This window comes from Tachyglossus aculeatus, chromosome 3 (genome assembly GCF_015852505.1).
Source record: "Tachyglossus aculeatus isolate mTacAcu1 chromosome 3, mTacAcu1.pri, whole genome shotgun sequence".
Lineage (NCBI taxonomy): Eukaryota > Metazoa > Chordata > Mammalia > Monotremata > Tachyglossidae > Tachyglossus > Tachyglossus aculeatus.
Window position 1 is genome coordinate 100,308,829 of NC_052068.1, and position 144,179 is coordinate 100,453,007.

At 46.5% G+C, this 144,179-nt stretch overlaps 1 protein-coding gene and 1 pseudogene across 11 annotated transcripts; one reads left to right on the top strand and one right to left on the bottom strand.

Annotated features, from left to right (window-relative positions):
• Positions 1–10,340: 10,340 nt before the first annotated feature.
• Positions 10,341–71,675, bottom strand: SLC14A1 (solute carrier family 14 member 1 (Kidd blood group)). Of its 11 annotated transcripts, none has more exons than XM_038743705.1 (12): positions 71,191–71,675; positions 40,813–40,853; positions 40,051–40,120; positions 37,057–37,280; positions 33,961–34,111; positions 33,561–33,750; positions 30,604–30,732; positions 27,531–27,723; positions 22,405–22,552; positions 21,447–21,581; positions 11,979–12,028; positions 10,341–10,597 (listed from the first exon to the last, which is right to left on the bottom strand). In XM_038743705.1, the coding sequence occupies exons 4-12, from the start codon at positions 37,201–37,203 to the stop codon at positions 10,424–10,426; spliced, it is 1,317 nt and encodes a 438-aa protein (XP_038599633.1). In that variant the 5' UTR covers positions 37,204–37,280; positions 40,051–40,120; positions 40,813–40,853; positions 71,191–71,675; the 3' UTR covers positions 10,341–10,423. The 11 variants fall into 11 exon arrangements, with proteins under 11 accessions (XP_038599633.1, XP_038599628.1, XP_038599629.1 ...); XM_038743700.1 differs by lacking the exon at positions 71,191–71,675 and adding an exon at positions 70,948–71,030; XM_038743701.1 differs by lacking the exon at positions 71,191–71,675 and adding an exon at positions 70,958–71,003.
• On the top strand, positions 70,760–71,597 carry LOC119925505 (annotated as a pseudogene).
• Positions 71,676–144,179: the final 72,504 nt, after the last annotated feature.

Sequence of the window (144,179 nt, forward strand, 5' to 3'; positions counted from 1 at the left end):
CCCCCTTCAGTGTTCCACAGCATTAGTGTACATATCTGTAATTCATTTATATTGATGTCTGTCTCCCCCTCTAGGCTTGAAAGCTGGTTGTGGGCAGGGAATGTGTCTGTTTATATGGTACTTTCCCAAGAGCTTAGTATGGTGCTTTGAGCACAGTAAGTGCTCGATAAATGTGATTAAAGAATGAATGAATTAGGCAATTACTCCGTGTCTAAGTGCTCTGGTAGATATCTTCATCAGGTTGGACACATTCTCTGTCCCACATGGGGCTCACAGTCTCAGTAGGAAGGAGAACAGGTATTGAATCCCCATTTTACAGATGTCAGGTTTTTACTAACCAGATACAACCAAAATTACTGATTTTTGGAACTGCGTCATTAAAAGAGTGACAGTCACAAGACCCAAAGACCTGCATGGGAGGAGGAGGTGTGTGGTCACAGGAAAAGGACCTCAGTAAATCAATCGTATTTGAGTGATTGAGCAGAACACTATACTATGCACCATGGAGAGTGCAATGTAGTAGAGTTGATAGGCACATTCCATATCCCAAACTAGCTTACTGTCTAGATCGCCCTTCTGAACTTTCTATATCCTGATTTCAACTGATAAGGCATACAGCTTTCTGGTATACCTGAGACTCCAATTTACTTCCTTTGAGAGGCTGTCAAAAATACAGCCTCGACTTGTTTGGTAGTAGTTTTATTTATGGTGTTTGTTAATAATAATAATAATAATAATAATAATAATAATGGCATTTGTTAAGCTCTTACTATGTGCAAAACACTATTCTAAGCACTGGGGAGGCTACAAGGTGATCAGGTTGTCCCACCGGGGGCTCACAGTCAATCCCCATTTTACAGATGAGGTAACTGAGGCACAGAGAAGTTGTGACTTACCCAAAGTCACACAGCTGGCAATTGGTGGAGCTGGGATTTGAACCCATGACCACTGACTCCAAAACCTTTGTTCTTTCCACTGAGCCACGCTGCTTCTCAAGTTAAGTGCTTACTGTGTGCCAGGTTAAGTACTGGGGTAGATACAAGATAATCAGGTTGGACATGGTCTATGTCCCACATGGGGCTCACAGTCTTAATCGCTATTTTACAGATGAGGTAACTGAGGCCCAGAGAAGTGAAGTGACCTGCACCGGGTCACACAGCAGACAAGTGGTGGAGTTGGGCTTAGAACCCAGGTCCTCTGACTCCAGGCCTGTGCTCTTTTCACTAGGCCTCACCCTAGTGAAATTCCCTGAACAAGGACAACTGCACTGCCTAGAAGTTCAGCCATAAGAGAAATGAGAGATGCTCGTTGTTGGCAGGGAATGTTTTTATCAACCCTGCTCTGTTGTACTCTCCTAAGCGCTTAGTGCAGTGCTCTGTCAACAGTAAGCTCTCAAGAAATACAATTGATTGATTTTATTAGGGCTTTTAAAGTGGGGAGAGTGGTGGTCTGTCAGATGTGAAGGGGCAGGAAGTTCTATGCCAGAGGGAAGATGTGGGCAAGGGGCCGGCCAAAAGATAGACAAGATTGAGATACAGAGAGTAAGGTAAGGTAGGAGGAATAGAGCTGATGGAGAGCTGTCCACAAAGAGCTTTTATTCTGCTGGCCCTCTGGATACTGACCCAATGGAGAGGCTATGGAATGGTGGAAGTATGCAACCTTCATTAGGACCGAGCGACTTGTACTTATCCCACACTTCACATCCAACTTCTTGAGCTGTTTTCTCGTGGTGGTAAGTGGCTGAGCAAATCCGGAAAGGCAGTTGGTTCTCGACTTCACTAGATCAGACACAGAGGGAGAATGTGATAAAGGCATATAGCCTTGCAGCTTCTCTGCATGGGAGGCACATGGAAGCAAGAAGGGTAGCATAAACTGATGGACAGAACAGAGCAGCAGACCATTTGGATGCAGCATTGGCAGGCTGCTATGTGGCAATCAGAAGAGGGCTGGTTTTCATGGGAGGAAAAGACAGAAGAGGAAAGAGCACCAGGCACTTCAGAGAGCAAATCCATCAGCCTAGCAAAGGAGAGGCTCCATATGCTTACAGCAAGGAAAGGACTTTTCATTCTTTCATTCATTCAGTCATATTTCTTGAGCACTTACTGTGTGAAGAGCACTGTACTAAGTGCTTGGGAAAGTACAATACAACAGTAAACAGTGACATTCCCTGCCCACAGCAAGCTCACAGTCTGGAGTGGGGGAAATAGACATCAATACAAGTAAATAAAGTTGCAGATATGACCATAAGTGCTTTGGGGTTGGGAGGGGGTATGTTAGTCTTTTCAACTACCATGCTATATATGAATAAAGCTTTCCCTTTAGTAGAGTTCAGAAGGGCGAACTTTTCATTCAGTCAGTCAATCAATCATATTGAGTACTTACTGTGTGCAGAGCACTGTACTAAGTGCTTGGGAGAGTACAATATAACAAACAGACCCATTCCCTGCCCACAATGAGCTTACAGGCTTGAGGGGGAGACATTTTGAGCACAGGGCTGAAGACAAGGTAGGGACAGGGTTTTGGGGTCACTTTGGCCCCAGTTTTGAAGAAACTTTCAGATCCCCCTCTAGACTGTAAGCTTGCTGTGGGCAGGGAATATTTCTGCCCACTCTGTTTTATTGTATTCTACCAAGCATTTAGTACAGTGTTCTGCATGCAGTAAGCACTCAATAAATATGATTGATCTTGTCAGAGCCCTGGTATTAGGCAAGTCTGAGAGTTCAGCTCAGACAGCTGTGGGGTTGTTTGCCCCTAAAGAGTGGACAAGTTATGGCAGCATTCTCTAGATTTATTTCATAATCATGACTGAGGGCAGAGCTCGGAAAATCCAGCCAGATCCAGGGTCACAGTGAGCACTGAATAAATAATATTGAGTAATTATGACAAAGCCTGCTTGTGAAAGTTGAATGGAATTCAGTTATGGGCTCCTGGAAAGAGCACAGGATTGGAAGTAAGGTGATCTGGGTTCAAATCCTGCCTCTGCCACTTGCCTGCTGTGAGACCTTGGGCAAGCCACTTAATTCTCTGTGCCACAGTTTTCTCATCTCTAAAATGGAGGTAAAATTCCTATTCTTCCTCCCACCTAAACAGTGAGACCGGTGTGTCGCAGAAGGTGAGGAAGCTTCATGTGGGCAGAGATCATGTCTTCCAACTCTGTGGTATTGTACTCTCCCAAGTGCTTAGCACAGTGCTTTGCAGATGGTTATCACTCAGTAAATACCACTGAAGCAGCTTAGCCAGGTGGAAAGAGCACAGTCTTGGAAGTCAGAGGACCTGGGTCCTAATCCTGGCTCCCCAACTTGCCTTCTGTGTGACCTTGGGTAAGTGACTTAACTTCTCTGAGCCTCAGTTTCCTCAAATGCAAAATGAAGATTCAATACCTACTCTCCTTATGACCTAAACTGTGAGCCTCTCGTAGGACAGGAACTTTGTTCTTCCTAATTAACTTGTATCTAACCCGGTGTTTAATACATAGTAAGGGTTTAGCAAATACCATTTCAAAAAAGTGTGTTTTGGGCAGTTAGCTTCTCCAGTGTCTTAAGAACCCAGGAACTGCAGGGTCACCTACCCATTTGAATAAACAAGAGGAGATTGGCTAATGAAACAATAATAATAATTGTGGTATTTGTTAAGCACTTACTATATACCAGGCACTGTTCTCAGCACTGGAGTAGATACAAGGTAATCAAGTTGGACGCAGTCCCTATCCCAAATGGGGCTCACAGTCTTCATCCCCATTTTACAGATGAGGTAACTAAGGCACAGAGAAGTTAAGTGACTTTCCCAAGGTCACACATCACATAGGTGGCAGAGTAGCTCTCTCCACTATGCCATGCTGTTTGCAGTGACTCCCTGAGTCAGATGCTCTACCAGGGAGTGTCATACTCAGCTCTTGGTTCATTGTGGGTAATCCTGCTGAGTAGCGTTAATGCATGAGAGATGCAGGCTGGAATTTGAGTCCTGGAGGCTAGATTAGAGACTATTATATTTGATAAATTTGGTACAATAACATGCTGGCTCAAAAGTCTAGGGTGGAATCAGTGTTCTGGCCAGGTTCTTTGGGTCTCACCAGTGTTCCTTGGTACGGCTTCCAGGGCAACAGGTCAGACTCTCCCAAAGAACAGGGCATGCTGCACTGTCCCCATCACAGTTTGGCAGCCTCAGAACCTTCCTTACCCCAAGGGCCCCACTGAATTTCCTCAGTCAGCCCAGGTTGCCAGGCAGGGCAGAATTGTTTGTTTGGAAGACTTTTCTGAGCTTTATCCAGGTTGTGACTCACACCCTGAGCCTGCTGCCTTTGTTTTGTGGTGACCAGGCCTTGGACTACCAGATCTAATTTTAGGACATTTTCTTCCTTCCAAGACTATAATCTTCCCTTTCTTTCATTTATTCAATTGTATATATTGGGTGTTTACTGTGTGCAGAGCACTGTATTAAGTGCTTGGAAAGTACAATTCAGCAATAGAGACAATCCCTTCCCACACCAAGCTTACAGTCTAGAAGGGGGGAAGCTGACATCAAAATAAGTAAACAAGCATCAACATAAATAAGTAGAATTATAGATATATACACATCAAAACAGGTAAACAGGCGTCAGTATGATTTGTAGAAACACAGCGTACTTCTTCCAGGAGCTAGAAAGCACTTTGAGAGACATTCACCAAGTGAATTAATTTAAGTGAATTAATTTTGAACAGAAATTAGTTCTATTACATATTTTGATTTTGCTTAAAAGTAATATGGCTTTCCAGTTTTGCTAAAGTTTGAATTGAAAACTTAAGGTGAATGAAACGAGCTTGTCAAATGACAAATGGATTGATCGCCAACAACCAGAGGAACATGGAGGAATGGAATTTGTCCGTTTAAGAGCCTGGTCCCATGGCTTGTTAAGGGCTACTGGTCGAGAAAGAAAAGGCTGGACAAGAATAGAATCTAGTGCCAAGCCCACCTATCCTGTAGCTTCAAAGGCAAAAGGCTTTACCTTGTCTTTCTGGGCTCACTATTTCTAGGAAGGATTGATGATTGCTTTTGTTCGTTTCAGTCTTCCTACTTCTCTGTCCTCCAGATGGAGGCCGGTGAAAGGGACAAAAAGCAGAGAGACAAGTAGAAGAGAGAAGAAAGGAGTTTGGGTAGTCCCCAATGTGGATGATTGTGAGAGGGATTCATTGTCAGGGGAAATGTAGCAGTTACAGAACCTAGGGTCCAACAATACTGCCCATCTCAGTAGGCCTGGGCTGGAAGTAAAAGCATCATATACCCAGAATGCCAAGGGTGATGAGAGTATTTCATGGATGTGGGAGGAGATGAAAACAGGGCAGGGGCTGGGTCCTGCCAGCAGACGGAGTGGAGTGCCCTCTTGGACATCTTCTCCAACTGCCACAACTGCCAGCTTTGGGCTCTTGCCCACTGATGACTGCAGCCCTGTCGTGGTTCATCCTTCATGTTGCAGGGAGGGAAATATGTGGGCTGGGCAGGGCAGGAGGCCACTGCTGCCCTCTGACTGCCTCTGTGACCATCAGAGAAGCGGCGTGGCCTACTGGATTAGACTATGGGTTTGGGAGTCAGAAGCACCTGGGTTCTAATTCCAGCTCCATCATTAGTCTTCTGTGTGACCTTGGGCAAGTCACTTCACTAGAAACCAGGATTCTAGCTCTGCCAGTTCTGTGCCTCAGTTATCTCATCTGTAAAATGAGGATTAAGACCGTGAGTCCCAAGTGGGACAGGGATTGTGTCCAACCTGATTAGTTTGTATCTACCCCAGAGCTCAGTACAGTGCCTGGCTCATACTAAAAGCTTAACAAATCCCAGAAAAAAAACAATTCATACTGGAATGATGATTCCAGACCCTTTTCTTTTACTGGAATCAGAATCCAGTAAATTCTGTTTACTTCCAGCATCTTTTGGACAGCTCTGTTTCAGAGAGGTCCTTTCACAATTTGATGGCTTCCATTCTCTGGGGGAGGAGATAATGGGGATTATTTTAGCCCCTGCCCTCAAAGGGATCAGTGGAGGCCTAAAAAAAATCAGCAAAAGTTTTGCACTGGGTGGTTATAAACTCACCCACTACTCTCCATCCTAGGAAGTCACCAAGGGATCCCTGAGGGCAGGAAATGCCATGATGAGGGGTGCCATGCTTGTTTGGTAGTAACAGACTGGTCGAGATGTCCTGTTATGGCTAAAACACACTTCCACTTACCTTGTAGAAGCATGTCACCACACGAGAGAAACACATTTTATATTTACACATAAATGGAAGCACCCGTGATAGTTTGATACCCTAGTGTTTTGCTTTGCACAAGAGATTAAAATGGATCATAAGAAACAGTGTTGCTTAGTGGAAAGAGCATGAGATAGGGAGTCAGAAAACCAGGATTCTAGCTCTGCCAGTTCTGTGCCTCAGTTTTCTCATCTGTAGAATGGTGATGAACAGTGCCTCTATATTTTCATCTATAGAATGAGCACCAAATATGGGACAGGGACTGGGCCTGACCTGATCGTCTTGTGTCTCTCTACCCCAGTGCTTAGCACTTGTACATATTTACTATTCTATTTATTTTGTCAGTGATGTGCATCTAGCTTTACTTCTATTTATTCTGGTGACTTGACACCGGACCACATGTTTTGTTTTGTTTTCTGTCTCCCCCTTCTAGACCGTGAGCCCGTTGTTGGGTAGGGACCGTTTCTATATGTTGCTGACTTGTACCTCCCAAGCTCTTAGTACAGTGCTCTGCACACAGTAAGAGCTCACTAAATACAATTGAATGAATGAATGAGTTGGGCATATAGTAAGTACTTAATACTGCTTATTATTCTAATTTATTTTTGTTTGACTCATCCTTCAAAACGGATCCTACCAAATCAGAATGAAGTTCAATAAAGACTAAAGTAAACTACTGAATTTAAAGGCAAAGAAAACACACCTACAGTTATAGGATGGGGATGGACTAACTAGAACCAAATATAACAGCAAAAGGCTTAGGAGTCTGCTGACCAGAAGCTGAATGAGGCAGTAATATAGTAACTTTTTTGAAAACAAACAGCTTTGCCCTAGGCTGTTGAGTAGCAAAGTAAGTTGACATGCATGAGCTGGGAAGTAATATTTCTGCTCTATTCTGTTCTAGTCACATCTATGGACCAGTTGAGATGCCTGGACTTTCAGGGGAAGGCAGAGAAACAGGAGAGGGAGAGGAACTAAAAGATGTCAGAGTTCCTAGGGGAAAGGTTAAAAGTCAAATGAGGTTATTTAACTAGTCAAAAAGAAAGGGTATGTAATAACTCTTCAAGTGAATGAAAAATTGTGTGGGGTGGATTGTGACTAGCTGTTCTCCATGTCCACAAAAGGCTGAGTGAAAGAAAAAGCACCTAAGGAGGAGCTTAATCACTTGAATATAAAGAAAGGCAGAACACATGGGAAGGGGCTGAGTGTCTATTCTTGGTAACCTTTCTGCCCTGTCTGGTTTACTCATTTGGGAAGGCAGGGGCAGATGTCTTCTCAAAGTTCTTCCCAGCTTCTGGAGTCTGTGCACACTGAACTGGCTACCATGGAAAGGGGCGGAGTGTCTATTCTTGGTAACCTTTCTGCCCTGGCTGGTTTACTCATTCAGAAGGGCAGGGGCAGATGTCTTCTCAGACCTTTCCTAGCTAGCACCCTCTGTCCTGATTAGTTGACTCATGGAGTGTATTCCTAATAGGGCTTTTCCCTGTTGGCTTCAATTTGAGAAAAGACTAGGGCATCCAGGTCTTTCTGACATAAATGCCTGGGACAACCTCTTAATGTTCATGAGAATTTTAATCTCACGAGATGTGAGCCCTCGTTCCCTCCCCTCTTCCCCACCATTAGCACTGAGTAGCAAAGGAAGATGACAGGTATTGATCCTGAAGTCTCCATCAGTGGCTTTTTCCAGGCTTCATCCTCCTCTGGGTTTTTCCTCTTGTTCCCCATAAACACTGCCGCCCCCCACCCCACCCCGCCACACACACACATTCACCCATCCACCTCTCTCCTACCACAGTATAGATGGTTGGTGAGACTATAACAACTCAAATGATCTAGCATCTTAAATAAGGTCTGTTCCCAATCTAGCAAGAACGTCTGATTTTGTCTCAGCTTCTTGCTGGTGACTGAGATGTCAGAGGCTGGGATTCTGGTATCTTAATCTGGGGGACTCTCAGTTTTCTTTATGCCAAATGTGGGCAAAGATCTCTCCACAGGTCGAATGGCAAGTGTTTCAGCTTAATTTAGAGAGCAAAATGCCATGGAATTTTTTTTAAATTAAGAACACAAGGAAATTTTGCAAATTGGATTTTTCAAGCAACTGTCTTAGTATATCTTAATCTCTTAAGGATTTTCTATCAAATCAGAACAATGAGATTTAACTGTGAATATAATTTACTGGTATAAATTTTACAAAGAAACTTTTCAAGCAAGTTACAGGAAAAGACTTAAGTGCTGTTCAAGGAAATGGATAAAATATGTACATATTGTTAGAAAAATATTTTTATCATGAAAAGCCCCCCCTCCAAAAATACATTTAAATGTTCATGTTGGACAATACCTTAATTTTGCACATTAATAAATCCATCAAAAATACAATAACAATTACATTTCTTGTAATTCAGGGATAGGGAATGCACCTTGAAGGTGAATCTGGTGTCATTTTAAGTTTAAAGTTCTTTGCAATTTCATGCCAGATTTGCAGTACTGATGAATCCATTTGCTTTTCCTTTTTCCCCAAAAGGAAAATCTACCAAGTTTCCCAATATGGTAGATTTCAGTTCAAACACTGAAAAGATCCCTTTCCATTGGAATATATACGTACATGGAAATATATCCATACCAGATAATTTCAAATTATAAAGCTCCCAATGGGTACGTGTGCTTTCTTACTTTTGTATCTGTTGGCTTTTTTTGTTGCTTCAGATAAAAGATGTATAAAGACTTCTCATTGAATTTGGCAAACAAGTAGTTAAGGAAAACTCTCAATTCTGAAGTCTGATATCTTAAAACCAGAAAGCTGCATAGAGATTAACAAATGAGATGGAAGGATCAATTTTCTTTCTAGTCAGTCATATCATAATAATAATCAGGTGAATAAATTTGCTAGTAACATTTCAAGAAAATACTTGGTATAGAGTATCGTTCATATAAATCCTTTTGGTCCTTCAAAGGCCTTTCATTTCTGACAACTTTTTTCTTGGTTCAGTTTTATAAATCTGTACAAACTAGCAAGATGTAGTTTTAAATTAAACCTTAAGGTATAAATATATAATGAATTCTAAAAATAATATCAAGTATTCAGATACTAAAATCTTCTAACAACATTAAAGAAACAAGTAATGCTCAAAGGTATTTGAAAATTTTATCCTAAAATGCCCAAAGATGCAGATGACTTGATTTCTTTTCTGGTGTGAAATAAGTAAACTGAGATAAGGGTCAAGTAGTTGTTCCTAGGTACATGTAGCTTTATGGGTAAAAACCATTTTATCCAGAATTTCATTTCTTGCCTCAAACTTTTCTTATAAAATGTTGTGAAGCACTGGATTATATTCATATCATTTACATAACCTAATCTTCCTGAAGTAGCCCACAAATCCCATTTTTGAAATCACTTAGTCTCTAACAAAAATGATATTTATAGGCTAAAATTGTCTACTTGCGTATTGTCTAACTATCTACTTGAAAAATGCCCCCCCCCCCCCCACCACAACACTGCCCAATTAATAGATGATACAGTGAAGACTATGACTTGAAATTTAGGTAGAAAACTGGAGAATTACCCAACAAATCTGACAGATGCATTTGTAATGTTGATAGAGCTGGATCATTTCATCATAAAGTGCATCTTTCATCGCTTTTCTTTTTTCTTGCCTGTTTTAGGTTAAATTTTAGCATTCTGAGCTGACCTCTGAGGATTTGTTTTGATGCTGTATTCACTCTGGCTTGGCTGGGTGTTGAGCTTAATTTATAATACTGTCAAGTGTCTTCTGTTTGTTTGCCTTTAACCCCAGAAAAATCACCCTATCCAACACCAAATAGTAATAATAATAGTAGTGCTAACTCTAATCTGGTTTCCTTTCAGAATTTCCAAGTGTTGGTTTGGTATTACATACTGTCCCATTGGGTCAGAAGGGGCTACTAGTGTGTCCCCAATAACAGCCCTTTCTCTTTCAGTGCATACCATCTGGCTTCTCAGATGAACTTGGCAAAACCGTGTAGATTCTTCAAATTGCAGATTCTTCTAATGGAGCAGAACCAGCAATTGACTGTGAGGTTCTTTAAAAAAACAACCCCCCAAACCAATCCTAATGGTGTCGGTAACTAAAAGGCACTGAACAATGGAAAATATCAATTCACATACACTGGAAGTCAAGTTGTGCAGCTGGATTAGAAACCAGAAAGGGCAGCTCTAGTTTGGCACTTGAATCATAAGGGGCTTTCCACCATTCTTTTCTTTGATGACAAGTAGAAGAGTCGATTGGCCTCTGGGTAAGTCACTTTGTTGAGGGGAAGCTTGTAGATGGCTGGGTTTTTAGTAGTCATTAGAAGAAACACGACTGCAGCCAAGCAGAAGGGCCACGTACAGGAAGGCAATCCAAACTGTAGAAGAAAGAAGTAGAATATATAATCCATATTATCCCATTTGGAATGTTTACTCAAGTTTAAGGAAGTGGCCCCCGTCAAGTTTGTCCCCAAAGCTCAGGGTTTGAAATGACAAGGTGTGGGTGGCAGTTGAAACAGGCTGATGGGCCCAGGCTAGTGGGAACCTCAAAGACAAGGTTCATAGTTTTCTCCTCTCTCCTTTCCAGCTCCCTCTTCCTCATCTCTTTCCTCTCTTCCCGGGCCCCCATTCCTTTTCTATTTCCTTTCTCCTCACTGTATACCTCTTTGACAAGCTTGTTGTGGGCAGGGAATGTGTCTACAAACTCTGGTATTTTTACTCTCCCAAGTGCTCAGTACAGTGCTCTGCCCACAGTAAGCGCTCAATAAATACCATTGATTGAGGATGGGTGGGCTCCCCTGAGAGCTGGGGGCTAGGGGCCCCTGTCCCTTTTGCCCAATCATTAAAACGGCCTGCTAAGGAAGGCCACGTGTAAATTTGCACAAGGGTGAGTAGGAGAGGCAGACAATTTTATGGCAGTTTTCTAAATCTAAATGTCATTACTCTGCTTAAGAGTCATCTATTGATTTCGCCCTTCTGCTCTCCTAATTCATTTCTCCCTCCCAAGTAGCCCTTTTTTATGGCATTTATTAAGTTCTTACTATGTGCAAAACAGTGTTCTAAGCGCTGGGGAGGTAACAAGATGATCAGGTTGTCTCATGGGGGGCTCACAGTCTTAATCCCCATTTTACAGATGAGGTCACTGAAGCCCAGAGAAGTTAAGTAACTTGCCCAAAGTCACAGAGCTGACAATTGGTGGAGCCAGGATTTGAACCCATGACCTCTGACTCCAAAGCCCGGGCTCTTTCCACTGAGACACACTGCTTCTCTTAAATCACACCCTGCATTGCAAGGAAAGCAGTGGGGTCTAGTGGAAAAGAGCATGGAGTTATAGGACCTGGGTTCTAATCTTTACTTCACCACTTGCCTGCTGCATCACCTTGGGCAAGTCACTTAACTTCTCTGTGCCTCAGTTTCCTCAACTGAAAAATGGCTATTCAAAAATCTGTTCTCCTTCTGTCTTTAACTGTGAGCCCCCAAAAGGGCAGGGGCTGATTATCTTGTATCTACCCCAATGCTTAGAACAGTGCTTGACACAGAGTAAGCACTTAACAAATACCACAAAAGAAATGGTTACTCATTATGACCAAAATAAATTGCAACTCTCCCTGAGGTGTAACAGATGTCAATGCCCTGGCTAGTCCAGCTAGGAAGAGGACTAGGGATATAGTCATACATTTTGCCTTAGAAATGGATGTTAAAAAGTTATTTTCATTGGCTATTCATTTTGACATTACAAAAAGAAAAATGCAAACCTACCACAGACATCATGTTTGCCAACGCTCCTCCTAGATAGGCCGTAAATAGGGCTGCAAATAGAATGAAGAAGATTTACATTTCCAAATGAACCTTATCAAGGGTAGATGGATAATTTTGATTCAAGCTAAGTTTCCACCTTTCAATCCTACCCAATGCAGAGTGTTCTTTCCAGGTTTGTGTGATTACAGCTCTTCCTGAATAGTGTCCCTTCTACTTCTTGAAGAGAAACGGGCCATTTCAATAAAACGAAATGTGTGATTGTTCAATGGAAAGTCCGGACCATACCCAACCAACATCGACAATGCTTTTCTTGTTATAATGTTACTGGAAGAAATTCACCGTGCTTACTACAATATTCTCACCAAAGTAGATGTTCATTAAGCTTTGCTCATCCAGTGGAGGGGAAATAATGGAGATGATTCTTAAGGAAACATCTTTGGATGTTAGGATCACTGTCTTAGGAGGACAACCTTCACAAGCATGTTGTGAAGTAGTGTGGCACAGACCTGGGGATCAGAGGAACTGGGTTCTAATTCCAGCTCTGCCACGTACCTGCTGGGTTAAGTCACTTAACTTCTCTGTGCCTCAGTTCCTTCATCTGCAAATTGGGGATTCAATACTTGTTCTCTCTTCTACTTAATATATGAGCCCCAAGTGAGACCTGATTATCTTGTATCTACCCCAGAGCTTAGTACATAGAAAGTGCTTAACAGATACCACAATTATTATTACTACTATTTTGTTGCAATGTTTGAGATGGAATTACTAGATTAGATGGATCTAGAGGTCATGGATGGCAGTAAAGGTCCCAGGACACTTCGTTACCAACCAGAAGCAACAGTTGTGCCTTACCTCCATTATGTAGGTTATGTAATGCAGTTTGTATCTTAAGAACTAAGTTATTTGCCGAAAAAACACAGGTAAGTAGTGGGCCCTAGAGGAAAGAACACAGGCCTGGGAGTCAGAGTACCTGGGTTCTAATCCTGGCTCTGCCACCTACTTGCTTAATTTCTCTGTGTTTCAATTTCCTCATCTGTAAAATGGGGATTCAGTGCAGGGTCTCCCTCCTACTTACATTGTGTGTCTGGTGAAAGACATAGACTGTGCCTGACCAGCATCTACTCCAGAGCTTAGTACAGTTCTTATAGTAAGCACTTAACAAATACCATTATCATTATTAGAACCCAAATTATAAACTTGCGTTCAGGGCTCTCTGTCATCTTGTACTCTCCCAAGTGCTCAGAACAACGTCCTGCATACACCAGTGAATGCTGTGGATTGGTTGATGCCACATCAATACTGGATAGGGGACAGACCAGGGGAAAACCATTCTGTCTGGTATATAGCTGAATGAATGGCAACTCTAGAATGATCATTGATTTGACCCAGGAATAGTGTGAATTCTGCTTGAACTCCAAACACCATAAATAGAAAGAAAGGTGACTGAGTATTTTCCAAGAGAGTCCAATTTATCTATTCATCAGATATCAGGCTGGCCTTGTCCACCCCAAGTACATCCTTGCCTGATTTACCACTGCCCTTTCCTCCTCCCAGAAATGTTACTGGTGAGGGTAATGACCTGGGAATCAGTAACATTGCTTCTCCATCCTTATTGACTCCCATGCCATTACTGTCAACAGTTATTTCAGTTGTTTACTGTCTCTTGCCCCTAATGACTTGGCCACACACTTTGTTGAGGAGATCTCCTGCCTCCTCTCAAAATCCACCCTCTCCACCTGTGCCTCTGACCCCACCCTTCAACATCTTAGCAAAAGGCTTGCCCCCTTGCTCCTTCCCTCCCTGCCACCGTCTTCATTTGATCACTCTCCAGTAGTTTCCTCTCTGCTGTTTTCAAACATGCTCATGCCTCCCCTATCCTGAAAAAAGTCCTCCCTTGACCCCACAAATCCCTCCAGTTATTGACCCATCTCCGTCCTTCCATTCCTCTCCAAGCTCCTTGAGCGAGTTGTCTATATCCCCTGCCTTCACTTCCTCTCCTCCAATTATCTTCTTGATCTGCTCCAATCTGGGTTCTACCACTTCGCTTCACCAAAACAGCCCTCTGAAAGGCCACCAATGATCTCCTCCTTGCCCAATTCGATGTCCTCTACTCCATCCTAATCTTCCTCAACCTCTCAGCTGCCTGTAACACTGAGGACCACTACCTTCTCCTGGAAACATTACACAACCTTGACTTTACTGCCACTGTCCTATCACTGTGGTCACTCCTCCTTAGTCTCTTTTGTAGGTTCCACTGTCTCCCACCCCCACCCCCATCCTCTGAGGCTCAGTTCTGTGTCCCCTTCTATTCTGCCTCTACACCCACTCCCTTGGAGAACTCATTTGCTCCCATGGCTTCAACTACCATCTCTGTGACGGTGATTCCCAAATCTACAGCCTTCTCTGCAGGCTCACATTTCCTCCTGTCTCAGGATATATCTATTTGGATGGCCCGCTGACACCTCAAACTTAACATATCCAAAACAGAACTCTTTATCTTCCCACCCAAACCCTTTCTTCCCCATGACTTTCCTGTCACTGTAGACAGCACCGCAATCCTCCCGGTCTCACAAGCCATAACTTTGGCATTATCCTCCACACCTTTCCCTCATTCAACCCACATATTCAATCCATTGCCAAATTTGGTCAGTTCTACTCTTATAACATCCTAAAAATCAATCCATTCCTCTCCATCCAAAGTGTGCCATGTTGATCCAAGCAATTATCCTATCCTGCCTTAATTACTGTATCAGCCACCTTGCTGACCTCCCTGCCTTCTGTCTCATTCCTTTCTATTCCATATTCTACTCTGCTGGCTTATTTTTCTAAAAAAAATGTTCAGTCATGTTTCTTCACACTGGTAGTTGCCCTTCTGCCTCCATATCAAACAGAAACTCTTTGGCTTACCATTGGCTTTTAAGTGCTGTCACCTTGTCCACTTCTATTTTACCTCAGTGACTTCCTACAACCCAGCACATTCACTTAGATCCTCTAACATCAATCTACTTACCTGAATTTTGTATATCTTGTCAATGACCCCTCGCCACACCCTGCCTCAGGCCTGGAACTCCCTCCCGCTTCATACCCGAGAGACTACCACTCTTTCCACTTCAAAGCCTTATTAAAATCCCATTTCCTCCAAGACGGCATCCCCAACTAAGCCCCCATTTCCCCTATTCCCTCTCTTTTCAGCATCACCCTCAGACTTGGATTTGTACCCTTTAGTCACTCTGCCCTCAGTTCCATAGCACTTAAGTGTATCTGTGATTTATTTTCATGTCTGTCTCCCTGTCTAGATTGTTATCTCTTTGTGGGCAGGGAACATGTCTACCAACTCTGTTATATTGTTCTCTCCCAAGCACTCAGTACAGTGCTCTGCACACAGTTGTGCTCAGTAAGTACTACTGATTGATTTACCATCATTCCTATGAGTATCTTGAGTCTTCAGTTAAGGAAGAAGACTTTTTTTGTCCTTGTACTTATTTTTGGTAGACAGAAATAACATCATCTTTATTCTTTAATATTAAGATCATCATCAACAATGGACTTTGAGTGCTTATTATGTGCAGAGCACTGCACAAAGCACTTGGGTGAGTACAATACAAAAGAATTAGCAGATAGGCTCCCTGCCCATAACGAACTTACAGCCTAGAGGGGGAGACAGACAGATAGACATTACTATGAATAAAGTAGCCTGGTATAATCAAGAGAGTTCTTCTATATTTATGGTTTGTTCTGGGCATTTATATAAGACTATAAAAGTGTTTCACAATTAGGATTGGACACTGACTCCTGCTGACTTTAAATATTGGCATTCTAGTCTTGGGCTGGGGCAGGCTCAGTTTAGGTTTTGGCATTCTGGAACTTGGCTATTCAACATTCTTGAATATCCAGAATGTTGGATATTTAAACCTCATGGTTTTCTCCCCAGTTACCCCTCCTATGCTACCATTCTTGGAGTCACCAGAAAGTGAGGGGAAAAGGAGGAAGGTTCATAAACTACGATTGGGATTCTATCTACCGGGTTTTTTTTTAAACCAAATAATATGGACATCCTATTTAGTTTCTACAAGACTTTGGTACACTAAAACTGCATCAAGAATTTATATCCACATATCTGTTATGGGAAGATTCCAATTCAATTATCATTGTCCCCACTTTTAATGTGCTTGACTTTCCTCCCCAGTGAACTACTCAGATTCTTGTGCTGAAGGATAGTGCTGAAAAGAGAATGATCAATTTATACCAACTGAAGACCTTATTTGTTCTGGCATGAGTATCATTGATTTTATTCACAGCATACCTTGTTACTTTGGAACATGGGAAATAAAACTTTGCAGTTTCTTTAGGTGGCAGATAGTGAACCATTCTACTTAAGCTATTATCTCTCTCTAATATTTTCTGATAAAATGATCATGAACAATTGTCAAATCAAGATTTTTAAAGACTAGAAGTAGAGTGAACCAATGGTTTTGTCTCTGGTTTCACTCCAGGTTTGTGGTAGTTTACCTTGTAACAATTTGCCTTTCTGTGAATATCTGCCACTGTAGCTCAAAGCCTGGTAAATTCACAGCCAAGAATCAAATAATCTTTTATTTGTATGACCTGGATTAATGTGGGGATTCTTAAAGAATTTTCACAAGGCAAATCTTTAAGAAAATCTGATGAATAACTGATATTAATTTTCAAAGAATATTTGTGAATATTGCTTATTCTAAGGTCATGTCTGCCCAGGCTAAGTAAACTGGAAATCTGTCAAATTATCCAATGTCTGCATGTAATCAGAATAATACAGGCTCCACAAATGCTATTTTGGGGCCTTTTTGGTCTGTGAATCATCATCAATCGTATTTATTGAGCGCTTACTATGTGCAGAGCACTGTACTAAGCGCTTGGGAAGTACAAATTGGCAACACATAGAGACAGTCCCTACCCAACAGTGGGCTCACAGTCTAAAAAGTGGGCTCACAGTCTAAAATGTGAATGATGATGATGGTGTTTGTTAAGCACTTACTATATTCTAGGCACTGTACTAAGCTCTAGGGTGGATACAAGGTGAATATGGGTTGGACACAGTCCCTGTCTCACATGGGGCTCAAAGTCTCAATCCCCATTTTACAGATGAGGTCACTGAGGCTCAGAGCAGTGACTTGCCCAAGGTCACACAGCAGACAAGTGGCGGAGCCAGGATTAGAACCTATGACCTTCTGAATCCCAGGCCCCAGTTCTATCTACTACAACTGATTTGGCTATCACCCAAGAGTATAAATGGTTAACCACACAAACACAAAATCTCCACTTCAGTTTGAACTTTGTAGACACATAGGTCTTGAATGTTAGGATTTATATTCCTAAATGGACAAGATGGGCAAAATGAAATTTTATTTTTTCACCTCCAGCCCCCTTTTCCTCTCTGGTGGTAAGGATCCGTATTGATTCCCCCTTAAGCCGTAATTCTACAGGCAAAGCCCAGTGGGAGAGTTAGGGCAGTTACTACACACTGGGCAGATCCGCTCCCCCAGATCCCTATTGTTTGAGGAAGAAATATTCTGGGGGAGGACTGGCTGGGGCTCACTGTTCACATGAACTTCCCAGTTGACAAAATTAGTTGGAAATGTTCAATGCTCCTCTTTGCTTTGTCTGTGGAGATGCAGCGTGAGAACTGGATCCTTCCCTTTCCCAATCTGATCTGAACCAAGGAGCAAAGACAATACAATGCCCGGGATGAGAATTACCTGCATGGAGAAGCCAAACTTGCCATATTGCTTTGGATTAAAAAAGGCTTTCCCAGTGGCTAAACCACAACTGGGAATACACCTCCCTTCTCGTCCCTAAAAACAGTTACCATTTCGGGACTTATTAGTCTGGCTTTTGTTTACGCTGTGCCTTTCATCTAAAAATCAGGGGCAAGGGTCACATCAATAAAATAACATTGAAATTATCTGGATAACTCAGCCAATAAAAGGAGATGCAGTACATGTTTACAGTTTGCCCTGCTACAATAATAAAGTTTAAATAATAAAGTAAGTGTCAGTTGGAAGCTGATATGAATCACACTGCACACTGTGCCCTTTAACCTTCCCCAGAAACTGTCAGGTTAACAATGATAGGTGGAGTCTGAAACTAGACTTCTTCACCCCCCCCCCCCTTTTTTTTTTTTTAGCTCAAAAGAGTAAATGTGCCTTACTGGGATAGAACATGAGCATCTCAGTTCACATTTGTAAATCTCTTGCCACGTCTGAAGCTATGTCCTCCTTTCTAGTCTGGCAAACTTAGCCACCTCCTACATACAAGCCTTAGCTTCTCTTTCCCGCCTATGAGAATGAGCTCTACTTGACTCCTCCCCTCAAGAATAGCTATCCCCTTCCCCTTTGCCAAACACACAAAAACCCAGCTATTCCTAAAGCCTTTCCTGATTCAAAGCCAGACTTGTAACACTGGAATGCCACTTCAATCCTCTGGTTTAGCCTGCCACTCTTGTGCATATATACTGATGAATTTGTGCTTGGCCATCTTGTCTTCCCATTAGACTGTATGCTTCTTGAAAGTGGGCCTTATGTAGACTCAGAGCTGTTGTAAAGATGTCAGTCAGTTCTCTAGACTGTAAGCTCATTGGGGAGCAGGGAATTGGTCTACTAACTCTGTTGTGGACAGGGAATGTGTCTGTTATACTGTTATATTGTACTCTCCCAAGTGCTTAGTACAGTGTCAGCACACAGTAAGCATTCAATAAATATAATTGATTAATTCACCAAGAGTAGGCCTAGAGTAGAGAGTTCATGCACTGGGGTCAAAGTGGTAGTGACAATAATAATAATAATAATAATAATAATAATAATTATTATTATTATTATTATTATATCATTTGTTAAGTGCTTACTATGTGCCAGACACTGTACTTAGTGCTGTGGTAGACACAAGCAAATCTGAGTCCCACATTGGGCTCAGAGTGTCCATCCCCATTTTACAGGTGAGGGAACTGAAGCATGGAGAAGTAAAATGACTTACCCTAGGTCATGCAGCAGACAAGTGGCAGAGCTGGGATTAGAACCCATAACCTTCTGACTCCCAGGCCTGTGCTCTATCCACTATGCCATGCTGCTCCTGCAGTGGGTAATTGGGTGGCCACAGATAGCTCGTTTATGCTGGCCCAGTAGGCACCCATGAAAATCACAAATGCTGTGTGAGGCATGCAATGCAATGTGATGACATGAGTGTCATGTTGCACATATTTGCTGAAATTGTGTGCTCTGACAGCATTTCCCTGGGGGATCCTTGAACCCCCAGCTCTGCTTCAGAGCCTGTCTCCTCCTCCCAGGGCTTTGGAAAATCTGGCATAGCATCAGAGATGTAGGAGCCAAGGCAGAGGGAGTCCCGGAAACAACAGAGCCCAGACCCTACTGGAATTAGACAGGGGACCAACCAGCTAAAAACCTGACTGTTTGGTATAAAACAGGACAACTAGCTACTCTAATGGGGATATGCACGTAGTGGCGGCTGCCAAGAAACATTTGCAATGCCACGTAGCTGCCCCAAACATTCCTGGGAATTGCAGTTCTAGTGCCCCTTTTGGACTACTCATTCAATTGTATTCCATTCAGTAGTATTTATTCAGCGCTTACTGTGTGCAGAGCACTGTACTACTACTACAACTACTTTCTAAGGACAACAGGAGCCAGAAATGCTGAGGGCACAGAATATATTATCACGTCGTCCTAGGGGGCCCATGTAGTATCCCAGCTTAGGATCTAATATTAGGGGTGCTCCAATATTAGTTGATAGCTATGCACATATCTATAATTCTATCTATAGTATTTCCTGTTTACTTGTTTTGATGTGTATATAACTCTGTATATCTATATTTTGTAAGTCTGGTGTGGGCAGTGCAGTGACTGTGTCTCTTTATTGCTGAATTGTATTTTCCAAGCTCTTAGTACAGTGCTCTGCACACAGTAAGCGCTCAGTAAATACAATTGAATGAACAATTGAATGAATCATGAGTTAGTGCCAAAACCAGGAATGGAACTAAGAATAGCACTGACACTGCTTTGGTTTGAGAGGAATGATTTAGTTAGGGATAGTTAGTCCTAATTGGAGGTTTACCCCTGATTCTCAGTGTGACCATAGGGAAAATACAGTCTTCAGCTTTATAAACAGATATGGGGAGGCAGTAAAGGCCTGCCAGGACTAAATAACAGATTAAGATTGGAGAGAGAAGTCACATTCTGTAAAAGGGTAAAGAAATAGCAACCAAAGTAAATGTGAATAATATCTTCCAGAGATTCTGTGCCATTGACTATAAAATTTAGTTATGGCCTCATTCACTTTAGAAAGCAATTTTTGTCACCTATTTCTCCAAGGGCCTATATACCCTTATGGAAATTGTGATGTATACTAGGTATACAGAAAAACCTAGACTGTTTTCCTATTTTGATGTTCATCTTTTTTAAAAAATGATATTAGTGCTTAGTGAGTGCTAGGCAACATATTAAGCACTGGGGTAGATACGAGCTAATCAGGTTGAACACAATCCATGTTCCACAAGGGGCTCATAGTCTTAATCCCCATTTCACACATGAAGTAACTGAAGCACTGAAGTTGTGACTTACCCAAGGTCACACAGCAAATAAGTGGCAGAGTGGAATTAGAACCCAGGTCCTTCTCACTCCCAGACCCATGATCTATCCACTAAGCCACACTGCTTCTCTTAATCGTAGACTAAAGGAGCGGATTGGGTGAGTTAGCTTCTCCTTGGGTGAATGTACTTTGGGGGCATATTGAAGCTCTCTGCCTTCTTGGGTTCTGGCTAGTATGCAGCAGCATACTACATGCATGCAGCATACTATTTACAAAATAGTAAAATAGCTGTAGCTGTAGCTTTGGTCAAGGTCACATCTTGTCCAAGAGGCTTTCCTTGATTAAACCCTTTCTCCCCTGGCTTCTTCTCCTTTCCGTGTCATCTATGTGCTTGGGTCAGTGCCTTTTGGGCATTTGGTATTCACTCCACCTTCGGCCCCATGGGAATAATTATTTCCAAAGCCACAACATTTATTTATATTGATGTCTGTCTCCTCCTCTAGACTGTAAGCTTGTTGTGGGTGGGGAACGTGTCTACCTACTCTGGATTGTACTCTCCCAAGCGCTTAGTACAGTGCTCTGCACACAGTAAGCGCTCAATAAATACGATTGATTGATTGATTAATACGGTGCTTTGCACACAGGAAGTGCTCAATAAGTGCCATTGATTGATTAATAGCTTACACATAGAAAGCAGCTTATTCACCCAATACCTGGCCCATTATTAATTCAAAATTCTGCTGCATGGGTTTTGGTGATGAAATTGAGCAGGAGAATGACAGGAATCAGAGCAAATTATGCCTGTTTTTTTTTGTCCGTGATAGACAAGCAAAGGCTTGGTTTTTGATTCCATAGTAATCGACGCCGATCTGGAAATCAAAGGGTACATACCACCGAAGAGGGACAGAAGGTGGGTCTGCCAGGTGAGGGCGTAGAACATGCCTCCGATGGCAATGCAAGCCAGAGAGCTGTTGAAACCCCACAGGCCCAAGTAGATGTGTCCGAATGGAACCGAAAGACTCAGCCCTATTACACAGAAAAGACCAGAAGCGTGAGCGGTTTTGAATCAAAGTTAGAAACTGGGTGTTTAAAGTCACATGGCCTCCCCCTGCCACACACACATGCATGCATGCACACACACACACACACACACACCACACACACACTCCCTTCTGCATCGCCCTTACTTGCTCTCTTTATTCATCCTCCCTTCCTGCCCCATAGCACTTGTGTACATATCTGTAATTTATTTATTTTAATGCCTGTGTCCCCCTCTAGACTGCAAGCTTGGTGTGAGGAGGGAATGTGTCTGCTTATTGTTGTATTATTGTACTCTCCCCAGCACTTAGTACAGCACTCTGTATACAGTAAATGCTCATTACCCATTGTTGGGTAGGGACCGTCTCTAAATGTTACTGATTTGTACTTCCCAAGTGCTCAGTACAGTGCTCTGCACACAGTAAGTGCTCAATAAATATGATTGAATGAATGAATGAATTAAATACAGTTGACTGACTCAGACATACACACACATACATGTTTTTGATTGGACTGTTCTCCTTATGGATGTCCCTAAACAATGAAGACATGAATTCATTCATTCATTCAATTGTATTAATTGAGCGCTTACTGTGTGCAGAGCACTGTACTAAGCGCTTGGGAAGTACAAGTTGGCAACATCTAGAGACAGTCCCTATCCAACAGTGGGCTCACAGTCTAGAAGGGGGAGACAGAGAACAAAACAAAACATATTAACAAAATAAAATAAGTAGAATAAATATGTACAAGTAAAATAAATAAATAATTGGGGTAATAAATATGTACAAACATATATACATATATACAGTACCTGCCAGTATTCCGAGTGCTGATCCGATTGCAGCGTGCAGGCAAACAAGTGGAGAACAGAAAAGCATAGCTACCAGAAAAATCCCCCCTGTCCAAGGATTGTCACATCCATAGATTTGACTCACTCCGACAGGGATGGATTTTAGGAGCTGCAAAATGAATGAACAACACAGTCTATCACTCTGGCCAAATGTTGACTAAATTGACTAAAGGCTTGATATTTACATTTGGGCATTTAGAAAACTGAACGGAGAAGTAGTTTAGCCTGGGACTCAGAAGAACCTGGATTTTAATCCTGGCCCTGCCTCCTGTCTGCTATACTACCTTGAGCAAGTTCCTTAACTTCTCTGCCTCAATTGACTCATCTGTAAAATGGGGATTAAGACTGTGAGCACTATGTGGAACAGGGACTGTATCCAACATAACTAGTTTGTATCTATCCCAGTGCCTAGTACATAGTAAGCGCTTTTAATAGATGTCATTTAAAAAAAAATTCTTTTAGTCTGGAAGCCCTTAGTAAAATGCTGTGCACACAATAAGCACTCAATAAATATGACTGACTGAATGAAGCTCCTTGTGGGCAGGAATTGTGTCTACTAACTTTACTGCATTGCACTCTCCCAAGCACTTAATTCGCAGAGAGCCCAGGTAAAACAGACCCATTTCCGATTACTTTTCTAGCACCTTCCTTGACCCTAGTATTTACTGAAGGATTCCTATGTGAAGAACATTGTACTAAGCACTTGGGAGAATACAATAGAGTAAGTAGACCTGGGCCCTGTCCAATGATGCACTCAATCAGGCCTCAGTCAATCAGTCAAACGAGAAGTACCCTAGTGGATAGAGCATGGGCCCGGGAGTCAGAAGGACCTGGGTTCTAATCCCAACTCTGCCACTTGACTGCTGTGTGACCTTGGGCAAGTCACTTCACTTCACTGTGCCTCAGTTACCTCATCTGTAAAATGGGGATTAAGACTGTGAGCCCCACATGGGACATGTATTGTGTTCATACTGATTATTTTGTATCTCCCCCAGCACTTAGTATAGTGCCTTAACAAAAACCATGGGTGAAAAAGGTAAACAAAGACATTGTACCTGCCTTTGAGGAGCTCATGATTTAATGGGGGATATTGGCAGACAAAAAATTATATACTACAGGGGGAAATTCAGTGCTCTACACACAATAAGTGTTTTTTATCATTGATTACTGCACCAAAAATGAATCAGAAGAAAGAATTTTTAGTTTCCTTAAGTGTTTCTTTCCAGTACAGTCTGTCGGACTTCTCTCTGGAATCTTTCGATCTAGCAACCATACACTTACTTCCTCATCAGAGGAGCCTGCCACACCACTCTTGATGCTACAGGAGGCAAACAGAGCTCAACTGCTAATTCCAACTATGTAACCTAATCATGTGTCCATCCAACCCTCCCCACTGAGAAAATGTGATCGGGCTGATTTAAAAACAGTTTAATCCTCTTGAATCCCGGGGAGGTAAAGGAAATCTGGTTTTGAACTATAGTGTTTGCTAATTCCTAAATAGAAAGAAGTATTTATAACACATTTTGTAAAGTTCCACCCCAAGGATGTGTTTGGAGGTGATGAGAATGTGTGTTTGATGTAGCCCTGCTGAGGATGCAAAAGCAGCTTCAGTGGGAATTAGCCTAGCTAGGGAGGATGTTTGTAAGCTGATAGAGATTTTGAAATTATCTACAAGCCTGGGTTATTATTCCTCTTCCCATACCTTTCCTTTTGTGCCCAAACATAAAAGAATAATAATAATTGTGACATTTGTTAAGCCCTTACTATGTGCCAGGCACTGTACTAAGCGCTGGGGTGGAAACAAGCAAATCGGGTTGGACATAGTCCCTGTCCCACATGGGGCTCACAGTCTTGATTCCCCTTTTACATCTGAGGTACCTGAAACACAGAAGAATTAAGTCACTTGCCCACGGTCACACAGCAGAGTAGCAGGGTTGGGACTAGAACCCAGGTCCTTCTGACTCCCAGGTTTATGCTCTATCTACTATACCATGCTGATTCCAAAATAAACATCCCAAAGTAAACCTCAATTCTGGCAGCATTGACATTTCACCAGATTGTGCCAATCTACCCTTTCTTTTTTTAAAAAAAACCCACTGAAATATTAGATGATTGCTTACACCCCTTTACAAATCCAGTGCACTGACTAATTCCAACTGTGTGATTTTTTTCCCCTCCTGTACAATCTGAACAAAGTGTTATCTGACTTTCTAGATCCCACCAAGAGTGGACTATGCCTTCCACGATAGTACATACATCTTTAACTTTTCTTGCTACCTGTAATGTATTTTAGCGCCTGTTTCTCCTGCTAGATTATAAGCTCCTTGAGGTCAGGAATTGTTTACTTTATTATTGTCTCTGAAGGGGGAGAGAGAGCATTTCACAGATCCCATTGATCAACTGGTTACCCTAGATTCAAAAAAATTGGAACCGTCTCAGAGAGCCATGTTACTGAAGTATCAACCTTCCAACAGAAACTGCTCAACTGAAATTTCATAAAAGTTACTGCCATGTGTTCTGGTCCCTGCAGTCCTCATTCTCATTTACAGACCTTTCATCTTTCTGAGAACTGTCAATGAGTCACCCTTCCATCTTTTATTCATCAGCCTACATCAGTATAGTTCCTCACCAGATAGATAAATTTTGCCCATTGCTATTAACTCATTTTCTCCTTTGATGATCCACAGTAGTCTAGGCATGCTTAACTGGAACAAAACCCCACAAAAAAACCTGGGCCCTGTTCTGCAAGAGCTTACAGCCTAAAGCCTTGGAGCAGAGGACCATGTCATTTCAATTGATGGCAGCAGAGCTTGGAAAAGCCAATTTCTAAGTGAAATGCCACAGATGGGCTTCAAGGGGTGAACTCTACTTGGTGCTGGGGGTGGGGTCAAGGAAGGGGCTAGAAAAGTAATCTGAAATGAGTCTGTTTTACCTGGGCTCTCTGTGAGCAAATTTGAATCCTAAAGGAAATCCTGAAACAATCCATCAGTTGTATTTGAATGTTTATCGTGTGCAGAGCAGCATATCAAGCAGTTGGGAGAGTACAACACGGTGGAGTAGATGGACCCGCTCCCTTCCCACAAGGAGTTTACAGTCTAGAGGGATTAAACTGCTTAAGACTTCTCAAGCCTGGGGACAGATTAGGACCACTGTCAATTAGGCCAGACCCTAATTCACTCTGGTACCCTGATCTGGAGCTGGCGGACCAGCCTCTGGGCCAAGGGTGGGGGGAGGGGCCTCACTGTCTGGTTTGCCTTCCCACATTGACTTCATTCTGTTTATGTAATGGAGCTCTCCAAATACTTTCACCCTTTTATTCTCAACTGAACCCACACCAAAGATGAAATGTGTTGCAGTGCGTTCAAAGCAAAGCTTCCAGTTGATAGATTATTATCAACTAGCAGTATGGCCTAATGGAAGTGGATAGAGCATGGATAGAGTCAGAAGGACCTGCATTTTAATAACTGTTCCATCACTTGTCTGCTGTGTGACCTTGGGCAGGTCACTTTACTTCTCTGGGTTTCAGTTACTTCATATGTAAAATGGGGATTAAGACTGTGAGCCCCATGTGGGACAGGTAATCGTGTCCAACATGATTACCTTGTATCTACCCCAGCACTTAGAACAGTGCTTGACACAAAGTAAGAACTTAACAAATACCATTATTATTGTTTTAACTAATCTAAAGAAACTAAAATTGGGTAAATCAAGTCGGGCATAGTCTCTGTCCCACAAGGGGCTCATAGTAAGAAAGAGGTCATAGGATTGAATCCCCATTTTACAGATGAGGTAAATGAGGCACAGATAATTTAAGGGACTTGCCCAAGGTCACACAGCAAGCAGTTGGCAGAGCCAGAACTAGAACCCAAGTCCTCTGATTCCTAGGGCTGTGCTTTTCCCACTAGGCCATGCTGCTTCCCTACATAAGAATGTGATTGCTGAAAAATTGCATTCCCTAAAACCTATCCCAAGCGTGCCTGACCAATGGTAATAAAATGAATTTTGGGATTTAGTGAGTGTCATTGTCACATCTAGGAGTTTATACTAAAAATCTTGGTGTATGTGTGTGTGTGTGTATTCAGAACAAAGTTGACAAAAGGAAGAAAACATGTACTTCATAAGGATCAAATTCTCATTATGTCCATCCATAGAAGAGCCACTTATTCCTAGTTAGCATCCTTTGAAGCTATTAGTAACTTCAAAGGGCACTAACTAGCCATAATAGCTCTGTACAAGCTTTAAAAATAGGCGGATTGGAGTTTAGCTCCAGGCCTGTGTAAGCATAGAATATTGCTTTGATGCCTAGTGATGTACAGTAGAACAAAAGTTCTACTTGAGCAATTGGTAGTTTCCTCTATAAAATGGCAGAAAGTGGACAATGCTCCGGCTGGTCTCAAGTTCAGCTATTTGTTCAGCTGGTTTGCCGGGATATTTTTGTTCCTCTTCCTGTTCACTCAGCGGTATTTACTGAGCATTTACTGTGTGTAGAGCACTGTGCTAGGAGCTTGAGAAAGTACAACAAAGTTGGTTAGGTGCAATCCCTGTCCCCATGGGATCCCTGTCTCCTCTGTACCGTAAGCCCAATGTGGGCAGAGAATGTGTCTGTTATACCGTACTCTCCAAAGTGCTTAGTACAGTGCTCTGCACACAGTAAGTGCCCAAGAAATACAGCTGACTCACCTTTGGAAATTGCAGTCCTCAGGGAGCACCAGGCATTAAAATAGATTACAGATGGGGGAAGTTTTTCCTCTGGCTTTGAACCCCCTGTAAACACTTTTTATCAGTCTTCCCCAGTAAACTGTAGTAATAAACTGCAAGGAACTCATGCCTTGTTGCTATTAAACCTTTCCCTCTAGATCATTAAGTTCAGTGTGGGCAGAGAAAGCATCTAACAACTCTGTTATATTGTATTCTTCCAAGCGCTTAGTGCAGTTATCTGCACAGAGTAAGCACTCAATAACTACCATTGATTGACTGATTTCCCAGGTGCTGAATGCAGTGGCAAGCACTCAGGTAGGTTGTCAGTAAATACCATTGCTTGCATTTGGTACTTGGCAGTATTCTTGTAAGGAATAAAGGAGACTTACCTGGGGCACATCAATTTCACTCCAGGTAACATTGGGCACTGATGATACAGGCTTAAAGGGGGCAATAGGAAAAAAAGGATTGTATTGCCCAGTGACAGCCAAATACAGGGTTATGGCCATGTTGAAAGGTAGCGTGAAGATCGGGAGATCCCATTTACAGAAGACTGAACTCAGAGCACTTGAAAAAACTGGACTGGAAAGAAGGAGAGATGATAGAAAAATGGTGAATTCTTCAAGCCATTTAGATGCATTGAAATAGTCCCCTATTTTGGAAAATACTCTTGGAAAATTCATCCTTGTCATTTCGGTTTTTCCATGTGAAACAACTTCTCTTGTTCTGGCATGCTAGTGAGGGTAAAGGAATGGGCCCTTTTACAATCAACTTAGAAATTCAAAAGCAAGCCACAAGAATTGTAGGCATTCAAGGAAACCAGGGCCATGAGGGACATACTAACAAACCATCTGGGATTTTAAAACATCATTACTGATTATTTTAAGGTGGCAAGTCCAAATTCTTCCTACTTTATGGAAATTTTCTTTCCAGTTTGCAATCAACACACTCTTCTGATACAAGCAGACATCACTATTTAGTGTTATAAGATCAGCCCTGCAGATGGAAATGAATATGGGTTAGAGATTTGGTTCTGCAAGGAAGATTAAGGCATTAGTGAATTTGGAGGCGATGAGACCAAAATGGAAGGGGAGAGGCTGAGAGACAGAACAGCCTTCTGCCACTTGCCAAACATGACCTCATTCTTGCCCTGAGGACTGAATCCTGTTGGGCAGGGAGCAAGGCTCTGCAGTTTCACTGCTTGCTATGTCGGGGGCAGTAGTGCTTGGTGGAAGGTAGCTTCCAAGAGAAGCCTGCTGTGTGACCTTGGGCAAGTCACCTAACTTCTCTGTGCCTCAGTTATCTCATCTGTAAAATGGGGAGTAATATCTACTCCCTCCTACTTAGACTGTGAGTCCATTTGGGAGAGGGACTGTGTCTGACCTGATTAGCTTGTATCTACCCCAGTGTTTAGAACAGGGTGACATACAGTAAGCATTTAACAACTCCAACAAAAAGCCTTGACTGCCACCACAGCCTCAAGGTCAGAAACTGCCATAACTTACTCTTCTATTTATCTTTTTTTACAAATTTGTTATTTGTTAAGCACTTACTATGTATTAAGAACTGTTCTAAATTCCAGAGTAAGTAAAAGTGAATCAGGTGGGACACTGTCCCTGTACCTCATGGAGCTCATTTTACAGTTGAGGAAACTGAGGCATAGAGAAGTGAAGTGACTTGCCCAAGGTCACACAGCAGACAAGTGGCGGAGATGGAATTAGAACCCATGACCAACAAGGGACAACCAGGAGAGGGCGGGGGTCAGTAAAACCAAGACTGGGAAGGTCCTGGGAGAAGGGAGCCCTCAACAGAGTCACACGCGTGCCAATGAGAGGTCGAGGAAGGTTCAACCGGAGTTGAGTGAGAGATTTGGTGAGTCACATCGGAGAACTCGGAGGGGAGAGTGGTCTCAGTAAAGCCAGGGGGGCAGAGGGCCGAGGACTCCATGCGTCTCCCCCACAGATAGGAGCTGGACTTGAGAGCCCCCATTTCTGTGGAATGTGGGTTAGGATTTACCATTAGAGAATCCATGTGGACTAGTGTAAAGAACATGGGCCTAGGAGTCAGGGGATCTGAGTCCTAATTCCTCTCTGCCACTTGCCTGCTGAGTGGTCTTGGACAAGTCACTTCTCTGTGCTTCATTTTCCTCATCTGCAAAATGGGGATTAAATACCCGTTCTCTCTCCCGTTTAGACTCTGAGCCCCATATGGGACGGGGACTGTGTCCGACCTGATTATATAACAACTAGCCTGGCACGTGGTATGGTGCTGGCCAAATATGAACAAATATGAGCAAATTATTACTAATATCAGCATAAGATTTTGTAGGCAAGTGGGGACAGGCTACCAGAATGAGGATTTATCCAAGTTAATTACACTCATCCACTCACAGGGCTAATTGTAGCTAGGCTCAGGATTAGAGGCTGAGGAGCAAATGGGGGTTCCTTTAGGGTTGGCATAAGGAGCCCTAGATACCCAATACATTTCTGTGCTCCCTCCCATTTGTGCTACACCCTCCCCCATGCTGAGACATCTCCTTGACCCATTGTGGTGTGGGAGGTGATGGGGGGCCGGAAGACCCCATTTCTCTCACCGTTCCAGTTTGTGCTCTCCACTTCGAGGAACAAAGCTGTTCACCACGCTCTCCCCCCTGCCCTGCCTCACTCCATCCCAACCTCAGCGATGGCTTCCCTTTCCAGGCCTGAGGGCTAACGTGGCATTTTGGACCCAAGTGGTAGTATTTATTGCTATTACTTTATGCAGAGCACTGTACTAAGTGCTGGGAAATAATATTCAGGTGGGAATTAGACATGGATCCTGTGGCCTGAGGTGCTCCCAATCAATGAATTCAGAAGTTGGGGGAGGATTGGAGACAGACACACAGGGGAAGCAAAGAAACACTAATATTTAAATGGCATAAAGGACAAGGACAAATATGCAATGCACAAAATACACAAAAAGGGAAGGGAAGTGTGTCTCGTTGATTCTGCTTTATGTGTGGAAAGTTCAGCCATGTGCACAGGAAACCAAATGGCCGGTAACGACATCCTTAAAACACAAAGCTTTATTCTCTCTAGGGAGTTTTAGGGTTGACAGATTATTAGGTTCTTTGAGATAAGGAAACTATTCATAATACATATTTTTAAAAAAACCCACCTACATATATGGTATTTTATCCAAAAGTAAAGTGGGGAATAAAATGATATTTGACACAAATTAGAGTGATATCTGCAAAATAGGGATTCAATACCTGTTCTCCTTCCTACTTAGACTGTAAGCCCCATGTAGGACCTGATTATCTTTAATTTAGCCCAGCACTTAGCACAGTGCTTGGCTCATAGTAAGTGCTTAACAATAATTATTATCGTTATTATTGTTATCAGTATTATTGTTATCGCAGGAGGAGAGGTACCGACATCTAAATGGAAAATACATTTTTTTCATGAGACAAGCATGACTTACCATGTCATGGACATAATAGTCACAGGAAATAAAAGCCACCAGTAATAGTCTCCCTTGGTTGAGAAGACAGCCATGAGCAATCCAACCAGGATGGCATTATATCCATGAAGTCCTGCCGCCACTGCACCCCTGGTGGGAAAAACACAGTTTGTTGAATTGAGGGCATTTTTTGAGTGCTTAAGCACTTGGGAGAGTACAAAAAAGTAGGCACAGTTCCTGCCTTCAAAGAGTTTGCAGTCTAATTCATTTATAGGTAAGGGAAGCAATGGAGTAAAAGGACATGTACTTAAGTGTTATGGTGGGGGCAAGGGGGAATGGGACTAAAAGCAAAAGAGAACAGTAGGGAGGGAAAATAGGGTGGGGAAATGAGTCAGAGAAGACTTACCAGAGATGAGATTTAATAATAATACTAATAATAATGATGGTATTTGTTAAGCACTTAGAAGATGGGGTGAATGGAGGATTGTCAGATATGAAGAGAGGGGGAGTTCCTGGCAGGAGGGGGGATGAGAGCCAAAGGTGAACAGTGAGATTGGTGAAAGCAAGGCACAGTGAGCAGGTAGGTATTAGGAGTAAAGTGAGTGGTCTGGGTTGTAGTGAGAAAAATGTGAGGATGGGTAGGGGAAAGAATGCTGATTGAGTGCCTTAAAGCTACTGGTAAGGAGTTTCTGCTGGTTGCAGTGACAGGTGGGTAAGAAACAATTGGATATTTTGGGGGAGTGCGGAGATGTGAGCAGAATTAATTAAAAAAAAAAAGATACAGGCAGGGGACAGGATGGTGTATGGACTAGATGGGGGGAAGCTGGAGGCAGGTAGGTTCAGTGAGGAGACTGATGGAATCCTCAAGATGGGATGACAAGTACTTGGATGCTGTTCTCATGGATTGGAAGGGGCAGATTCTGTAAATGACATTGAGAGAAAATAGACAGGATCTGGTGACTGACTGAATAAGTGGATTGAAGGAGGAATGAGTCAAGGAAAATGCCAAGGTTGTGGCCTGTGAGACTGGGAAGATGACAGTAATATCTACTGTGATGGAAAAGTTGGCGGGAGGATAGGGAATTTAGTTTTGGGCATGAATAATTTGAAATGCCAGCAGGATATCCAAGTGGCGGTGTCTTGAAGGCAGGGGGAAATATGAGAATTCAGAGAAAGGGAGAGGTTGGAGGGAGATGTAGATTTGAGTCATCTGCTTAGAGATGGTAGTTGGAACAGTGGGAGTGAATGAGTTCTCCAAAGGAGTAGATTTAGATGGAGAATAAAAGGGGACCCAGAACTGAACCCTGAGGCACCCCCATAAAGGGTGAGAAGCAGAGGAGAAACCACAGGAAGAGACTGAGATATAGGAGGAGAATCAGGATAATTTATTTATTTTTATTATTGTCTGTCCCCCCCGTCTAGACTGCAAGCTAGAGAGACTATGTCTGTTTACTGTTGTATTCTCCCAAGCACATAGTACAGTGCTCTGCACAAAGTAATTGCTCAATAAATGCAATTGAATGAATGAACCAGGTGAGGACAGTGTGAGTGAAACCAATATTAGCCAGTGTTTCCAAGAAAAGGCAGCTGAAAGATCCAGGAGGATTTGGATGCGGTAGAATTCTATTTGTTCTGACGACTTGACACCTGTCCATATGTTTTGTTTTGTTGTCTGCTCCCCCTTCTAGACTGTGAGCCCATTGTTGAGTAGGGACTGTCTCTATATGTTGCCAAGTTGTACTTCCCAAGCGCTTAGTACAGTGCTCTGCACACAGTAAGTGCTCCATAAATACGATTGAATGAATGAATGGGTGTGGGGAGGGTGGTCAGTGGTGACCTTAGAGAGGTTTCAGCGCAACAGAGGGATCGGAAGCTGGAGTTTAAGGGAGTTGAGGAGAGGAAGTGGAGGTACTAAGTGTAAATTAACTAGTTTGAGGAGTTTGGAAGGAATGCTAGGAGAGATGGGGCAATAAATGGAGGGGAGAGTGGTGGGGCAAGGGAGGGTTTTTTAAGGTTAGGGGATATGTGGGCATGTTTGAAGGTAGAGGAGAAGGACTTATTGGAGAGTGAGAGGTTGAAGATGGCAATCAGGGAGGGGACAAGGGTTTTTATAAGGTGTGAAGAGATGGGGTCAGAGGTGCAGGTGGAGGGGGTAGATTTTGAAGGGAGGTGGGAGGAGCATTAGCAAGAATTTACTTTGCTAGAGAGCACTTTTAAAGGTTTTGAGACTCTGTTTAAACAATTCCAGTTACGCAAATAGAATGGGAAACAGGTTTAGATTGTTCAGCTCCTATTTAGGATAAAGGACCTTCTTCCAAAAAAGGATAGGTTTTACTACTTCCTCCAGTTACAAAGTTCTAAAACAAGATCATAAACAAAAACAAAAGCATAAACAAGAAGGACAACCCTTAGCACAGTGCCTCTTTTAGAGGGAAAGTTAGAGAGAGGGAAAGCAAAACTGGGGAAACTAGTATAAGCTGCATAGACCTGAGCAGGAGAAAAACTAAATAGCAAATACTGAAGCCCTAAAACAAACACATTATTGGTTGCTTAAAAAAAACTGCAGACATCAGTTTGATTCTCAGTGAAGAGACACAACAGGGCTTCAGGAGTGAATTTAAGCTAGATTCAAGGGAGAAGGAAAATCACGGAGAAGATCATGAGTTAAAAGATCCTTCATAGTTTCAGAATAGATGTTTGGAAACATTTTATAGTGGACTTGCACCTGGGAGCAGGTGAAGCAAAAAAAAAAAAAAAAAAAAGCAATTCCCAGGAGTCATATAGCCGGAGAAGGGATTAGGCTAGATTCTGTTAAAGGAGAAAAGTATTGGAGAGATGAGAACCAGGAACAATAGTAGAATAGAGCAAAAGAGTTCTTTGTTCACACTTAAATCCTAAAAATAAGCAAGGTGTTTGCCCCCTCCTGAAGGAGGCAGTGACCAAACTGATTTTCAGTGAAGAAACACAACAAATCCTACCTGTCTTGGCTCAGCAAAAGGGCTGTGAGGGTGGAGACCACAGTCGCTATGCAGCCTGTGAGGGCCCACCAGGGATTCTGTACCAAGAGTCCAATTAAAATAATAATCCCACTGATGGGGTTATTAACAAGTACTGCTTGGGCTATTCCCCGCAAAACCCAGTCAACGAACTGAAGCACTACAGGTTTGTCTGGAAAAAAAAAGCAAAAGCACAGAGAGACATGAGACATTATTAAGATGGCTCAGAAAGAACACATCACCAGAGATGCCATTCCTCTCCTGGGTGATATCCAGGGGATGTCCAGCACGTAAAACAAGTCTAAAGGAGCTACCCTAGCAAGGTAGGGTTCTTTTTACCAAAGATATTCCAAGAATGTTTCTTAAAAAAAGGGACATGTACCTTTAAGCCAGTTGGCAAACTCCTTCATATCTCCCATGACATAGCCAATGGCTCTGGGGAAGCCTCTTCCAGCCCTGCAAGGGGAGCCGTTTTCTTCATCACTGTCCATTTTGACAACTGAAGTGCCCTCCATGGCTTTGAGGTCTGGCTCCTTGAAGAAAGGAGATATATTACCAGCCTTGAAACCCAAAGTACCAACTTGCAAAATCAGATAATAGTACTGTGCATTGACTAGGTTCTTATGTACATGTGGCGTCGGGGAAGAGACAATGAAAAAATGCACTGCCTCTTTCATTGGTAAAGTGTGGAAAATATCCTGGCAACCCCAGACCAAGAAGGTACAGTTCCACCACGAGCAGAATGGGAAATATACCAATAGTATGCCTTAATAACATTAACAGTAAAGGCATTCAAAGTCCTTTTATTTGGTTTGCTCTCCCTCAGTAGAACAATCTCCCCCATGCCTACTTCATAATAAGACATTTGAAGAACCATGTTATCCAATCCCATGTGTCTTTCCCAAAACCTCATATAAGAAGTTAGAGAGAGCTGGCTATTAGTTCTGCATTCAATGGGGCTTCCACCACCACTCATTACTGTTAATATGAATCCTCTGGGGGTATTATATAAACCTGCCCTGCCTTATGAAATGATCCAGATGTCTGAGGGGAATGGAGAGGAGGATGGGAAAGGAAAAAAAATATCGGGGTCTCCAAAGAGCACAATCATAATTACATAAGTGCAAATCAGTTCATTAGAATCACCTTCCTAGCCAGGCTGGGAGTAGTTCTTATCTGTTTCTAGGTGACATTCACTCCTTATCAATTAAAAATACTGAAGTTTGCAAGGAGCTGCCCCATATTCCTCACCCCCAAATCAAGCAGAGTTTTGACACTTTTAATATGAAGTTGATAAAATATCTGACGTCTTGGCATGTTTGAGAGATTGCCCCATTTGAACAATGGTGGCATTAATCATTTATAAAAAGGACAAGCTATTCATTATTTCATAAATTCTAGGCCAAGCCTATATTGATTTATTGGAATAACAGCAGTCCCAGGGTTCCTCTGGACTGAATATACTTTTCCATAAAACTGCACTTTTGGGGCACAGACATTATGAGAAGCCATTTGAACTCAAAGATAATTAGTCAGCTGGCTCTTCTGAACCCCACTGCACAGGAAGAAAATAGAATTCTAAGACCAAAAGTTCCACTTCTTAAACATTTTTCTGTCACCAGAGCAACCCCCCTTGCCAAACCAGAATAGCCTTTCATGTTTGTTTAAGGAACCCTTCCTCCAGAGCAGGCTAATTGAATGAAATCACAAGCCATTACTTTATTCCTATCCCCAAGTACTTGTGCAAATCTATATATTCTATTTTTTATATAATTTATATTGCTAGCTGTACATGCCGTTATTTGTTCAGCTGTCTCATGCTATGTTTGTACTGCTTCCTGCTTTATCCTTGAACTTTCTTCTGCTTTCACTCTGTAAATAACTTTTGTCTGTCTCGTCCAATGAATTGTACGCTCCTTGAGGGCAGGGAATATGTTTTTTTTGCATCAGTTGTGTGGTCCCAAGCATTTAGTACAGACCCTAGTCTTCAGTAGGTGCTAAATAGATGTTATTGATTGACTGAATCACCCACGGTTTTAGGCTATTGTGGCTAAAATCCCGAGGAGGAGGTCTTCAAGGGAATTCCAAGTGATGTCATTTCTTCTAAGTAGGGCCGTTCTGGACTGAGTATCATAACTTTGTCAGCACAGAGTGGGACTCTTATTAGAGAGCAGCGCCATGTGGGACAGGGACTGTTTCCTAGCTGATTATCTTCTATCTACCCTAGTGCTTAGTGCAGTTCTGGACACCTAGTAAGCACTTAACATGATTAATTATTGTCATTATTACGATTTCTCCCTCGATGTTTCAGATATTTCATTAGGAACTGGGTTAAAAATTATCCATAAATGAGGGAATATCTAGACTCTCTAGCCTACATCTACTGCCCAACCAGAATGTGGCACAAAAATTCAACACACATTTTCAAAGGCGAATTAGCTATTTCTGATGGACGTTTCATTTAAACTTAATCTATTTGCTGCTTCTATTGTCAACTGGCAGTTCTGCAAACAGGCAGGCCCTGTATGGGGCAAACCTGTCAGCTCGGCAAGGACCATCTTTACAGGCACCCATTGTGGAATGGCTTGTCAGTGATTTATTTATTTAATCTATTAATATATTAATATCTGTGTCCCCCTCAAGACTGTGAGCTCATTGTGGGTAGGAATGTATCTGTTTGTTGCTATATCTTACTGTCCCAAGTTCTTAGTACAGTGCTTTGCACACAGTAAGCTCTCAATAAATATGACTGAATGAGTGAATTGGGGGATGTGGTCATTGCTGCCTGAGAAATGAGGAAGCTAGTGTGACTAAAGTGACTTTTCTTGACTCTGTAGATGAAGCAGTCACTTTTTACACAACCAGTCTTTTAAGGATTGGCATAAATATTACACATTCTCAGCAGCGTTGTCCTCAGGAGTATTTTAGCACCACGACCTGCAAGGTGGCTTGATTTTTATCCTCTCGAGGTAGCTTTCCACCGCAGCTGGACAGCTTGGAAAGTACTGAGGTACTGAGTCCCACTTAAAACATCATGCCAACGAACTGTGACCAACTTTAAACTCTCCACTCATTCATGTGCCTCACAAGATGGAGAAGAAAAGTGAAAGAACATGATGTACAAACGTTATGCAGCAGGAGAAGCTGAGGTGAGAGAAAGGAGGTTTAATGAAACAGAAACAACTTCAGGAATCAGGACAAGAAGTTCAGTATTCTTGCCAAAACATGCCAAAGGCCCATTTCGGATATTAATGCAATTCCTTGTTGTCCAAATCAAATCACTTCTCATCCTGCCCATCCACCTTGATTGGTTTCAAGGAAACATGCTTGTACTCTTGATAAATTAATTAACGTCCACATGATCATCAAAACTTGGTGGAATGCTGTTCAGATATTACTCAAAATCAAAGCATCCCTTTCCACCATCCTGGCTTGCCATTCACCCACAGAGAAAGGCAGCATTAAAAAATATGCATACCTGTTCTTCCAGCATATCCACAAGAGGCAAGTTTAGATGAGTGCCTTGGGGTTGTGTCTCAGATTTATAAGGTTTGCTTCCAAGAGTTTCTGCCAAAAGTGGACTACTGAGGGGGTCACAAGTGTTGTTCAAAGTATGTCCATTCATTCTTCCTGCCCCTCCACAGACGATAAAGGGTAAACAATATGTGAATCAGCAGGACAGTGCTCTTGTTTTGAAGAGCACTACAGAATGTAAAATAGAGCCAGAAAGGACATTCAGAAAGACAGGGGCAGTGTCAACGCATTCCTAGCCTGCTAACTTTTTGCTAGAAAGTGATCATCCCGTAGGTCAGGCGTTGGTACAGCTTTCTGGGCATCTGAGGCATGCAGGTGGATGAAAAGGAGATGACAATTTTCTTGGGAGTGAGCTATCCAGTTGTCAAGTCTTCCCCTCTCATCACTTATCCACAAAAGTCACAAGTGGTTGGAAAATGAATCCAGCAATAGTATTTATTGAATGCTTGCTCTGAGCAGGGCATTATACTAAACTCTTGGTTTAGGACCAGTGTTTAAAGTTGTGTGCTTAAGTGTGCAGGTGTGTGAATTCCCAAGTGGTTGGATGAAGGAATCCCAATCCAATCAATCTGTCCTATTACCTTCTTCACTAGCAAATTGTCAGCACACTTGGAAGCTGCTTCTCCGGTTTTCTGTTTCAGAACAGAGGCTCCGAAGCTGCTGCCTGCTAAAATCTTTTGCAATGAATTGTTAACGTCTCCACCTTGTGGTCGATTGTAGTTTTTTGTTTTGGGGTTTTTTGTTTGTTTGTTTTTTGTTTTAAGCGCTTCTTATGAGCTAGGCAATGGGGCAGCTACAAGTTAATCAGGCTGAAGACAGTCCACGTCCCACAAGGGGTTCACAGCCTTAATTCTCATTTTACAGTGGAGGTAACGAGGCACAGGGAAGTTGAGTGACTTGCCTAAAGTCACACAGCAGACTAGTGGCAGGCCCAGGATTAGGACCCAGGTGTTTCTGGCTCCCCGACTCAAGTTCTATCTACTAGGCCATGCTGCTTTTCATCTGTAATTGACAAGTGTATGATGACCCTTATGGTATTCAAGAGGAATGACCAAAGGGAATTATTTTAGGCATTCACTGAAATCAAGAGGAACTTGATTTCTACGGGGCAGATTAGCATTTTCCTCCAGGGAGCAGGTCATCTACATAGCGACGGCTATATTCTCATTTTCAAATCAGGAGCGTTCTGAAGTCAAAAATCCTCCTCCAAATAGTTAAAAACATGATTCAATTCCAGATATTTTTTAAAAGGAGCAGGTTAAAATGAATCTCTATAGTTAAGGAAACAAAACTCTACACTGGAAACTAATATGGATGAAAGAAAGACTTTATGGGTGCCAATTTAAGAACATCATAGTACTCTTTGTTCAAAGATTCCAACTAAGTTTTCTTCTACCACTACTGGGTTGGTCTGAAACAATAATGTTATAGCAAAATTAGGCAGAAAACCTATAAATGAGGTGAGAAATGGAGGAAATATTCCTAAAGCAGTTTCAGAAGGGCTGCACTCAATTCTGATGATTTTTAACAGATGATATTTGTTAAGCGCTTACTTACTGTACTAAGTGCTGGGGTAGATAGGACTTAATCAGATGGGACACAGTTGCTGTCCCATGTGGAGTTCACAGTCTTAATCCCCATTTTACTGATGAGGTAACTGAGGTACAGAAAAGTTAAATGATTTTCACGAGGTCACACAGCAGATGAGTGACAGAGTCAGTCAGTTAATTGTATTAAGCACTTACTGTGGGCAGAACACTGTACTAAGCACTTGGGAGAGTACCATATAACAGACTCATTCCCTGCTCACAACGAGTTTACAGTCTAGAAGGAGATTCAAACCCAGTCCTTCTGACTCCCAGACCCTTGTTCTAACCACTAGACCAACCTGCTTCTCCAATTCCGATTCAGTTCTTTTTTCAGGTTGTACTATTTCCCACCTTCCTTTGAGGTACGGATTAGGAGTCCCAATTTCCCAGAGCTCAGGGCTCATGGAAGTTTAAGGATTTTAGTGTTTTAAGGATTTAGCAACTCAATTGATTACCCAGTAGTTGGATCTGTGTGATATGCTAACATTTCACTGCTCTAATTAGTCTCTTGCAATAATAATAATGATGTTATTTGTTAAGCACTTACTATGTGCACTATTCTAAGTGCTGGGGTAGATACAAGCTAATCAGGTTGTCCCACGTGGGGCTCACCGTCTTAATCCCCATTTTACAGATGAGGGAATTGAAGCACAGAGAAGTCAAGAGACTTGCCCAAAGTCACACAGCTGATTGGTGGTGGAGCCGGGATTAGAACCCACGACCTCTGACTCCCAAGCCCAGGCCCTTTCCAATAAGCCACACTGCTTCTCTAAATTCTGCCCTTTCCACTAAGCCACACTGTTAGGGACGTTGTGCGCATGTATCAGTGCACACAACTTCTCATAGACATCTTTTGTAGAGTGCCTTACTGCTGTAGGAGTTGCCTACTGCTGAGGTCAGAAAGCAATCAAGGTGACAATTATGTGAAAATGCCAATCATTGCTTCTCTGTTAATATTGAGCTGACTCTGGAAAAGGCCAGGAATATTTAGGAAGTGTTTACTATATGCAAAGCATGGGTAAAAAAAATACCCTGACGGAAATCAGACCCAATCCCTGGCCCTCAAGGGACTCACAGTCTTCAACAGACAACTTCTCATTGTCATAAATAAAATCAGTTTCTCTAAAATTCCCCTATCACATTTACAAAAACCCCGTAAAGTTGGAGAGAATCTGGCTTTCACGTTCTTTTACATGACAGCTAAAAGAAGCACATTTGGAAGACTTGGAAAACACTCTTACAAACAACTGTACACACAACATTCTAAAATTCACATGTTCCAACTATTTTGCATAGTATTTGTATATTGATAGTATGCATCTTTCAGTTAATAATGATTAATTCATTACCTGCTTAATATTTTAATTTTTTGTCGTTTTGGCGTTTGTGTGCTTGGGTCTTGCTCGCTCACAGTCAAAGCTGTAAATAGAAAAGAAACGGTCAGGTGTTCCTGCCTTCTGGTGAAAATTATGTTTTCCCTGAAGTCAACTACATGGAGTGCACTGAACATTTAATACAGAATTAAAATTGACACATGGCAAGTGTGCTGCAAAACGACTGCAATTAGTAGCTGCTGAAAGGATTGAGATTGTCTTTGGAAGAAACTCACTTGATAACTCCGTTTCACAATGGACCTGTTGCGTGGGCTACCTGTAGAACCCAAATGCAAAACTGGAAAGCCAATTCAGTATTCCATCTCTCACACATTACATCCGGTGTCACACATTTTGCACCCAGACACTTTCAGTGTTCCCAAATAAAATTCTGCTGCTTTATAGAACTGCCTAAAGCATGAACATTCTCAACTGGGAACTCACTGCTTGTACCAATAGTTACAGAACTGGCATAACTGAAACCGATACAGTTTTAAGATGCAAAAATCAACAGTGTGTAAAAACGTGTTTAGCTGTAAAGGCTTTTGCAAAAGGCAGTAAGTACATTTCCACTGCTCCCAGATTACACTGAACAGTACTTGATCTCTTGCTTCCCTGTTTTTCCCTACCCCAGAAAATAAACCAGTGTTTTTTCCAAGAAAAGAAATATAGAATCGCAAAGAAATAAGGCATAAGAGAATGAAGGTTCAAAACAATGGAAATGAAAATTATACTTACATCCTAGCGACTCCAGTAAGGCAGTGGTTACCAAATCCTTCCTGTTCAATTATCAGAGAGGAACGACTCACATAAGAGATTCAGTAGTGCTGAGAGGGAGGTATCTAACAGTTTATATACTCTTTACCCGCTCTTGGCGTGTTAACCTCATTGCAGTTTCTCCTCCCACTTTCAAGCACACAGTTCCAGAGAAATGCTGAGCAACTGGTCATTTGACTTCTTCCACCTTGTCCAGCTGCCAAGTGGCTCACCAAACACCATCTTTTGGGCTTGCTCCTCTGTGTTCTTGCTCAGCCCCTTTTCCCACTAAAGTCCAACTTTTCATTCTCCCCAGTGGTTTTCTACCCCCAGAGGAGAAGCCCAGAAATGTTTAGACCTCACGGAGCTTGATTCATTCATTCCATCCTAGTACTTAAGCACTTACTGTCTGCAAAGCACTGTACTAAGCGCTTGGGAGAGTACACTACAACAAGAAGCAGATGCACTCCCTGCAAATGGCTTCGGCAGGAACCAGGAAAATGAAACGATGAGAAATGGTTCTGGAAAAACGTGAATGCATGTTAATAGGGTACTATTACTTCTGCAGTTTTTCTTAAGCCAACTTTCCCTGAATGGGACTATTAAGGAAAATGGGCTGGAGAGATGAACTCACTGCAACTAGAAACATTTTCTATTTAGGCTGTTTTTTAATCAAAAATGAGGACTTTTCCATTAAAACAATTTCCCCCACATGCCAGTAGCAGCACTTTGGCAGGCTGCGTTTTGAAATGGTTGTAGGCAAGCACTTATAAAGCAGGTGAAATGAAAAGGGAAAACCCAGATCCTCTTCATTTCCCCTTCTTCTTGGACTTGGGCCTTGTGGCTTTGCTTTTAATATTTGAAAATAGAGGCAGTTTGACGGGCGGGAGGGCGAGGCACACATTTCACCCGAAGCTGAGTTATTCTGGCTGCTGAATTTGGAAAGAATGTTTCGGTGCCATGGGCAGGGAACTCCAACTCTAATCAACCTCCACCCGACCAGAGTGTATTTTCCGATAACTTTTGTCAGCCTTTAACATCGGCGCCTGAGTGAATAAACTCTCTTGCGCCACCCACTGGAGGACGGCCAGAGTTTACTGAAACCGTGAAATGCACAAATGTTCCATGTCCAGTGTGCTTTCTCTCAGGACATTTCTCTGTCTCCAACTTTGGGGTCAGTGGTGGGGAGGAGCCAGGGCAGAAGTAGCTGGTAATCCCTCTCTGAGGGAGAGAAGGCATTTTAGAGGGGCTTTTTAATAATAAAGACAGTTTCCTAGGACATTCCCCTTTCAATCAATCAATCAATCAGTGGTATTTATTGAGCACTTACTATGTGCAGACCACTGTACTAAGCGCTTGAAAGCGTACAATACAACAGAATTAATGGAACGCTCCGTGTCCATAACGAGTTTAACAGTCTAGAGGAGGAGGCAGACATTAATGTAAGTGAATAGTCTGTAATATTTAAATTTAAGATAGATACATAAGCGTTCTGGGGTGGGAGATGAGGCGAGATGAGGATGAGCTCTCTTCCTCCCTTCAAGGCCCTACTGAGAGCTCAATTCCTCCAGGAGGCCTTCCCAGACTGAGCCCCTTCCTTCCTCTCCCCCTCGTCTCCCTCTCCATCCCCCCCATCTTACCTCCTTCCCTTCCCCACAGCACCTGTATATATGTATATATGTTTGTACATATTTATTACTCTATTTATTTTACTTGTACATATCTATTCTATTTATTTTATTTTGTTAGTATGTTTGGTTTTGTTCTCTGTCTCCCCCGTTTAGACTGTGACCCCACTGTTGGGTAGGGACTGTCTCTATATGTTGCCATTTTGTACTTCCCAAGTGCTTAGTACAGTGCTCTGCACACAGTAAGCGCTCAATAAATACGATTGATGATGATGATGATGAATATCCAGTGTTCAAAGGCCAAAGATCCAAATCCAAATACTCCTTTCCACGTCTCTCCGACTTGCTCTCTTTATTCATCGCCCAAACCAGGCCTACAGTATTTATATAGAGATCTGTAATTTTATTTATTTATATTAATGTCTGTCTCCCGCTCTGGGCTGTAAGCTCATTTTGGGCAGGAAATGGGTCTGTTATATTGTTATAGTGTACTCTCCCAAGGGCTTAGTACAGTGCTGTATACAAAGTAAGTGCTCAATAAATACGATTGATTGACAAGTGCTCTGTGAAAATAATTCTTTTGAAAACAGAACGATCCATATCCTTCTTGTCTTTGGTAATAGAGCCTGCAGTGTTTCCTTGTAAAAGACTTAAATAGGCTGTCTGAGAAAATGAGCTAAAGCCTTCAACTATGAAATGGCTTCTTTGTAATAAGGTTCTTGTGTTTGGGAAACCTGGCACTAGGGCCACTGTAGAATGCCTGGCAGAGTCGGAGGCCACCAAGGTTTTTTTTTGGGGGGGGGAGGGTTTAAATGTTATCTGTTAAGCCCTTACTATATGTCATGCACTGTTCCAAGTGCTGGGTAGATACAAATTAATCAGTTTGGCCACAGTCCCTGTCTCACATGGGGGCTCACAGTTTAAGCGCTTAGTACATTGTTCTGCAAACAGTAAGCACTCAGTAAGTCAGTTAATCATATTTATTGAGTGCTTACTCTGTGCAGTGCCCTGTACTAAGTGCTTGGGAAAGTATATAACAGACACATTCCCTACCCACAACGAGCCTACAGTCTAGTTTGATTATGTAGGAAAGATTTAATCCCCATTTTACAGTTGAGGAAAAAGAGGCACAGATAAGTTTATAATAATCATAATAATAACTGCAGTATTTGTTAGGCACTTACTATATGCCAGGCACTACTGGGGTGGATACAAGCAAATAGGGTTGGACACAGTCCCTGTCCCCCATGGGGCTCACAGTCTAAGTCCCCATTTTACAGATGAGGTAACTGAAGCCCAGAGAAGTGAAGCAACTTGCCCAAGATCACACAGCAGAGGGATGAGAACCCATGACCTTCTGACTCCTGGGCCCAGACTCTATCTCCCATGCCAGGCTGCTTAAGAAAGATCTCTGGTTGTCCTGTGCCCTCCTTGCGACCTGCTTTGTGAAGGTTGGGTTGGGGGCAGTGGGAAGGGGGTCTGACCAGGAAAGGGAGAGGAGGAGGCTTGGAACCTCCAGTAGGAGCAAATTCACCAGTGAAAAAAGAGTTAAGGAGTGCAGTGTTGTAAACTCCTCAGGGGCAGGGAACAAGTCTACCAACTCTACTGTATTGTAATGAGTCAATCAGTCACTCAATCAATCATATTATTGAGCACTGTGTGCAGAGCACTGTACTAAGCACTTGGGAGAGTACACTAAAACAGAGGTGGTAGACATGTTCCCTACCCACAACGAGCTTATGGTGTAGAAGGGGAGGCAGACTTTTTTAGAAAGTACGGATTTGTATATAAGTGCTATAGTGCTGAATACAGGGGTCAAACCCAAGTGCCAGGGCAACAGGAAGGGTGTGGGAGAAGAGGGCTTTGGGAAGTCCTCTTGGAGGAGATGTGCTTTTAATAAGTTTTGATGCTGGACAGAGGGATCATCTTGTACTTTCCCAAGCTGTGGACACAGTAAGCGCCCAAAAATGTCTATTGATTGATTGATTATAAACCCAAGCGAGAAGGAAGCCTAGCGGTTCAGAGGGATCATCTTGTACTTTCCCAAGCTCTGGACACAGTTAGCGCCCAAAAATGTCTATTGATTGACTGATTATAAACCCAAGCGAGAAGGAGGCCGAGCAGTTCTGGGTTGTTGATTTTGCATAGGACGGAACATACTGGATTGCAGAGAGCCCTTGATCTGTAGCTCTTTCCGGAGAAGGAAAGGGAAGAAAGGAGATGTGTCATGGAGAGGGAGGGGAGGGCAGAGGGCCAGGTGCAGAAAGTGGTGGAGGATGGCATGGTCAACTTCCTGTTCCACCCCTCATTCCTAGTTTGGCCAGAGAGAAATGTTGTTCATTGGAATGGATGGGGCAGAAATCAAGTCTCCACCCTTTTTTTTTAACTGATTAAAGTTAATTACACAATTACTCAACTTTTGCATACCCAAAAGCATTTGTATGCATGCATGCATTTGTGCAGCAAAAAGTACTTAGAGCTGTGCTTACTCAATAAGGAGTCACACAAAAGGGCGTTGAAGAACTGGGCCACCATTGGTTCAGGGAAAGTTGGGCCTTTAGGGATGCTAAAAGTGCCGTGAGCTCTCAGTCTGGAAGCCGATGATCCTGAGTCATGCTCATCTTCTCCCTCTGAAGCAGAGTGGTGTAGTGGATAGAACACGGGCCTGGGAGTCTGAAGGTCATGTATTCTAATTCTGGCTTCACCACTTATCTGCTGTGTGACCTTGGGGAAGTCACTTCACTTCCCAGTGTGGCTTAGTGGAAAGAGCACGGGCTTGGGACTCCCCCTTTTAGACTGTGAGCCCACTGTTGGGTAGGGACTGTCTCTATATGTTGCCAACTTGTACTTCCCAAGCGCTTAGTACAATGCTCTGCACACAGTAAGGGCTCAATAAATACGATTGATTGATTGATTGATTGGGAGTCAGAGGTCATGGGTTCTAATCCCAGCTCCTCCACTTATCAGCTGTGTGGCTTTGGGCATGTCACTTCACTACTCTGGGCCCCAGTTACCTCATGGATAAAATGGGGATTAAGACTGTGAGCCCCACATGGGACAACCTGATTACCTTGAATCTACCGCAGTGCTTGGCACATAGTAAGCACTTAACAAATACCATCATTATGATTATTATTATTCTCTGGGCCTCAGTTACCTCATCTGTAAAATGGGGTTTGAGACTGTGAGCCCCACGTGGGACAGGGACTGTGTCCAACCCAATTTGCTTGTGTCTAACCTGCTACTTAGTAGAGTGCCTCGCACATAGTAAGCACATAACAAATACCGTTATTATTATTATTGTTGTTATTATTCCAGCCTTGAATGACATTTAGCTCACCTCTGGCATCCTCCCCAAGGGTGGGCAAGGGCCGGGTTGGGAGGTAACAATGGAATCTGTTTTATTTCATTAGCAACTCTGGTAATGGTTGGCCAGCGTGGAACCTGATCATGGGTAATAAAGAGTTGGCTATATTGGTGTGGTGACATAAAGGCCATTTTGAAATCTGACCAGTACTTAACACAGCAACCTTATCTCACTGGAGGGGATGTGGAGAGAGCTGGAGGGAGAGGGGCAAAGGAGGAGTTTTGAAATCCCTGGATCAAAAGGTAGCCACTGTTCAAAGCACAGGGAGGCAGTAGTGGCCTAGGCAATGACAATTCTGCAAAGTGAAACAGTATGGTTTAGTGGATAGAGCACAGGCCTGGGAGTCAGAAGACCTGAGTTCTAATCCTGGCTCCACCACTTGTCTGCTGAGTGGCCTTGGGCAAGTCACTTCTTTTCTCTGGGCCTCAGTTTCCTCATCTGTAAAATGGGGATTAAGACTGTGAGCCCCATTTGGGACAGGGTTGTGTCCAACCTGATTAGCTTGTACCTACCCCAGTGCTTGGAACAGAGTTTAGCACATAGTAAGTGCTTAACAAATATCACAATTATTATTATGAACACGTTATGTGACTGAAAGAGAGACTTAGCATTTTATGCACTTGAATCTATACCCTTTAAACACTTGGTATTCCTTGCCCCCCTCAGCCCCACAGCACTTATGTACATATCGATAATTTTTTATATTAATGTCTGTCCCTCCCTCTGGACTGTAAGACTTTCTCTTAATGGTATTTGTTTAGCACTTACTATGTGTCAAGCACAGTTCTAAGTGCTGGGGTAAATGCTAAGTAATCAGGATGGACATAACCTCTATTCCACATAGGGCTCACAGTCTAAATCGGAGAGAGGAGGATTTAAAACCCATTTTATAGAAGGGGTAACTGAGACCCAGAGACGTTAAGTGACTTGCCCAAGGTCACACCAAAACAGCATCACTTAGTTGATAGAGCATGGGCCTGGGAGTCAGAAGGTCATGGGCTCTAATCCCGGCTCTGCCACTTGTCTGCTGTGTGACCTTAGGCAAGTGACTTCAGTTCTCTGGGCCTCAGTTACCCCATCTGTAAATTGGGGATTGAGACTGTGAGCCCCACGTGGGACAGGGACTGCGTCCAACTCAATCACCTTGTGTCTACCTTAGTGTTTAGTACAGTGCCTTGCACGTGGTAAGCACTTTACAAATGGCACAATTATTATTATTTATTTATCATTTTACTGGGTGGCAAAACTGGGACTGCTATAACTCAAAACTGGATATAAATGGTGGGGTGGTGGTGGTGGGTGTTAGTACTATAAAATGTCTGCTACAAGGGGCAAAACCCATCTTCCCAAAAGAATGGAATGGATTGTCCTTCACCCTTGGTCTTTTCAGCCATATCTGTACACAAGTATGGGATCTCCTCATGGGTAGTGTCATCTTCAAAAACAAAGACCAGACACCTAAATAGAGCTTGAAATTTAAAATTTAAAGCCCATGACCCATCACAATGATTCACCTTTGATATCTGATGGAAAATTTATCATTCAAGTTAAATTAGTCACAGATGGATTTATTTAATAAGTCGACTAGATCTCTTTTATTAAAAGCACACCCATTTTACAGCACTAACCCTCCCATTTTTAACCAACAGTGAGTTATAGCAATAGTAGTTCATACCCTCTATTAAAGGAAATGCAAATATATTTTTGTATCTTCTTCCTTTTCTCTCAGTGTATCATCCAAGGCCCTTCTGTGTCATCTGTGTACTTGGATTTGTACCCTTTGAGTGCTTGGTATTTGCCCTACCCTCAACCCCATAACATTTATGTACATATCCAGAATGTATTTATTTATATTAATGTCTGTGTCTTCCTGTAGACTGTAAGCTCACTGTCAACAGGGACCAGGTCTACCAAGTTTACTGTATTGTAGTAAGTGCTTAGTACAGTGCTCTGCTCACAGTGAGTGCTCAGCAAATACCACTGATTCCTAGAGTTAACAAATTGCATGTGAGCTTTCTGTCAATCCATGACTAAGGAATGTTCTGTAAAAGCTTGTTGCCTCTAGATTTTGGAGAGTGAATTGATTGATGTCTCTTTTCATTTGTTTGTAAAACTGGTCCGTGGTGGGAAGACCAGTGAATCGGGGAAAGGTATGATGTTTGAATATTTTTATATGCTTGTGTTTCCCTGCCTGAAAAGTACAAGGTAATGAAGAAATATGGGTTATCGTAGAAAAGCTGGAGTTTGGGAGGTTAATCCAGAGTCTTTTCTGATACCACCCTTTCACCATTTACTTGATAATTTTGAATCTGTTGCCATAACTACATTCCAGTTTCAACATCTGCCTAAAAGGGATAATAACGTCCAATGCCTATTTGTTTATTTTAAGATATTCAGATAAAGTGCTCCATTGTATCGAACTCTCCCAAGCTCTTAGTATAGTGCTCTTTACGTAATAAGTTTTCAATGAATATCACTGACTGAGGAAAATTAAAGATTTTTTTTGGAGCTCAAGCTTTTCCCCTCAGCATACTTTTGGTTTCAAATAATGAAATGAGGTCTCAGTTTTCTTTCCCATGTGCCCATTCTAGCTCACAAAATGCGGTCAATCCAGCCTATCCTGAGTCAGACGCTAAGACTCTATCAATCAGTGACATTTATTGAGTAGTGACTGTGTGCAGAGCACAGTAGTAAGTGCTTGGAGGAGTAATAATAATTATTATTGTACTTGTATTGTACTTACTATGTGCCAAGCACTGTTCTAAGCTCTGGGGAAGATTGGAACTGTCCCGCATGGGGGCTCACACTCTCAATCCCCATTTTGCAGTTGAGGGAACTGAGGCCCAGAGAAGTTTAGCAACTTGTCCAACATAATAATAATAATGATAATAATGATGGCATTTATTAAGCACTTACTATGTGCAAAGCACTGTTCTAAGCGCTGGGGAAGTTACAGGGTGATCAGGTTGTCCCTCATGGGGCTCACAGTCTTAATCCCCATTTTACAGATGAGGGAACTGAGGCACAGAGAAGTTAAGTGACTTGCCCAAAGTCACACAGCTGACAGTTGGCGAAGCTGGGATTTGAACCCATGACCTCTGACTCCAAAGCCCGTGCTCTTTCCACTGAGCCACGCTGCATCACACAGCATACAAGTGGTGGAGCAGGGATTAGAACCCAGGTCCTTCTGACTCCCAGGCCTGTGCTCTATCCACTAAGCCATGCTAGAGTACAGTATAGTGGAATCGGTAGACAGTTTGCTGCCCATAACAAGCAGTGTGGCCTAGTGGAAAGAGCATGGGCCTGGGTTCTAATTCTGGCTCCTCCACTTGTCTCCTGTGTAACCTTGGTTAAGTCACTTGACAAGTGCTTAGTACAGTGCTCTGCACACAGTAAGCTCTCAATAATTACCATTAATGATGATGAACCGAGTGTTTCCAGTTCCAGTGGCTACCAATCAACCTACACATCAGGCAGAAACTCCTCACCCTCAGCTTCAAGGCTCTCCATCACCTCGCCCCCTCCTACCTCACCTCCCTTCTCTCCTTCTACAGCCCAGCCCGTACCCTCCATTCCTCTGCTACTAATCTCCTCACCGTGCCTCGCTCTCGCCTGTCCCACCATCGACCTCCGGCCCACATCATCCCCCGGGCCTGGAATGCCCTCCCTCCCCACATCCGCCAAGCTTGCTATCTTCCTCCCTTCAAGGCCCTACTGAGAGCTCACCTCCTCCAGGAGGCCTTCCCAGACTGAGCCCCCTCCTTTCTTTCCCCCTCCTCCCCCTCTCCATCCCCCCGCCTTACCTCCTTCCCTTCCCCACAGCACCTGTATATATGTTTGTACATATTTATTACTCTATTTACTTGTACATATCTATTCTGTTTATTTTATTTTGTTAATATGTTTGGTTTTGTTCTCTGTCTCCCCATTCTAGACTGTGAGCCCACTGTTGGGCAGGGACTGTCTCTATATGTTGCCAATTTGTACTTCCCAAGTGCTTAGTACAGTGCTCTGCACACAGTAAGTGCTCAATAAATATGATTGATTGATTGATTTCAAGGATCTCCATAGTGGATGATCCTTTTTGCCTGATGATTCCGATGAAACTGCTTGAGAAGTCTGATGAGGCTTTTTTGTAAGCTCAGTTCTCAAACTTGTATGAAGGCTGGTGTGAAGTTTAATGTCCCTTTGTCACCAGACTCTTCCCATCAACCCAAGGGGGAGTTCTTTTTTTTTTTTTTAATGTGTTCAGTGGATAGCATACTGCCTATTTAGAAGAACCTGGTGACAGTATTAAATCCTGATTGATGAAAATATTTCCTTCTATGTAAGATTTCCTAGTTGCAGCCTGGTTCATCATTTTACACTTCCTCATGTGATTCATAATCAATCAGTGAATCAGTTGTCAATAATGAATTGTATTTATTTAGCACTCACTCTGTGCAGAACACTGTACTAAACACTTGGGCGAGTATAATACAACAGAATTTGCAGACATGTTCCCTGTCCTCAATGAGTTTACAGTATAGAGATGATATTTATTGAGAATTTATTGTGAGCAGAGGCTTGTACTGAGAAGCACAGGCCTGGAAGTCAGAGGATCTGGGTTCTAATTCCAACTTTACCACTTGTCTGCTGCGTGACCTTGGACAAGTCATTTCACTTTTCTGTGCCTTGGTTACCTCGTCTGTAAAATGGGAATTAAGACTGTAAGACTCATGTGGGACAGGGACTGGGTCGAACCTGATTAGCTTGTATCTACCCCACTGCTTAGTACAGTGCCTGGCACATAGTAAGTGCTTACCAATTACTTTGAAAAAACCCATAAAACAAAACAAAAAACAAAGGTCACAGATCCAAGTGGGTATCTTTCCCTAATTATTGGGTCTTAAGCTTTCTGTGTGGGCTTCTAGAACATAATGATCAACACCCCAGGTGATTGTCTTGAAAATTTTCAATAATGTGATTCTAGTTTCCAGGTCTTTTCTGGCATCCTCATGGATAGCATAAAATAGGTTGACAGGTCTGGACATACCGTACACCTCTGCTTTACTCTGATGGAGCACGGGTTTGGGAGTCAAAGGACGTGCATTCCAATTCCGGCTCTGCCACTTGTCTTCTGTGTGACCTTGGGCAAGTCACTTAACTTCTCTGTACCTCAGTTACCTTATCTGTCAAATGGGGATTAAAAGTGTGAACCCCACATGAGACAACCTGATTACCCTGTATCTACCCCAGTGCTAAGAACAGTGCATGGCACTTAACAAATACTGTAATAATATTTTTAATTAATTATCAAGTGCTGTTGAGTCATTTCTGATTCATAGCAACACCATGGATCTACTTTCTACTTTCTTTCCCTGGACTTTTCCTAACATTAGTGTCTAATACAGATAATTAGTCCTCCTGATTATGTGTCCCAAATATGCTAATCTAAGTTGAGTCATTTGGCCTTCCAAAGACCATTTTGGTTTAATTTGCTCTGAAATCCATTTGTTTGTCGTTTGGGCAGTCCATGGTATTCGCAAAAGCCTTCTCCAAAACAACATTTCAAAAGAATTGATGTTCTTTCTATCCTGTTTCTCACTGTCCAGCTTTCAGATCCATACGTTGTCACTGGAAATACCATAGAATTGCCAATTTGTATTTTTGTGGCAATCATTACATCAGCACATTTCATGTCTTTTTCCCGGCTCTTCATAGCTAGTCTTCCAAACATTAATCTTTGGCATATTCCTTGGCTATTTCCTTTGTTATTGATTAACAATCCCAGGAGAGAAAAATTGTCAACTACTTCAATCTTCTCTCCATCCACTACTAATGATAATTATTATTACTATAATTATTATTATTAATGAAAGATCAGTTAGGCAACCTTCAAGTTTGCCTTGACCAACCATACTGGTAGGAGGGTGTTAAATTTACTTAGCAGAGACAGAGTCCAGTGGGGTTGCTTGCATCTTTGGGCACTACAGTGCCTCCTCTTCTGCTATTTTTGAGTGTCATCCTCACAGTGATCATATAATGGATCAGGGCCTTTACTTCTTACTAAACCGAGTAGAATGAACAAACTAACAAGTGTGCTATGCCATAGAGACTTTACTTGTGTTTGCATTGATCATTATCTGGAGCACTTGAGAGATAGGCAAAAAAAGAAAAGGGTGGGGGGCGGGGATGGAATTCCATGCAAGCTGATGTCTTTCTCAGCTTTCTTTGCAGGTAGGTAGGACCTACCCAAAACTACCATTCCCCATTGCCTCACATTATAGGTCCTGGTCTTCCCCACTCTTCACTGTTTCTCTGTAGTCAAACATCCTGAGGAAACAATTTTCCATGAAAATCCCAGGAATCACCCAGAAATACCAGGCCATGGCAACACTCTATGGCCATTAAGACTCCTGGGAGCTATTTGTACATTTCCTATTACCATTTTTTCCAGTCTACCAGTTCCCCTGAGCAGTACATGAAGCAGCATGGTCTAGTGGAAAGAGTACAGGCCTGGTAGTCTGTCTTATTTCCTTTGCTTTCCCCTGACCTCCAGCCCTCCAGCACCTATGTATATAGCTGTAATTTTATCAGTGCTTTGAACAGTGCCAGCGCTTAGAACAGTGCTTCGCACATAGTAAGCACTTAACAAATACCACCATTATTATTATTACTTATTTGTGCTGATGTCTTTCTCCCCACCTCTAGACTTTGAGCTGATTGTGGGCAGGGAATGTCCCTGTTTATTGTTGTATTGTTTATTGTTGTATGGTGCTTTTCCAAATGCTTAGTACAGTGCTCTGCACACAGTAAGTGCTTAATAAATAAGATTGAATGAACAAATGAGTCAGAGGACCTGGGTTCTAATCCCAGTTCTGCCATTTGTCCGCTGTGTGACCTAGGGCAAGCCACTTCACTTCTCTGTGTCTCAGTTCCCTCATCTGTAAAATGGAGATTGAATCCTCCTCCCTCCTACTTAGGCTGTGAGCCCCATGTGGGACTTGATAATCTTGTATCTACCAAAGAGCTTAGTACGGTGCTTGTCACATAGTCAGAGCTTAACAAACACAATGATTATTATTATTATTATGAGTAGAGAAGAGATGATTGCATGATACATTGTCTGAGGAAAAGGTAGAGGAATGGATCCAGAGAAGCAGCATGGCTGAATGGAAAGAGCACAGACTTGGGAGTCAGAGGTCATTCATTCATTCATTCATTCAATCGTATTTATTGAGTGCTTACTGTGTGCAGAGCACTGTACTAAGCGCTTGGGAAGTACAAGTTGGCAACATATAGAAATGGTCCCTACCCAACAGCGGGCTCATAGTCTAGAAGGGGGAGACAGACAACAAAACAAAACATATTAATAAAATAAAATAAATAGAATAAATATGTACAAGTAAAATAAATAGAGTAATAAATATGTACAAACATATATACATATGTACATATATACAGGTTCTGTGGGGAGGGGAAGGAGGTAAGGCGGGGGGATGGGTAGGGGGAGGAGGGGGGGAGGAAGGAGGGGGCTCAGTCTGGGAAGGCTTCCTGAAAGAGGTGAGCTCTCAGTTGGGCTTTGAAGGGAGGAAGAGAGCTAGCTTGGTGGATGTGCGGAGGGAGGGCATTCCAGGCCAGGGGGAGGACGTGGGCCGGGGGTCAACGGCGGGACAGGAGAGAACGAGGCACAGTGAGGAGATTAGTGGCAGAGGAGCGGAGGGTGCGGGCTGGGCTGTAGAAGGAGAGAAGGGAGGTGAGGTAGGAGGGGGCGAGGTGATGGAGAGCTCAGCTCTGCCAATTGTCAGCTGTGTGACCTTGGGTAAGTCACTTAACTTCTCTGTGCATCAGTTACCTCATCTGTAAAATGGGGATTAAGACTGTGAGCCCCACATGGGACAACCTGGTCACCTTGTATCCTCCCCAGCGCTTAGAACAGTGCTTTGCACACAGTAAGCACTTAACAAACGCCATTATTATTATTATTATTAAGGAGCAGCTATATGTGAAATGCAAGTGGGGATTACAGGGTTGTCTTTAGGTGTGAGGGGGCCTGGATCGTTAAACCTGTTGTGAGGCCCTTTGGTCAGAGGGCTGAGGGTTAGGGATGCTTAAAGAATGACATTTATTCCCATAAATCTTCTCCTCCCTGGGCCCAGACTGATGCTTTCTGGCACTTCAGGGCTCAGGGCAGGCCCTGGGTCCTGAGGAGCCTCAGGGAAGCAGGAGACAGGCTACCTGTCCCAGTCAGCGGGAGACAGGAGGACAAGTGGAAGTTGGTGAATTGTGTCCATGACTGCTTCTGCCCTCACCCTTTGCCATGAGTTCTGCTCACCAGGCAGTCCAGAACTCCCTGTGGCAGGGGTAAAAGTTGCAATTCTAAAATTGTAAAATTACTTATACTAATGTCTGTCTCCTCCTTTAGACTGTAAACACATTGTGGGCAGGGAATGTGCCTGTTTATTGTTATATTGTACTCTCCCAATCACTTAGTACCATGCCCTGTGCACAATCTCAATAAATACAATGGACTGACTGGCTGACTAAGATGGTGAGCCCCATGTGGGATGTAAACTGTGTCCAGCCTGGTTAGCTTGTATCTTCCCCACTGTAAATTCGTTGTGGGCAGAGAATATATCTGCTTATTTGTTGTACTCTCCCAAGCTCTTAGTACAGTGTTCTGCACAGAGCAACAGCTCAATAAACACGCTTGAATGAATGAATGCTTAGGACAGTGCCTGTCACATATAGTAAGCAAAACTTTTTTAAGGACATATTAAAATGAAATCCTGCACTAAGATATGTAATGGCAGAGGGCAGCTACTCTTTCTGAGCAAAGGCTTCTGGGAGCTCATGAGACATGGAGATAGAGCAATAAACAGTGACCATCACTTCTAAAAGTAAGGATAATAGCACTGCCATACAAAGGACAGTCTTGGTGTGTAGTGTGGAGGGAACTGCTCATTGTCAATTGTAATCGTCAACGCCATCTATTCGGTGGCAATCCATCATATTTGCTGCATCTGCATAGGTTAGAACTAGGGCTCTGACTTGCATTTAAAAACTCAGAATTTGAACTTGACATTGACTTGATTTCTTTTAGGCCTGATCTAATTTTTTCAGACATAATTGGTCTAATATAGGAATTTTCCATTAAAATTTAGATTGTACCAAAAAATCTCCCTCTTGATTATAATCACTAGATGGGCAAGGAACATGTCTACCAACTCTTTCGTATTATACTCTCCCAAGTGCTTAGTACAGCACCCTGCACACAGTAACTGCTCAATAAATACCACAGATTGATTGTAAGCTCCTTGTGAGATACCTTCTGCTTCTGGTGTCCTCTCCCAAGTGCTTAGTTCAAAACTCTGAATTCAATAGCCCCTCAAGAAATACCTTGATACGTTGGGTAGATTGATTAATAATGTATACTTGGAGTTTCAAGGTTTCAGCTCTTCAGTCAATCAGTAGTATTTATTGAGTTCATACTAGGTGCAGAGCATTGCCCACAGTGCTTGGGAGAGAACAGTACAGTAGAGTAGGTAGATGCAACTCCTACTTACAGTCTAGGAAGGGGAGACAGACATTGAAATAAATTGCAGATGAATATGTACATGAATCCTGTGGGGGTGGGGTGAAAATCAAAGTGCTCACAGGTTACAGATCCAAGTGCATAGGTGATGCAGAAGACAGCAGAGATAGGAGAAGTGAGGGCTTAGTCAGGGAAGGGCCCTTGGAGAAGCTGTTGTTTGACTAGGGCTTTGACGGTGGAGAGATGGGTGGTCTATTGGATCTGAAGCAGGAGGAAGACCAGAGGGAGGACATGGGCAAGTGGTTAGTGGCAAGAAAGATGAGATGGCATTGTAGTGAGTTGTTTGGTGTTAGGTGAATGAAGAGTGAGAGTTGGGTTGTAGTAGATCAGTCAGGTAAAGAAGTTGGTGGTCTTTTCCTCTTCCTCTCCCATCCCCTTCAGACCCGGAGAGGTACACCCATTAAGAGCCAGAGCTGACCAGCAGCAACTGGAGCAGCTGAGATGAAGAACAACTGGGTTTCTCTTGTTCCTGCTGTTGCTGCTCACCTTGGCCTTTGCATATCTGGCTGTACAACATATTATGCTTAACCTTGCTGTTACTATGCTGCTGTAGGAGCAGTGTGGCCTAGTGTAGAAGTAGCAGGTCCTAGTGTCGAAGTGGTGTGGTGTAGTGTAGAAGCAGCATGGCCTAGTGGATAGAACATGGCTTAGTGGAAAAAGTGTGGCCCAAGGAGTCAGAAGACCTGGGTTCTAATCCCAGCTCTGCCACTTGACTGCTGACTGTCCCTCGCCAAGTCACTTCACTTCTTTGTGCCTCAGTTACCTCATCTGTAAAATTAGTATTGAATCCTCCTTCCTCTGACTTAGACTGTGAATCCCTTGTGGGAAAGGGACTGTATCAATCAATCGATGGTGTATTTACTGAGTGCTTATTGTGTGCAGAGCATTGTATTAAGGGTCCAGTCTGGTGATCTTGAATCTATCCCAGTGCTTAGAACAGTGCTTGACAAAGAGTTTAACAAATACCGTAAAACAAACAAACAGAAAAAGCCTTCCCCTTGGTTACTTCTACACCTGGCAGGGAATGTCAGACCTATTGCACCTTCTCCCAAAGCTGAGTTAGGAAAGAAGGAATGAATTTGGGACCCAACTGTAAAGTTGATGATGAAATTGCAAAATTGTCTACAGTGACAGAACGATTCATTATTTTACATCTGCAGAATATATTATTGTTATCCCAAGCAACAGCCTCTTAAGCACACTGCACATTATAAATTTAGAGTGAGTGAGTGCTTGTCCTTTTGGCCAACCTAAACTGTGAATTTTGTATCTTGTTAAGTGCTCTACAGTTATCTATGCTATTTATTTCCATTAATAATTCTAGGAGTTCAGAATTGTTTACAGTAGAGGAATCTAAACAAGAGACGTTGAGAAGTGTGATGTATGCCGTCATTACCAGCGGCAACCAAAATAGCTTTCTCTGTCCACTGCCTGGGGTCAGAGGAGGGGAAGACGGAATGAGGAGATTTCTGGACCCAAGCTTGGCCTGAGATGAAATTATTCAATAGTATTTATTGAGTGCTTACTATAAGCAGAGTGCTTGGAAGCATATAATACAAGAGAGCTGACGGACATAATCACGAGGATCTCACCATTCAAGTGAGTCTCACTGTCTGGGGAAAAGGTAGAGGAATGAATCCAGAGAAGCAGCTTGGCTCAGTGAGAAGAACATGGGCTTGGGAGTTGGAAGTCATGGGTTCAAATCCTGGCTCCGCCAATCATCAGCTGTGTGACCTTGAGCAAGTCACTTAGCTTATCTGTGCCGCAGTTACCTCATCAGTAAAATGGGGATTAAGACTGTGAGCCCCATGTGAGACAACCTGATCACGTTGTATCCTCCCCAGTGCTTAGGACAGTGCTTTGCACATAGTAAGCGCTTAACAAATGCTGTCATTATTATTATTATTATTATTATTATTATTATTATTATTATTATTATCCCTTCCCCCAACTCTCCCCGTTGCTTTAGTGCTCCAGGAAGAGGGGGCCTTATGAGGCTCAAGAGAAGCAGTTGGGAGGGATGAAGGCAGAGGAGGAGGAGGAGAGGGAACTGCTGGCAGCAGAAAATGAGGCAGTTGAAAATATCAATAGACAGAAGTGGTTTCCTACTATTTAAACAGCATGTAAGGGCTTAGTTGCCAGGGTTTTTAGGCATGTATTGGTTTGTGTTAGTCCATATCAATGATAATGATGGTATTTCTAGACTGTGAGACTGTTGTGGTCAGGGATTGTCTCTATTTGTTGCTGAATTGTACTTCCCAAGTGCTTAGTACAGTGCTCTTCATACAGTAAGTGCTCAATGAATAAGAATGAATGAATCTACTAAGAACTCACTGTGTGCTAGGCATTGAAGTGAATAATTATACCAGGCACAGTCTCTATCCCTCACAGTCGGTTTTTAATGTAAGACACAGGGAGAGAGAGAAGGCATCAGAATTGTCTGTTTTAGAATTGCAAACCATCTGTGGGCAGAAAATGTGAGCCTAATGTAGGACATGGACTATGTCCAACCTGAGCAACCCTTATCTACCCCAGCACTTAGTACTGTGCCTGGCATATAGTAAACACAGAGAAGCAGCATGGTTCAGTGGAAAGAGCCCAGGCTTGGGAGTCAGAGGTTATGGGTTCTAATGACCACTCCACCACTTGTCAGCTGTGTGACCTTGGGCAAACCACTTAACTTCTCTATGCCTCAGTTACCTCAACTGTAAAATGAGGATTAAGACTGTGAGCCCCACGTGGGACAACCAAATTACCTTGTATCTTCCCCAGCACTTAGAACAGTGCTTGGCACATAGTAAGCACTTAACAAATTCCATCATTATTATTATTAAACATTTATGTAACATTAAAAAAAATCCCAAGCGCTTCAAAGAATATAAGGTCCACCAAAATTCCATGTTCGGGTAAAGGCTTGAGAAATGCTTTTCGATGACATGGAAGCAGGCAAGGGATCAAGTTCCCAGTTAGCTGCTTAGCTCATTCAGTCGGACATACAGTCATGTGTATTACCTGGGCCCCATTTTAAAGTAGAAATAGAAGACCTGTGCAAAACTATGCACCTTGCAAGTGTTCGGGAAATACCAAACAACAACCATGTTATTGCACGTTCTGCTGTCCTAGTGCCTTTCCTACCCTAATTTCAAGTCAAAAGGTCAGGGTACTCAGGCAAACAAGTGATAGGGTGGATAGATTTCAGAGGGAGGGAATGACTGTCACAAACAATCCTGGCTCCTTTTAGGGTCTAAGAGTTTAGTCAATAGGGGAGTCAGTAGTTTTCCCCCCAGATACTAGTAAAAAGTCAGCCGTAGCGAGAATGGAATATACCATGGCAACAAGGCAAATAAGTGTAAAGCAGTGAGTTTTCTGCGGTCAGAGTGGAAAAAATATCCAGTGGTTGGGTCCACTTGAACTAATTAGTATTTTAGCTCTGTGTTTTGCTTATTTGTAGCTGAACATTGTATAGCAAAGTATTGTACTTTTCCAAGCATTTAGTACAGTACTCTGCCCACAGTAAGTGTTTTTTTAAAAAAGCACTGATTGATCAATCAATTAGAAAGCCAGTAGGGGAATAATAATAATAATGAGGGCATTTGTTAAGCACTTAGTGTGTGCAAAGCACTGTTCTAAGTGCCGGGGGGATACAAGGTGATCAGATTGTCCCACGTGGGGCTCACAGTCTTGATCCCCATTTTACAGATGAGGTAACTGAGGCTCAGAGAAGTTGTGACTTGCCCAAAGTCACACAGCTGATAAGTGGCAGAGTGGGGATTAAAACCCATGACCTCTGATTCCCAAGCCCGTTCTCTTTCCACTGAGCCACTCTGGGGAACAGAGTGAGGGAGTGACCCCCTTTTTTACATGGTGTTTGTTAAGCACTTACTATGTGCCAGGAATGGTACTAAGCTCTGGGGTAGATACAAGCGAATCAGTTCGTGTCCCTTATGGGCCTCACAGTCTTAATCCCCAGCTAAGGTAACTGAGGCACAGAGAAATGAAGTGATTTGCCTAAAGTCACCCAGCAGACAAGCGGCAGGGCTGGAATTAGAATCCAGGTCCTTCTGACTTCCTGGCTCGTGCTCCATTCATTAGGCAACACTGCTTCTCACCCCTTTCCTCACTGTGCTATCCCACCAGGTGAGACGGCCTCGAGGGCAGCTCTGAGGATGGGTTCAGGATGAGGTAGGGGTTGAAGGAAGCAAACCTGACCCACAGGGAATCTGGTTAAGTCCACAAGCCCCACTTCAGGACTGAATTAAAACAGGGAAGCCTGGGACTGAAGGCCAGGGCCCCAAAACCTCAACCCCCCTCACCCCTGCTCCAGCATGGGCCCCACCTGCCATTACAGCCCCTTCCTACCGAAAGCCGCCCTGAACCATGACTGGATGGCATCCCCCAGTCACTGCCTCTCCTTTGGTGGTGCTGCTTCCCTTTCCTTGCGGCTCTGACCTGTTGTTTCCGGGGACAATCCAGGAAGGTTATTGGTAGGCAGAGCTGCCTGCACTCAGGTTGGGGGCTGCGGGGATGAGAAGGACTGGACAGAGCGACAGGAAGGTGAGGTTGGTGGGGAGAGAAGGGGATGGCATCTTTGGGAAGGGAACCCTCTGAGCCATTCAGGTCACTCAATATGAGGGATTGACCAGATGGTAGATTCGTCCACTAGACTGTAAACTCATAGTGGGCAAGAAATGTGTCTGTTTTATTGTGGTTTAGTATACCCCCAAGCGCTTAATACGGTGCTCTGCACTCAGTAAGTGCTCAGTAAATACGATTGATTTACTGACTGATTGGATGTGCTTGAAGCCAGGCTGAACTCAGCTGTGTGCCTCTTCCTGCCCAAGGGTGAGGCCTGCCTCTGTGTCAGCAAATACTCTCTCTCTCTCTCTCTCTCTCTCTCTCTCTCTCTCTCTCTCTCTCTCTCTCTCTCTCGCTCTCTCTCTCCCTCTCCCTCTCCCTCTCCCTCTCCCTCTCCCTCTCCCTCTCCCCCTCTCCCTCTCCCTCCTCCCCAACCCCCTCCCCATCCGGGTTCCATGTGCTTGTTGCTTTCCCAGCAATAAGCAGCGTGCCCTAATATAACACGGGTCTACTGAGAGTCAAAGGACCTGAGTAATAATCCCAAATTCCGCCACTTGTCTGCTGGGTGATTTTAAGTAACTTCATTTCTCTGTGCCTCAGTTTCCTCATCTTTAAAATGGGGATTAAGACTGTGGGTCCTGTGTGGGGCAGGACTGTGTGCAACTTGAGTATTTAGTCTGTACCCCAGCACTTTGTATAGTGCCTGGCATCCAGTAAGTGTTTAAGAAATACCATAAACATTTTAAATAAAAATCAAAACAAAACAAAAAACAGCAAGCATCTCCAAATTCCTTACTCTAAGAAAAGACAAACAGTCTCTCTCTCAGTTAACTGAACTCTTAAAGGGTCAAGATCTGAATAATTGGTCTTACTGGGCCTGAGAGTTTGTTTACTGGTCATCTATCTCCACCTGCAGAGTGAAGAGGAAGTGACTGCCTCCCCATTCAGCTCTCTGTCCAGCTTCACATGGTCTGCCCCTCTGAGATGCCCCTTAGCTGAGGCTCACTTGACTTGCATTCATTGGAACCACACTCCACTAGGCCCAGACACCTGGCTTGGGGAGACAGAGGAAAACTGGGCTGGGGCTGCTAGGCAGGTCATTAGGTCTGGGAGACACTGGGGATCAGGAAGCAGCGTGGTCTAGTGGATAGAGCATGGGGTTCTAATCCCAGCTCAATCACTTGTCTGCTGTGTGACCTTGGGCAAGTCACTTCACTTCTCCATGCCTCAGTTACCTCATTTGTAAAATGGGGATTAAGACTGTGAGCCCTATGTGGGACAGGAACTGTGTCCAACCCGATTACCTTGAATCTACCCCAACGGTAAGCTCGTCCTCCAGACTGTAAGCTCTTTGTGGGCAGGGAATGTGTCTGTTGTGTTCTCCCAAGCACTTAGTACAGTGCTCTGGATACAGTAAGGGCTCAATAAATGTGATTGATTGAATGAATAACACAGTGCCTGGCACATAGTAAGCGCTTAATGCCACAGTTGTTATTTCCCATCTGGTTGTAATCATTTGATGGGAGGGAAAAGAGATCCTGGAAATATGGGTAGTTCTCTCTTCTCCTTCCCCTCTTTCTCTCTTTATCTTTTGTTATTTCTCCTTTGCTGCCACTGCCTGATGGCTACATATTGAGCACAATGGGATGGCATCACTTACCATGTCGGGGGCCTGACAGAATCGATTCACCCGGGGTCCATGTGGGACCGGATCCCACCCTGCTCCTGAGTGCTCAAGAATCAATCCAAATCTCCAGAGTGACCCTAGGGTACACGTAACCTCCTAGAAGCCCTCATAGCTGGGGCCAAGCCAGAACCTGAACAGGCCACTAGAAGAGAGGTGAGCAGCATCCTTAGGCCTCTTTGCTTTGGAGTTCATCCAGGTGCTTTCGCCGGGCATTTGCATCAGGGGCCCTCAGATCGGCAGATTAAAGTGGGTGTTGGCCTGTATTTCATGACCAAACAAGAAAAGGAAATTTGGATTTTTTTTTGAGGAAGTTAAGTTAACATGCAATTGTCAGCCCCGCAGGCAGTGGGTGCGCACACACCTTGCAAATCATTTTTCTTCATTTTTCTCATCATTTTGAGTAGCAAGGAAATGGAAAAGTAAGATAGAGTTACTTTTAATAGATTATATCCTGGTCAATTTATAAGAATATGAGTGACTGTAAAAATAGAAGAGAGATCCAAGTTTGGCTTAATACTACTTAAAATAGTGAAGCCATAAGTGCTTCAGGATTTAGTTTATGAAATAAATTGCTTCAAGCCACTAACTCCAGAAGGGCAGGGACTTTACTGATGGAAAGCCCTGAGAATGAGGCAGAGTGAAAATAATCGGGAAACACAGAGGGTGAAACTGGGTGAGGCTTAATTATTTGTCTTTTAAGAGTTAACAAGGAGAAATATTCCAGCCACGAATGCCTATCCTCTGTCCCTTGTGTTTGAAGATGAGGTTATTGTTAGTGAACCGGTCCATGAGTCGGGGAAGATAGAGGTAGACCCGGGAAAGGTGGGCCAGCCTTGGCATGGTAGGATAGTCTATATCCTTCCAGCCACCCTTTCAGGTTTCTTCAGATCAAGGATGGTTTCTAGTCCCAGCACCCACAGGACAGTCAAGAAATCCAGCGAAAGCAGTGTGTGCTAGTGGATAGAGCATGGGCCTGGGAGTCAGAAGGATCTGGGTTCTAATCCCGGCTCCACCACATGTCTGTTGTGTGACCTTGGGCAAGTCACTTAATCTCTCTGTGCCTCAGTGACCTCTTCTGTAAAATGGGGATTAAGATTGTGAGCCCCATGTGGGACAGGAACTGTGTCCAAACCAATTTGCTTATATCCACCCCAGCTCTTAGAACACATAGTAAGCACTTAACAAATACCACTCATTACTATTATGACTATTATTATTATTATGAATGGTACTTACTGAGCGCTTACTGTATAGCAGAGCACTGTACTAAGCACTTGGGAGGGCACAATACAATAAGACAATAACTGCCTACAAGGAGTTTACAGTCTACAAGGGGAGATAGACATTAAAATCAATTGTAGAAAGGGGAAAAGGCAGACCACTAAGTTATGTACCTAAGTGCTGAGGGTGGGATGAGTGTCAAGGAGCCTAAGGGGTACAGACCCAGAGGCAGAGCAAATAGGGTGTGGAAATGAGGGGTTAGATAGGGAAGGCCTTTGGGAGGAGGTCCAGTTTTAGTAGAGATTTGAAGGCACGGGTAGATGGTCTGTTAGATATGAAGAAGGAGGGATCTCCAGGCCAGAGGGAGGATCGATCAATTGTATTTATTGAGCACATACCATGTGCAGAGCACTGTACTAAACTGTTGGAAGAGTACAGTATAACAGTTGGTAGACACGTTCCCTGCCCACGAAGAGCTTACAGTCTATAGGGATGTAACCAAGGGGTCAGCGGTAAGACAGATAAGATTGAATACTAGTAATAATGATGGTCTTTGTTAAGTGCTTACCATGTGCCAAGCACCGTTCCAAGCGCTGGATAATAATGGTATTTGTTAAGTGCTTACTATGTGCCAAGCACTGACGGAAGTGCTGGGGTAGTTACGAGGTAATCAGGTTGTCCCACGGGTGGCTCACACTCTTAATCCCCATTTTACAGACAAGGGAACTGAGGCACAGAGAAGTTAAGTGACTTGCCCAAGGTCACACAGCAGACAAGTGGCAGAGTGAGGATTAGAACCCACGACCTGTGACTCTCCAGCCCGGGCTGTTACCACGAAGCCACACTGCTTCTTACTAAGCCACTCTGCTTCTTAGTTCAGTGAGTGACAATCAGAGAGAAGGAAAATGAGAAAAGAAATGAAAGAGGAGAAAAGGAAAAATGCAAAGTAAAGTGGATTGGTAGAGGGCCAGGGGAGAAAGGAAAAGGGGCAAGGGGCAGCAGAGAGATCAGTCACTCATATTTATTGAGCACTTACTGTGTGCAGAGCACTATACTACTTGGCGGAGTACAATATAATAGAGTCAGTAGACACGTTCCCTGCAGTCTAGAGGGCAAGTTTAGAGGAAGCACCCCTTCTTCCTCTCCTGCTGCCGTTTCTGCCTCTTTCATATGGTGGTCCCCATACCAGATGGGCCTGCTCCCTGAGGCTCCAGTGCCCCCACTTCTGCCTGGGTTGCGGTTGAGAAGAAGGGTTGACTCTTGGCACACTGACTCATCCTGGGTCACTCTTCTTCCAGGGCTGCCAGGCTGGCTATGCCCCCTTTGACTGTCCAGTCTGGCCCAGCCTCAGACCCAAGACCCCAGAGTGGGCGGCCCCTCAAGCCCCTGACCCTCATATCTGCAGTTGTGCTCCCCATATCCTTCTCTTCTGGCATCTTCTCAGAATAATAATGATGGCATTTATTAAGTGCTTACTATGTGCAAAGCACTGTTCTAAACGCTGGGGAGGCTACAAGGTGATCAGGTTGTCCCATGGAGGGCTCACAGTCAATCCCCATTTTACAGATGAGGTAACTGAGGCACAGAGAAGTTAAGTGACTTGCCCAAAGTCACACAGCTGACAATTGGTGGAGCCAGGATTTGAACCCATGCCCTCTGACTCCAAAGCCCAGGCTCTTTCCACTGAGCCACGCTGCTTCTAGAACCCCTCACATCCAATCTGTCACCAAAACCTGCCACTCTCACCTCCACAACATCGCCAAGATCCTCCCTTTCCTCTCCATCCAAACCGCTACCCTGCTCATTCAATCTCTCATCCTATCCCAACTGGATTACTACATCAGCCTCCTCTCTGATCTCCCTTCCTCCTATCTCTCTCCACTTCAATCTATACTTTACGCTGCTGCCTGGATCGTCTTTGAGCATGTTACTCCCCTCCTCAAAAATCTCCAGTGGCTACCAATCAACCTACGCATCAGGCAGAAACTCCTCACCCTCAGCTTCAAGGCTCTCCATCACCTCGCCCCCTCCTACCTCACCTCCCTTCTCTCCTTCTACAGCCCAGCCCGCACCCTCCACTCCTCTGCTGCTAATCTCCTCACCGTGCCTAGTTCTCGCCTGTCCCGCCGTTGACCCCTGGCCCACGTCCTCCCCCTGGCCTGGAATGCCCTCCCTCCGCACATACGCCAAGCTAGCTCTCTTCCTCCCTTCAAAGCCCAACTGAGAGCTCACCTCCTTCAGGAGGCCTTCCCAGGCTGAGCCCCCTCCATCCTCTCTCCCTCCTCCCCCTACCCACCCCCCGGCCTTACCTCCTTCCCCTCCCCACAGCAACTGTATATATGTACATATGTATATATGTTTGTACATATTTATTACTCTATTTTACTTGTACATATTTATTCTATTTATTTTATTTTGTTAATATGTTTTGTTTTGTTGTCTGTCTCCCCCTTCTAGACTGTGAGCCTGCTGTTGGGTAGGGACCGTCTCTATATGGTGCCAACTTGTACTTCCCAAGCACTTAGTACAGTGTTCTGCACACAGTAAGTGCTCAATAAATATGATTGAATGAATGAATGAATCCTCCTAGAATCTAGAATTCCAGAATCCTCCTTCCTTATGTAGAAAGGGAGATTTTAAAATAATGAAGCACAGATCTATCTTTCATGATCTCTACCATTGACTGGGGTACATACATATTGAATGTATATGCTTTTATGCTTTTAGGACCTATGGTTTTAGGACCTATGCTTTTAGGTCCTGTGGGACTAAAGGTTTCTGTAGAACCAACAGAGGGAGGTGGAGCAGGCCATGTGATTTGGTGGGTGACTCAAATCAGGATGACTGGTCACCTTAGAGCAGACCGTTACTGGGGAGGACTCTTTTACGTGTAACCGCATCACCTTCTACTCTCTCTGTACAAGTGCAAAAAAATTTCTGTTGCTTTTTACAGTTAGTCTCACCAGCATCTGGTGCTGTTTTTGATTTTCCCTCTTAGAATCCCTCTTAGTGATTTTGTGTTACCTCATCCAATAAGCAACGTTAAGCGTTGAAAGCCTTTTTAAAAAAATACCATCCAACTGCTGCCCACCTTTACTGGTAGAAAAAAACTGGTGGATGAAAAATATCACTATTACAGGAGTTCATTGAAATAATTTCATTTTCTTTCATGTAACATATAAAGTACTAGTGTATTAGCGAGAGTGTGAGATGGCACTAATAGTCTGTGGTTATAACTTGCCAAAATCTTCATAATGGGCATAATAGTTCTTTAAAATTGATAGTAGTTTGTGTACCATAAAGGGGAAGAAGAAAGTGGAACTGACATTGGTACTGGGACATCCTGAAGCGTTGATAAGGACGGCCGTCCCTGAGGCTGTGGTGCCCTCTGGTGACAGTTCAAAGCATCTTAAAGTCAAAATTATGCTGTATGAGCCTCCTTACTGAGCTCTGGGAGTGAACGTAATTACCGAAAGGTCTGTTAATGATGGTTGTAGAATGTGTAAAGGTAAACACTCCCCATTTTCATCCTAAATCATTATTGTCATTATCAATTAATACTTACAAAATGAACACTATGTGGACATCCCTGGAACAAAATGATTTTTGGTACACTAAGCAATGTCCTGCAGAATAATAATCATAGAAGCAATAATATTTACTGCTCATTTTGCATTATAACTAAGTTAAGACTAAGGGTAGATCCTTTCTGATCTCCCATCCTCCTCTCTCTCCCCACTTCAGTCTATACTTCACTCTGCTGCCCGGATTATGTTTGTTCAGAAACACTATAGGCATGTCACTCTCCTCCTCAAAAATCCCCAGTGGTTGCTATCACCTTCGAATCAAGCAAAAACTCCTCACTCTTGGCTTCAAAGCACTCCATCACCTTGTCCCCTTCTACCTCACCTCCCTTCTCTCCTTCTACAGCCCAGCCCACACACTCTACTCCTCTGCCGCTAACTTCCTCACTCTCACCTGTCCCACTGTCGACCCCTGGCCCATGTCCTTCCCCTGGCCTAGAATGCCCTCCCTTCACACATTCACCAAACTAGCTCTCTTCCTCCCTTCAAAGCCCCACTGAGAGCTCACCTCCTCCAGGAGGCCTTCCCAGACTGAGCCTCCCCTTTTCCTCTCCTCCTCCCCTCCCCATCGCCCCCCCCCCGCCTTATCTCCTTCTCCTCCCCACAGCACTTGTGTATATTTGTACATATTTATTACTCTATTTATTTTATTAATGATGTGTATATAGCTATAATTCTATTTATTCCGATGGTATGACACCTGTCTACTTGCTTTGCTTTTTTATCTGTCTCCCCCTTCTGGACTGTGAGCCCATTGTTAGGTAGGGACTGTCTCTATATGTTGCCGATTTGTACTTCCCAAGCACTTAGTACAGTGCTCTGCTCACAGTAAGCCCTCAGTAAATACAGTTGAATGAATGACTTCCCCTAGAAGGCCAAGGAATGATGGTGCTCTCGCCCTAAATAATTAAAATAATAATCAATGAAGAATTTGTTAAGCACTCACTCTATGGCAATCACTGTACTAAGCACTGAGGTAGGTAGAAGTTAATCAAGTTGGACACAGTCCCTGTCGTGCATGGGGCTCACAGAGGGAGAATGGATATTGAATCCCCATTTTGCAAAAGAGGAAACTGAGGCACAGAGAAGTGAAGTGACTTACCCAATGTCAGAAAGCAAAGGAGTGGTAGGTTAGAGCTGAGATTAGAACCCAGATCCTCTTGACTTCCAAGCCTGTACCCTTTATTTTAACAGTAAGATTTCCCAGTTGTGTTTGTCTGACACATTTACCAGTCTGGAGGGAAGTTGAGGAAGTGTCAGAGTGCTTGGGTGGCCGGCAAAATTCATTGGTCTCATGCATTGGTGTTACCCTTCCCCCACAGGCAGTTCAGATCCCCAGATGGCTCAGAGAAATTAAAACTGGGGTAGTAGGGAGGGAACTAAGGAGTGGTGAGAGGCACTGGACAGATGGGGTACAGACAGACAGCTGAGGCCATAGACTAATAGAGAAAAGAAGGAAGGAAGGAAGGAGTGACACGGAGAATCAATCATATTTACTGAGAGCTTACTGGGTGCAGAACACTAGACTAAGCACTTGGAGGAGTACAATATAACAGAGTTGGTAGAAAAGTATCTTGCCCACAGCAGTTACATTAAGGGCTGAAGTAGGTGAGTGGAGGTAGAGAGGAAACCACGGGCGGCAACTATGTGGGTTTCCGGCTGAGGGAGCATATTCATTGTTTTCACCATAATGGTCTCCAGCCCTAGAGTTTGCCCCTTTGAAAAAATCCCTTCTCCCCTCCCTTCCTGCCTTCCCTACTCCTTGTGGAGTTACAGAAGACAGAAAGGGGACCCCATTTGGGCCTCTGGAAACAGAAATTGGGGAACAAGGCTCACTCCTTTCTCCCTGAAAGTAAGTTTAAAACGATGACTCCAGGGTCCTTCCTCCCCTCAACACTTGAGAAGATGCTGGTCACCTCTATTTTCCACCCCTCTCTTGTCCCCTAACCCAGTCCATCATCCCACGATGGAGAAGGAAGAGAGAAAGGGAAAAATCTGGCAGTGAGCCAGGGTACTCTTGGACTGCTAATAGGGCTTGGGGTAAACCTCCCCCCAACACTAAAGAGCCCACCCTCTTAGGGGTAATTCACACTTAAAATGAATTTCCTCTCCCTCCCCCACTTCACATTTCTCATTTTCCCAAACTTCCTTCCACAAAGCCCATTCTCCTCTTTCCCGACATCTGGGGCATCCACTTTTCTACCATTGCCTTTTCCAAATGACAAGCTGGTCCATGCTAAGAAACACATTGTCTTTTGGCCATCTGTTTTCTCTCTTCTCTGGAGGACTGCAGCCAAGTCAGACATCCTCCACTTATGTCCTTTAGCTGGTCCTTCCAGGATCTCCTTCCTTAATATTAGTATTAATAATATTTATGGTACTTGTTGAGCACGCAGGTAGATACAAGTTAATCAGTTTGGACACAGTCCCTGTCCCACATAGGGCTCACACTCTCAATCCCCATTTTACAGATGAGGTAACTGAGGCCCAGAGAAACTAAGTGACTTGCCCAAGGTCACAGAGCAGACATGTGGCAGAGCTGGAATTAGAAGCCAGGACCTTCTGACTCCCAAACCTGGCTTTATACCTTAAGCCTCGCCTTAAGGTACCTTCCCTCTGCCCTGGCTCACCTGTCAGCTTCAAAAACTTCTCTCTTCAGACCTTTTGAGCACCCTCGGTTGAAAGTTTGTCTTGCTGGGGTGTCAGTTTTTGCTGGTTTTTAGGGTGGCTGAGCAGGCAGGCTCTGACATATCTCACTTCACTTCCTGTTTTGGTGTGGCAGTTAGACGGGCATCGCAGTGCACCATCAACCTATCTTTTCAATTTGGGCCTCCCGGATGTGTGAAACCCACTTGATTTTACCTTTTGGTCCTGGTTTTGTTTTTGTATTTTCTCTTGAGCACAAGCTCACAGGTGCCGTTCTCATTGGGATATTGTGAAAGTGCCAGAAGAGACTTTATAAGAAAAATGGCTAACAATCATTGTGTATTACATGTGGGACGTTAATAACAATGTGATTACATTTCTTTTGTGGAACATTTTGGTGGGGCTCATTCTCAGAATCCCTTTCATTCCTTAATTCTTATACCATTCATGTAAATCAAAGCTTTTAAATTACCCAGTTAGGCAGAGCTTTAGGAATTCATTCAATTGTATTTATTGAGTGCTTACTTTGTGCAGAGCACTGTACTAAGTACTTGGGAGAGTACAATGTAACAATAAACGGACACATTCCCTGCCCACAGTGAGTTTACAGTCTAGAGGAATGAGACCTTCTCCTGTGTGCTAATAATGGCTGGGGAATTATCACTGATCATGCACCGGAATAAGGAGGAGGATTTCAGCTTTAAAGATAAAGCCTGTGACTTTAAATTAATGCTCCTGTGAGCACTTCATTGTGCCCAGATGACTAACCAAAGGCTGGTGGAGTTAGTCATTTCAGTCGGTTGGTAGTGTTTCTTGGTAGACATATTGTCACTGGAAACACTCATCACTCTCTGTAATCCCAATGGATTCAGTTCAGACTGCACTCTTTTGGTATGTAATCTGATGTATATTTTATTTGATTGTGTGACCTTTATCTGCCTTTATTCATTTCCTTTCCCTCTTTGAACCTCAAATATTTGTAGATAATGGTGAAAGAAAGGGATCTAGATTTGGTTGGGGATCTAGATTTGGTTTGGGATCTGTGAGATTTTATTCTAAGAATGCAGTGTCTGTCTACTGTAGACATTTAGTGAGGGCAGAGCATTGGTGTTTAGCAATGAAAGTTGGTAACTTCCTATAAGGGCTGGGGGTGTGGTCTTCTTATACCGCCCTACCTCCTTTCAAAATTTAAGGACCTATAGAGTAGCCATAAAAAAATTAAATCCTTACTCATATTGTGGAAACAGTCACGAAACTTTTTTTTTCCCAGAGGCAAGTGAGCCTCTGAAAGTTAGCGTGGCTCAGTGGAAAGAGCACGGGCTTTGGAGTTAGAGTCATGGGTTCAAATCCCGCTCCTCCAACTGTCAGCTGTGCGACTTTGGGCAAGTCACTTAACTTTTCTGTGCCTCAGTTACCTCATCTGTAAAATGGGGATTAAGACTGTTAGCCCCCCCGTGGGACAACCTGATCACCTTGTAACCTCCCCAGCACTTAGAACAGTGCTTTGCACATAGTAAGCGCTTAATAAATGCCATTATTATTATTATTATTATTATATGACAATGGACCATTTCAAATATACAGTGTTTTTCATTCTGTTTGTAATAAAGACAAACCACGTATAAATGCCCCACTCTCGGGCCGGCCGTGCGGACTCAGAGCATGTGGGCCCCGCCACCCAGCCCGGCCTGGCCCGCACCATGACGTCCGGCTGCAAGATGGGCCCCTCCATCCTCAACAGCAACCTGGCCCGCCTCGGGGCCGAGTGCACCCGGGTGCTGGACTCTGGGGCCAACTACCTGCATCTGTATGCACTTTGTTCCAAACATCACCTTTGGTCACCTTGTGGTGGAGAGCCTGAGGAAGCAGCTGGATCAGGACCCTTTCTTTGACATGCACGGGATGGTCGCCAGACCGGAGCAGTGGGTGAAGCCAATGGCCGTAGCAGGAGCTAATCAGTACACCTTCCACTTGGAGGCCACCGAGAACCCCGGCGCACTGATTGAAGACATTTGGGAGAACGGCATGAAGGTTGGCCTTGCTATTAAACCCGAGACAACAATGGAGTATCTCACCCCGTGGGCCAATCAGATCGACGTGGCTTTGGTCATGACAGTGAAACCTGACTTTGGAGGACAGAAGTTCATGGATGACATGATGCCAAAGTTTCAGTGGCTGAGGACTCAGTTTCCCTCTCTGGATATTGAGGTGGATGGTGGAGTTGGGCCTGACGCAATCCATAAATGTACAGAGGCAGGGGCCAACATGATTGTGTCGGGTAGTGCCATTATGACGAGCGAAGATTCCAGAGCTGTAATCAACCTCCTGAGAAACGTGTGTTCGGAGGCTGCTCAGAAACGGTCCCTTGATCGATGAACTCCTCCCCCCGTCCTCTCCCCTGACCTCTTCCCTCCTTCCCCTTCAGTCTTCCCTCGTGGCTGCCGGTAGCTAAACGCTCTGCCTACTAAATCTCATTTTTTACTGGTGCCAAAGGGTGTTCATCTTCCTGCTGTTGAAGCAGTGCTGCTGTCCTCAGCAGTAGTTCATGCCCTTCCAGTCAATGACTAGGAGCACTGGTGCAGAATACTCTGGTAAGGGAGAATAGAGAGGACCTAAAGAATGCCCATTGTTCCCATGCCAACCGTGGACAGTGTGGGTGAGGCCTCCCCCCTCCTTGACTGTGAGCCTGTTGTTGGGTAGGGATGGTCTCTGTTGGCAAATTGTACTTTCCAAGCGCTTAGTACAGTGCTCTGCACACAGCACTCAATAAATAAGATTGAATACAGGAAAACATTAAAGGAGATATCCATATTGGGGTGTTCTGATTAAACATCAGAAGAATCCTTGGTTACTACTGGATATTCACCTGGGAACGATTTGATTTTCTCATGGTAAACTTTCCGGTGCTTGATTGAGATTGGGCTTTCAGGTCTCAGGTAACCCCGCTGGGGAGATGGCATCTATGAGGATCTGAATTTTTGAGAGACTATTGAACATGTCCCCAGGAAAACACCATTGTGTCGTCCCCCCCCCCCCCCCCCACCATCTGGTCCCTTGTCTTGTGGAGGACATTACTCCAACACCGCACCAAGGTTAAATACAGGAAAGATATGTCCTACTGCCTTCAGTTTAGGTGACAAAATGCCTCATAAACATATCTCTATACTCCATCCCCTTCCCCTAGTTTACTTTCTTATTGTTTCCCCTACTGTTTGTAAAGTCCTTGTGGGTAGGGAATCAGTGAGGGAGAAGCAGTGTGGCTCAGTGGAAAGAGCCCGGGCTTGGGAGTCAGAAGTTATGGGTTCAAATTCTGGCTCTGTCACATGTCTGCTGTGTGACCTTGGGCAAGTCACTTAACTTCTCTGAGCTTCAGTGACCTTATCTGTAAAATGGGGATTGATTGTGAGCCCCACATGGGACAACCTGATCACCTTGTATCCCCCCCAGCATTTAGAACAGTGCTTTGCACATAGTAAGCACTTAGCAAATGCCATCATCATTATTATTATTATTATCCATCAACTGTATTTCAGCCTTCCAAAACCTTTAGTAATGCACTTAAAGGTTACAAATCCAATTGCAAAGGTGACAAAGAAGGGAAAGGATGTGGGAAAAGGAGACCTTAGTCCAAAGCAGAAAAAAACCCAACCTCATTAAAAAAAAAAAATAATGATGATAAAAATACTGTTATTTGTTAAGTGCTTACTATACACCAAGCGCTGGGTTAGATTCAAGGTATTCAGGTCATCCCACCTGTGGGACTCCCAGTCTTAATCCCCATTTTACAGATAAGGAACTGAAGCCTGGAGAAGTTAAATGACTTGCTCAAGGTCACACGGCACACAAATGGCAGAGTAGGGATTAGAACCCATGACCTTCTGAAAGCATTCATTACAGAAATCTCCTCAAATCGTCCGTGGTGGAATACTGATGAATGGGGTTCCACATCTGCATTGTATTCATCATCTTTAGGGGTTATTTTGATATCAGAAGGCAGAATGAATGGGATGAAAAGAATAGATGGGAAAATGGTTTCTTTTTTCCAATTAAGGCACAATGGAGTGGAGGGAGAATACGCTAGTCAGAGGGACGGCGTTGGCTCTGCCCATTGGGTCACTGAGGCACAGACCTGACCTCCTTGTGACCCATTGGGGTCACTCGGGCACCGACCTGACCTTCCTGTGACCCATTGGGTCACTTGGGTGCCAATCTCATCTGCTGCTGACCCATTGGGTCACTGAGTCACTGACTAGCCAGCCAAGAGGTTTCAGTGAGGGGAAAGCAGAACTACCAGCCAAAGGTAAGAGGAGAGGCCACAGGGGAGGAGAAAGGGAAGGTGGCTTGGTCACAAGAGGGAGTCGGAGAAAAAGAATAAGTTCAGCTAGTGTATCAACGAAAAAATGACTCCAGAGAAACTGGAGTACCCCCAGAAATGATGACAGCAGCATCTGTATGGCTCTAGTTTACAGAGAAGCCACAATGCTTACTGGAAAGAACACAGACTTGGAAGTAAGAGGACCTGGGTTCTAATCCCTGCTCCGTCATTTGTCTACTGTGAGAACTGGGCCATGCTGCAACTCCCCTTTAATTTTTAAATGGGACTTGAGATCTTAAGTTTCAAGTGAGATCTGGAGTGTGTCCAACCTGATAAGCGTATCTCTATCCCAGCGTTTAGTTTAGTTAGTTTACTGGTGCATAGAAAGGGCTTCACAAACAGCATGGGAAAAAAAATATCAGTGCCACTGGAGGGTGACGGAGAGTCACAGACTCACAGAACCATGCCCTAGTACCACCATGAGGTGATAGAAAAGGGCAGCCTCCCAGACCAAAAATTGAGACTCGGAGGGGGTGATAGGTGCAGCTTAACAGAGCAATGCCTAGTAGCACCATGGGATGGTAGAGAGGAGCAACATCCCAGAACAAGCCTCCTGCTGTACCATATTATACTATACTATACTGCCACCAAGCACAGCCACCCTGAACAAGCCTGCTGTCACCAGTGGGTTATCGAGAAGCGCAGCCTCCCAGAATAACGATTAGTGCCACAGGGGGTCAGGCTACGTCTCTCAGAACAGGGGACGGTTCTGGTTCCGGGGCCGGGGGAATCTCTCCGAAGCTGCTGCTCAGTGCTTCTCCTTGGCCTCTTACCCTATGGGTGCATTCAATGCCCAAATTTACCTCAGTCTTAGTGGGCTGTATTGCTACCCCAAAGTGATAGCAAGGTGAGTGTGTGTGTGTGAATAATAAGGAGGAAGAAGAGTGATGAGGTGACTGCCACTCATTGAAGAACAGAGGCTGGGGCTCTTTGCAGAAAGCTAGTTCTGTCTGACTAGACTGGGACTGAGAAGACCCAGGGCCCTTAATTCTGTTGATGGGTCAAGCCTCCCTGTTTCTATAGTCCTGTCTGCGAGGTCACTGAAGGGACCTTTCTGGGCTCAACGCAGAAGTTTGTGGGATCTTATGACAGGAGGAGGACAGAAGGTCTATCAGTGCTTCCCTATTTTTGTCTGAGAAGCAAAATGTGCAGACTTCTGCCTGAGATCAAGTCAACAGGGTTGTGGGCTGGGAGGAAGGAAGGCAGGTATTGTATTAGAAGCTGCATTCTATCCAGTGTGCAGTTCTGCACCTTCAATTAATCAGTTGAGCTGATGGAGCACTTACTGTGTGCAGACACTGTAATAAACAGTTGGGAGAGTTCATTATGACAAACACATTCCCTGCTCACAACTGTCTGGAGAGGACTGGAGTTCCTGGAGTAACAGAATTGAGGGTGCAGGTGGGAGAACAAAGCAGGTTTTCTTTAGTAGAAAGTGAATTTTATACAGTATGTAGTTCTGGACCTCCAGTCTCTGGAGAACAAGCCCCTTCTGGGGGTCTGAGGAGGTGATGGGCAAGTGTTTATAAAGCAGAGTGTGGCAATCAGTTTAGCTGCAGATGTCTGGGTGTCCACTTAACCATGTTGGGCAGGGCAGGGGCGGGGAGAGTGGCAAAATGTGTTGGCAAATCTAGGTTGTCTGTGCTTCCCCCGCTCTCCCTGCCTCCCCACCTCCCCCCTCCACACCCAGCTTTGAGCACTGGCTTTCCTTGCAAAAGGTATGGATCCAGTCAGACCCTCAAAATCACTAATTTAGATGCCTCAAGACCAAGGTCCAGAGTTATAGATGTCCATGGGCTGGGACCAGAAGAGAAGCTCCAGTGCTGCTTCTCTCCTATGATACCAAGGTTCTTCTGCCCGTCCCCAGAGGAGGCCTGAGTGAGTCCTAAGGACCCCCTCCCCCAACCATTTGCCTGTCCAGTCTGCTCTAAGTCCTGCAGCCACAACCCCATGGCAGCACGCAGCTCAGGGCTGGATGGCCGAGGGGAGAATCTAACTACTACTCGTTTTACAGAAACTGGTCACTACATCTCTCTAACCTTGAGACTGATGTTTCTAATGTGGATAGAAGTCAATGCCCAGACCTGCCTTGCTGCTTTCAAGATGGAGCCATGGGTTGCACAGTCACACATGGGTGTGTGTGTGTGCGTCTGTGTGTGTGTGTGTGTGTGTGAGACAAAGAAACTTTGTGACAGATGATGGTGGCTTCTGAGGATCTATGTCAAGGGTACATGGTGTTGATTAGTATTTACACTCCATTTGTCTTAGAGAAGTAGAGTTGTGTGGGCTCCTGTGACCAACTGACCAGGGGTGCAGGTTGGGGAGCCGAAGATAGGCATTGTACTAGAAACAGGTCTGTTCGATCTGCAGTTCTGGACTTCCAGGCCCTGGGAAATGAGCCTCTCCTGGGGATTGGAGGAGTGGGGGTGGGGGGAGACAAGTGTTAGTAGGGCAGAATGTAGTAGTCAGCTTAGTTACAGTTTTCTGGGTGACCACCTAACATCTTAAGAGGTGGCAAGTGTTGGCCAAATCAATCAGTCAATCAATTAATGGTATCTACAGAGTGCTTACTGTGTGCAGAGCATTGTTCTGAACCCTTGGGAGAGTACAGTACAAGAGAATTAGTGGACAGGTTCCTTGCCTATAATGTCTGTATCCAATCCTCTGTCCAGACAGACATGAATATGAATACATTATTTCTAATCAATAATTTAAAACAAGTAAGTTTTCTGCGACCCCGTACCACTCCCTCTTCAACTGTGAGCACTGTCATTTCCTAGCAGCAGATGTGGTCCTCATCTGTTGACAGAAGACAGGATGGGGGAACCTGGACCCTCAGCATCACTAATCCAGGTTCCCCAGTTCTACGTGTCCATGGAGAAGCTCCAGTGTCACCTCACTCTCATGAGGCTAAGGATCCTCTTCACCAACCCCAAAGGAGGCTTTGATGGTGAGTACCAATACCCCCTAGTTCTGGGTCCATTTGGCTCTAAAGTTCTGGAAGGAAAACCCCCTCCAGGCCTCCTCCTCCTCCAGCAGTATGCAGGCTGGGGGCTGGATGATCAAGGGGAGAACCTGACTGGGTGTTGCTCCTTCTGCAGATGCAGCTCATCCCAACTCCCTAGCCCTGAGAATTGTCCCACTGCACTTGGGCAGACAGGATATTTCTCAAATGCACCCCTCCACTGAAAGATGGAGCCCTGTAGTGCAATCCCACTCAAAGGAAAGGTGGTGGTGGCGGTACATACTGCCAGGATCTGAGCCGGGCCCATGGTGAATGGAGGGGTCGGTCATCCTGCTGGTGCCCCGTCCTACTTGCATGAGCTGGGGGTCACCCTGGTCTGGTTTTCCTCTCTCTCCCCAGGCCAGGGTCATCGCCGAGGCCAGGCCCAAGGACTCAACTCCCCCCATGCCCGTGATTTTCGTCAAAGTCGTAGCCGGGGACGAGAGAGCGGGACTCTCAGGGAATATATCCCTGCCCCATATCCAGAACCCTCCAGCGTGACCCCACCTACACCTGGATATTTCACCTTAAAATGAAAGTCACATCCAAATTCATTCATTCATTCATTCAATCGTATTTATTGAGCACTTACTGTGTGCAGAGCACTGTACTAAGCGCTTGGGAAGTACAAGTTTGCAACATATAGAGATGGTCCCTACCCAACAGTGGGCTCACAGTCTAGAAGATTACCTTATATCTACCCTAGTGCTTAAAACAGAACTGGCACCTAGTAAACACTTAAATATCACAGTTATCATTACTAGCAGCACAGCAGAACTGGACAGAAAGGCTTGTGAAGGAAATGGGTGCCGGCGGGGGCACCCTCACTTCTGCAGGCCTAGCCAGGACTGGTGGCCATTGGGCCAAGGAGGGCTTGGTGGGAGGGAACATTTCCTGGAGGCCCGGGTCTCTGGGTCAGGAGCTGGGAGACCCGCTGCCCATGTTACTTCTGGATGGTGAGGTCTTGGGTGATGCCAGAGACCCCCGAAGTCTGGCGGAGGGCCGGCATGGAATGGGCTGCACGTTAGCCTTAGCTGGGAAGGGGGCGAGGGTGGAGGGCTCATGTTCTTCCTCTTCCAGAAAGTGAACCTCCCCATGCTCCTCGCCTCTTGGCATCACCGCTGAAGCTTAGGGCCTGGCTGGAGCAACCTGGAGAGGGCGGCGGCTGACGGGCTAGAGAGCCATCTCCCTGACTTTCCCATCACTGTAGGTGGCACTACCATTCTTCCCGTCTCACAAGCCCGCAACTTTGGTGTCATCCACGACTCTGCTCTCTCGTTCACCCCTCACATCCAATCCGTCACCAAAACCCGCCGGTCTTACCTCCGCAACATCGCCAAGATCCACCCTTTCCCATCCATCCAAACCGCTACCTTGCTGGTTCTATCATCCAATCCCGACTGGATTACTGCATCAGCCTCCCCTCTGATCTCCCATCCTCCTGTCTGTCCCCTCTTCAGTCTATACTTCAGTCTGCTCCCTGGATCATCTTTGCAAAGAGAAGCAGCGTGGCTCAGAGGAAAGAACATGGGCTTTAGAGTCAGAGGTCGTGGGTTCAAATCCTGATTCCACCAATTGTCAGCTGTGTGACTTTGGACAAGTCACTTAACTTCTCTGTGCTTCAGTTACCTCATCTGTAAAATGGGGATTAAGACTGTGAGCCCCATGTGGGACAACCTGATCACCTTGTAACCTCCCTAGTGCTTAGAACAGTGCTTTGCACATAATAAGCGCTTAATAAATGCCATTATTATTATTATTATCATTATTATCTTTGTGCAGAAAAGCTCTGGGCATGTCACCCCCCTCCTTAAAAATCTCCAGTGGCTGCCCGTCAACCTACAAATCTAGCAAAAACTCCTCACTCTTGGCTTCAAGGCTCTCCATCACCTCACCCCTTCCTACCTCACCTCCCTTCTCTCCTTCTACAGCCCAGCCGGCACCCTCCGCACCTCTGCCACTAACCTCCTCACTGTACCTCATTCTTGCCTGTCCTGCCATCAACCCCTGACTTACATCCTTCCCCTGGCATGGAATGCCCTCCCTCCACACATCTGCCAAGCTAGCTCTCTTCCTCCCTTCAAAGCCCTATTGAGAGCTCACCTCCTCCAGGAGACCTTCACAGACTGAGCCCCCCTTTTCCTCTCCTCCTCCCCATCCTCCCTCCACCCTACCCCTTTCCCCTCCCCACAGCACTTGTATATACATTTGTACAGATTTATTACTCTATTTTATTTGTACATATTTACTATTCTATTTATTTTGTTAATGATGTGCCTATAGCTTTAATTCTATTTGTTCTGACAATTTTGACACCTGTCTACATGTTTTGTTTTGTTGTCTGTCTCCCCCTTCTAGACTGTGAGCCTGTTGTTGGGTAGGGACCGTCTCTATATGTTGCTGACTTGTATTTCCCAAGCACTTAGTACAGTGCTCTGCACACAGTAAGTGCTCGATAAATACGATTGAATGAATAAAAGCATTTCCTAATAAAGCGATGCATTCTTTTACATGTTTTGAAGGAAATATGCCTCTTCAGGCCAGGGACTGCAGACCCCGTGCCCCGAGTAGGAGAGGCCTAGCCAGTGGGTAGGAGGTGGGGGCATGAGGGGAAAGGGGAAAGGCGACCTACCGTTTGGGCCCAGGTTTTTTCTTCTGCTCCCGATGGATCCAGGCCAAGGGCCTGCTTCCACCGCTCTCCTCCTTGTCCTCGGCCCAGGCCAAATCCTCCCCTGTTTCCACCCCCGAGCCCATGGCTTCGATGTCACCTTTGACGGCTCATTTCCAGGCAGGGCCATGGTTGGCCAAACCTCGGTCCCTGTCCCGGTCCGCCCCACCCATGGGGAGGTTTGTCCCTGAGATGGCTTTAGCTCCCAACTGGGGCTGCTGCTTATTAAATTTCCCATCAATTGCAAAGTGAAAGGTGGGCCTGAAACCACAGCCAGTGAGGGTGAGAGGAAGTGGGCCGTGGGCACGGAATCCCCAGGGAGATGGTGCGCTCTCCCACCCGAGGAGGTTGGAGATGGGAACCGAGCCCAGATCGGAGGCCCGTCTGGGAGCAGACGGAATAGAGGACATCTTGAGGAGAGCTGGCATCCTGAGGGTGCTGGCTGATAAGTGACTCTCGCTCAAGCGTAACACCTCTCTCCCCGACACCCCGCTCCCCACCAGAGAGCCTGGCCTCCGAGACTTCTGGACAAACACCCGCAGACCCATTTGGAGCCTGACCCCCAGAGTATCCTTAAGACCCCTGAGACCTTATAATAATAATAATAATAATAGCATTTATTAAGTGCTTACTATGTGCCAAGCACTGTTCTAAGCACTGGGGAGGTTACAAGGTGATCAGGTTGTCCCACATGGAGCTCACAGTCTTAATCCCCATTTTACAGATGAGGTAACTGAGGCACAGAGAAGTTAAGTGACTTGCCCAAAGACACACAGCTGACAATTGGTGGAGCCAGGATTTGAACCCGTGACCTCTGACTCCAAAGCCCATGCTCTTTCCACTGAGCCACGCTGCTTCTCTGACTCCGAAGGCCTCTGCTGGAGTAACCCTTAGAATCCCACCAGTGCCCCATCCCTCAAGATCCGCTCGATTCCTGCCCCTTGAGACCCATGTTGGACCCACTTCCCGCCTCTGGCCTGGAATGCCCTCCATCCACATATCTGACAGGCAATGATGCTCCCCCAATTCGAGGCCAAAAAGTAGGGGAGGCAGGCAGGAGCAGGAAGGCTGGGTCTAGGCCATAGCCCTGGGGTTTCCTTTGCTAACCCCCTGCCAGACCCTAGACTGAGCCACCAGAGCCCATTGCAACATGGGGGTCGCCCGCTGGCCTCCCGCAGCCCGAGTCACCATCAATCGGTCATTTGTCAATTGTATTTATTGAGCGCTTACTCTGTGCAGAGCACTGTACTAAGTGCTTGGGAAAGTACACTGCAATGGAGTTGATAGAGATGATGATGATGATGGTATTTGTTAAGCTAATACTATGTGCCAAGCACTGTTCTAAGCACTGGAAGAGATACAAGATAAGTAGTTTGTCCCACAGCCTTAATCCCCATTTTACAGTTGAAGTAAATGAGATACATTCATTCATTCATTCAATCATATTTATTGAGCGCTTACTGTGTGCAGAGCACTGTACTAAGCGCTTGGGAAGTCCAAGTTGGCAACATCTAGAGACGGTCCCTACCCAACAGCGGGCTCACAGTCTAGAAGGGGGAGACAGACAACAAAACAAAACATAATAACAAAATAAAATAAATAGAATAAATATGGACAAATAAAATACAGTAATAAATACGTACAAACATATATACATATTCATTCATTCAATCATATTTATTGAGCACTTACTGTGTGCAGAGCACTGTACTAAGCGCTTGGGAAGTACAAGTTGGCAACATCTAGAGACGGTCCCTACCCAATAGCGTGCTCACAGTCTAGAAGGGGGAGACAGACAACAAAACATATTAACAAAATAAAATAAATAGAATAAATATGTACAAATAAAATAGAGTAATAAATACATACAAACATATATACAGGTGCTGTGGGAAGGGGAAGGAGGTAAGGTGGGGGGGTGGGGAGGGGGAGGAGGGGATAGCTCGCTCACTTTCCGCTCCCGACTCCTTTAACACGACTGGAGACGCAGCGTGGCCTAGGGGCTCGAGCCCGGGCCTCCAAGTCAGAGGACCTGGGTTCTAATCCCAGCTCCGCCAAGGGTCTGCTGTGTGGCCTTGGATGAGTCGCCTCATTGTGCCTCAGTTCCCTCATCTGTAAAATGGGGATTAAGAGAAGCAGCATGGCTCAATGGAAAGAGCACGGGCTTGAGAGTCAGAGGTCATGGGTTCAGATCCCAGCTCTGCCAACTGTCAGCTGTGTGACTTGGGGCAAGTCACTTCACTTCTCTGGGCCTCATCTGTAAAATGGGGATTAAAAGTGTGAGCCCCACGTGGGACAATCTGTATATCCTCCCCAGCGCTTAGAACAGTGCTTTGCACATAGTAAGAGCTTAACAAATGCCACCATCATCATTAAGACTGTGAGCCCCATGTGGAACAGGGTCTGTGTCCTAACTGATTACCGTGTATCTATCCCAGCACTTAATACAGTGCCTGCCACCCAGTAAGTGCTTAACAAATACCATATTAAATTAAAAAAACAAAAAAACCCCCACAATTCCCCCATCCCATTTTATGTTCCTCCTCTCTGGGTCCCCCAACCCCATCCTTGTCCTTGAGAAGCAGCGTGGCTCAGGGGAAAGAGCCCGGGCTTTGGAGTGAGACATCATGGGTTCAAATCCGGGCTCCGCCACTTGTCAGCTGTGTGACTTTGGACCAGTCACTTCACTTCTCTGGGCCTCAGTGACCTCATCTGGAGAATGGGGATGAAGACTGTGAGCCTCCCATGGAACAACCTGATCTCCTTGTAACCTCCCCAGTGCTTAGAACAGTGTGTTTGCACATAGTAAGCACTTAATAAATGCCATTATTATTATTATTGTCTTCTCCGACATGCCTTTGGCCAGTGGTTCTCCCTCTCCCGCACCAGGCTGGACCCCGCCACCCCCTAGCTCGGCCCTCCTCCTTCCTCGACCCCTGGGGATCCACCTGCTCGCTCCTTCCCGGGCCCACGGCTTCAGCTCTTTGCCATCCCCCATTCCCAGTGGCCCCAGTCGGCGGTCGAGACAGACAGAGGGTCAGGAGGCGGACCACCCGGCCGGTCAGCCGGCCCCCAGCACACAGCAGGCAGGTCGTGTGTGATGCTTTAATGTGCCCCCAGAACCCCTTCTCTAGGAGCCAGGCATTGAGCTGCTGGTCCCAGAAGCCTTTGATGTGCAGGGTCCCCATCATCTCGTTGACCTGCGTGACAGGCATCTTCCCCATCAGAGGGCTCAGAAACTCCTCCATGAGGCACAGAGAAGTTAAGGAGCTTGCCCAAGCTCACACAGCAGACAAGTGGCTGAGATGGGACTAGATCCCACGTCCTCTGATTCCCAAACCCGGGCTCTTTCAACTAAGCCACACTGCTGCTTCCTGTCTCTAAGGAGCTTGCAGGCTACAGGGGAAGACAGACACTGAAATAAATTACAGAGAAAAGAAATAGCAATGTGGGACTATCAATGGCTTAGAGGGGTACCATCCAAGTGCACAGGCCATGTAGAACAGAGAACAAATAGGGGAAATGAGAACAGAGTTGTGGAAAACCTCTTGGAGGAGATAGTAATAATAATAATTATGGCATGTATTAAGTGCTTACTATGTGTCAATCACTGTTTTAAGTGCTGGGGTAGGTACAAGGTACTAAGGTTGTCCCACGTGGGGCTCACAATCCCCATTTTATTCATGAGGTAAATGAGGCACAGAGAAGTTACGTGGCTTCCCCAAGGTCACACAGTAGACAAGGGTGGCTTAGTGGAATGAGCACAGGCTTGGGAATCAGAGGTCATGGGTTCTAATGCCGGTTCTGCCACTTATCAGCTGTGTGACTTTGGGCAAGTCACTTGACTCCTCTGTTCCTCAGTTATCTGTAAGATGGGGATTAAGACTGTGCCCCACATGGGATAACCTGATTACCTTGCCAAGCAAGAACAGTGCTTGGCATATAGTAAGTACTTAACAAATGCCATCATCATCATCAAGTGCAGGAGTGGGGATTAGAACCCTCGTCCTCTGACTTCAAAGCCCGTGCTCTCTCCACTAATCCACACTGCATAGATGTGATTTTGAGAGGGCTCTGAAGGTGGGGTGAGTGGTAGGCTGGCCAATTTGAAGGGCCAGACTTTCCTGGCCATTCCTTGGGTCCAGTGTCAGCTGCCTGGACATGGGAGTTGTGAGGAGGGAACTGAGACAGGACAAGAAACGGGGGTGGGGGTCAGGCTGGAGATGAGACTCACTGGATACTGCTCAGAATTAGTGTTTCTCTGAACAACCCCTTTCATCCTATCCTATCCTATCCTACTCTGTCTGTTCAGCAGCCATATCCTCATTCAGTGATGCAGCCAGACCTTCCCTCAGGGGCACCTGATTTCTACCCCAGATGCTTCTAATCAAGGGGATTAGTGATTCTCCACCGCCCGCCCCCCCCACCACCCAACACTCTCCCTGCCCTATATAAGCCTACAGGGCTTGAGTCACTTCAGAGGTAGTTATAATGGTTGGGTTAGGTGAGCTTTGGAGAAGAGGAGCCTTTTGGGAGGGAGATCTTGATTATTAGGGAGGTTTGAATCTGCTTAGTAGCTGGGAGTTCTTCTAGGCTACTTAATTTCCCCAAGACCATGCCTGTAGGTCTGTGCTGTGAGGGTATCTTTTCTCACTGACCCTGCTCTCATTCATTCCTGTGAAGGGGGTTAGGGGTGCATAGTGGGGTAAAGGGCCTACCACTCCATCTTAGAAGGCTTCCTGGACACTCAAACTGCCTTTTTGTTTTCCTGTTTCTCTGGCAGTGGAAGTTCTAAGAGACACTTTGTTATTGTAATCAATCAACAGTATTTGAGAGGTTCCTACAGGAGGAACACTGTAGTAACTACTTGGGAGAGTCTAATAGAGCAGATTAAGCAGGCCTGTTTCCTGCAGCCTTCCCTCACCACCTAAACACACCTGCCCCCACTTCTCTGCTCTCATTTTGGTGTCATTTTCCCTTAAATCTACAGATAGGCCTGTCTTGTGTATGCTGACATAGTTCCAGTTGCATCTTCTAGGTCCAGCCATCAATATAATGAGGGGGATCCAGATGGTACAATACAGGTAAGGGAAGATTCTGGGTAAGTGTATATGTACTTAATTGATGTGGGGTGAAGCCTTCAATGCTTACGGAGTGGAATTAAGTGCATGGGTGAGCTGGAAGGGAAAACCAAGTGTGTGTCTGGGAAGGGGGTGGGGAGATGAGAGTTATAGTTAGGGAAGGTCTGTTGGAGAAGAAACCATTTCAGTAGGGCTCTTCATGATGTGGGTGACCCCTGTTATGTTCACTGGCTAGGTGGGTGGTGGGAGTGCCAGATGGGTGGCTGTGGTCCAGGTGAGGCATAATGAGCAGGCTGAAGCTTGCAGGCTTTTCCTCATCCCAGGTGAGTGCGGTCCAAAGATGGACATCGAAGGAGTCGTGATGAGTGGAAGAGGTGGACCAGCTCATTTCCCCTCCCAGAAGCTTTTCATCACCATTCTTGGCCATGAGAACCGTTGCCTCTTCAGTGAGGACCCAGAGCAGCTGATCCCCATGGAGTGGAAGAATCAGGAGCTGAGTTTCCATTGCTAATGGAAGGTGCAGGACTGTGCACAGAGTTACAGAGAGAAGAAGTGGCCATGTGGAACAACAAAGTGCCTAAAGGGGTACCATCCAAGTGCACAGGCCACGTAGAAGGGAGAGTAAATACCGGAACTGAGAACTTAGTTGGAGGAGAAAATAGTAATGATAATTGTGGCATTTAAGCACTTACTATGTGTCAATCACTGTTCTAAATGCTGGGGTAGATACAAGGTACTATAGTTGTCCCATGTGGGGTTTACAATCTTAATCTCAATCCTCATTTTACTGATGAATTAACTGAGGCACAGAGAAGTTGTGGCTTCCCCCAGGTCACACAGCAGACAGGCAGAGGAGCTGGAATTAGAACCCACATCTTCTAATTCCCAAGCCCGTGCTCTCTCCAATAATCCATGTTGCATAGATGTGATTTTGAGAGGGCTCTAAAGGTGGGGAGAGTGGTAGGCTGTCCAATTTGAATGGCCAGACTTTCCTGGCCATTCCTTGGGTCCAGTTGTCAGTGGCCTGGATGGGGGGGCTGTGAGGAGGGAACTGAGATACAACCAAAAAAAGGGGGGTGGGGGTCAGGCCAGTGAGGAAACTCACTGGAGACTGCTTGGAATTGGTGTTTCTCTGAACCACCCCTTTCATCCTATCCTGTCCTGTCCTACTCTGTCTTTTCAGCAGCCACATTCTCATCCAGTGGTGCATCCAGGCTTTCCTTCAGGGGCACCTGATCTCTACCCCAGCTGCTTCTAATCAGGGGGATTAGTGACTTCCTGCCCCCACACTCTACCTGCCCAATATAAGAGTACAGGGCTGCCTTCTCTTCAAGGAGGGTTGTAATTGCTGAGTTGGAGCTTAGGAGAAGGAGGTTTTGATTTTTGGGAGAGCCTTGCATCTGTGTACTAGCTTGGTAGCTGGGTGTTTTTCTAGGCCAGTTAGTTTCCCCAAGACCCTGCCTTTAATAGGGTTGTGCTGTGAGGATATCTTTCCTCACCTACCCTGACCTCATTCAGTCTTGTGTTGGGGGTCAGGGGTGGGTAATAGGATAAAGGGCCTACCACTCCATCTTGGAAGGCTTCCTGGCCACTCAAACTGCCTCTTTGTTCTCCCACTTCTCTCCTTGGCTGTGGAAGCTCTAAGGGACACTTTGCGACTGCAATCGATCAACAACATTTGAGAGCTCCTTACAGGAGGAACACTGTACTAACTGCTTGGGAGAGTCTAATAGAGCAGATTAAGCAGATGTTTCCTGCAGCCTTGCCTCACCCCCTCAACACACCTGTCCCCACTTCTCTGCTCTCCTTTTGGTGTCACTTTCCCTTAAACCTGCAGATAGGCCTTTCTTGTGCATGCTGACATAGTTCCCTTTGCATCTCGTAGGTCCAGCCATCGGTATAATGAGGGGGATCCAGATGGTACAGTACAGGTAAGAGAAGATTCTGGGTAAAAGGGTATATGTTTAATTGTGGGGTGAAAGCTTCAGTGCTTAGGGGATGGGATTAAGTGCATGGGTGAGCTGGAAGGGAAAACCAAGTGAGTGTCTGTGTGGGAAGGGGGTGGGGAAATGAGAGTTTTAGTTAGGGAAGGCCTGTTGGAGAAGAAACCATTTCATTTGGGCTTTTCAAGATGTGGGTGACCCCTGTTATGTCCACTGGTTGGGTGGTGGGAGTGCCAGATGGGTGGCTGTGGTCCAGGTGAGGTATAACGAGCAAGCTTGAGCTTTCAGACTTTTCCTCATCCCAGGTGAATGCGGTCCAAAGATGGACATCGAAGGAGTTGTGATGAGTGGAAGAGGTGGACCAGCTCATTTCTCCTCCCAGAAGCGTTTCATCACCATTCTTGGCCATGAGAACTGTTGCCTCTTGAGTGAGGACCCAGAGCAGCTGATCCCCATGGAGTGGAAGAATCAGGAGCTGTTTCCATTTAAAGGATAGTGATGGGGACACCTAAGGGTGGATGACTAGAGGTTACTGCAGGAGGAGAACAAGGTGTGCAAAGGGGCCTGTCACTCTCAGTACTGTGGCTGGTTCTACCAACTGGGGCTAAGGCTCTGTATAGGGAACTGGTTCTGTCTGACTCGACTCTGGGACTGAGAAGACCCAGGATCCTTAATTCTATAGATGGGTCAATATTTTCTGAACCCACAGGCCTGTTCACAGGGTCATCCTGCAAATTCTCAGCTCCTTTAGAGATGGAACCTCTCTATACTTGGCAGTGACTGCCTCTGAGGGTGGGAAGGAAAGAAGGGGGAAGAGCCTAGTGTTACGAGTGAAGCCAATTATGTGTTCTCTGGCTTGATAGGTATGAGCTCTTTTGGGCTAGGAAATTGCCCCAAGGCCCTCCCTGCATGGCTGTTTTGTGCGGGTATCATCCTCATGGATGCTGACCTCACTAATGCCGGGGTTTGGGCTCTGGGGTGGGTAGTGGAGTGAAGGGCTTAACACTGTCTCTCCAGGCTTCCTGGCCACTCAAGCTGCCTCTTTCTTAACCAGGTTCTTGCTGTGCAAGGTCTAAAGGAACTTGGCTCCTGCAATCCATCAATGGTAGGTGAGTGCTTAGTATGTGCTGAACACTATACTAAGTGCTGGGTGGGGGGAAGCAGAATGCAACAGAACTAGCACACAGGTTAGGTGCCACTCTCACACACCTGTCCCCACTTGTCTGCAGTTCTAACAGAGTTCCCTTCCTATCTTATAGGTCTGGCATCAGTATAATGAAGGGGACTGAGATGATAAAATAGAGGTAAGAGAAGATCTGAGTAAGATAGGTACTTGATGTGGGGTGAATTTCAGTGCTTTGTAGGAGGGTTGAAGTGCATGGGTGAGTTAGGGGAAACTGTGTGTGTGTGTGTGTGTGTGTGTGTGTGTGTGTGTGTGTGTGTGTGTCTGAAGGGGTGGGGGCACTGGGGGCCAGGGGGAATGAAATACTATGTCAAGGAAGGCTTGTCAAAGCCCTACTGAAATGCTTTTCTCCAAGATGTGGGAGATGGTTGGTGGACAGAGTGGGTAGGTTGGGGGTGGGAGGGTGTGTGGGATAAGGATGGATGTGGTCCAAGTGAGGCATAATAATAATAGTAGCATTTATTAAGAGCTTACTGTATGCTAAGCACTGGGGAGGCTACAAGGTGATCAGGTTGTCCCACAGGAGCCTGTCTTATTCCCCAGTTTACAGATGAAGTAACTGGCACAGAGAAGTTAAGTGACTTGCCCAAAGTCACACAGCTGACAAGTGGCGGAGCTGGGATTTGAACCTATGACCTCTGACTCCAAAGCCTGTGCTCTTTTCCACGGAGTCACACTGCTTCTCATAAGGAACAGGCTGGAGCTTTTACATTCTTCCTCAGCCCAGGTGAGGGCCGTCCAGAGATGGATGTTGGAGTTGTGATGAGTGGAAGAGATGGACCAACTCATTTCTCCCAGAAGCTTCTCATCACCCTTCCTGGCCTTGGGGACTGTTGCCCCTTCATTGAGGACTCAGCGGCTGGTACCCATGGAGAGGAAGAATCAGGAACTGAGCTTCCATTTCTAAGGGAAGGGGATGGAGGCAGCTAAGAGTGGATGACTAAGGATTAGTGCAAATTCTTAGCTTCGCTAGAGGTGGAATCCCTCTGTACTTGACAGTGACTGCCTCTGAGGGAGTTGGGAGGGTGTCAAGAGTGAAGCTAAGTGTTCTCTGGCTTGCTAGATGTGAGCTCTTCTGGGCCAGGGAATTTCCCCAAGGCCCTCCCTGCAGGGATGTTCTGTGAGGGTATCATCCTCTGGGATGTTGACCTCATTAATGCTCAGATTCTGCATCAAGAGTAGGTAGTAGGGTGAAGGACATAACACTGCATCTCAGAAGGTGCTCTGGCCACTCAACCTGCCTTTTTTCTTTTCCAGTTTCTCATGGCTGTGGAAGTTCTAAAGGACACATGGCTCCTGCAATCCATCAGTGGTATGTGAGTGCTTAGTATACCCAGAGCACTGTATTGTTTGGGAGAAAACAAGGCAACAGAACTAGTGCACCTGTTGTCTGCTACCCTCATTACTTCAGGACACCTGTTGCCACTTGTCTGCAATTCTAACAGTTCCTTTTCCATCTTCTAGGTCCAGCATCTATTTAGTGGGGAGTCACAGATGACACAACACAGGTAAGGGAAGGATATGAATGAAAAGATGTGTACGTGATGTGTGGTGAATGCTTCAGTGCTTAGGGTGGGATTAAGTGCATGGGTGAGCTGGAAGGAAAAACAAAGTGTGTGTTGGGAGGGGTGGGGGCATCAGAAGGTAAGGGGGAATCAGAGCTTTAGTCAAGGCAGGCTTGTTAGAGAAGAAACAATTGCAGTAGGGCTTTTAAAGATGTGGGAAACAGGTGGTAGATCCACTGGGTAGGTAGGGGGTGGCAGTCTGGAGGGGAGGATGTATGGGATGGGTTGAGGGTGGATGTGTTCCACATGTTGCGTAAGGAGCAAGCTGGAACTCTCAAGCTCTTCCTAATCCCAGGTTAAGGGCAACCGGAGGTGGATGTCGAAGGAGTCCTGATGATCGGAAGAGATGGACCGGTGGACTTTTGTTCCCAGAAGCTTCTCGCGATTGTTTCTGGCCGTGAGGCCTGTTGCCCCTTCAGTGAGAACCCCAAGCAGCTGATCCCCATGGAGAGGAAAAAGGAGCTGAGCTTCCATCTCCAAGGGAAGGGGATGGGGGTATGTGTGGGTGACTAGGGGTTACTGCAGGAGGACTGCAAGGTACATAGAGGGACATAGTCTCAGTACTGTGGCTGGCTCCACCAACTGGGGCTAAGTTTCCTTGTAGGGAACTGGTTCTGTCTAACTCCTCTGTAGGATTGAGAAGACACAGGGTCTTTAATTCTATAAATGGGTCATTCCTCCTTGAACCTACAGTCCTTTCCACAGGGTCACCCTGTAAGTCTTCAGCTCCTTTAGAACTGGAGCCCCTCTGTACTTGACGGTGACTGCCGCTGAGGGAGTTAGGAGGGTGTGGGGAGGTTGGGGTGAAGTGTGACACTGATTAGGTGTTTTGTGGCTGCTAGATGTGAGCTCTTCTAAGCTGGAAAATTTCTGCAAGGCCCTCCCTGCAGGGCTGTTGTGTGGGTGCTTCACCCTCCAGGATGTTAACCTCATTCATTCCCTCACTGGGATTAGAGGTCGGGGAGTGGGTTGAAGGGCCTAAGGCTCCCTCTCAGAAGGCTTTCTGGCCCCTCAAACTTCCTCTTTATTCTCCAGCTTCTCATGGTGGCTGTGCAAGTTCTAAAGGACACTTGGCTCCTGCAATAATAATAATAATAATATATTATATAATTATTATTAGTATATAATCATTTTGGTATTAAGCACTTACTATGTGCAAAGCACTGTTCTAAGCGCTCAGGAGGATACAAGGTGATCACGTTGTCCCATGTGGGGCTCACAATCTTAATCTGCATTTTACAGATGAGGTAACTGAGGCACAGAGAAGTTGTGACTTGCCCAAAGTCACACAGTTGACAAGTGGCAGAGCAGGGATTTGAACCCATGACCTCTGACCCAAGCCTGTGCTCTTTCCACTGAGCCACACTGCTTCTCTGCAATCAATTAATGGTATGTGAGTATGTGAGTGGTTAGTATATACAGAGCAATATGCTAAGTGTTTCTGAGAAAACAATGTAACAGTAGCACACCTGTTGCCTGTCACCCTGACTCACCTCAGAACACCTGTCTCCATTTGTCTGCAATTCTAACAGTTCCTTTTCAATCCTATAGGTCCAAGTGTCTATACAATGCGGAGTCCTGAATCTCTCTCCTCTGGTCCTGACCCCTAATTTGTCTTCTCTGTCTGGTCCTAGTCCCCCGCCCCCCCCCCAAACCTTTAAATGTCTTGTCCTGCCCCCTACCCTTCTCTGGCTGGTTCTACCCCCACAACCGCCCTTTACTTCTCTGTCTGGTCCTGACTGCTTGCTCTGGCAGGTCTTGGACCCCCTTTTCTCTGTTGCACCCCTCATCTCTGTGTAGTCTTGTCCTCTGGCCTTTGGTCCTGAAACCTGCTCCCCTTTATTTGTCTTGCCCTGACCTGCACCCCTGCCGTTGGGGTTGGGTCCTGCACCCCTGCTCTGTCAGGTCCTGCAGCTCCCAAACAGAAGAGAGGGGTGCAAAAGACCAGAGAACAGGGTGCAGCACTGTACTAAGCAGTGGCGAATTGACAAGGTAATCAGGTCGGACTCAGTCCCTGTCCCACATAGAGTGCCCAGTCTTAACCCCCATTTTACAGAGGAGGGTAAGAACTCATTCTCTTATTTTCCCTTGAAATACGGGTTCATAACCCTCAAGTTCACCAAAATCACATCAGTGGTGGACTTGGCAATTATGAACCAGTGTTTCAGTGGGAATGAGGTTGTGTCCACTTGTGTAGTCTATCCTAGAGCTCATGACAGTGCTTGGCACATAGTAAAGTGCTGATTCTGACTATTACCACTATTAATGTCTTTCATACAGTGAATGCTTTTAGTTATGAATGTTGCTAAAAAGAACCCTTCCCTATGGAAAAAATATTCCTAAAATGACAAGAGTAATCTTTTGGTTGCAGTGTGGTTTGTTTTTGTTTTTTTGGTTTTTTTTTTTTAGTTCAGAAATGTATGAATTTCATACCAACCCAAACTTTGGATTCCACCTGAGAGTTCTGCAACACTTTTAGAGGCTACAGTTATGACTCTTATTATTGTATTTAAGTGCTTACTATGTGCCAGACACTAAAAGCTGGGATGGATACAAGGAAATCGGAGTGGACACAGTCCCCGTCCCACCTGGAGCTCACAGTCTCAATCCCCGTTTTACAAAGGAGGTAGGCGAGGCCCAGAGAAATTAAGTGACCGGCCCAAGGTCACACAGCAGTCATGTGGCATGGTAGGGATTAGAACCCAGGTCCTTCTGACTCTCGGTCCCATGCTCTATCCACTAAGCCATGCTGTTTCTCCTAAGGATTCTCCAATGGCTTGCCCTGACAGACAAATCTCAATTTAAAAAAACAAACTCTGCAAGGAAAAGCACTGAGCAAATGAATCCATCATATTTATTGAGCACTTATTGTGTGCAGAGCACACAATAAACACTTGAGAGAGTATACTATCTATTCCCTACCCACAAAACGTTTATACAGTCCAGTTAAAAATTTTTTCAATTCACAGCATTGCCAAGTGGTTTTGATAAATCTTTCAAAACGACATTAAAACCCAACCAGATTTTACTTGGAATATTCCCCAGAGAAGGACAGGTTAACTAGAAACCTCATTTCTTTGGACAGAGCTCAACCTCTGTGGCTCATTTTGAAGACTGCTGTTCTAAATTGGCATTTTTATTACTAATTCGTAGGCTTACTGACAAACACTTTGATACTCACCCCAGCCCACAGTCCTTATGTAAATATCCTTATACTCTACTTCCCCTTTTTGTCTTTTATTTTAATGTCTGTCTCTTCCTGGAGACTAATCTTCTTGGGGGCAGGATATATGTTATTACTGTATAAATAATAATAATAATGATGATGATTACCTGATGGTTCAGGTGGTGCCAGGCTGCTCTCCTCCTGCCTCAGCCTCCCTTCTCATCCCAGCAGTGTCCCTTACTGCCGATAGATTCCCTGCTTCACAAACTGAGATTCTCAAACTTCCATCCACAATCGAAAACCTGGTCTTTGCTAACAATCCACTCGGCTGCTTGAAGCCACTTTGCTTAAATTGTCAGTTTTAAGTGGCTGGGGAGTTTGATGGGCTCCTTGTCGGCTCCATCAACTCAGTATCCTACTCCCCCAGCATGTCGTGCAGTGCTGTGCGCAGAGTAAATGCTCTATAATTACCAATAGGTTTTCAGCACATTCTCTCCTCCCAACTCCCCTCTACAGACACATTCCCTGCCCACAACCCACTTAGAGTCTAGGAGGGACAGGAGTAAAAGAATTCTAAGTATAGGTGGGAGAACCAAGCAGGTTTTTTAAACTAGGGTCTGAATTCTGGACATGGTGTAGCTCTAGACCACCAGTTTCTGGAGAACAAGCCCCTTCTGGGGATCTGAGGAGGGTATGGGCGAGTGTTCGTGAGGCAGAGTATGGCAGTTAGCTGCAGTTGTCTGGGTGTCCACCCCGCCCACCACCTGAGGCCTTGCTGGAGAATCTGGCCTCAGAGACTCTTGGAGCAACCCCTGAGTTCCCATCTGGAGTCCGGCCCCCAGGGTATCCCTAAGACCCCTGAGACATCATTGGAGGCTGACTCCCGAGGTTTCTGTTGGAGTAACCCCTAGAATCCCACCTGCACTCATGTCCTGCCTCTGGCCTGGAATGTTCTCCATCAGCATATCTGGCAGGCAACGATGCTCCCCCGCATCAAGGCCACAAAGGAGGGGAGGCAAGCAGGATCAGGAATTGCCCGTTCTAGGCCATAGCCCTGGGGTTTCCTTTGCTAACCCTTAGACACCCTAGACTGAGCCACTGGAGCCCATCCCAATATGGGAGTCACCCGTTGGCCTCCCGCAGCCCGAGCTGCCATCAGTCGGTCATCGGTCAATCGTATTGAGTGTTTATTCTGTGCAGAGCACTGTACTGCTTGGGAAAGAACACTGCAGTAGAGTTGATGGACATAATCCCCGTCCTTAAGGAGTTTGCAGTCTACAGGGGAAGACAGGCACTGAAATAAATTACAGAGAGAAGTGGCCATGTGGAACAACAAAGTGGATAAAGGGGTACCATCCAAGTGCACAGGCCATGTAAAAGGGAGAGTAAATACAGGAAATAAGAACTTGGGGGAGAAAATAATAATGATGATGATTGTGGCATTTAAGCACTTACTATGTGTCAATCACTGTTCTTAATGCTGGGGTAGATACGAGGTACTAAAGTTGTCCCACATGGGGCTTACAATCTTAATCTCAATCTTAATCTCTGTTGCCTCTTCAGTGAGGACCCAGAGCAGCTGATCCCCATGGAGTGGAAGAATCAGGAGCTGAGTTTCCATTTCTAAGGGAAAGTGATGGGGACATCTAAGGGTGGATGACTAGGGGATACTGCAAGAAGAGAACAAGGTGTGCAAAGGGGCCTGTCACTCTCAGTACTGTGGCTGGTTCTACCAACTGGGGCTAAGGCAGACATAGGGAACTGGTTCTGTCTGACTCGACTGTGGGACTGAGAAGACCCAGGACCCTTAATTCTATAGATGGGTCAATATTTTCTGAACCCATAGTCCTGTCCACAGGGTCATCCTGCAAATTCTCAGCTCCTTTAGAGATGGAACCTCTCCATACTTGGCAGTGACTGCCTCTGAGGGAGTCAGGAGGGTGGGAAGGAAAGAAGGGGGAAGAGCCTATTGTTAAGAGTGAAGCCGATTATGTGTTCTCTGGCTTGTTAGGTATGAGCTCTTCTGGGCCAGGAAATTGCCCCAAGGCCCTCCCTGCATGGCTGTTTTGTGCAGGTATCAACCTCATGGATGCTGACCTCATTAATGCTGGGATTCGGGCTCTAGGGTGGGTAGTGGAGTGAAGGGCTTAACACTGTCTCTCCAGGCTTCCTGGCCACTCAAGCTGCCTCTTTGTTCTCCAGGTTCTCACTGTGCTGTAGAAGTTCTAAAGAACTTGGCTCCAGCAATCCATCAATGGTAGGTGAGTGCTTAGTATGTGCTGAACACTGTACTAAGTGCTGGCGGGGGGAGTAGAATGCAACAGAACTAGCACACTGGTTATGTGCCACCCTCACACACCTGTCCCCACTTGTCTGCAGTTCTAACAGAGTTCCTTTCCGATCTTATAGGTCTGGCATCAATATGATGAAGGGGACTGAGATGATAAAATACAGGTAAGAGAAGATCTGAGTAAGATGATGGGTACTTAATTGATGTGGGGTGAATTTTTCAGTGCTTTGTGGAAGGGTTGAAGTGCATGGGTGAGTTGGAGGGGAAACTATTGAGAGAGAGTGTGTGTGTGTGTGTGTGTGTGTGTGTGTGTGTGTGTGTGTGTGTGTGTCTGAAGGGGTGGGGGCACTGGGGGCCAGGGGTAATGAAATACTATGTCAAGGAAGGCTTGTTGAAAAGCTCTACTGAAATACTTTATTCTCCAAGATGTGGGAGATGGTTGGTGGACAGATTGGGTATGTTGGGGGTGGGAGGATGTATGGGATGAGGATGGATGTTGTCCAAGTGAGGCATAATAATAATAATGGCATTTATTAAGAGCTTACTATATGCAAAGCACTGTGCTAAGCACTGGGGAGGCTAAAAGGTGATCAGGTTGTCCCACGGGAGACTCAGTCTTAATCCCCACTTTACAGACAAAGTAACTGAGGCATAGAGAAGTTAAGTGACTTGCCCAAAGTCACACAGCTGACAAGTGGCAGAGCTGGGATTTGAACCTATGACCTCTGACTCCAAAGCCTGTGCTCTTTTCCACTGAGTCACGCTGCTTCTCATAAGGAACAGGCTGGAGCTTTTACATTCTTCCTCAGCCCAGGTGAGGGCCATCCAGAGATGGATGTCAGAGTTGTGATGAGTGGAAGAGATGTACCAACTCATTTCTCCTTCCAGAAGCTTCTCATCACCCTTCCTGGCCATGAGGACTGTTGCCCCTTCATTGAGGACTCAGAGCAGCTGGTACCCATGGAGAGGAAGAATCAGGAGCTGAGCTTCCATTTCTAAGGGAAGGGGATGGAGGCAGCTAAGAGTGGATGACTTAGGGGTTAGTGCACATTCTCAGCTTCACTAGAGGTGGAATCCCTCTGTACCTGACAGTGACTGCCTCTGAGGGAGTTGGGAGGGTATCAAGAGTGAAGCTAAATATTCTCTGGCTTGGTAGATGTGAGCTTTTCTGGGCCCGGGAATTTCTGGGCCCTCCCTGCAGGGATGTTCTGTGAGGGTATCATCATCTGGGATGTTGACCTCATTAATGCTCAGATTCTGCATCAAGAGTAGGTAGTAGGGTGAAGGACATAACACTGCATCTCAGAAGGTGCTCTGGCCACTCAACCTGCCTTTTTCTTTTCCAGTTTCTCATGGCTGTGTAAGTTCTAAAGGACACATGGCTTCTGCAATCCATCAATGGTATGTGAGTGCTTAGCATACGCAGAGCACTGTATTGTTTGGGAGAAAACAAGGCAACAGAACTAGTGCACCTGTTGTCTGCTACCCTCATTACTTCAGGACACCTGTTGCCACTTGTCTGCAATTCTAACAGTTCCTTTTCCATCTTCTAGGTCCAGCATCTATTTAGTGGGGAGTCACAACACAGGTAAGGGAAGGATACGAATAAAAAGATGTGTACATGATGTGTGGTGAATGCTTCAGTGCTTAGAGGGTGTGATTAAGTGCATGAGTGAGCTGGAAGGGAAAACAAAGTGTGTGGTGGGAGGGGTGGGGGGGGCGTCAAGGTAAGGGGGAATCAGAGCTTTAGTCAAGGAAGGCTTGTTAGAGAAGAAACAATTGCAGTAGGGCTTTTAAAGATGTGGGAAACAGGTGGTAGATCCACTGGGTAGGTGGGGGGTGGCAGTCTGGAGGGGAGGATGTATGGGATGGGTTGAGGGTGGATGTGGTCCACGTGTTGCATAAAGAGCAAGCTGGAACTTTCAAGCTCTTCCTAATCCCAGGTTAAGGCCATCCAGAGGTAGATGTAGGAGTCCTGATGATCGGAAGAGACGGAGCGGTGGACTTTTGTTCCCAGAAGCTTCTGGCCATCCTTTCCAGCTGTGAGACCTGTTGCCCCGTCAGTGAGAACCCCAAGCAGCTGATCCCCGTGGAGAGGAAAAAGGAGCTGGGCTTCCATCTCCAAGGGAAGGGGATGGGGGTATGTGTGGGTGACTAGGGGTTACTGCAGGAGGACTGCAAGGTACACAGAGGGACATGTCAGTCTCAGTACTGTGGCTGGTTCTACCAACTGGGGCTAAGGTTCTTTGTAGGGAACTGGTTCTGTCTGACTTCTCTGGAGGATTGAGAAGACACGGGTTCCTTTAATTCTATAAATGGGTCATTCCTCCTTGAACCTACAGTCCTGTCCACAGGGTCACCCTGTAAGTCTTCAGCTCCTTTAGAACTGGAACCCCTCTGTACCTGACAGTGACTGCTGCTTAGGGAGCTAGGAGGGTGTGGCGAGATTGGGGTGAAGGGTAAAATGGATTAGGTGTTTTGTGGCTTGCTAGATGTGAGCTCTTCTAAGCTGCAAAATTTCTGCAAGGCCCTCCCTGCAGGGCTGTTGTGTGGGTGCTTCATCCTCCAGGATGTTAACCTCATTCATTCCCTCACTGGGATTAGAGGTCGGGGAGTGGGTTGAAGGGCCTAAGGCTCCCTCTCAGAAGGCTTTCTGGCCCCTCAAACTTCCTCTTTATTCTCCAGCTTCTCACGGTGGCTGTGCAAGTTCTAAAGGACACTAGGCTCCTGCAATAATAGTAATATATTATGTAATTACTATTAGTATATAATTTTGGTATTAAGCACTTACTATGTGCAACACACTATTCTAAGCGCTCAGGAGGATACAAGGTGATCACGTTGTCCCATGTGGGGCTCACAATCTTAATCTGCATTTTACAGATGAGGTAACTGAGGCACAGAGAAGTTAAGTGACTTGCCCAAAGTCACACAGCTGACAAGTGGCAGAGCAGGGATTTGAATCCATGACCCCTGACTCCCAAGCCTGTGCTCTTTCCACTGAGCCACACTGCTTCTCTGCAATCAATTAATGGTATGTGAGTATGTGAGTGGTTAGTATATACAGAGCAATATGCTAAGTGTTTTTGAGAAAACAATGTAACAGAAGTAGCACACCTGTTGCCTGTCACCCTGACTCACCTCAGAACACCTGTCTCCACTTGTCTGCAATTCTAACAGTTCCTTTTCAATCCTATAAATCCAAGTGTCTATACAATGTGGAGTCCTGAATCCCTCTTCTCTGGACCTGACCCCCGATTTGTCTTCTCTGTCTGGCACTAGTCCCCCACGCTCTCCCCAATCTTTAAGTGCACCCCTGCCTTTGCGGTCGGGTCCTGCACCCCTGCTCTGTCAGGTCCTGCAGCTCCCAGACAGAAAAGAGGGGTGCAGCAGATCAGAGAACAGGGGTGCAGCGCTGTACTAAGCAGTGGCGTATAGACAAGGTAATCAGGTCGGACTCAGTCCCTGTCCAACATAGAGTGCCCAGTCTTAACCCCCATTTTACAGAGGAGGGTTAGAACTCAATCTCTTATTTTCCCTGAAATACGAGTTCATAACCCTCAAGTTCACCAAAATCACATCAGTGGTGGACTTGGCAATTATGAACCAGTGTTTCAGTGGGAATGAGGTCATGTCCACTTGTGTAGTCTATCCTAGAGCTCATGACAGTACTTGGCACATAGTAAAGTGCTGATTCTGATTATTACCACTATTAATGTCTTTTCAAGAAAGACCATATCTGTCTTATGCTAGTGGGGCTTTCATACAGTGAATGCTTTTATTTATGAATGTTGCTAAAAAGAACCCTTCCCTTTGGAAAAAATATTCCTAAAGTGACCAGAGTAATCTTTTGGTTGCAGTGTTTTTTGGGTGGTTTTTTTTTTTTTTTCAGTTCAGAAATGTATGAATTTCATATCAACCCAAACTTCACTTTGGATTCCACCTGAGAGTTCTGCAACACTTTTAGAGGCTACAGTTATGACTCTTATTATTGTATTTAAGTGCTTACTATGTGGCAGACACTAAAAGCTGGGATGGATACAAGGAAATCGGAGTGGACACAGTCCCTGTCCCACCTGGAGCTCACAGTCTCAATCCCCGTTTTACAAAGGAGGTAGGTGAGGCCCAGAGAAATTAAGTGACCGGCCCAAGGTCACACAGCAGTCATGTGGCATGGTAGGGATTAGAACCCAGGTCCTTCTGACTCTTGGTCCCATGCTCTATCCACTAAGCCATGCTGTTACTGCTAAGGATTCTCCCATGGCTTACCCTGGCAGACAAATCTCAATTTAAAAAAAGAAAAACAAATGAACCATACGGAACACCCCGTATCTCCTATTTAACTCTGCAAGGAAAAGCACTGCACAAATGAATCAATCATATTTATTGAGCGCTTATTGTGTGCAAAGCACTGTATTAAACACTTGAGAGTACACTATTTATTCCCTACCCACAAAAAGCTTATACAGTCCAGTCGAAAATTTTTTCAATTCACAGCATTGCCAAGTGGTTTTGATAAATCTTTCAAAACGATATTAAAACCAAAACAGATTTTCCTTGGAATATTCCCCAGAGAAGGACAGGTAAACTTGAAAGCCCATTTCTTTGGACAGAGCTCAACCTCTGTGGCTCACTTTGAAGACTGCTGTTCTAAATTGGCATTTTTATTACTAATTCGTAGGCTTACCGACACAAACTTTGATACCCCAGCCCACAGTCCTTATGTAAATATCCTTATACTCTTAGACCCTTTTTGTCTTTTAATGTCTGTCTCTTCTTGGAGACTAATTTTCTTGGGGGCAGGATATATGTTATTACTGTATAAATAATAATAATAATGATGATGATAGTTACCTGATGGTTCAGGTGGTGCCGTGCTGCTCTCCTCCTGCCTCAGCCTCCCTTCTCATCCCAGCAGTGTACCCTACTGCCGATCGATTGCCTGCTTCACAAACTGAGATTCTCAAACTTTCATCCACAATCGAAAACCTGGTCTTTGCTAACAATCCACTCGGCTGCTTGAAGCCACTTTGCTTAAATAGTCAGTTTTAAGTGGCTGGAGAGTTTGATGATGGGCTCCTTGTCGGCTCCATCGACTCAGTATCCTACTCCCCCAGCATGTCGTGCAGTGCACAGCACAGAGTAAATGCTCAATTACTAATAGGTTTTCACCACATTCTCTCCTCCCAACTCCCCTCTACAGTACATTCCCTGCCCACAACCAACTTAGAGTCTAGGAGGGACAGGAGTAACAGAATTCTAAGTACAGGTAGGAGAACCAAGCAGGTTTTTAAAAGTAGGATCTGAATTCTGGACATGGTGTAGTTCTAGACCACCTGTCTGGAGAAAAAGCCCCTTCTGGGGATCTGAGGAGGGTATGGGCGAGTGTTCGTGAGGCAGAGTATGGCAGTTAGCTGCAGTTGTCTGGGTGTCCACCCCGCCCACCACCTGAGGCCGTGCTGGAGAATCTGGCCTCAGAGACCCTTGGAGCAACCCCTGAGTTCCCGTCTGGAGTCTGGCCCCCAGGGTGTCCCTAAGACCCCTGAGACATCATTGGAGACTGACTCCCGAGGTCTCTGTTGGAGTAACCCCTAGAATCCCACCTGCACTCATGTCCTGCCTCTGGCCTGGAATGTCCTCCATCTGCATATCTGACAGGCAATACTCCCCTGCATCAAGGCCACAAAGGAGGGGAGGCAAGCAGGATCAGGAAGGCCGGGTCTAGGCCATAGCCCCGCGGTTTCCTTTGCTAACCCTTAGCCACCCCATAGACTGAGCCACTGGAGCCCATCCCAATATGGGAGTCACCCGTTGGCCTCCCGCAGCCCGAGCTGCCATCAGTCGGTCATCAGTCGTACTTATTGAGTGTTTACTCTGTGCAGAGCACTGTACTGCTTGGGAAAGAACATTGCAGTAGAGTTGGTGGACATAATACCTGTCCTTAAGGAGCTTGCAGCCTACAGGGGAAAACAGGCACTGAAATAAGTTAGAGAGAGAAGTGGCCATGTGGAACAACAAAGTGCCTAAAGGGTACCATCCAAGTGCACAGGCCATGTAGAAGGGAGAGTAAATACAGGAAATGAGAACTTGGAGGAGAAAATAATAATGATGATAATTGTGGCATTTAAGCACTTACTATGTGTCAGTCACTGTTCTAAATGCTGGGGTAGATACAAGGTACTAAAGTTGTCCCACGTGGGGCTTACAATCTTAATCCTCATTTTACTGATGAAGTAACTGAGGCACAGAGAAGTTGTGGCTTCCCCCAGGTCACACAGCAGACAGGCAGAGGAGCTGGAATTAGAACCCACATCTTCTAATTCCCAAGCCCGTGCTCTCTCCAATAATCCGTGTTGCATAGATGGGAGTTTTGAGAGGGCTCTGAAGGTGGGGAGAGTGGTAGGCTGTGTAATTTGAAGGGCCAGACTTTCCTGGCGGTTCCTTGGGTCTGGTTATCAGAGGCCTGGACGTGGGGGCTGTGAGGAGGGAACTGAGACAGGACAAAAAAGGGGGGTGGGGGTCAGGCTGGAGATGAGACTCACTGGAGACTGCTCGGAATTGGTGTTTCTCTGAACAACCCCTTTCATCCTATCCTGTCCTGTCCTACTCTGTCTTTTCAGCAGCCGCATTCTCATCCAGTGATGCATCCAGGCTTTCCTTCAGGGGCACCTGATCTCTACCCCAGCTGCTTCTAATCAGGGGGATTAGTGACTTCCTGCCCCCACACTCTACTTGCCCTAAATAAGAGTACAGGGCTGCCTTCTCTTCAAGGAAGGTTGTAATTGCTGAGCTGGAGCCTAGGAGAAGGAGGTCTTGATTTTGGTAGAGCCTTGCATCTGTGTACTAGCTTGGTAGCTGGGTGTTTTTCCAGGCCAGTTAGTTTCCCCAAGACCCTGCCTTTAATAGGGCTGTGTTGTGAGGATATCTTTCCTCACCTACCCTGACCTCATTCATTCTTGTGTTGGGGGTCAGGGGTGGGTAATAGGCTGAAGGGCCTACCACTCCATCTTGGAAGGCTTCCTGGCCACTCAAACTGCCTCTTTTCTGCTGCTTCTCTCCTTTGCTGTGGAAGTTCTAAGGGACACTTTGCGACTGCAATTGATCAACAGCATTTGAGAGCTCCTTAAAGGAGGAACACTGTACTAACTGCTTGGGAGAGTCTAATAGAGCAGATTAAGCAGAGATATTTCCTGCAGCCTTGCCTCACCCCCTCAACACACCTGTCCCCATTTCTCTGCTCTCCTTTTGGTGTCACTTTCCCTTAAGCCTGCAGATAGGCCTGTCTTGTGCATGCGGACATAGTTCCCTTTGCATCTCATAGGTCCAGCCATCGGCATAATGAGGGGGATCCAGATGGTACAGTACAGGTAAGAGACGATTCTGGGTAAAAGGGTATATGTTCAATTGATGTGGGGTGAAAGCTTCAGTGCTTAGGAGGTGGGATTAAGTGCATGGGTGAGCTGGAAGGGAAAATCAAATGAGTGTCTGTGTGGGAAGGGGGTGGGGAAATGAGAGTTTTAGTTAGGGAAGGCCTGTTGGAGAAGAAACCATTTCATTCGGGCTTTTCAAGATGTGGGTGATCCCTGTTATGTCCACTGGTTAGGTGGGTGGTGGGAGTGCCAGATGGGTGGCTGTGGTCCAGGTGAGGCATAACGAGCAAGCTGGAGCTTTCAGGTTTCTCCTCATCCCAGGTGAGTGCAGTCCAAAAATGGACGTCGAAGGAGTTGTGATGAGCGGAATAAATGGATCAGCTCATTTCTCATCCCAGAAGCTTTTCATCACCATTCTTGGCCATGAGAACCGTTGCCCCTTCAGTGAGGACCCAGAGCAGCTGATCCCCATGGAGAGGAAGAATCAGGAGCTGAGCTTACATCTCTAAGGGAAGGAGATAGGGACATCTAAGGGTGGGTGACTAGGGGTTACTGCAGGAGGAGGACAAGGTGTGCAAAGGGGCCTGTCACTCTCAGTACTGTGGCTGGTTCTACCAACTGGGGTTAAGGCCCTGCATAGGGATCTGGTTCTGTCTGACACGACTGTGGGACTGAGAAGACCCAGGACCCTTAATTCTATAGATGGGTCAATATCTTCTGAACCCATGGGCCTGTCCACAGGGTCATCCTACAAATTCTCAGCTCCTTTAGAGATGGAACTTCTGTATACTTGGCAGTGACTGCCTCCGAGGGAGTCAGGAGGGTGGGAAGGAAAGAAGGGGGAAGAGCCTACTGTTAAGAGTGAAGCCAATTATGCATTCTCTGGCTTGTTAGGTATGAGCTCTTCTGGGCCAGGAAATTGTCCCAAGGCCCTCTCTGCACTGCCGCTTTGTGTGGGTATCATCCTCATGGATGCTGACCTCATTAATGCCTGGGTTCGGTCTCTGGGGTGGGTAGTGGAGGGAAGGGCTTAACACTGTCTCTCCAGGCTTCCTGGCCACTCAAGCTGCCTCTTTGTTCTCCAGGTTCTCGCTGTGCTGTGGAAGTTCTAAAGGAACTTGGCTCCTGCAATTCATCAATGGTAGGTGAGTGCTTAGTGTGTGCTGAACACTGTACTAAGTGCTGGGGGTGGGGGTGGAGTAGAATGCAACAGAACTAGCACACAGGTTATGTGCCACCCTCACACACCCATCCCCACTTGTCTGCAGTTCTAACAGAGTTCCATTCCTGTCTTATAGGTCTGGCATCAATATATTGAAGGGGACTGAGATGATAAAATATAGGTAAGATTTGAGTAAGGTGATAGGTACTTAATTGATGTGGGGTGAATGTTTCAGTGCTTTGTGGGAGGGTTGTGGGAGGGTTGAAGTGCATGGGTAGGTTGGAGGGGAAACTATAGTGTGTGTGTGTGTGTGTGTGTGTGTGTCTGAAGGGGCGGGGGCACTGGGGGCCAGGGGGAATGAAATACTATGTCAAGGAAGGCTTGTCAAAGCCCTACTGAAATATTTTATTCTCCAAGATGTAGGAGATGGTTGGTGGACAGAGTGGGTAGGTTGGGGGTGGGTGGATGTGTGGGATGAGGATGGATGTGGTCCAAGCGAGGCATAATAATAATAATGGCATTTATTAAGAGCTTACTATATGCAAAGCACTGTGCTAAGCACTGGGGAGGCTACAAGGTGATCAGGTTGTCCCACGGGAGACTCAGTCTTAATCCCCATTTTACAGATGAAGTAACTGAGGCACAGAGAAGTGAAGTGACTCACCCAAAGTCACACAGCTGACAATCGGCGGAGCTAGGATTTGAACCTATGACCTCTGGCTCCAAAGCCTGTGCTCTTTTCCACTGAGTCATGCTGCTTCTCATAAGGAGCTTTCACACTCTTCCTCAGCCCCGGTAAGTGCTGTCCAGAGATGGATGTCGGAGTCGTGATGAGTGGAAGAGATGGACCAACTCATTTCTCTTCCCAGAAACTTCTCATCACCCTTCCTGGCCGTGAGGACTGTTGCCCCTTCATTGAGGACTCAGAGCAGCTGGTACCCATGGAGAGGAAGAATCAGGAGCTGAGCTTCCATTTATAAGGGAAGGGGATGGAGGCAGCTAAGAGTGGATGACTAGGGGTTAGTGCAAATTCTCAGCTTCACTAGAGGTGGCATCCCTCTGTACTTTACAGTGACTGCCTCTGAGGGAGTTGGGAAGGTGTCAAGAGTGAAGCTAAGTGTTCTCTGGCTTGGTAGATGTGAGCTCTTCTGGGCCAGGGACTTTCCCCTAGGCCCTCCCTGCAGGGATGTTCTGTGAGGGTATCATCCTTTGGGATGTTGACCTCATTAATGCTCAGATTCTGCATCAAGATTAGGTAGTAGCGTGAAGGGCATAACACTCCATCTCAGAAGGTGCTCTGGCCACTCAACCTGCCTTTTTCTTTTCCAGTTTCTCGTGGCTGTGGAAGTTCTAAAGGACACGTGGCTCCTGCAATCCATCAGTGGTATGTGAGTGCTTAGTATATGCAGAGCATTGTATTGTTTAGGAGAAAACATCATCATCATCAATCGTATTTAGCGCTTACTATGTGCAGAGCACTGTACCAAGCGCTTGGGAAGTACAAATTGGCAACATACAGAGACAGTCCCTACCCAACAGTGGGCTCACAGTCTAAAACGGGGAGACAGAGAACAGAACCATACTAACAAAATAAAATAAATAGAATAGATATGTACAAATAAATTAAATAGAGTAAAAAAAATACGTACAAACATATATACATATATACAGGTGCTGTGGAGAAGGGGGGGAGGTAAGATGGGGGGGATGGAGAGGGGGATGAGGGGGAGAGGAAGGAAGGGGCTCAGTCTGGGAAGGCCTCCTGGAGGAGGTGAGCTCTCAGCAGGGCCTTGAAGGGAGGAAGAGAGCTAGCTTGGCGGATGGGCAGAGGGAGGGCATTCCACGCCCGGGGGATGACGGCGGGACAGGTGAGAGCGAGGTATGGTGAGGAGATCAGCGGTGGAGGAGCGGAGGGTGCGGACTGGGCTGTAGAAGGAGAGAAGGGAGGTGAGGTAGGAGGGGGCGAGGTGATGGAGAGCCTTGAAGCCCAGGGTGAGGAGTTTCTGCCTGATGCGCAGATTGATTGGTAGCCACTGGAGATTTTTGAGGAGGGGAGAGATATGCCCAGAGTGTTTCTGGACAAAGATAATCCGGGCAGCAGCATGAAGTATGGATTGAAGTGGAGAGAGACACGAGGATGGGAGATCAGAGAGAAGGCTGATGCAGTAGTCCAGACGGGATAGGATGAGAGCTTGAATGAGCAGGGTAGCGGTTGGGATGGAGGCAATGTTGTGGAGCTGAGACCGGCAGGTTTTGGTGACGGCTTCGATGTGAGGGGTGAATGAGAGCGGAGTCGAGGATGACACCAAGGTTGCGGGCTTGTGAGACGGGAAGGATGGTAGTGCCGTCAACAGAGATGGGAAAGTCAGGGAGAGGGCAAGGTTTGGGAGGGAAGACAAGGAGTTCAGTCTTGGACATGTTGAGCTTTAGGTGGCAGGCAGACATCCAAATGGAGATGTCCTGAAGGCAGGAGGAGATGCGAGCCTGGAGAGAGGGGGAGAGAGCAGGGGCAGAGATGTAGATCTGGGTGTCATCAGCGTAGAGATGATAGTTGAAGCCGTGGGAGCGAATGAGGTCACCAAGGGAGTGCGTGTAGGTCGAGAACAGAAGGGGACCAAGCACTGAACCTTGGGGAACCCCCACAGTGAGAGAATGGGAGAGGGAGGAGGAGCCTGCAAAAGAGACTGAGAAAGAACGACCGGAGAGGTAAGAGGAGAACCAGGAGAGGATGGACAAGTCAACAGAACTAGCACACCTGTTGTCTGCTACCCTCATTACTTCAGGACACCTGTTGCCACTTGTCTGCAATTCTAACAGTTCCTTTTCAATCCTCTAGGTCCAGCATCTGTTTAGTAGGGAGTCACAGATGACACAACACAGGTAAGGGAAGGATATGAATCAAAAGATGTGTACGTGATGTGCGGTGAATGCTTCAGTGCTTAGAGGGTGGGATTAAGTGCATGGGTGAGGTGGAAGGGAAAACAAAGTGTGTGTTGGGAGGGGTGGGGGCATCATAAGGTAAGGGGGAATCAGAGCTTTAGTCAAGCAAGGCTTGTTAGAGAAGAAACAATTGCAGTAGGGCTTTTAAAGATGTGGGAAACAGGTGGTAGATCCACTAGGTAGGTGGGGGTGGCAGTCTGGAGGGGAGGATGAATGGGATGGATTGAGGGTGGATGTGGTCCACGTGTGGCGTAAGGAACAAGCTGGAACTTTCAAGCTCTTCCTAATCCCAGGTTAAGGCCATCCGGAAGTGGATGTCGAAGGAGTCCTGATGATCGGAAGAGACGGAGCGGCGGACTTTTGTTCCCAGAAGCTTCTCGCCATCCTTTCTGGGCGTGAGGCCTGTTGCCCCTTCAGTGAGTACCCCAAGCAGCTGATCCCCATGGAGAGGAAAAAGGAGCTGAGCTTCCATCTCCAAGGGAAGGGGATGGGGGAATGTGTGGGTGACTAGGGGTTACTGCAGGAGGACTGCAAGGTACATAGAGGGACATGTCAGTGTCAGTACTGTGGCAGGTTCCACCAACTGGGGCTAAGGTTCTTTGTAGGGAACTGGTTCTGTCTGACTTCTCTGGTGGATTGAGAAGACACGGGCTCCTTAATTCTATAAATGGGTCATTCCTCCTTGAACCTACAGTCCTGTCCACAGGGTCACCCTCTAAATCTTCAGCTCCTTTAGAACTGGAACCTCTCTGTACCTGACAGTGACTGCTGCTGAGGGAGTTAGGAGGGTGTGGGGAGGTTGGGGTGAAGTGTGACACCGATTAGGTGTTTTGTGGCTTGCTAGATGTAAGCTCTTCTAAGCTGGAAAGTTCCTGCAAGGCCCTCCCTGCAGGGCTGTTGTGTGGGTGCTTCATCCTCCAGGATGTTAACTTCATTCATTCCCTCACTGGGATTAGAGGTCGGGGAGTGGGTTGAAGGGCCTAATGCTCCCTCTCAGAAGGCTTTCTGGCCCCTCAAACTTCCTCTTTATTCTCCAGCTTCTCACGGTGGCTGTGCAAGTTCTAGAGGACACTTGGCTCCTGCAATAATAATAATATATTATATAATTGCTACTAGTATATAATTTTGGTATTAAGCACCTACGATGTGCAAAGCACTGTTCTAAGCGCTCGGGAGGGTACAAGGTGATCAGGTTGTCCCATGTGGGGCTCACAATCTTAATCTGCACTTTATAGATGAGGTAACTGAGGCACAGAGAAGTTAAGTGACTTGCCCAAAGTCACACAGCTGACAAGTGGCAGAGCAGGGATTTGAATCCATGACCCCTGACTCCCAAGCCTGTGCTCTTTCCACTGAGCCACACTGCTTCTCTGCAATCAATTAATGGTATGTGAGTATGTGAGTGGTTAGTATATACAGAGCAATATGCTAAGTGTTTTTGAGAAAACAATGTAACAGAAGTAGCACACCTGTTGCCTGTCACCCTGACTCACCTCAGAACACCTGTCTCCACTTGTCTGCAATTCTAACAGTTCCTTTTCAATCCTATAAATCCAAGTGTCTATACAATGTGGAGTCCTGAATCCCTCTTCTCTGGACCTGACCCCCGATTTGTCTTCTCCGTCTGGCCCTACCCCCCCCCCCCCACCTTTACTTCTCTGTCTGGTCCTGACCACTTCCCCCCGCTTGCTCTGCCTGGTCTTGCACCCCCTTTTCTCTGTCTGATGTTGCACCCCTCAGCTCTGTGTAGTCTTGGCCCCTGGCCTTTGGTCCTGAAACCTGCTCCCCTTTATTTGTCTTGCCCTGACTTGCACCCCTACCGTTGCAGTCAGGTCCTGCACCCGCGCTCTGCATACCAGAGAACAGGGGTGCAGCACTGAACTAAGCAGTGGTGTAGAGACAAGGTAATCAGGTTGGACTCAGTCCCTGTCCCACATAGAGCGCCCAGTCGTAACCCCCATTTTACAGAAGAGGGTTAGAACTCATTCTCTTATTTTCCCTTGAAATACTTTTTCATAACCCTCAAGTTCACCAAAATCACATCAGTGGTGAACTTGGCAATTATGAACCAGTGTTTCAGTGGGAATGAGGTCATTGTGTAGTCTATCCTAGAGCTCATTACAGTGCTTGGCACATAGTAAAGTGCTGTTTCTGACTATTACCACTATTAATGTCTTTTCAAGAAAGACCATATCTGTCTTATGCTAGCGGGACTTTCATACAGTGAATGCTTTTATTTATGAATGTTGCTAAAAAGAACCCTTCCCTTTGGAAAAAATATTCCTAAAGTGACCAGAGTAATCTATTGGTTGCAGTGTGGTTTTTTGTTTTTCAGTTCAAAAATGTATGAATTTCATATCAACCCAAACTTCACTTTGTATTCCACCTGAGAGTTCTGCAACACTTTTAGAGGCTACAGTTATGACTCTGATTATTGTTGTTAAGTGCTTACTATGTGCCAGACACTAAGAGCTGGGATGGTTACAAGGAAATCGGAGTGAACACAGTCCCTGTCCCACCTGGAGCTCAGTCTCAATCCCCGTTTTACAAAGGAGGTAGGTGAGGCCCAGAGAAATTAAGTAACTGGCCCAAGGTCACACAGCAGACATGTGGCATGGTAGGGATTAGAACCCAGGTCCTTCTGACTCTCGGTCCCATGCTCTATCCACTAAGCCATGCTTTTTCTCCTAAGGATTCCCCAATGGCTTGCCCTGACAGACAAATCTCAATTTAAAAAAACAAAATCTTTGCAAGGAAAAGCATTGCGCAAATGAATCAATCATATTTATTGAGCACTTATTGTGTGCAGAGCACCGTATTAAACACTGGAGAGAGTACACTTTTCCCTACCCACAAACAGCTTATACAGTCCAGTCAAAACTTTTTTCAATTCACAGCATTGCCAAGTGGTTTTGATAAATCTTTCAAAACAATATTAAAACCAAAATAGATTTTCCTTGGAATATTCCCCAGAGAAAGGCAGGTAAACTTGAAACCCCATTTCTTTCGACAGAGCTCAACCTCTGTGGCTCACTTTGAAGACTGCTGTTCTAAATTGGCATTTTTATTACTAATTCGTAGGCTTACCGACATAAGCACTTTGATACTCACCCCAGCCCACAGTCCTTATGTAAATATCCTTATACTCTACTTCCACTTTTTGTCTTTTATTTGAATGTCTGTCTCTTCCTGGAGACTAATCTTCTTGGGGGCAGGATATATGTTATTACTCTATTAATAATAATGATGATACAGTTACCTGATGGTTCAGGTGGTGCCATGCTGCTCTCCTCCTGCCTCAGCCTCCCTTCTCATCCCAGCAGTGTACCCTACTGACAATCGATTCCCTGCTTCACAAACTGAGATTCTCAAATTTTCATCCACAATCGAAAACCTGGTCTTTGCTAACAATCCACTCGGCTGCTTGAAGCCACGTTCCTTAAATTGTCAGTTTTAAGTGGCTGGGGAGTTTGACGATGGGCTCCTTGTCGACTCCATCAACTCAGTATCCTACTCCCCCAGCATGTCGTGCAGTGCTGTGCACAGAGTAAATGCTCAAGAATTACCAATAGGTTTTCAGCACATTCTCTCCTCCCAACTCCCCTCTACAGCCACATTCCCTGCCCACAACCAACTTAGAGTCTAGGAGGGACAGGAGTAACAAAATCCTAAGTACAGGTGGGAGAACCAAGCAGGTTTTTTAAACTAGGATCTGAATTCTGTACATGGTGTAGTTCTAGACCACCAGTCTCTGGAGAACAAACCCTTTCTGGGGATCTGAGGAGGGGATGGGCGAGTGTTCGTGAGGCAGAGTATGGCAGTTAGCTGCAGTTGTCTGGGTGTCCACCCCGCCCACCACCTGAGGCCCTGCTGGAGAATCTGGCCTCAGAGACTCTTGGAGTAACCCCTGAGTTCCCATCTGGAGTCCGGCCCCAGGGTGTCCCTAAGACCCCTGAGACGTCATTGGAGATTGACTCCCGAGGTCTCTGGAGAAACCCCTAGAATCCCACCTGCACTCATGTCCTGCCTCTGGCCTGGAATGTCCTCCATCTGCATATCTGACAGGCAACACTCCCCTGCATCAAGGCCACAAGGAGGGGAGGCAAGCAGGATCAGGAAGGCTGGGTCTAGGCCATAGCCCCCGGGTTTCCTTTGCTAACCCTTAGCCACCCCCTAGACTGAGCCACTGGAGCCCATCACAACATGGGAGTCACCTGTTGGCCTCCCGCAGCCTGAGCTGCCATCAGTCAGTCATCGGTTAATCATATTTATTGAGTGTTTACTCTGCAGAGCACTGTACTGCTTGGGAAAGAACACTGCAGTAGAGTTGATGGACATCTTACCTCCTTCCCATCCCCACAGCACCTGTATATATGTATATATGTTTGTACATATTTATTACTCTATTTTACTTGTACATACCTATTCTATTTTATTTTGTTAGTATGTTTGGTTTTGTTCTCTGTCTCCCCCTTTTAGACTGTGAGCCCACTGTTGGGTAGGGACTGTCTCTGTATGTTGCCAATTTGTACTTCCCAAGCACTTAGTACAGTGCTCTGCACATAGTAAGCGCTCAATAAATACAATTGATGATGATGATGGACATAATCCCTGTCCTTAAGGAGCTTGCAGTCTATAGGGAAGACAGGCACTGAAATAAATTAGAGAGAAGAAGTGGCCATGTGGAACAACAAAGTGCCTAAAGGGGTACCATCCAAGTGCACAGGCCATGTAGAAGGAAGAGTAAATACAGGAAATAAGAACTTGGGGGAGAAAATAATAATGATGATAATTGTGGCATTTAAGCACTTACTATGTGTCAATCACTGTTCTAAATGCTGGGGTAGATACAAGGTACTAAAGTTGTCCCACGTGGGGCTTACAATCTTAATCTCAATCCTCGTTTTACTGATGAAGTAACTGAGGCACAGAGAAGTTGTGGCTTCCCCCAGGTCACACAGCAGACAAGCAGAAGAGCTGGAATTAGAACCCACATCTTCAAAATCCCAAGCCCGTGCTCTCTCCACTAATCCACACTGCGTAGATGTGATTTTGAGAGGGCTCTGAAGGTGGGGTGAGTGGTAAGCTGTCCAATTTGAAGGGCCAGACTTTCCTGGCCATTCCTTGGGTCCAGTGTCAGCTGCCTGGATGTGGGAGTTGTGAGGAGGGAACTGAGACAGGACAAGAAAGGGGGGTGGGGGTCAGGCTGGAGATGAGACTCACTGGATACTGCTCAGAATTAGTGTTTCTCTTAACAACCCCTTTCATCCTATCCTACTCTGTCTTTTCAGCAGCCATATCCTCATTCAATGATGCAGCCAGACCTTCTCTCAGGGGCACCTGATTTCTACCCCAGATGCTTCTAATCAGGGGGATTAGTGATTTTTCCACCCCCACCACCCCACACTCTCCCTGCCCTATATAAGCCTACAGGGCCTGACTCACTTCAGGGGTGGTTATAACTGTTGGGTTAGGTGAGCTTTGGAGAAGAAGAGTCTTTTGGGAGGGAGATCTTGATTATTAGGGAGCTTTGAATCTGCTTAGTAGCTGGGAGTTCTTCTAGGCTACTTAATTTCCCCAAGACCATGCCTGTAGGTCTGTGCTGTGAGGGTATCTTTTCTCAGTGATCCTGCTCTTATTCATTCTTGTGAAGGGGGTTAGGGGTGGGTAGTGGGGTAAAGGGCCTACCACTCCATCTTAGAAGGCTTCCTGTACAAACTGGCTCTTTGTTTTCCTGTTTCCCTGGCAGTGGAAGTTCTAAGAGACACTTTGTTATTGCAATCAATCAACAGTATTTGAGAGGTTCCTACAGGAGGAACACTGTAGTAACTACTTGGGAGAGTCTAATAAAGCAGATTAAACAGGCATATTTCCTGCAGCCTCACCACCTAAACACACCTGCCCCCACTTCTCTGCTCTCATGTTGGTGTCACTTTCCCTTAAATCTGCAGATAGGCCTGTTTTGTGTATGCTGACATAGTTCCCGTTGCATCTTCTAGGTCCAGCAATGAGGGGGATCCAGATGGTACAATACAGGTAAGGGAAGATTCTGGGTAAGAGCATATGTACTTAATTTGTGTGGGGTGAAGCCTTCAATGCTTAGGGAGTGGAATTAAGTGCATGGGTGAGCTGGAAGGGAAAACCAAGTGTGTGTCTGTGTGGGAAGGGGGTGGGGAAATGAGAGTTATAGTTAGGGAAGGCCTGTTGGAGAAAAAACCAGTTCAGTAGGGCTTTTCATGATGTGGGTGACCCCTGTTAGGTCCACTGGCTAGGTGGGTGGTGCGAGTGCCAGATGGGTGGCTGTGGTCCAGGTGAGGCATAATGAGCAAGCTGGAGCTTTCAGGCTTTTCCTCATCCCAGGTGAGTGCGGTCCAAAGATGGACGACAAAGGAGTTGTGATCAGTGGAAGAGGTGGACCAGCTCATTTCTCCTCCCAGAAGCTTTTAATCACCATTCTTGGCCATGAGAACCGTTGCCTCTTCAGTGAGGACCCAGAGCAGCTGATCCCCATGGAGTGGAAGAATCAGGAGCTGAGTTTCCATTTCTAAGGGAAGATGATGGGGACATCTAAGGGTGGATGACTAGGGGTTACTGCAGGAGGAGAACAAGGTGTGCAAAGGGGCCTGTCACTCTCAGTACTGTGGCTGGTTCTACCAACTGGGGCTAAGACTCTGCATAGGGAACTGGTTCTGTCTGACTCGACTGTGGAACTGAGAAGACCCAGGACCCTTAATTCTATAGATGGGTCAAAATGTTCTGAACCCATAGGCCTGTCCACAGGGTCATCCTGCAAATTATCAGCTCCGTTGGAGATGGAACCTCTCTATACTTGGCGGTGACTGCCTCTGAGGGAGTCAGGAGGGTGGGAAGAAAAGAAGGGGGAAGAGCCTAGTATTAAGAGTGAAGCCGATTATGTGTTCTCTGGCTTGTTAAGTATAAACTCTTCTGGAGCAGGAAATTGCCCCAAGGCCCTCCCTGCATGGCCATTTTGTGCGGGTATTATCCTCATGGATGCTGACCTCATTAATGCTGGGGTTTGGGCTCTGGGGTGGGTAGTGGAGTGAAGGGCTTAACACTGTCTCTCCAGGCTTCCTGGCCACTCGAGCTGCCTCTTTTTGTTCTCCAGGTTCTAGCTGTGCTGTGGAAGTTCTAAAGGAACTGGGCTCCTGCAATCCATCAATGGTAGGTGAGTGCTTAGTATGTGCTGAACACTGTACTAAGTGCTGGGAGGGGAGTAGAATGCAACAGAACTTGAACACAGGTTACGTGCCACCCTCACACACCTGTCCCCACTTGTCTGCAGTTCTAACAGAGTTCCTTTCCGATCTTATAGGTTTGGCATCAATATAATGAAGGGGACTGAGATGATAAAATACAGGTAAAAGATCTGAGTAAGGTGATAAGTACTTAATTGATGTGGGGTAAATGTTTCAGTGCTTTGTGGGAGGGCTGAAGTGCATGGATGAGTTGGAGGGGGAACTAGAGAGAGAGAGAGAGAGTGTGTGAGTGTGTGTGTGTGTGTGTGTGTGTGTGTGTGTGTGTGTGTGTGTGAAGGGGCGGGGGCACTGGGGGCCAGGGGGAATGAAATACTATGTCAAGGAAGGCTTGTCAAAGCCCTACTGAAATATTTTATTCTCCAAGATGTGGGAGATGGTTAGTGGACAGAGTGGGTAGGTTGGGGGTGGGAGGATGTGTGGGGTGAAGATGGATGTTGTCCAAGTGAGGCATAATAATAATAATGGCATTTATTAAGAGCTTACTATATGCAAAGCACTGTGCTAAGCACTGGGGAGGATACAAGGTGATCAGGTTGTCCCACGGGAGACTCAGTCTTAATCCCCATTTTACAGATGAAGTAACTGAGGCACAGAGAAGTTAAATGACTTGCCCAAAGTCATACAGCTGACAAGTGGCAGAGCTGGGATTTGAACCTATGACCTCTGACTTCAAAGCCTGTGCTCTTTTCCACTGAGTCATGCTGCTTCTCATAAGGAACAGACTGGAGCTTTCACTCTTCTTCAGCCCAGGTGAGGGCTGTCCAGAAATGGATGTCAGAGTTGTGATGAGTGGAAGAGATGGACCAACTCATTTCTCCTCCCAGAAGCTTCTTATCACCCTTCCTGGCCATGAGGACTGTTGCCCCTTCATTGAGGACTCAGAGCAGCTGGTACCCATGGAGAGGAAGAATCAGGAGCTGAGCTTCCATTTCTAAGGGAAGGGGATGGAGGCAGCAGAGTGGATGACTAGGGGTTAGTGCAAATTCTCAGCTTCTCTACAGGTGGAATCCCTCTGTATTTGACAAGGACTGCCTCTGAGGGAGCTGGGAGGGTGTCAAGAGTGAAGCTGTGTTCTCTGGCTTGCTAGATGTGAGCTCTTCTGGGCCAGGGAATTTCCCCAAGGCCCTCCCTGCAGGGATGTTCTGTGAGGGTATCATCCTATGGGATGTTGACCTCATTAATGCTCAGATTCTGCATCAAGAGTAGGTAGTAGGGTGAAGGACATAACACTCCATCTCAGAAGGTGCTCTGGCCACTCAACCTGCCTTTTTCTTTTCCAGTTTCTCGTGGCTGTGCAAGTTCTAAAGGACATGTGGCTCCTGCAATCCATCAGTGGTATGTGAGTGCTTAGTATACCCAGAGCACTGTGTTGTTTAGGAGAAAACAAGGCAACAGAACTAGCACACCTGTTGTCTGCTACCCTCATTACTTCAGGACACCTGTTGCCACTTGTCTGCAATTCTAAGTTCCTTTTCCATCTTCTAGGTCCAGCATCTATTTAGTGGGGAATCACAGATGACACAACACAGGTAAGGGAAGGATACGAATAAAAAGATGTGTACGTGATGTGTGGTGAATGCTTCAGTGCTTAGAGGGTGGGATTAAGTGCATGGGTGAGCTGGAAGGGAAAACAAAGTGTGTGTTGGGAGGGGTGGGGGGGTGTCAGAAGGTAAGGGGGAATCAGAGCTTTAGTCAAGGAAGGCTTGTTAGAGAAGAAACAATTGCAGTAGGGCTTTTAAAGATGTGGGAAACAGGTGGTAGATCCACTGGGTAGGTGAGGGGTTGCAGTCTGGAGGGGAGGGTGTATGGGATGGGTTAAGGGTGGATGTGGTCCACGTGTGGCGTAAGGAGCAAGCTGGAACTTTCAAGCTCTTCCTAATCCCAGGTTAAGGCCATCAGGAGGTGGATGGCAAAGGAGTCCTGATGATCGGAAGAGACGGACCGGTGGACTTTTGTTCCCAGAAGCTTCTTGCCATCGTTTCTGGCCATGAGGCCTGTTGCCCCTTCAGTGAGAACCCCAAGCAGCTGATCCCCGTGGAAAGAAATAAGGAGCTGAGCTTCCATCTCCAAGGGAAGGGGAGGGGGTATGTGTGGGTGACTAGGGGTTACTGCAGGAGGACTGCAAGGTACATAGAGGGACATGTCAGTCTCAGTACTGTGGCTGGTTCCACCAACTGGGGCTAAGTTTCTTTGTAAGGAACTGGTTCTGTCTGACTTCTCTGGTGGATTGAGAAGACACGGGGTCCTTAATTCTATAAATGGGTCATTCCTCCTTGAACCTACAGTCCTGTCCACAGGGTCACCCTGTAAATCTTCAGCTCCTTTAGAACTGGAACCTCTCTGTACTTGACAGTGACTGCTGCTGAGGGAGTTAGGAGGGTGGGGGGAGGTTGGGGTTGGAGTGTGACACCGATTAGGTGTTTTGTGGCTTGCTAGATGTGAGCTCTTCTAAGCTGGAAAATTTCTGCAAGGCCCTCCCTGCAGGGCTGTTGTGTGGGTGCTTCATCCTCCAGGATGTTAACCTCATTCATTCCCTCACTGGGATTAGAGGTCGGGGAGTGGGTTGAAGGGCCTAAGGCTCCCTCTCAGAAGACTTTCTGGCCCCTCAAACTTCCTCTTTATTCTCCAGCTTCTCACGGTGGCTGTGCAAGTTCTAAAGGACACTTGGCTCCTCCAATAATAACAATAATAATAATAATAATAATATATTGTATAACTACTATTCATATGTAATCATTTTGGTATTAAGCACTTACTATGTGCAAGTCTAAGCTCTCAGGAGGATACAAGGTGATCAGGTTGTCCCATGTGGGGCTCACAATCTTAATCTGCATTTTACAGATGAGGTAACTGAGGCACAGAGAAGTTAAGTGATTGCTCAAAGGCACACAGCTGACAAGTGGCAGAGCAGGGATTTGAACCCATGACCTCTGACTCCCAAGCCTGTGCTCTTTCCACTGAGCCATGCTGCTTCTCTGCAATCAAGTAATGGTATGTGAGTATGTGAGTGGTTAGTATATACAGAGCAATATGCTAAGTGTTTTTGAGAAAACAATGTAACAGAAGAAGCACACCTGTTGCCTGTCACCCTGACTCACCTCAGAATACCTGTCTCCACTTGTCTGCAATTCTAACAGTTCCTTTTCAATCTTATAGATCCAAGTGTCTATGCAGTGCCGAGTCCTGAATCCCTCTTCTCTGGTCCTGACCCCGATTTGTCTTCTCTGTCTGGTCCTATTTCTCCTCCCCCCCCATCCCCCCCCCCCCCAACATTTTAGTGTCTTGTCCTGCCCCCTATCCTTCTCTGGCTGGTTCTACCCCCACCCCCTTTACTTCTCTGTCTGGTCCTGACCACTTCCACCTGCTTGCTCTGCCTGGCCTTCACCCCCTTTTCTCTGTCTAATGTTGCACCCCTCATCTCTGTGGAGTCTTGGCCTCTGGCCTTTGTCTGGTCCTGAAACCTGCTCCCCTTTATTTGTCTTGCCCTGCCCTGCACCCCTGCCTTTGCGGTCAGGTCCTGCACCCCTGCTCTGTCAAGTCCTGCAGCTCCCAGACAGAGAAGAGGGGTGCAACAGACCAGAGAACAGGGGTGCAGCACTGTACTAAGCAGCGGCATATTGACAAGGTAATCAGGTCAGACTCAGTCCCTGTCCCACATAGCGTGCCCAGTCTTAACCCCCATTTTACAGAGGAGGGTTAGAACTCATTCTCTTATTTTTCCCTTGAAATACTAGTTCATAACCCTCAAGTTCACCAAAATCACATCAGTGGTGGACTTGGCAATTATGAACCAGTGTTTCAGTGGGAATGAGGTCATGTCCACTTGTGTAGTCTGTCCTAGAGCTCATTACGGTGCTTGGCACATAGTAAAGTGCTGATTCTATTACCACTATTAATGTCTTTTCAAGAAAGACCATATCTGTCTTATGCTAGTGGGACTTTCATACAGTAAATGCTTTTATTTATGAATGTTGCTAAAAAGAACATTTCCCTTTGGAAAAAAATATTCCTAAAGTGACCAGAGTAATCTTTTGGTTGCAGTGTGGTTTGTTTTTTCAGTTCAGAAATGTATGAATTTCATATCAACCCAAACTTCACTTTGGATTCCACCTGAGAGTTCTGCAACACTTTTAGAGGCTACAGTTATGACTCTGATTATTGTATTTAAGTGCTTACTATGTGCCAGACACTAAGAGCTGGGATGGATACAAGGAAATGGGAGTGGACACAGTCCCTGTCCCACCTGGAGCTCACAGTCTCAATCCCCATCTTAAAAAGGAGGTAGGTGAGGCCCAGAGAAATTAAGTGACTGGCCCAAGGTCACACAGCAGACATGTGGCATGGTAAGGATTAGAACCCAGGTCCTTCTGACTCTCAGTTCCATGCTGTATCCACTAAGCCATGCTATTTCTCCTAAGGATTCTCCAATGGCTTGCCCTGACAGACAAATCTCAATTAAAAAAAAACAAAAAACAAATGAACCATACAGAACACTCCATATCTCCTATTTAACTCTGCAAGGAAAAGCACTGCGCAAATGAATGAGTCATATTTATTGAGCGCTTATTGTGTGCAGAGCAGTGTATTAAACACTTGAGAGAGTACACTATTGATTCCCTACCCACGAAAAGCTTATACAGTCCAGTCAATTTTTTCAATTCACAACATTGCCAAGTGGTTTTGAGATATCTTTCAAAACGATATTAAAACCAAAACAGATTTTACTTGGAATAGTCCCCAGAGATGGACAGCTAAACTTGAAACCCCATTTCTTTGGACAGAGCTCAACCTCTGTGGCTCACTTTGAAGACTGCTGTTCTAAATTGGCATTTTTATTACTAATTCGTAGGCTTACCAACATAAACACTTTGATACCCCAGCCAACAGTCCTTATGTAAATATCCTTATACTCTACTTCCCCTTTTTGTCTTTTATTTGAATGTCTGTCTCTTCCTGGAGACTAATCTTCTTGGGGGCAGGATATATGTTATTGTATAAATAATAATAATAATGATAAAGTTACCTGATGGTTCAGGTGGTGTCATGCTGCTCTCCTCCTGCCTCAGCCTCCCTTCTCATCCCAGCAGTGTCCCCTACTGCCGATCGATTCCCTGCTTCACAAACTGAGATTCTCAAACTTTCGTCCACAGTTGAAAACCTGGTCTTTGCTAACAATCCACTCAGCTGCTTGAAGCCACTTTGCTTGAAGTGTCAGTTTTAAGTAGCTGGAGAGATTGACAATGGGCTCCTTGTTGGCTCCATCCACTCACTATCTTACTCCCCCAGCATGTCGTGCAGTGCTCTGCACAGAGTAAATGCTCAATAATTACCAGTAGGTTTTCAGCACATTCTCTCCTCCCAACTCCCCTCTACAGCCACATTCCCTGCTCACAACCCACTTAGAGTCTAGGAGGGACAGGAGTACCAGAATTCTAAGTACAGGTGGGAGAACCAAGCAGGCTTTTTAAACTAGGATCTGAATTCTGTACATGGTGTAGTTCTAGACCACCAGTCTCTGGAGAACAAACCCCTTCTGGGGATCTGAGGAGGAGATGGGCGAGTGTTCGTGAGGCAGAGTATGGCAGTTAGCTGCAGTTGTCTGGGTGGCCACCCCGCCCACCACCTGAGGCCTTGCTGGAGAATCTGGCCTCAGAGACTCTTGGAGCAACCCCTGAGTTCCCGTCTGGAGTCCAGCCCCCAGGGTGTCCCTAAGACCCCTGAGATGTCATTGGAGACTGACTCCCGAGGTCTCTGTTGGAGTAACCCCTAGAATCCCACCTGTACTCATGTCCTGCCTCTGGCCTGGAATGTCCTCCATCTGCATATCTGACAGGCATATCTGACAGGCAACACTCCCCTGCATCAAGGCCACAAAGGAAGGGAGGCAAGCAGGATCAGGAAGGCCGGGTCTAGGCCGTAGCCCCGGTTTTTCCTTTGCTAACCCTTAGCCACCCCCTAGACTGAGCCACTGGAGCCCATTGCAATATGGGAGTCACCCATTGGCCTCCCGCAGCCCGAGCTGCCATCAGTCGGTCATAGGTCGATCGTATTTATTGAGTGTTTACTCTGTGCAGAGCACTGTACTGCTTGGGAAAGAACACTGTAGTAGAGTTGGTGGACATAACACCTGTCCTTAAGGAGCTTGCAGTCTACAGGGGAAGACAGGCACTGAAATAAATTACAGAGAGAAGTGGCCATGTGGAACAACAAAGTGCCTAAATGGGTACCATCCAAGTGCACAGGCCATGTAGAAGGCAGAGTAAATACAGGAAATGAGAACTGTTGGAGGAGAAAATAATAATGATGATAATTGTGGCATTTAAGCACTTACTATGTGTCAATCACTGTTCTAAATGCTGGGGCAGATACAAGATACTAAAGTTGTCCCACGTGGGGCTTACAATCTCAATCCTCATTTTACTGATGAAGTAACTGAGGCACAGAGAAGTTGTGGCTTCCCCCAGGTCACACAGCAGACAAGCAGATGAGCTGGAATTAGAACCCACATCTTCAAATTCCCAAGCCTGTGCTCTCTCCACTAATCCACACTGCATAGATGTGACTTTTTGAGAGGGCTCTGAAGGTGGGGAGAGTGGTAGGCTGTCCAATTTGAAGGGCCAGACTTTCCTGGCCATTCCTTGGGTCCGGTGTCAGCTGCCTGGATGTGGGAGTTGTGAGGAGGGAACTGAGACAGGACAAGAAAGGGGGGGTGGGGGTCAGGCTGGAGATGAGACTCACTGGATACTGCTCAGAATTAGTGTTTCTCTGAACAACCCTTTCATCCTATCCTATCCTACTCTGTCTTTTCAGCTGCCACATTCTCATCCAGTGATGCATCCAGGCTTTCCTTCAGGGGCACCTGATATCTACCCCAGCTGCTTCCAATAAGGGGGATTAGTGACTGCCTGCCCCCATGCTCTGCCTGCCCTATATAAGAGTACAGGGCTGCCTTCTCTTCAAGGAGGGTTGTAATTGATGAGTTGGAGCTTAGGAGAAGGAAGTTTTGATTTTGGGAGAACCTTGCATCTGTGTACTAGCTTGGCAGCTGGGTGTTTTTCCAGGCCAGTTGGTTTCCCAAGACCCTGCCTTTAATAGGGCTGTGCTGTGAGGATATCTTTCCTCACCTACCCTGACCTCATTCATTCTTGTGTTGGGGGTCAAGGGTGGGTAATAGGCTGAAGGGCCTACCACTCCATCTTGGAAGGCTTCCTGGCCACTCAAACTGCCTCTTTGTTCTGCCACTTCTCTCCTTGGCTGTGGAAGTTCTAAGGGATGCTTTGCGACTGCAATCGATCAGCAGCATTTGAGAGCTCCTTACAGGAGGAACACTGTACTAACTGCTTGGGAGAGTCTAATAGAGCAGATTAAGCAGAGATGTTTCCTGCAGCCTTGCCTCACCCCCTCAACACACCTGTCCCCACTTCTCTGCTCTCCTTTTGGTGTCACTTTCCCTTAAACCTGCAGATAGGCCTGTCTTGTGTATGCTGAAATAGTTCCCTTTGCATTTCATAGGTCCAGCCATCGGTATAATGAGGGGGATCCAGATGGTACAGTACAGGTAAGAGAAGATTTTGGTCAAAAGGGTATATGTTTAATTGATATGGGGTAAAAGCTTCAGTGCTTAGGGGGTGGGATTAAGTGCATGGGTGAGTTGGAAGGGAAAACCAAGTGAGTGTCTGTGTGGGAAGGGGGTGGGGAAATGAGAGTTTTAGTTAAGGAAGCCCTAGTGGAGAAGAAACCATTACATTCGGGCTTTTCAAGATGTGGGTGACCCCTGTTATGTCCACTGGTTAGGTGGGTGGTGAGAGTGCCAGGTGGGTGGCTGTGGTCCAGGTGAGGCATAACGAGCAAGCTGGAGCTTTCAGGCTTTTCCTCATCCCCGGTGAGTGCGGTCCAAAGATGGACATCGAAGGAGTTGTGATGAGTGGAAGAGGTGGACCAGCTCATTTCTCCTCCTAGAAGCTTTTCATCACCATTCTTGGCCATGAGAACCGTTGCCTCTTCAGTGAGGACCCAGAGCAGCTGATCCTCATGGAGAGGAAGAATCAGGAGCTGAGCTTACATCTCTAAGGGAAGGAGAAAGGGAAATGTAAGGGTGGGTGACTAGGGGTTACTGTAGGAGGAGGACAAGGTGTGCAAAGGGGCCTGTCACTCTCAGTACTGTGGCTGGTTCTACCAACTGGGGCTAAGGCTCTGCATAGGGAACTTTTTCTTTCTGACTTGACTGGGATGAGAAGAACCAGGACCCTTAATTCTATAGATGGGTCAATATTTTCTGAACACACAGTCCTGTCCACAGGGTCATCCTGCAAATCCTCAGTTCCTTTGGAGGTGGAATCCCTCTGTACTTGACAGTGACTGCCTCTGAGGGAGTCAGGAGGGTAGGAAGGAAGGGGGAAGAGCTTAGGGTTAAGAGTGAAGCCGATTTAAGCGTTCTCTGGCTTGTTAGGTATGAGCTCTTCTGGGCCAGGAAATTGCCCCAAGGCTCTCCCTGCTTGGCCGTTTTGTGTGGGTATAATCCTCATGGATGTTGACCTCATTAATGCTGGGGGTTTGGGGCTCTGGGGTGGGTAGTGGAGTGAAGGGCTTAACACTGTCTCTCCAGGCTTCCTGGCCACTCGAGCTGCCTCTTTGTTCTCCAGGTTCTCGCTGTGCTGTGGAAGTTCTAAAGGAACTGGGCTCCTGCAATCCATCAATGGTAGGTGAGTGCTTAGTATGTGCTGAACACTGTACTAAGTGCTGGGAGGGGAGTAGAATGCAACAGAACTTGAACACAGGTTACGTGCCACCCTCACACACCTGTCCCCACTTGTCTGCAGTTCTAACAGAGTTCCTTTCCGATCTTATAGGTTTGGCATCAATATAATGAAGGGGGACTGAGATGATAAAATACAGGTAAAAGATCTGAGTAAGGTGATAAGTACTTAATTGATGTGGGGTAAATGTTTCAGTGCTTTGTGGGAGGGCTGAAGTGCATGGATGAGTTGGAGGGGGAACTAGAGAGAGAGAGAGAGAGAGTGAGTGTGTGTGTGTGTGTGTGTGTGTGTGTGTGTGTGTGTGTGTCTGTGTCTGTGTGTGAAGGGGCGGGGGGCACTGGGGGGCCAGGGGGGAATGAAATACTATGTCAAGGAAGGCTTGTCAAAGCCCTACTGAAATATTTTATTCTCCAAGATGTGGGAGATGGTTAGTGGACAGAGTGGGTAGGTTGGGGGTAGGAGGATGTGTGGGGTGAAGATGGATGTTGTCCAAGTGAGGCATAATAATAATGCATTTATTAAGAGCTTACTATATGCAAAGCACTGTGCTAAGCACTGGGGAGGCTACAAGGTGATCAGGTTGTCCCACGGGAGACTCAGTCTTAATCCCCATTTTACAAATGAAGTAACTGAGGCACAGAAGTTAAATGACTTGCCCAAAGTCATACAGCTGACAAGTGGCAGAGCTGGGATTTGAACCTATGACCTCTGACTTCAAAGCCTGTGCTCTTTTCCACTGAGTCATGCTGCTTCTCATAAGGAACAGACTGGAGCTTTCACTCTTCTTCAGCCCAGGTGAGGGCTGTCCAGAAATGGATGTCGGAGTTGTGATGAGTGGAAGAGATGGACCAACTCATTTCTCCTTCCAGAAGCTTCTTATCACCCTTCCTGGCCATGAGGACTGTTGCCCCTTCATTGAGGACTCAGAGCAGCTGGTACCCATGGAGAGGAAGAATCAGGAGCTGAGCTTCCATTTCTAAGGGAAGGGGATGGAGGCAGCTAAGAGTGGATGACTAGGGGTTAGTGCAAATTCTCAACTTCTCTACAGGTGGAATTCCTCTGTATTTGACAAGGACTGCCTCTGAGGGAGCTGGGAGGGGTGTCAAGAGTGAAGCTAAGTGTTCTCTGGCTTGCTAGATGTGAGCTCTTCTGGGCCAGGGAATTTCCCCAAGGCCCTCCCTGCAGGGATGTTCTGTGAGGGTATCATCCTATGGGATGTTGACCTCATTAATGCTCAGATTCTGCATCAAGAGTAGGTAGTAGGGTGAAGGACATAACACTGCATCTCAGAAGGTGCTCTGGCCACTCAACCTGCCTTTTTCTTTTCCAGTTTCTCGTGGCTGTGCAAGTTCTAAAGGACATGTGGCTCCTGCAATCCATGAGTGGTATGTGAGTGCTTAGTATACCCAGAGCACTGTGTTGTTTAGGAGAAAACAAGGCAACAGAACTAGCACACCTGTTGTCTGCTACCCTCATTACTTCAGGACACCTGTTGCCACTTGTCTGCAATTCTAAGTTCCTTTTCCATCTTCTAGGTCCAGCATCTATTTAGTGGGGAATCACAGATGACACAACACTGGTAAGGGAAGGATACGAATAAAAAGATGTGTACCTGATGTGTGGTGAATGCTTCAGTGCTTAGAGGGTGGGATTAAGTGCATGAGTGAGCTGGAAGGGAAAACAAAGTGTGTGGTGGGAGGGGTGGGGGGGGTGTCAGAAGGTAAGGGGGAATCAGAGCTTTAGTCAAGGAAGGCTTGTTAGAGAAGAATCAATTGCAGTAGGGCTTTTAAAGATGTGGGAAACAGGTGGTAGATCCACTGGGTAGGTGGGGGGTTGCAGTCTGGAGGGGAGGGTGTATGGGATGGGTTAAGGGTGGATGTGGTCCACGTGTGGCATAAGGAGCAAGCTGGAACTTTCAAGCTCTTCCTAATCCCAGGTTAAGGCCATCAGGAGGTGGATGGCAAAGGAGTCCTGATGATCGGAAGAGACGGACCGGCGGACTTTTGTTCCCAGAAGCTTCTTGCCATCGTTTCTGGCCGTGAGGCCTGTTGCCCCTTCAGTGAGAACCCCAAGCAGCTGATCCCCGTGGAAAGAAATAAGGAGCTGAGCTTCCATCTCCAAGGGAAGGGGAGGGGGTATGTGTGGGTGACTAGGGGTTACTGCAGGAGGACTGCAAGGTACAAAGAGGGACATGTCAGTCTCAGTACTGTGGCTGGTTCCACCAACTGGGGCTAAGTTTCTTTGTAGGGAACTGGTTCTGTCTGACTTCTCTGGTGGATTGAGAAGACACAGGGTCCTTAATTCTATAAATGGGTCATTCCTCCTTGAACCTACAGTCCTGTCCACAGGGTCACCCTGTAAATCTTCAGCTCCTTTAGAACTGGAACCTCTCTGTACTTGACAGTGACTGCTGCTGAGGGAGTTAGGAGGGTGGGGGGAGGTTGGGGTTGGAGTGTGACACCGATTAGGTGTTTTGTGGCTTGCTAGATGTGAGCTCTTCTAAGCTGGAAAATTTCTGCAAGGCCCTCCCTGCAGGGCTGTTGTGTGGGTGCTTCATCCTCCAGGATGTTAACCTCATTCATTCCCTCACTGGGATTAGAGGTCGGGGAGTGGGTTGAAGGGCCTAAGGGCTCCCTCTCATGAAGGACTTTCTGGCCCCTCAAACTTCCTCTTTATTCTCCAGCTTCTCACGGTGGCTGTGCAAGTTCTAAAGGACACTTGGCTCCTCCAATAATAACAATAATAATAATAATAATAATATATTGTATAACTACTATTCATATGTAATCATTTTGGTATTAAGCACTTACTATGTGCAAGTCTAAGCTCTCAGGAGGATAAAAGGTGATCAGGTTGTCCCATGTGGGGCTCATAATCTTAATCTGCATTTTACAGATGAGGTAACTGAGGCACAGAGAAGTTAAGTGATTGCTCAAAGGCACACAGCTGACAAGTGGCAGAGCAGGGATTTGAACCCATGACCTCTGACTCCCAAGCCTGTGCTCTTTCCACTGAGCCATGCTGCTTCTCTGCAATCAAGTAATGGTATGTGAGTATGTGAGTGGTTAGTATATACAGAGCAATATGCTAAGTGTTTTTGAGAAAACAATGTAACAGAAGAAGCACACCTGTTGCCTGTCACCCTGACTCACCTCAGAATACCTGTCTCCACTTGTCTGCAATTCTAACAGTTCCTTTTCAATCTTATAGATCCAAGTGTCTATGCAGTGCCGAGTCCTGAATCCCTCTTCTCTGGTCCTGACCCCGATTTGTCTTCTCTGTCTGGTCCTATTTCTCCTCCCCCCCATCCCCCCCCCCCCAACATTTTAGTGTCTTGTCCTGCCCCCTATCCTTCTCTGGCTGGTTCTACCCCCACCCCCTTTACTTCTCTGTCTGGTCCTGACCACTTCCACCCGCTTGCTCTGCCTGGCCTTCACCCCCTTTTCTCTGTCTGATGTTGCACCCCTCATCTCTGTGGAGTCTTGGCCTCTGGCCTTTGTCTGGTCCTGAAACCTGCTCTGCTTTATTTGTCTTGCCCTGACCTGCACCCCTGCCTTTGCGGTCAGGTCCTGCACCCCTGCTCTGTCAAGTCCTGCAGCTTCCAGACAGAGAAGAGGGGTGCAACAGACCAGAGAACAGGGGTGCAGCACTGTACTAAGCAGCGGCATATTGACAAGGTAATCAGGTCAGACTCAGTCCCTGTCCCACATAGAGTGCCCAGTCTTAACCCCCATTTTACAGAGGAGGGTTAGAACTCATTCTCTTATTTTTCCCTTGAAATACTAGTTCATAACCCTCAAGTTCACCAAAATCACATCAGTGGTGGACTTGGCAATTATGAACCAGTGTTTGTGGGAATGAGGTCATGTCCACTTGTGTAGTCTGTCCTAGAGCTCATTACAGTGCTTGGCACATAGTAAAGTGCTGATTCTATTACCACTATTAATGTCTTTTCAAGAAAGACCATATCTGTCTTATGCTAGTGGGACTTTCATACAGTAAATGCTTTTATTTATGAATGTTGCTAAAAAGAACATTTCCCTTTGGAAAAAATATTCCTAAAGTGACCAGAGTAATCTTTTGGTTGCAGTGTGGTTTGTTTTTTCAGTTCAGAAATGTATGAATTTCATATCAACCCAAACTTCACTTTGGATTCCACCTGAGAGTTCTGCAACACTTTTAGAGGCTACAGTTATGACTCTGATTATTGTATTTAAGTGCTTACTATGTGCCAGACACTAAGAGCTGGGATGGATACAAGAAAATAGGAGTGGACACAGTCCCTGTCCCACCTGGAGCTCACAGTCTCAATCCCCGTCTTACAAAGGAGGTAGGTGAGGCCCAGAGAAATTAAGTGGCTGGCCCAAGGTCACACAACAGACATGTGGCATGGTACGGATTAGAACCCAGGTCCTTCTGACTCTCAGTTCCATGCTGTATCCACTAAGCCATGCTATTTCTCCTAAGGATTCTCCAATGGCTTGCCTTGACAGACAAATCTCAATTTAAAAAAAAAAAAAAAGCAAATGAACCATACAGAACACTCCATATCTCCTATTTAACTCTGCAAGGAAAAGCACTGCGCAAATGAATCAAGCATATTTATTGAGCGCTTATTGTGTGCAGAGCACTGTATTAAACACTTGAGAGAGTACACTATTGATTCCCTACCCACGAAAAGCTTATACAGTCCAGTCAATTTTTTCAATTCACAGCATTGCCAAGTGGTTTTGATATATCTTTCAAAACGATATTAAAACCAAAGCGGACTTTACTTGGAATAGTCCCCAGAGAAGGACAGCTAAACTTGAAACCCCATTTCTTTGGACAGAGCTCAACCTCTGTGGCTCACTTTGAAGACTGCTGTTCTAAATTGGCATTTTTATTACTAATTCGTAGGCTTACCGACATAAACACTTTGATACTCACCCCAGCCCACAGTCCTTATGTAAATATCCTTATACTCTCCTTCCCCTTTTTGTCTATTATTTTAATGTCTGTCTCTTCCTGGAGACAAATCTTCTTGGGGGCAGGATATATGTTGTTATTGTATAAATAATAATAATAATGATAAAGTTACCTGATGGTTCAGGTGGTGCCATGCTGCTCTCCTCCTGCCTCAGCCTCTCTTCTCATCCCAGCGGTGTCCCCTACTGCCGATCGATTCCCTGCTTCACAAACTGAGATTCTCAAACTTTCGTCCACAGTTGAAAACCTGGTCTTTGCTAACAATCCACTCAGCTGCTTGAAGCCACTTTGCTTAAAGTGTCAGTTTTAAGTAGCTGGAGAGTTTGACGATGGGCTCCTTGTTGGCTCCATCCACTCGCTATCCTACTCCCCCAGCATGTCGTGCAGTGCTCTGCACAGAGTAAATGCTCAATAATTACCAGTAGGTTTTCAGCACATTCTCTCCTCCCAACTCCCCTCTACAGCCACATTCCCTGCCCACAACCAACTTAGAGTCTAGGAGGGACAGGAGTAACAGAATTCTAAGTCCAGGTGGGAGAACCAAGCAGGTTTTTTAAACTAGGATCTGAATTCTGTGCATGGTGTAGTTCTAGACCACCAGTCTCTGGAGAACAAACCCCTTCTGGGGATCTGAGGAGGAGATGGGCGAGTGTTCGTGAGGCAGAGTATGGCAGTTAGCTGCAGTTGTCTGGGTGTCCACCCTGCCCACCACCTGAGGCCTTGCTGGAGAATCTGGCCTCAGAGACTCTTGGAGCAACCCCAGAGTTCCCGTCTGGAGTCTGGCCCCCAGGGTGTCCCTAAGACCCCTGAGATGTCATTGGAGACTGACTCCCGAGGTCTCTGTTGGAGTAACCCCTAGAATCCCACCTGCACTCATGTCCTGCCTCTGGCCTGGAATGTCCTCCATCTGCATATCTGACAGGCATATCTGACAGGCAACACTCCCCTGCATCAAGGCCACAAAGGAAGGGAGGCAAGCAGGATCAGGAAGGCCGGGTCTAGGCCATAGCCCCGGGGTTTCCTTTGCTAACCCTTAGCCACCCCCTAGACTGAGCCACTGGAGCCCATTGCAATATGGGAGTCACCCGTTGGCCTCCCGCAGCCCGAGCTGCCATCAGTCGGTCATCAGTCGATCGTATATATTGAGTGTTTACTCTGCAGAGCACTGTACTGCTTGGGAAAGAACACTGCAGTAGAGTTGGTGGACGTAACACCTGTCCTTAAGGAGCTTGCAGTCTACAGGGGAAGACAGGCACTGAAATAAATTACAGAGAGAAGAAATGGCCATGTGGAACAAAAAAGTGCCTAAAGGGGTACCGTCCAAGTGCACAGGCCATGTAGAAGGCAGAGTAAATACAGGAAATGAGAACTGTTGGAAGAGAAAATAATAATGATAATTGTGGCATTTAAGCACTTACTATGTGTCAATCACTGTTCTAAATGCTGGAGTAGATACAAGGTACTAAAGTTGTCCCACGTGGGGCTTACAATCTCAATCCTCATTTTACTGATGAAGTAACTGAGGCACAGAGGAGTTGTGGCTTCCCCCAGGTCACACAGCAGACAGGCAGAGGAGCTGGAATTAGAACCCACATCTTCAAATTCCCAAGCCCGTGCTCTCTCCACTAATCCACACTGCATAGATGTGATTTTTTGAGGGGGCTCTGAAGGTGGGGAGAGTGGTAGGCTGTCCAATTTGAAGGGCCAGACTTTCCTGGCCATTCCTTGGGTCCGGTGTCAGCTGCCTGGATGTGGGAGTTGTGAGGAGGGAACTGAGACAGGACAAGAAAGGGGGGGTGGGGGTCAGGCTGGAGATGAGACTCACTGGATACTGCTCAGAATTAGTGTTTCTCTGAACAACCCCTTTCATCCTATCCTACTCTGTCTTTTCAGCTGCCACATTGTCATCCAGTGATGCATCCAGGCTTTCCTTCAGGGGCACCTGATCTCTACCCCAGCTGCTTCTAATCAGGGGGATTAGTGACTTCTTGCCGCCACGCTCTGCCTGCCCTATATAAGAGTACAGGGCTGCCTTCTCTTCAAGGAGGGTTGTAATTGATGAGTTGGAACTTAGGAGAAGGAAGTTTTGATTTTGGGAGAACCTTGCATCTGTGTACTAGCTTGGTAGCTGGGTGTTTTTCCAGGCCAGTTGGTTTCCCAAGACCCTGCCTTTAATAGGGCTGTGCTGTGAGGATATCTTTCCTCACCTACCCTGACCTGATTCATTCTTGTGTTGGGGGTCAGGGGTGGGTAATAGGCTGAAGGGCCTGCCACTCCATCTTGGAAGGCTTCCTGGGCACGCAAACTGTCTTTATTCTCCCGCTTCTCTCCTTGGCTGTGGAAGTTCTAAGGGACGCTTTGCGACTGCAATCGATCAACAGCATTTGAGAGCTCCTTACAGGAGGAACACTGTACTAACTGCTTGGGAGAGTCTAATAGAGCAGATTAAGCAGAGATGTTTCCTGCAGCCTTGCCTCACCCCCGCAACACACCTGTCCCCACTTCTCTGCTCTCCTTTTGGTGTCACTTTCCCTTAAACCTGCAGATAGGCCTGTCTTGTGTATGCTGAAATAGTTCCCTTTGCATTTCATAGGTCCAGCCATCGGTATAATGAGGGGGATCCAGACGGTACAGTACAGGTAAGAGAAGATTCTGGGCAAAAGGGTATATGTTGAATTGATGTGGGGTGAAAGCTTCAGTGCTTAGGGGGTGGGATTAAGTGCATGGGTGAGCTGGAAGGGAAAACCAAGTGAGTGTCTGTGTGGGAAGAGGGTGGGGAAATGAGAGTTTTAGTTAGGGAAGCCCTGTTGGAGAAGAAACCATTTCAGTCGGGCTTTTCAAGATGTGGGTGACCCCTGTTATGTCCACTGGTTAGGTGGGTGGTGAGAGTGCCAGGTGGGTGGCTGTGGTCCAGGTGAGGCATAACAAGCAAGCTGGAGCTCTCAGGCTTTTCCTCATCCCAGGTGATTGCGGTCCAAAGATGGACGTCGAAGGAGTTGTGATGAGTGGAAGAGGTGGACCAGCTCATTTCTCCTCCTAGAAGCTTTTCATCACCTTTCTTGGCCATGAGAACCGTTGCCTCTTCAGTGAGGACCCAGAGCAGCTGATCCTCATGGAGAGGAAGAATCAGGAGCTGAGCTTACATCTCTAAGGGAAGGAGAAAGGGACATCTAAGGGTGGGTGACTAGGGGTTACTGCAGGAGGAGGACAAGGTGTGCAAAGGGGCCTGTCACTCTCAGTACTGTGGCTGGTTCTACCAACTGGGGGGCCTGTCACTCTCAGTACTGTGGCTGGTTCTACCAACTGGGGCTAAGGCTCTGCATAGGAAACTTTTTCTTTCTGACTTGACTGGGATGAGAAGAACCAGGACCCTTAATTCTATAGATGGGTCAATATTTTCTGAACACACAGTCCTGTCCACAGGGTCATCATGCAAATCCTCAGTTCCTTTGGAGGTGGAATCCCTCTGTACTTGACAGTGACTGCCTCTGAGGGAGTCAGGAGGGTAGGAAGGAAGGGGGAAGAGCTTAGGGTTTAGAGTGAAGCCGATTTAAGTGTTCTCTGGCTTGTTAGGTATGAGCTCTTCTGGGCCAGGAAATTGCCCTAAGGCTCTCCCTGCATGGCCGTTTTGTGTGGGTATAATCCTCATGGATGTGGACCTCATTAATGCCAGGGTTCGGGCCCTGGGGTGGGTAGTGGAGTAAAGGGCTTAACACTGTCTCTCCAGGCTTCCTGGCCACTCAAGCTGCCTCTTTGTTCTCCAGGTTCTCGCTGTGCTGTGGACGTTCTAAAGAACTTGGCTCCTGCAATTCATCAATGGTAGGTGAGTGCTTAGTATGTGATGAACACTGTACTAAGTGCTGGGGGGGGGTGGTAAAATGTTACAGAACTAACACACAGGTTACATGCCAGCCTCACTCACCTCACCCACTGCCCCCCGACCCCTGGCCCCAGCACACCTGTCCCCACTTGTCTGCAGCTCTGAGTTCCCTTCCTATCTTAGAGGACTGCAATTAATATAATGAAGGGGACAGAGATGATAAAATACAGGTAAGAGAAGATCTGAGTAAGGTGATAGGTACCTAATTGCCCAGATCTGCTCTTTACTCTCCATCCAAACTGCTACCTTGCTGGTTCAATCTCTCATCCTATCCCGACTGGATTACTGCTGCAGCCTCCTCTCTGATCTCTCATCCTCCTGTCTCCCCACTTCAGTCTATATTTCACGCTGCTGTCCGGATCATCTCTGTGCAGAAAAGCTCTGGGCATGTTACTCCCCTCCTCAAAAATCTCCAGTGGCTACCGGTCAACCTGCGCATGGATCAAAAAACTCCTCACCCTCGGCTTCAAGGCCCTCCATCACCTCGCCCCCTCCTACCTCAACTCACTCCTCTCTTTCTACAGCCCAGCCCACACCCTCCACTCCTCTACTGCTAACCTCCTCACTGTGCCTCGTTCTCCCTGTCCCGCCATCGGCCCACGACCTCCCCCGGGCCTGGCACGCCCTCCCTCCGCACATCCGCCAAGCTAGCTCTCTTCCTCCCTTCAAAGCCCTACTGAGAGCTCACCTCCTCCAGGAGGCCTTCCCAGACTGAGCCCCCTTTTTCTCCCCCTCCCCATCCCCCCAGCTATAACTCCTTCCCCTCCCCACAGCACCTGTATGTTTGTACAGATTTATTCCTGTATTCTACTTGTACATATTTACTATTCTATTTTGTCAATGAGGTGCATCTAGCTTTACTTCTATTTATTCTGATGACTTGACACCTGACCACATGTTTTGTTTTGTCTGTCTCCCCTTGTAGACTGTGAGCCTGTTGTTGGGTAGGGACGGTCTCTATATGTTGCCAACTTGTACTTCCCAAGCGCATAGTACAGTGCTCTGTGCACAGTAAGCACTCAGATATGACTGAATGAATAGTTCCACCAACTGGGGCTAAGGTTCTTTGTAGGGAACTGGTTCTGTCTGACTTCTCTGTAGGATTGAGAAGACACAGGGTCCTTAATTCTATCAGTGGGTCATTCCTCCTTGAACCTACAGTCCCGTCCACAGGGTCACCCTGTAATTCTTCAGCTCCTTTAGAACTGGAACTCCTCTGTACTTGACAGTGACTGCCTCTGAAGGAGTTAGGAGGGTGTGGGGAGGTTGGGGTGAAGAGCCTAATGTTAAGAGTGATGCCGATTAGGTGTTTTGTGGCTAGCTAGATGTGAGCTCTTCTAAGCTGGAAAACTTCTGCAAGACCCTCCCTGCAGGGCTGTTGTGTGGGTGTTTCACCCTCCAGGATGTTAACCTCATTCATTCCTTCACTGGGGTTAGAGGTCGGGGAGTGGGTTGAAGGGCCTAAGGCTCCCTCTCAGAAGGCTTTCTGGCCCCTCAAACTTCCTCTTTTATTCTCCAGCTTTTCATGGTGGCTGTGCAAGTTCTAAAGGACACCTGGCTCCAAAAATAACAATAATAATAATTTTGGTATTTGTTAAGCACTATGCGTAAAGAACTGTTTTAAGTGCTGGGGAGGATACAAGGTGATCAGGTTGTCCCATGTGGGGCTCACAATCTTAATCTGCATTTTACAGATGAGGTAACTGAGACACAGAGAAGTTAAGTGACTTGCCCAAAGTGACACAGCTGACAAGTGGTGGAGCAGAAATTTGAACCCATGACCTTTGACTCCCAAGCCTGTGCTCTTTCCACTGAGCCACGCTGCTTCTCTGCAATTAATGGTATGTGAGTGGTTAGTATATACAGAGCAATATGCTAAGTGTTTCACAGAAAACAATGCAACAGAAGTAGCACACCTGTTGCCTGCCACCCTGACTCCCCTCAGAACACCTGTTTCCACTTGTCTGCAATTCTGATAGTTCCTTTTCAATCCTATAGGTTCAAGTGTCTGTATAATGGGGAGTCCTTACCCCCTCTTCTCTGGTCCTGACCCCCCAACTTCTCTGGTCCTAGCCACCCCCTTTTAGTGCCTGGTCCTAGTCCCCCTCCCCCCTTTTTGTGTCTTGTCCTGCACCCTATCCTTCTCTGGCTTGTTCTACCCCTCCCCCCTTTACTTCTCTGTCTGGTCGTGCCTCCCCTTATTTGTCTGGTTCTGCATCCCCCAATTCTCTGTCTGGATCTGACCACTTCCCCTCTTGCTCTGCCTGGTCTTGCACCCCCTTTTCTCTGATGTTGCACCCATTATCTGTCTAGTCCTGGCCCTTGGCCTTTCTCTGGTCCTGAAACCTGCTCCCCTTCCTCTGTCTTGCCCTGACCTCCACCTTGCCTTCTCTGCCTGGTTTTGGCCTTCAACTTCTTGGTCGGGTCCTGCACCCCCTCCCTTCTCGGTCGGGTTCTATCACCCCTGCTCTGTCCAGTCCTGACCCCTGCCTTTAGTCTGGTCTCCCTCTGGTCCTATTGTACTTCTCTATGTGGTCCTATCACCCCATCTCTGTTCCTATCTCCCCTTCTCTTTCAGGTCCTACACCCCCTTTTATATCCCCCTGGCTCAGTCTGGAACTATTTCCCCCCCCCCCCCCCCCCCCCCCGCTCCATCTGGACCTATCCTTCCTGTTTTTTTGGCTCTATCCCTCCTACCCCCTCTGGTCCTATCTCCCCTTCTCTGTTGGGTTCTGCCCCCTGCTCTCTCTGGACCTCCCCGACCTGCTCCGTCTGGACCTATCTGCCCTGCTATGTCTTGACCTATCCCCCCTGCTCCGTTGTGAAATATCGCCCACCTGCTCTGTGTGGATCATCTAAACCTATCATCCCCCTGCTCCTTCTGGACCTATCTCCCTCCTCCTCCCGCTCCTTCTGGACCTATCTCCCTCCTCCTCCCGCTCTTTCTTGACCTATCTCCCCCCCATCCCCCAATTCAGTCTGGACCTATTTCCTCCCCCGCCCCGGGCTTATTTCCTCTCCCCAACCCTGCTCCGTCTGGATTTGCCCCCACTGCTGTCTCTGTATTTGCACCCCCCGCCCCCCCAGCTCACTTGGGACCTGCCCCCGCCCCCCCCCTCCTGCTCACTCGGGACCTGTCTTCCCCCCCCCCCCCCCCCCCCCCCCCCGGCTCCATCTGGAACTATTCCCCTCCTCTCCCCTGCTCAGGTCTGGAACTATTCTCCCCCCCCACCCCCCCTCTGTCTGGAACTATTCTTCCCCCCCCCCCCCCGTCTGGACCTATTTCCCCCCCCCCTGCCCTGCTCCGCCTGGACCCATCTCTTCCTTCTCCCCCCCCCCCCGCCGCCAAACTGTGTTCTGTCTGGAACTATTCGCCCCTGCCTTGCTCCATCTGGACCTATCCCTGCTGCCCCCTCTGGTCCTATTATCCTTCTTTTAGGTCCTGTCTCTCCTTCTCTATCTGGTCCTATCTTACCTTGTCTTTCAGGCCCTACCCTCCACTTACCTGCCTGGACCTGCTCCCCCCCCCCCCCCCCCCCCCCCCCGCCGGCTCTGTCTGGACCTATTTTCCCCCCTGCTCCGCCTGGACCTATTTCACCCCCCACACCCCCCGCTCCGTCTGGAACTATTCCTCCCCCACAACCCCTGCTCCGTCAGGAACCATTTCCCCCCCCACCCCTGCTCCGTCAGGAACCATTGCCCCCACCCCTGCTCCGCCTGGAACCATTGCCCTCCACCCCCGCTTCGTCTGGAACCATTTCCCCTGCTCTGTCTGGAACCATTTCCCCCGCTCCGTCTGGAACCACTCCCCCCTCACCCTCCGTCTGGAACCACTCCCCCCCCGCCCCCCCTCCGTCTGGAACCATTTCCCCCTGCACGCTCTGTCTGGAACCATTTCCCCCCCCCATCCTCTCTCTGTCTGGAACCATTCCCCCCCCCACACACACACACACACACCCTCGCCACACACCCTCGCTCTGTCTGGAACCATTTCCCACCCCCACCCCTGCTACGTCTGGAACCATTTTACCCCCCACCCCTGCTCTGTCTGGAACCATTCCCCCCCCCCCCCCCCCCCCCCCCCCGCTGCTCCGTCTGGAACCATTTCTCACCCCCCACCCCAACCGCTCTGCCTGGACTTCTTCCCCTCCCCCTGGACCTCTTTCCTTCCACCCCTTTGCTCCCCTGGACCTAATGTCCTTTCATTCATTCATTCAAATGTATTTATTGAGCACTTACTGTGTGCAGAGCACTGTACTAAGCACTTGAAGTACAAGTTGGAGACAGTCCCTACCCAACAATGGGCTCACAGTCTAGAAGGGGAAGACAGACAACAAAACAAAACACATAGACAGGTGTCAAAGTTATCAGAACAAACAGAATTAAAGCTAAATGCACATCATTAACAAAATAGAATAGTATATATGTACAATTAAAATAGAGTAATATATCTGTACAAATATACAGGTGCTGTGGGGAGGGGAAGGAGGTAGGGCGGGGGGGGTGGGGAGGAGGAGCGAAATAAAGGGGCTCAGTCTGGGAAGGCCTCTTGGACAAGGTGAGCTCTCAGTAGGGCTTTGAAAGGAGGCAGAGAGCTAGCTTGGCGGATGTGTGGAGGGAGGGCATTCCAGGACAGGGGGAGGACGTGGGCCGGGGGTCCACAGTGTGACAGGTGAGAACGAGGTACAGTGAGAAGGTTAATGGCAGAGGAGCTGAGGGTGTGGGCTGGGCTGTAGAAGCAGAGAAGGGAGGTGAGGTAGGACGGGGCGAGGCAATGGACAGCCTTGAAGCCAAGAGTGAGTTTTTTTTCTTGATGCGTAGGTTGACAGGCAGCCACTGGAGATTTTTGAGGAGGGGAGTAACATGCCCAGAGGGTTTCTGCACAAAGATGACCTGGGCAGCAGCATGGAGTGTAGTCTTCTCCTTCTCGGGGCTGGATAATCCTAGCTGCTTGAGCCTCTTCTCACTGATCTGATTTTTTTAACCTTTAAATGATGATGATGATGGTATTTAAGCGCTTACTATGTGCAAAGCACTGTTCTAAGCACTGGGGGGGATACAAGGTGGTCAGGTTGTCCCATGTGGGGCTCACAATCTTATCATATGTGTGGCTGTCTTTGGGGAAACACTCCCCTGTTTCTTCATCCCTCTGTAACCCTGGAGCCAGAACTGGACTTGGCACACTGCTTTCCGTATAGAGCAAACCCTTTTCTATGTAGCTGAGAGATTAGTGGAGCAGTGTACGATGCTGTTATGGTTGAAGCACTATGTGGAATACAGCTTTCCTTTCCCTGCCACCAGATCTTTCAAGGTCTTAATCTCCTTCTCTATCTGGTCCTATCACCCCCATCTCTATCTGTTCCTATCTCCCCTTCTCTTTCAGGTCCTATCCCCGCTTCTCTGTCGGGTCCTATTCCCCTCTTCCCTCCTCTGTTGGGTCCTATATCTCCCTCTTCCCCTCCTCTGTCGGGCTCCAATGCCACTTCTCTCAATCAATCATATTTATTGAGTGCTTACTGTGTGCAGAGCACTGTACTAAGCGCTTGGGAAGTACAAGTCGGCAGCACACAGATACAGTCCCTACCCAACAGTGGGCTCACAGTCTAGCAGGGGGAGACAGAGAACCAAACCGAACATATTAACAAAATTAAATAGAATAGGTATGTACCAGTAAAATAGAGTAATAAATACGTACAAACATATATACAGGTGCTGTGGGGAAGGGAAGGAGGTAAGGCAGGGGGGATGGTGAGGGGGAGGAAGGGGAGAGGAAGAAGGGAGCTCAGTCTGGGGAGGCCTCCTGGAGGAGGTGAGCTCTCAGGGCCTTGAAGGGAGGAAAAGAGCTAGTTTGGCGGATGTGCGGAGGGAGGGCATTCCAGGCTGTGGGGGGGTGCCGGGGGTCGACGGCGGGACAGGCGAGAATGAGGCATGGCGAGATTAATGGCAGAGGAGTGGAGGGTGCGGGCTGGGCCCTAGAAGGAGAGAAGGGAGGTGAGGTAGGAGGGGGTGAGGCGATGGAGAGCCTTGAAGCCGAGGGTGAGAAGTTTCTGCCTGATGCGTAAGTTGATTGGTAGCCACTGGAGATTTTTGAGGAGGGGAGTAACATGCCCAGAAGTTTTCTGGACAAATACAGTCCGGGCAGCTGCCTTAAGTATGGCCGGCCCCTCCTGCTTCAACTTGTCCTGGTCCTCCTCCTCCTGTCTGTTCCTCCGCTTGAACTCCCTCTTCCACTTGGTCCCGGTCCTGTCCCTCCTCCACCTGGTCCTTGTCCTCTACTACCAGACCCGTGAGGGGTTAGCTTAAAGAAGTCAAACACTGCAGTTCACTCCAAGTTAGGCACCTTTAATCCCACTCCTTCCCAGGTGGGTTCAGCACACGATGGCTGATCTGGGCATAGAGCAAACCGTGGACAAAGCGGTCAGTGGAATGAGCGGTCTACATATCGAGCATGGGCCGCTTACTTGGGTGGAGGTTTAACAGATCCTTTCTTTAGCATAAGCCCAACCCTGGCTGACACAGGCGGTTCCCCTCGACCCTCCTGAAGTTGCCCCCACAGGAACGAACCCTCACGGATCCCCGTGCCGCGCGTCCGGTTCCAGGGCCTCTTGTTGGCACCGGAGCACAAAGTTGGCATCCCTTGTTTTCCAATTATCTTTGTTCATTGCTCTGAGTCCTCCTTCCCATACACAACATCACCCTGTACATCCTCAGTTCCTGGGGAATACTCTCACTCCCTTGGTGAACTCATGTGCTCCCATGGCTTCAACTATCATCTCTATGTTGATGACACCCAAATCTACATCACTGCCCCTGTTCTCTCTCTCTCTCCCCTCCAGGCTCGTATCTCCACCTGCCTTCGGGACATCTCCATCTGGATGTCTGCCTGCCATCTAAAACTCAGTATGTCCAAGACTGAACTCCTTATCTTCCCTCCCAAACCCTGTCCTCTCCCTGACTTTCCCATCACCGTAGATGGCACTCCATCCTTCCCGTGTCTCAAGCCCGCAACCTCGATGTGATCCTCGACTCCGCTCTCTCGTTCACCCCGCACATCCGATCCGTCACCGAAACCTGCCGGTCTCACCTCTGCAATGTCGCCGAAATCTGCCCTTTCCTCTCCATCCAAACCGCTACCTCGCCGGTTTGATTTCTCATCCTATCCCGACTGGATCACCGCATCGGCCTCCTCTCCGATGTTCCCTCGTCCCGTCTCTCCCCTCTTTGGTCTGTACTTCGCTCTGCTGCCTGGATTATCTCTGTACGGAAATGATCTGGGCATGTCACTCCCCTCAAAAATCTCCAGTGGCTGCCCGTCAACCTACGCATCGAGCAAAAACTCCTCACTCTCGGCTTCAAGGCTCTCCATCACCTCTTCCCCGCCTCACCTCCGTTCTCTTCTTCTACGGCCCAGCCCGGACCCTCCCCTCCTCTGCCACTAAGCTCCTTGCCGTGCCTGGTTCTCGCCGGTCCCGCCATCGACCCCCGGCCCATGGCCGTCCTCTGGCCCAGAATGCCCTCCGTCCCCACGTCCACCAAGCTGGCTCTCTTCCTCCCTTCAGAGCCCTACTGAGAGCTCACCTCCTCCAGGAGGCCTTCCCAGACTGAGCCCCCTTTTTCTTCTCCTCCTCCCCACCCCACCGCCCTACCTCCTTCCCCTCCCCACAGTACTTGTATATATTTCTACAGACTCTGTATTTTACTTGTATATATTTACTATTCTATTTATTTTGTTAATGATGTGCATATAGCTATAATTCTATTTGTTCTGACGATTCTGACGCCTGTCTATATGTGTTGTTGTCTGTCTCCCCCCTCTAGACCGTGAGCCCGTTGTCGGGTAGGGACCATCTGTAAATGTTGCCAATTTGTACTTCCCGAGCGCTTAGTACGGTGCTTTGCACACAGTAAGCGCTTAATAAATACAATTGAATAATGAATGGCAAGGGACCCTTCTTTGTCTGACATGGGTGGCTTCTCATGGTCCAGTTTAAGGAGAAATGAGGCGAACAGACAAACCACAGCTAAACAGACTGCAACTCTCTGCTCTTTTGATATTAAGCGGCCCCCTCCTCGATACCTCAGCTCTGTTAAGGCGATATCCGTTCGTCTCTGAGAAGCAGAGCCTTGTGGAGAACGGTCTGAGACCGAGTCAGCTGGCTTGTCTGGAGGATGAGAGCGGTGAGGCTAGGTACTTGGAGAAGTGACTTGGCGGCAAGAGTACGAGCTTGGAAGTGAGAGGTCGTGGGTTCTAATACCCGCTCCGCCACTTGTGAGCTGTGCGACTTTGGGCCGGTGACTTGATTTCTCTGTGCCTGTCACCTCATTTGTACAATGGAGATGAAGACTGGGAGCCCCACGTGGGACAAAGTGATCACCCTGTATTTACCCCAGGTCTTAGAAGGGTGCTTGGCACATAGTAAGCACTTGACAAATACCCTTCTTGTTCTTGTTCTTCTTATTCCTGGAAGTTGACTTGTACAGTTGTATGGACCTCCAGTGTCTGGAGAATGAGGCCCTTTTGGAATAACACAGCTGAGGTTTTGAGGAGGGGGCCATTAAGTATCACTAGGGCAGAGAGTTGCAGTCAGCTTAGCTGTGGTTTGTGTATTCACCTCATTTCTCACGCTGAGAGGTTCAGTGTGTAGTTGGGGAGTGGGGAAAATGGTGTCTGGGGAAAATGGCATCTGCCCTCCAAAACCTAGGGTGCCTGTCATCCCTCTCTATCTATGAGATAAATGAGTCTGCTGGAGCCTGAAAAGCTTGGCCTCAGAGGGCAGGATGCGGGAACCCTTTCCCAGGGGCTCATTGATCCCCATATGTGTCTTTAAAGGCCAGCTTCCCCAACTCCAGGGGGGTTTGGGTCAGACCTGATGGGAAAGTTCCAGTGACACCTCGTGTCCATCAGGGTGTCCTGAGTCTCTGCTGTTGGCTTAGGCACTGAAAGGGGCCTCATAGCACTAATCTCAGCACTGCAAAGATCATGGTGGGTGACAAATGAGTCAGCAGGGGTGTGGCTGGGAGGATCTGAGCAAGCAGGTTTTGCACTAGAAATTGACTTCCAGGTGTCCTGAAACTTGTCTGTGGAGATGGAGGTTCTGCTGGGGTTCTAAGGAGATGGCAGCTAAGGATTAATAGGGCAAGGTGTTGCAGTAAGCTAAACTGTGGTGGTCAGTGTTTCAGGGGGAAGGGGGTAAACTGTTTGCCCTGTCCTTGCCCCTCCTCTCCCCACCAAAAAAAAAAACAAACCCAAATCCCTACAAAATAAGCTTCAGGTTTTCTTACATTTCCTACCCCTCCATTTCTAGCTGTGAGAACTGCTGTTCTTGGAGACCGAGGTGTTTGGCAACAGATGAGTAACTCAGAGGGCAGGATGGGGAACCCAGCTCCTGACCCTCACCCATCTGTTTTTGTTTTCCAAGGCCAGTTTCTTTGGGCTTCAGCCTGGAGGGGTGGAAAATGTCCAGTAATTATAGATGTGCATCGGAGAGATGCTCCAGCCTCCTCCGCCAGGCACCTGGAGGAGGTTTTAGTGAGGATTCCCAAGTTTTTGGCCACATCCCTTCCGGTTCCCTGTCTTGCCGACTAAGGGAGGGGACCCGCGGCGCACAGCTTGCTCTACTCTGACCGAGGGTGGAATCTGACTAGCTCTTTCTCTCCAAACAGATGCTGTTCGATACATCGCCCTGGCCTTGAAGACCATCACTTTGCAGTGTGGGCACAGTCAGGTCAATCCCCAAACTTACTCCAGCAGTGAGAGATGGAACTGTTGAGCATGTTGCCTTCACAAAGTGAATTATTTTACTTATTTTTAATTTACTTAGTGCATGGGTGTGTGTACACAATGTGTTTAGCTTTTGGGGAAGGATAGTTCTGAGGAGGCTGCCACTCTTGGTATGAAGGCTGGTTCTGGAAATTGGGTCTGGGATTCTAGGCAGAGAACTGGCCCCGTATGACTCGACTGTGGGACCAAGAAGACGTGGGGCCCTTAGATCTATAAAGGGGTCCGATCTATCTCTCCGCACCCACGGTCCCGTCTGCGGGAAGGGATCCGTCTGGGCCTGCTGGCGGTGGCCTCTGAGATGCTAGTGTCCAGGGTCAGGCGGGAAGACTATTAGCATGTCTATTGTATTTCTCTCTGAAAAGCAGAGTTCTGAGGTGGTCGTAACAGGTACCGATGGGGAATATCAAAGTTTGGCATTGACCTCAAAATAGAATTTTGTCCAAATCGAGTTGGATCTCCAGTTCCTGCCCTACAAGCCCCTCCTGGATTTGGAAGGGGCGGTCGCTTATTAGTCAGGTAGAGTTGTGCATTCAACTCCTCGGCCTCCTCCTCCTCGGCGGCGGCGGCCTCCTCCTCGGCGGCGGCCTCCTCCTCGGCCTCCTTGGCGGCGGCCTTGGCCTCCTCCTCCTCCTCGGCGGCGGCCTCCTCCTCGGCCTCCTCCTCCTCCTCGGCGGCGGCCTCCTCCTCGGCCTCCTCCTCCTCCTCGGCGGCGGCCTCCTCCTCGGCCTCCTCCTCCTCGGCGGCGGCCTCCTCCTCGGCCTCCTCCTCGGCCTCCTCCTCCTCCTCCTCGGCGGCGGCCTCCTCCTAGGCCTCCTCCTCGGCCTCCTCCTCAGCTTTGGCGGCGGCCTCCTCCTCGGCCTCCTCCTCAGCCTCGGCGGCGGCCTCCTCCTCGGCCTCCTCCTCCTCCTCGGCGGCCTCCTCCTTGGCGGCGGCTGCCTCCTCCTCGGCGGCCTCCTCCTGCTTCTCGGCGGCTGCTGCCTCCTCCTCAACAACTTCCTCCTGCTCCTTGGCGGCGGCCTCCTCCTTGGCGGCGGCCTCCTTCTTGGCATTGTCCTCCTCCTCCTCTTCATCCTCCTCAGCGGCTGTGTCCTTCTCCTCGTCCTCCTCTCTTCCGTTCTCTCCTGCCTCTTCCCATTCTGCTCCTCTTCCTCCCCACCCACTTCCTTGTCTTCATCCTTCTCCTCCTCCCCGTTCTCCTTTGCCTTATCCTCATCATCATCCTCTTACTCTCTCTTTTACTCCTCCTCCTCCTTGGCCTCTCTGCCCCCTCCTCCTTTTCTCCCCCCTCCCTTTTCTGACTGTTGTCCTCCACATCGTCTACCTCCTCCTCCTGCCCCTCATCCCCCTCCCCTTTGTCGTCTTCCTCGTCCTTTTTGTTGACATCCTCGCCACCCTCCTCCTTGCTGCACTTCTCATCATCATCCTTCCCATCCGCCCTGTCCTCCCCACCTTCTCCTCTGGTGATAGCTTTCATCACTGTGCCTCGTTTTCCCCCATCCCGCCATTGACCCCGGCCCGAGCCCTACTCGTGGCCTGAAACGCCCGTCCCGCCAAATCTGCTAATCACGCTCCCCTCCCTTCAAATCCCTATTAAAGGCTTGCCTCCTCCAAGCAGCCTTCTCAGACTAAGCTCCCCTTTTCCCCAGCTCCGCCTTCCCTCCGCGTCACCCTGACTCACTCCCTTTGCTCTACCCCTCTCCCGGCCCCAGGGTATTTGTGCACATATCTATAATTCTATTTCTGTAAACTGATGCCTGTTATCAGGTAGGGACCATCTGTGTATGTTGCCAACTTGTACTTCCCAAGCGCTTAGCAAGGTGCTCTGCATACGGAAAATGCTCAATAAATACGATTGAAGGAATGAATGTTGACTTTTGATGTCTGTCTCTCCCCTTTTATACTGTAAGCCCGGGGAGGGCGGGGATTGTTTCTCTTGATTGCTGAATTGCACTTTTCAAGTGCTTAGTAGGGTGCTCCGCACATAGGATTGGCTCAATAAATATGATAGAGTAAATACAATGGAATGAATGAATTCTCCTCCTCCTGTCCTCTTCCTCCTCATTTTTTTTCTGTTCCTAGCCTCTCTCCTTGTCCTCTGTCCTCGTCCTCTACCCCTTCATCCTTCTCGCCCTCCTCATGGTTCTCCTTGTCCTCGTCCTCCTCTTTCTTCTCTCCCTCCTTGCCAACCTCCTCATTTTCATCCTCCTCATCATCGTTCTGGTCCTCCTCCATACCCTTTTCCCTCTCTTCTTTGTCCTCCTCTACTCCCACTCCTTCTCATCTGTCTCGTGCTCCTTCTCCTCCTCCTCTTGGTGCCCGTCATCTTGGTGGTTGTCATCCTCCTCGTTCCCCTCCCATTTCTTCTTCTCCCCCTCCTCCTCCTCGCCCTTTTCTTCCTCCTCCTCCCCGTCCTCCTTCTGGTTAATCAATCAACTGTATTTGTTGAGCGCTTACTGTGTGCAGAGCACTGTACTAAGCACTTGGGAAGTAGAAGTTGGCAACATATAGAGACAGTCCCTACCCAACAGTGGGCTCACAGTCTGAAAGGGGGAGACAGAGAACAAAACCAAACATACTAACAAAATAAGGTCCTTTTCCACATCCTTCTCATCCTCCTCCCCATCCACTTAATCCTTGTCTTTCTCCTCCTCCTTCTCTTCCTCGTCCTCCCCCATCTCTCCCTCCCCGGTGCCTCGGCCTCCTCCCGTGTCCCCTCCTCCTCACCCTCCCTGTCCTCCTTTTCTTCACATTACTCTTGCTCCTTCTCCTACTGGTCCTTTTCCTCATCTTTTTCCTCATCCTCCCTGTCTACCTAATCCTTGCCCTTCTTGCGCTCCTCCTTGTCCATCTTGTATTCTCTTACTCCTTCACATGGTCTTCCTTGTTCTCCTTCCCCTTCTCTTCTACTCCTCCTCCTCTGTTTCTCATTATTCCCATCTTCCCCTTCTCGTCGTCCTCATCCTTCTCATCTCCCTCCTCGTCCTCCTTTACTCCTCTTTCTCGCCCTCCTCTTCCCATTCACCTGCACATTCGTTTTCTGGCTTTTGCCCTCCTCCTCGACCCTCTCGTTGTCCTTATCTGTCTCGTCGTCCTCTGGTGTCTGCCTTGTCATCCTTGCTGTGCTTCTCGTCATCCTCCTTTTCTCCTTTCTCTCACCCTCCTCTTCCTTGTCATCCTTCTTCTTGCTCATCTTCCTGCTTTTCATTTTCCTCCTACCTTCTCGTTTGCCACCTCCTACTCCTCCTGTCCTCCTCCTCCGTCATTCTCCTCACCCATTTAGTTCTCCTCCTCGTCGTTATTTTTGTTCTCTTCCTTGTCATCTTTGTTCCCCTCCTCCTTGGTGTCCTGCTCGTTTTCCTCTTCCTCCTTCTCCACACCTTCCTTCTCCTTGTCATCATCGCCCCATCGCTCCCCGTCTTGGCTTCCCCCCCTCCCCTCGGCCTTCCCATCTCAACTTCTCCCCTCGGTCTCCCCCACCTCATCCATCTTGCCCTTTCCCGTCTCGGCCTCCCCCTTCTCATACTCCTCCTCGTCCTCCTCTTTCTCCTTCCCTTGGTCCTCCTTCTGCTACTTTCTGGTCTCTCTCATTGTTTTCATCTTCCACCTTGTCCTTCTCTTCGTCCTCATCCAGCTCGTCGTCCCCCTTGTCATTTGT

What these genes read in the sequence shown, in the direction of transcription:
- SLC14A1 (XM_038743706.1), bottom strand. Translation starts at nt 37,203, where the DNA reads ATGAATGGACATACTTTGAACAACACTTGTGACCCCCTCAGTAGTCCA. An exon ending in TGGATATGCTGGAAGAACAG is followed by an intron (nt 34,112 to 37,056) that starts GTATGCATATTT and finishes CCTTTCTTCAAG; the next exon opens with GAGCCAGACCTCAAAGCCAT. An exon ending in GTGAAATTGATGTGCCCCAG is followed by an intron (nt 22,553 to 27,530) that starts GTAAGTCTCCTT and finishes TTCATTTTGCAG; the next exon opens with CTCCTAAAATCCATCCCTGT.